This window comes from Amborella trichopoda, chromosome 1 (assembly GCF_054954075.1).
Source record: "Amborella trichopoda isolate Santa Cruz 75 chromosome 1, AtrichopodaSantaCruz75HAP2 v2.0, whole genome shotgun sequence".
NCBI classification, from domain to species: domain Eukaryota; kingdom Viridiplantae; phylum Streptophyta; class Magnoliopsida; order Amborellales; family Amborellaceae; genus Amborella; species Amborella trichopoda.
Genome location: NC_142336.1, coordinates 16443273 through 16587451, shown reverse-complemented (window position 1 = coordinate 16587451; position 144179 = coordinate 16443273). Strand labels below are relative to the sequence as shown.

At 38.8% G+C, this 144179-nt stretch overlaps 3 protein-coding genes across 15 annotated transcripts; 2 read left to right on the top strand and 1 right to left on the bottom strand.

Annotated features, from left to right (window-relative positions):
• The first annotated feature begins 21539 nt into the window (after nt 1-21539).
• Nucleotides 21540-51959, top strand: LOC18425753 (uncharacterized). Of its 12 annotated transcripts, XM_088853000.1 has the most exons (10): nt 21555-21682; nt 27887-27975; nt 37964-38046; nt 48231-48606; nt 49052-49119; nt 49335-49423; nt 50810-50918; nt 51206-51219; nt 51408-51509; nt 51605-51959. In XM_088853000.1, exons 4-10 carry the CDS (start codon nt 48497-48499, stop codon nt 51752-51754), a joined length of 642 nt encoding a protein of 213 aa, XP_088709126.1. In that variant the 5' UTR covers nt 21555-21682; nt 27887-27975; nt 37964-38046; nt 48231-48496; the 3' UTR covers nt 51755-51959. The 12 variants fall into 12 exon arrangements, with proteins under 12 accessions (XP_088709156.1, XP_088709170.1, XP_006830352.2 ...); XM_088853027.1 differs by lacking the exon at nt 48231-48606 and having other exon boundaries at nt 21549-21682; XM_088853010.1 differs by lacking the exon at nt 27887-27975 and having other exon boundaries at nt 21576-21682.
• Nucleotides 51960-58134: 6175 nt separating this feature from the next.
• Nucleotides 58135-103148, bottom strand: LOC18425754 (DNA-directed RNA polymerases II and IV subunit 5A). 2 transcript variants are annotated; one of them, XM_006830290.4, is made up of 4 exons: nt 102805-103148; nt 100165-100344; nt 64477-64590; nt 58135-58369 (listed from the first exon to the last, which is right to left on the bottom strand). In XM_006830290.4, exons 1-4 carry the CDS (start codon nt 103033-103035, stop codon nt 58244-58246), a joined length of 651 nt encoding a protein of 216 aa, XP_006830353.1. In that variant the 5' UTR covers nt 103036-103148; the 3' UTR covers nt 58135-58243. The 2 variants fall into 2 exon arrangements, with proteins under 2 accessions (XP_006830353.1, XP_088709119.1); XM_088852993.1 differs by having other exon boundaries at nt 100165-100322; nt 102805-103138.
• A 27971-nt stretch (nt 103149-131119) lies between these two features.
• On the top strand, nt 131120-132547 carry LOC148783591 (uncharacterized). Its single transcript, XM_088871803.1, has 3 exons — nt 131120-131334; nt 131688-131836; nt 131964-132547. The coding sequence occupies exons 1-3, from the start codon at nt 131120-131122 to the stop codon at nt 132545-132547; spliced, it is 948 nt and encodes a 315-aa protein (XP_088727929.1).
• Nucleotides 132548-144179: the final 11632 nt, after the last annotated feature.

Below are 144179 nucleotides of genomic sequence, written 5' to 3'. Positions count from 1 at the left end.
AGATCTCTCTCTCTGGTCGAAACACAGTGAACTTCTCTCTCGAACCGAATTTTTTATCGGAAGCTCCCTCTCAAATAATTGTGGGTAAGTGACATTGTCTTCCTGAAAAATAGTCTGTTTTTAATAAATAGTGATATTTCCGTCCAGGATCTTTATTTTATAAGTTTTGTGTGTAAGTGACATCGTCTTTCTGAAAAATAGTCTATTTTTTAATAAATAGTGATATTTCCGTCTAGGATCTTTATTTTATCAGTTTTGTGTGTAAGTGACCTCATTGTCTCGAAAAATAATCCATTCTTTTTTAAAATAAAATGAAATAATTATTTCTGCTTATTATCATGAATTTTAGGCGGGATAAATTTTATGCGCACGTGACCTCATTATCTTGAAAAATAACCTTTTTAATAAAAATGGTGATATTTTATCTATGTTAGAAATTTTGAATGCTGTAAATTAGAAAAATAAATTTATTTATTTTTCTTGTCTATTGGTAGAAATAAATGTGATATTTCTGCTTTTAGTAAAATTGTGATATTTCTTTCTACTGTTTTGAATATTTAGACATTGTAAAATTCATGTGCAAATGACTGCCTTATTATTTAAAAAAATTGACATTTTTGCAATTGATTATAGTATTGTTGTGAAATGTTTATTTGTGAATTGATATTCCATAAATTGTGATCATTTCGTATTCTTGAATTTTTATAAGAGTTTTTCTATACATATTAAATTGGCAATTATGCTAGAATGCCTTTGCAAACTGCTACCTTTCTAAATTTGAGCCCAAAATATTTGATTGGTTATTTTTGAAATATTATAGAGAGTGACTGTTATTAATGGTTTAAGTGAAATTCATATTAATGGTTTCAGTGATATGTTGAGTACATGATATTGCTGCTTTCGAATGTTTAAAGAGATTTAAAAATAATTTAAGTATGCAAGTGGACTCATCCGGTTCGCCGGTGAGGTATAAGTGGACCTATCTGGGATGCCGGTAGGGATTAAGTGGACTCATCCGGTACACCGATGAGGTATAAGTGGACCTGCAGGGATTAAGTGGACCTATCTGGGACGCCGATAGGGATTAAGTGGACCCATCAGGACGCTGATGGGGTATATACGTGACCTACTTGGGACGCCAGTAGGGTATTTTGTGAAATCCTTTGAATTATGTACTGTCGTTAAAAGTGTTATAAGCATTTCAATTACTCAGATTATACTTAAATTATGCATTTATTGAAAGTGAAACTGTTGATGCATTTCTGTTAATAGATCTCATTTTGGAAAATATTGATATCTTTCAATCATGATTATTTTTAGGATTATGATGATCACTTACTGAGTAGCCAAACTCATCAAACTATGGTAAACATTTTTTCAGGATAACCACGGATTCATTTTGAGTGCTAGTCAAGATCAACCTTGGAAGATACTGTTGTTGTGCTAGCTTTCTTTATTTACTATGTAAGACCTCGCCACTGTAAATTTGTCCTATCAATAGATGTATATATGTTTTGTCCGTCACATCTCAGGAATAACAATACTATAAATTCTTGGGGTGTGACATCTAAGCACTATGCATCAATAATGAGCCTACTCATAAATCATAAACAATTTATTTAATTATACGGAATTTCAGTGCAGTAGTCATGAAAATTAGCCATCAGGTCAGTGCATCAATTATAAGCATTCTATCCATATAGCAGTTATCATTCAATTGAATCAATCATCGATATTCACAATCACTATTCAATCATTACCCACTCACTCTCTAGTTCACCTACTCCCGTAATAGAGGCCCTATCCATCAGGCTAAGCCAATCCCATTGCTTACAACCTCTACAATCTCCTAAGAGGGAGAGCAATGACAAGTGGGGAAATCCACTTCGTAATGCTCTCATACTCACACACACGACCCCCAGCACGCAATGGGGGTTCGATAGGCACTTACCTTGTAAGGCGTCAGTCACTAGTTTCATCTCAGTAATTCTCGAGGTGTGTGACCCTCCCATTTCACTCTTCCCCCTAATTGCATCTTATCATTCAGCAAGTTAGGGGATATAGCCAAAATCACTTTTGTTAGTATAGCAGTCCTCATTATCGATGGGTGCCCCATCGCGTAGCGAGCAGTTAGTAAAACATTGGCCTCTATCATAGCATTTTCATAGAGTTGTGCCCACTACCAATGGGTGTCCCATTGCGTAGTGGTCATCATTATGACCTCATATCATGCTCACGCATTTAATTTCATCTGTGCTAAATCAATGCATTATAACAGATACATCAAATTGCATCATGCAAGAACAGAGTCTCACTCATAATCATCCAACATTCACAAAACATTATAACAGTTATCATGAAACATCCATTTCATGAGCTGTCACATAGCACTTACGCTTAGAATTCATTGGTAGCAATTCGACACTTATCATGTAGCATTCATCATAGAGAAATCACCTTAGCTTGCACTTATCCATTTATAACATAGCACATAGTTGCGTAGCACCATCCACACAACATTATAGCATTCGCATGAAAAACCTCACATAATGCTCACATTTATCACTTATTAAAGATATTACATAGATACTTGAATAGCTTAATGAGTAATCCCGAGAAAGGTGACAGAATACGAATATAATACTAATTTTGTGAGGTGCAACAGTGACATACCCCTCTTCTTAAGGCGTAATTCCCCAATCTATGGAGAATTTTGAAACACTTTAAACATGCAACCTCGAGTTAATGCCCAGGGTTTTAAAATGGTGGTGATTTGAAGGAATTTGAATGACTTTTAGTAGGTCAAAAGCTCGGCTCAAAACGATTGAAAGTTGCTGGAAATTTCCTGCAACCGTGGGTAGAGACGTACCCAAGGATTTCGGAGCATAACATTCAATTTACAGAAAATCTCAAAATCATCAAAAGATGGAACTTTAAGTTTATTCACTAATCTTTTAAATGGTGGCATTTTGAAGACGTTTGGACACCGTTTGATAGACTAAAAGTGCGGCACAAAAAGAGTCATGGTAGCTGGAGTTTACCGCCACTGTGGGCAGTGTTATGCCCCAACATTTTGGGGTATATCTCTTGATCCATATAAAGTTTTAACATAGTATACGAAGCAAACTTAAAATAGACACGCATATCATTCAATCAAAACCAATTTGGGCCCAGTTGGGCACCTTTTGGCTAACGAAAAGTTCAAGGAAAAGACCCTGACAGTTGCTGGAAAATCCCACATTTTATCATGCTATAACACCATTTCACAAGCCAAAATGAACTCCACACAAGCCTCATTCATGTCAAGTAATTTAAGAAAGTTTTACAACAAAACTACTCTATAAATTTATCAAGTTCATTACTCCATGCTCAATCCCTCATTCAAGCCTCTTTTTATTCATTTGCATTCATGCACCTCATTCTATCATATTGCTCTTCAAATCAACTTAAGTTTATACCTATGAAGTGAAGTGATGCAAAACACTAAACCCACTTACCTGGTGTTCATAGCGTCTTCAAACCTCCCACTGGCAGGCCACCCCAAGCTCTAAGCAATGGCTTCTCCAAGACAGCAGTTAACTCCCATTGGTTCTAGAGAGAGGAAATGCTAGGGAAAAGTGAGGGGAACCATGGCAAAAAACGAAGGTGAGAGGTCTTAAGTACCCAGGGTAGGTGAAGGTCATTGTAGCTGAAGTGCACTACTCTGACAAGTGCAGCGCTGATACCTACAGCACTGACAAGTGCGTGCTGGTAGTAGTCACATCTTCCCCCTTCTCTCCCTTCACACACGACGATACTCAAGCTCATGCATGGCGATGCCCTAAACGACGCTACAATCGCGGCGATGCTAAACCTTTCACTCTTGTTGTTCCTTCTTTCTCTTCACAGCCAGTGTTAGGCTTCTTCCACTGACAGTGATGCTCATCCTTATCACCACGAGCAGCGTTGACTTTTCATGCGCAGCACTGACTCTCTCTCTCTCCTCTTCAATTCGCGGATGGTGTTGGGTCACAGACGGCGCTGAGTCTTCTTAAAAAGCGATGGTCCTTACACATGCGACGTTACCACCAGCACGTGTGGCGATGCACAAACGGCGCAACCCACATTCACGCACAGTGCTGCCCTTTACACGCGCTACGATTGCGTCTTCACTCTCTCTTCTGCCTCTATAGCACAGAAGGCGCTAAGCTCTTATTCACGTGCAGCGATGCTTTAAGCGGCGTTAGGCCTTCGTTTCACCCTTCATCGTCGTGGGCATCTCTGGGCTGAGGGAAAATTATGGTCCTTACAACATCCCCCCTGTTAAAAGGATTTTGTCCTCAAAATCACATTCGTGTCAATAAAAAAGATGGGGCTATTTCTCATTAATTTGGTCCTCTTGTTCCCATGCTGATTCAGCTCTTGAGTGATATTGCCAATGCATTCGGACCAGGGGAATTTCTTTATTGCGTAAAGCCTGTACTCTCATGTCTAATGCTCCAATAGGTCATTCAACATAGGTCAAGTTTTCTCTGATTGGGATCGGTTCGTACCCCGAAACATGGGACGGGTTGGGTTGATATTTTTTCAGCAGTGATACATGAAAAACATTGTGAACGTTGGCCAGTTAAGGTGGCAGGGCAAGCCGATACGCCATGTTTCCAACTCTTTCCAAGATTTCAAAAGGTCCAATGAATCGTGGGCTTAGTTTTCCTTTTCTGTCGAATCTCGTAATGCCCTTGGTTGGCGACACCTTCAGGAGGACTCGATCACCCACTTCAAATTCGAGGTCTTTCCTACGATTATCGGCATAACTCTTTTGCCAACTTTGGGCTATCTTGAGCCGCTCTCGAATTAAAGCAATCTTCTCATAAGTCATTTGAACAATTTCGGGCCCTAATAATTTTCTTTCGCCCACCTCATCCCAACAGATGGGCGACCTACGCTTTCTTCCATATATGGCCTCATAAGGTGCCATCGGAATAGTGGCCTGGTAGCTGTTGCTGCAAGCAAATTCTATCAGAGGTAGATGGTCTTCCCAGCTTCCCTTAAAGTCAGTAACACAAACCCTTAGCATGTATTCCATAGTCTAAATGGTTCTTTCTGATTGCCTATTTGTTTGAGGGTGAAAGGCGGTGCTAAAGGTAAGCCTGGTTCCCAAGGTTGACTACAAACTTTCCCAAAACCTAGAGGTGAACCGGTGTCCCTGTCAAACACGATGCTAATGGGTACACTGTGCAACCTCACAATCTCTCTGATGTATAACTGGGCCAGCTTATCTAAGGTATAGGTCATGAGGACCAACAAGAAATGAGCGGCTTTAGTTAATCGGTCCACAATGACCCAAATACTTTCATGCCCCGCACTTGACCTCGGTAATCCAAAAACAAAATCCATCATAATGTGTTCCCATTTCCGCTACGGTATGGGAAAGGGCTATAACAGTCCAACAGGTTTCTGATGTTCCGCTTTTACTTGCTGACATGTCAAGCACTTAGCGACAAATTGTGCCACATCCCTCTTCATGTTGTTCCACCAGAAGGTCTTTTCAAATCTTGGTACATTTTTGTACTCTCAGGGTGAACCGTGTAGCGGGAGTGGTGTGATTCTTCTAGAACAACCCTTTTTATACTCTTGTCATTAAGAACACATACTCGGTCCTTAAACCTTAACAAGTCATCACCGCTCATAGAGAAATAATTGAGGCTCCATCCTTAGACACGAAAGTATTCCTCCCCCCTCACTGAGGGGCCGAGATGGGTGCCAGTCCACCACATCCTCTAATAGCTTCATCTTTCGAACCATCAAATGTGTCACTGAGACTACAGCTTTTCTAGCTTAGGGCGTTGGCCACCATGTTAGTCTTGCTGGGATGGTAATCGATTGTACAATCATAATCATTCAACAAATCCATCCATCTACTTTGCCTCATATTCAACTCCTTCTAGGAAAATAGATACTTGAGGCTTTTATGATCCGTAAACACTTTAAATTGGGCCCCATAGAGGTAGTGCCTCCAAATTTTCAACGTGAACACTACCTCTGCATGCTCTAAGTCATGAGTTGGATAATTTTTCTCATACGACTTCAGCTGTCTAGAGACATAAGCAATGACCTTCCCTCTTTGCATGAGTACACACTCGAGCCCTTTATGAGAAGCATCGGTGTAAATCACAAAATCTTCATTTCCATCAGGCAAGGTCAGTATCGGGGCCATGGTGAGTCTTTTCTTAAGTTTCTAGAAACTTCTCTCACAGTCCTCTGACCACCCAAATCTTACATCCTTCTGGGTCAACCAAGTAAGGGGAAGCGCTATCTTTGAGAATCCCTCTACAAAGCGCCTGTAATATCCTGCTAACCCTAGAAAGCTACAAACTTCGGTCACATTTATTGGTCTTTTCTATTGAAGTACAGCTTCGATCTTAGAGGAGTCGCCATGATCCCATCCTTAGAAATAATGTGCCCAAGAAAGGCCCACACTAGGGAGCTAAAACTCGCTCTTGCTTAACTAAGCATTCAACCTCTCTGACTCCAAAGTTTGCAAGACAATTCTTAGATGTTGTTCATGAATTCCTGACTCTCAGAATATACCAAGATATCATCGATAAAGACCACTACAATGTCATCTAAGAAGGGTCTAAACACCCTATTCATCAAATCCATGAACACAGCAAGGGCATTGGTTAACCCGAACAACATCACAAGAAACTCAAAGTGATCGTGTCAAGTTCGAAAAGCAGTCTTCGAGATGTCTCTCTCCTTATCTCGCAACTGGTGATAACCCGACCGAAGATCAATTTTTGAAAACACTTCAGCCCTTTGGAGCTGGTCAAAAATTTCATCAATTCTAGGCCGGGGATACTTATTCTTCACGGTTACTTGGTTCAACTGCTTATAGTCAATACACAGCCTCAAGGACCCATCCTTCTTCTTCACAAACAGGACCGGTGCACTCCAGGGTGACGTGCTGGGTCGGACAAATTCCTTATCCAACAATTCTTGCAACTGTTCTTTCAATTCCTTCAACTCTGCTGGAGCCATTCTATATGGGGCTTTGGAGATGGGAACAGTGTCAGGGACTACATCTATCTCAAATTCAATCTTCTTCTCTGAAGGTAGGGATAGTAACTCTTCTGGGAATACCTCAGAGTAACTCTCTTACGACCGATATCTCTTCCAGCTGGGCCTGAACATGATTTTCTACTACATAGGCTAGATACCCTTCACACTTCTTAGCCAGGAGGTGAGAAGCCCGAAGAGCAAAAATAAAGTGCAGAGGGGGAGTATCCTTAGTGCCCTCAAAGTGTTACTTCGGTTAGTCAAGATGTTTAAAGGTTACGGCCTTTTCATGGCAATTGACGATGACATGGTGGGTATACAGCCAATTCATGCTCAAAATAACGTCAAAATCTTAAATATCTAGATGAATCAATTCTACTGACAGGTAACACCTATCAATTGTAATCTTACATTATCTGTATACTCTATCAGTATCCATAGAATCTCCCACAGGTGTGCATACTACTAAGATATAATTGAGACCTGCAGGTAGTTAGGTGCCTCGATCTCGCCTTCCGGATCTAGATGATCGGGGGCACGTATCTCGAGTTTTTAGCGAACCCGGGATTTGAGATTGCTCTCTCAGGACCTTGCTCGAGGGCAAGGGTAGATATACCAACTGATGAGAGAATAATTTAAGGTGGGTTCAGGACTTACTCAGGCTGGCTAATGTGGGCACCCTCTTAGATCACGAAGAAAGCCCCCCAGCTACTTTAGCTGGTTCGGAATCGCCTCCCTTGACCTGCAATCCTTTTGTTTTCTGCACAACACTTTTATGGTTAATTTGCAAGACAAGTGGGTCAAAGAGACCCACACTTGTCTTAGGGCAACGTACGTTCATACGAGAGGGCAATGAAGTGTAAGGTTCAAATAAAGATAGAAAAGGGAAGAAAACTTGACGAAGAGGCGAGACTAGCATGACAGCCGAGAAGTTATCGACTCATAGTGGTAGCAAGACGTGCATGGTTCTTAGAACCAACATGGCGGCAATACTACTCGAAATCGAGATCGATATGGCGGTGCTAGGCTAATTCTACCCTCAGTCAAGTGAGAAGAGAAAAGAGAATGAAAAGAAGACACGAGACAGCAGAGAGATGGGGTCTCGACAGCACTAGGTGTTGCCACTCACGACCGAAGAGTAGCAGTGTCGTGGCCCTTGGGCAGCACTCGACACTACTGCTCATGGCTAGAGAGTGAGAAATGAATTATGGATGACGCTAGGCATCATCGTTGGCAACATTAGGAGACAACACGCCCCCGCGCGGGCGGCAATAATCACTGATGAAGCGCGCAACGATAGTCATTTGTGAAGCACGCGTCGATAATTCTCACGAGGCGCATGGCGATATTCGTGGGCCGCAGGAAGGATCAATAAGCACTGAACATGCGAAGGAAGCTTGGGGATGGTGATAGACGTTGTCGAGGCCTCTAGCGAACGGCGAAGGGTGTCGCCGTCTACGATAAACGTGCAATAGGGGAGGACCCCTCCGGGCGGCAACGAGTTTCGTCGTCTAAGTTCTTCACTGAGACGCCAAAGCTACATCTGTGGATGGCAAATAGAAGAACAGAAGGAGAAGGAGAGTCACGCATGGCGCTGCCATTCCATGCGTGACCTGTGAGACCTCAAGGGAGGCATGCACGGCACGGCACGGCCACTGTTGTGCATGACCTCTGTGAGGAACTCAGATGGTGAAGAGGGAGAAGAGAGGAAAGAAGAAAGAGAAGAAGAAAAAGAAAAAAGAAAGAAGAGAGAAGATTTACCTCAAACCTAGGGGTACCGATCAAAAGTTTCTCTCACCTCACTCTCTCTCAAACGTGACCCAACAATGAGAAGAAATAGAAATTGTATTAAGTAAAAACTCTCTCTTTTGTGAAAGGTTGAGTCCTATGGTGCGTACAATGCTGGTACGTACAAATAGAATTTACCCCAAACATGGGGTAATGATCAAAAGTAACCCTAATTGCTGGAAATTAAGATTAAATTGAATTAAAAAAAATTAGAAAATAGGGTGCAAAATGACAAATTTGCCCCTTCCTAACAACTCATGGAATTCCAAAACAATCCTTGTGTTGCCCTAGAACTTGCGTGATCTTGCATGGATAATCTAGGGTTGTTTTGATGCTTGGTTGATCGAAAGACGTTTGTTTTCATGTTGGGCTCGACATGGCAATCTATTTGATACCAACTTTGAGTCATGGATCATGTTTTTAGTGCACAATCATGTGACTTGAAATTTGAATCGATCTTGAAACCTCAGATCAATAGTATGCCCGTTCCTTGATGTTTTTCGGTGATTTCTTCACTGAATTACACTGAACATGTTGTTATGATCGTGGGGCAACAAACGCAGCTCGATTTCATGCCCGAACGAAGATTTTGCAACTTTAAAATTTTTCCCCGAATCTGGAATTCCAGCGAGAAATTTGCAGCCACTTCGTCAACTTTATGTGCAGAATCCAACCGTTCATCATATACGGTGTTCAGGTCAACGATAGCCAGAGACCTCACGCCCGCAGTGGAAATAGTTTCATGTCAATCGGGCGCACGAGCGATGTGATCTGGCCACTCGAGCAAGGCATGACGCTGCTGAATTTCCTGCACTTTCTTCACGGATTAGCAACTTCTCTCTAGTTTTTCTTTGCGCTTGGGTATAGTCACAGGGCGTGCCACATATTGAATCGCTAGTCTTGACTAGACGAACATGGTCACCAAATTTGAGAGAGATCCGACTTGGGTCAGGCGAGATATGAGCTTCGAAAGTCACTTTTCGTGACTGCCACTTCCATGGCGTGGAGTTTCAGGGTGGCTGCATGGGAATAGCGTGCGGCCCCTCCTGTTTCACTCTTTTGCCTATAACATTTTCATGGAGTGTCCATTCTGGCTGAAATTTGACCCGAGGGGGTTTTCAACCATGCTGGATCCAATGGTGGTGGTCCCATAGTAATTGAGATATCGAAAATGTAGCTCTAGTTATAGGGGTCGTTTCAGGGTGTTAGAGGCCGATTCTGTCGGAACTGTTTCTCAGTCTGCATTGCCTTAGACATGTAGGAATATGACAAAACTTAGCAGGAGACTTTTGAGAGACCTCATGAAGATCTTGGCCGATTCCAGGGCAGTTTTGAGACTGTCGAAATTTCTACTGTTTGCTAGGCTTTATTGAGCGAGGGCCCATGTTGACGAAAAATATCTTCCAACAGCAGGTGCAACATTCAAATGGCAAGAAAAATGGGGTGCAACAAATGAATGAGAGGAACCAAGGCCAATTAAGGCTTTTTCTCTAACACCATAGATAGAGAGCGTACCTCTGATCAGCTAGGTTGATGCCTTGGCTTCTTGTTCAATGAGAGCAAATACTCGTCCTTGTGTCTTAGGTTCGTCTCAGTTCTTTGTCACGGGACAATCCCTAACCCAATGACTGGGCTTGCTACACTTTAGACACACGTTTTGCTTCCAGTAGCATTCGGTCGTAGTGTGGTTGTCTTTTCCACAATGAGAGCATACTGCATGTCAATCACTTTCCATATGGCCCGGGTGATTCTTTTGGGCCTTCTAATTAAGTTGGTGGGGCTTTTCTCTAATGTCCCTCCTTAGAAATTGTCGAGGCTTGTTTTCGCACCTCCCTGGCGGCACAGCCCTCATCTTTCCTTCCTTCCTCGATCTATGGTCCTCGCAGTCCCTCTCAATCTTTAAGGTGAGGTCTACAAATGGGAGCGTCAGCCTTCTAAACCTCTCTACAAGGAAACTTTCATTTTACTCCGAGGTGGGGGTAGACTAGGCTGGCATCGACTCCATCATTTGGGTCATTTCCCTCAGAGTCTTATAAAACTCACCGAGCATCTCGATGTTCTCATTGTTGGAGCTCGCATCGTTGGCACGAGCCCTTGGCACCTTCAACCTAGTACAGAAGCACTCAGTCACTAATCTATCCTAAAACTACTCTAAATACACTTTTAAAACCCCTTATAGGCCAAGAATCATATCATGGCTGCTCTGATACCATAACTATCACGACCCCACCCTCGATCCCTTTACCGTACATGACGGAGAGTGACCGAGTGTGGGTTCATGATCCCAAAGTAGCGTTTGTCAATTAGGTCGGGGTAAACTCAACGTCATTATTTCGGTAATCAAAGCAAAGCATGGAAAGATAAATACATCAGTAATTTTAAATACAGGCGATAATTTATTAATTTAAAGCTCCATACATAACAAAAGCGCTTTACATAACATTCTTCCAAAAATATTACATTTGAGTCTAGGGCATCTGGGCAATAAACAAAATCAAGGGCTAGACTCCCCAACCACATACAAGATCTGGATCCCTCTTCCGATAAGTCTGGCTTCAATTTCCTTCAGCAGTCCCCGTCGTTCCAACTTTTGACCTGTTGTTATTAGTGTACAAGGAAGGGAGGGAGAAATTGGATGAGCTATACAACCCAGTAAGTAGGTCTAAGCGTTATGCATTAATAATGAGCCTACTCATAAATCACAAACAATTTATTTAATTGTACAGAATTTAAGTGTAGCAGTCATGAAAATCAACAATCAGGTCAGCGCATCAATTATAAGCATTGTATCCATATAGCAGTTATCATTCAATTGATTCAATCATCGATATTCATAATCATTATTCAATCATTACCTACTCACTCTCTAGTTCACCTTCTCTCGCAGTAGAGGCATCCATTGGGCTAAACCAATCCCATTGCTTAAGACCTCTACCAGCTCCCATGAGGGAGAGCAATGACAGGTGGGGAAATCCACTTCATAATGCACTCATACGCACACACACGGCCCCTAGCGCGTATTGGGGGTTCGATAAGCACTTACCTTGCAAGGCATCAGTCACTAGTTTCGTCTCAGTAATTCTTGGGGTGTGCGACCCTCCCATTTCACTTTTCCCCTAACTGCATCCTATCATTCATCAAGTTAGGGTATATGGCCGGCATCACTTTCCTCAGAATAGCATTCCTCACTACCGATGGGTGCCCCATCATGTAGCGAGCAGTATTAGTGAAACATTGGCAAGTATCACATTATCATCATAGAGTAGTGCCCACTACCAATAGGTGTCCCATTGCATAGTGGTCATCATTATGGCCTCATAAAGTGCTCAAGCATTTAATTTCATATGTGTTAAATCAGTGCATTATAACAGATAAATCAAATTGCATCATGCAAGAACAGAGTCTCACTCATAATCATCCAACATTCACAAAACATTATGACAGTTATCATGAAACATCCATTGCATGAGCTGTGACATAGCATTTACGCTTAGAAATCATTGGTACCAATTCGACACTTATCATGTAGCATTCATCATAGAGAAATCACCTTAGCTTGCACTTATCCATTTATCACTTGGCACATAGTTGCGTAGTATCATCCACACAACACTATAGCATTCACATGAAAACCCTCACATAATGCTCTCATTTATCACTTATTAAAGATGTTACATAGCTACTTGAATAGCTTAATGAGTAATCTCGAGAAAGGTGGCAGAAGACGAGTATAACATTAATTTTGTGAGTTGCAACAGTGACATACCCCTCTTCTTACGGCATAATTCCCCAATCTAGGGAGATTTCGAAACACTTTAAACATGCAACCTCAAGTTCATGCCAGGTGATTTAAAACGGCGGTGATTTGAAGGAATTTGAACAACTTTTAATAGGTCAAAAGCTCGGCTCAAAATGATTGTGAGTTGCTGGAAATTTCTTGCAACCGTGGGTAGTGACGTACCCATGCATTTTAGGGCATAACTTTCAATTTACGAAAAATCTCAAAATCATGAAAACATGCAACTTTAAGTTTATTCACTGCTCTTTCAAATGGTGCCATTTTGAAGACGTTTGGACACCATTTGGTAGACCAAACGTGTGGCACAAAAAGAGTCATAGTTGCTGGGGTTTACCTCGACTATGGGCAGTGACATGCCCCAACATTTTGGGGTATATCTCTTGATCCATACAAATTTTTAACATAGTATAAAAGAAAAATTAAACTAGACATGCATATCATTCAATCAAGACCGATTTAGGCCCATTTGGGCGTCGTTTGGCCACCGAAAAGTCCAAGGCAAAGACCCAGAAAAATCCCACATTTTATCATGCTATCAAATGATACACACCATTTCACAAGCCAAAATAAACTCCACACAAGCCTCATTCATGTCAAGTAATTTAAGCAAGTTTTACAAGAAAACTACTCCATAAATTTATCAAGTTCATTACTCCATGCTCAATCCCTCATTCAAGCCTCTTTTTATTCATTTGTATTCATACACCTCATTCTATCATCTTGCTCTCCAAATCAACTTTAGTTATAAATCCTATGAAGTGAAATGATGCACGGCACTAAACCCACATACCTAGTGTTCACAGCGTCTTCAAACCTCCCACTGGCAGGCACCCCCAAGCTCTAAGCAATAGCTTCTCCAAGACAACAGTTAACTCCCACTGGTTGTAGAGAGAGAAAACGCCAAGGAAAAGTGAGGGGAACTGTGCGAAAAAGGGAAGGGGAGAGAGCTTAAGTACCCAGGGTAGGTGAGGGTCACTGTAGCTGACGTGCACAGCTCTGACAGGTGCGGTGCTGACACGTACGACACTGACAAGTGCCGCGCTGGCAGCGGTCATATCTTCCCCCTTCTCTGCCTTCACACATGGCGATACTCCAGTTTACGAGCGGCGATGCCCCAAACGGTGCTACACTCGCGTCAATGCTCAACTTTTCACTTGCGATGATGCCTCTTGCACGCGACGTTGTTCTTCCTTCTCTCTCTTCACAGTCGGCGTTAAGCTTCTTCCACAGACGGCGATGCTCATCCTTATCTCCACGAGTGGTGCTGACTTTTCATGCGCAGCGATGACTCTCTCCCTCTTCTCTTCAATTCACAGATGGCGCTAGGTCTCCTTACACAACCGGTCATGGTCCTTATGCACATGACGTTACCACCAGCACGTGCGGCAATGCGCAACCAGCGTTGCCCACATTCACGCACGGCGCTGCACTTTACACGCGTTGTGATTGCATCTTCACTCTCTCTGCTGCCTCTACAACACAGGCGACGCTGAGCTCTTATTCACATGCGGTGATGCTCTAAGCGGCGCTAAGCCTCTGTTTCACCCTTCATCATCGTGCGTATCTCTGGGCTGAGAGAAAATTGTGGTCCTTACATTTTCCCAAATGTCATTATACCTTAGGAAGGCTATACCTTAAGAAATACATGGTCCCCTATCTGATATTCCAAGTTTCTTTTATGCTTATATGCATAACTTTTCTGTCGACTTTGAGCACTTTGAAGTCTACTCCGGATGAGCTTAATCTTATTGGTAGTTTCTTGAACTAGCTATGGTCTTAGTAATTTTCTTTCCCCTACATCATCCCAACATATAGTTGATCTACATTTTCTTCCGTACAATGCATCATTTGGTACCATTTTAATATTGGACTGATAACTATTATTGTAAGCAAATTCGATTAGAGGCAAATGGTCATCCCAACTTCCTTTAAAATCCATCACACAAGCTCTAAGCATATCTTCTAAAGTCTGGATTGCTCTTTCTGATTGTCCATCTATTTGAGGATGAAATGTCGTACTAAGATTTACCTTGGTACCCATGGCTTTTTGTAAACTCCTCCAAAATTGAGACAAAAAACGGGGATCTCTATCAGACACAATTGTCACTGGGGTCCCATGCAAACTTATAATTTCTTGAACAAATAGTCTTGCCAGCTTATTGAATGAATTTATTACTCTGATGGTCAGAAAATGAGTGGATTTAGTTAGTCTATCCACAATTACCCAAATTGCATTGTGATTGTTCTTTGTTTTGGGTAAGTCTGTAACAAAATCCATAGTTATATGTTCGCATTTCCATTCAAGAATGGGTAACGGTTGTAACATACCCTCGAGTTTTTGGTGTTTCGCCTTAATTTATTGGCACACTAAGCACTTAGACACAAATTCAGCAATCTCTTCATTTTTTTTATTGTTCCATCAATAATGGACTCGTAGATTCTGATACATTTTATTACTACCAGGATGCACAATATATCAAGATCGATGAGGTTCATCCAAAATCTCCCTTTTTTTATTTTCATCACTTGGAGTACAAAGTCTCCCTCTGAATCTCAATATGTCATCCTGCCAAATTTCAAAATCTAGCATTGACCCTTTAGTTACCTTTTCCATAATTGCTACCATCCGAATGTCATTTAATTGTGCCTCTTTAATTTTCTGAATGAGAGTTGACTTTACACATAAATTAGCAATAATAGTGTCGAAATCCTTTAAATGAAATTTTGAGCTCCAATCTTTAATTTCTTCCAATAATCACCACTCTTTAATCGTTCGATGAGCTAAAACTCCTGCAAATTTCATATTTAAAGCATCTGCCACAACATTAGCCTTACTCGAATGGTAATGGATTGTACAATCATAGTCTTTTAGGAAATCCATCCATCTTACCTGCCGCATATTTAAATATTTTTCAGAAAACAGATATTTCAAACTTTTATGGTATGTATATAATTCAAATTGCCCACCATACAGATAATTCCTCCAAATCTTTAAAGTAAATACTATTACTGCAAGTTCTAAGTCATGAGTTGGGTACCTCTTCTCATATTCTTTCAATTATCTAGATGCATATGTCACTACCTTCTCATGTTGCATTAATACATTGCCTAAGACTTTGTGTGAAGCATCACTGTAAATCTCGAATCCTCCACTTCCTACAGGATTAGTTAAAACAGGTGCAGAAGTCAATTGAGCTTTTAATTCTTGAAAACTTTCCTCATATTCTTTTGTCCATTCAAATGTGACATTTTTCTGTGTCAATCGGGTTAATGGAATTGCAATTTGAGAGAATCTTTTTACAAATCTTCTGTAATATGATGTCAGTCCCAAAAAGTTTTAAACTTCGGTCACATTACTTGGTTGTTTCCAGTTAATCACAATTTCAACCTTTTAAGGATCAACAAATAATCCTTCATTTGATATCACATGGCCTAAAAATATCACTTATTCTAGCCAAAATTCATATTTACTTAGTTTGATATACAACTCCTTTTCTCTTAGTCTTTGCAATACTACCCTTACATGTTACTCATGCTCCTCCCAATTTTTGGAGTAAATTAGAATATCAGCAATGAAAACTACAATAAACTTATGCAGAAAGGGCTTAAAGATTCAATTCATCAAATCCATAAATGCAGCTGGTGCATTAGTTAATCCAAAAGGCATAACTAAGAATTCATAATGGTCATATCTTATCTTAAAGGTTGTTTTGGAAACATCATCACTTCTAATCTTAAGCTGACGATACTCAGATCTGAGATCAATTTTTTAAAATACTTGTGATCCTTGTAATTGATCATATAAATCATCAATTCTAAACAGCTCTAATACCAAAATTGTCACACCCCAAGTTTTATAACACTAACATTCTTGCGATGTGATAGTTTATTCTTAAAGCATAAATAGAACAAATTCGGAAATTCCTCTATATATTGGACCAAAATTGATTTTTCCATTCAAAAATTTTCAAATTTGTACAAAGTCTACTCACAACTCATATTAACAAGAAGATCTCTATATATGCAAACTTGATAGAACAAAAGTTACAATGGCAAATTTAATCATGACTAAAAACTACTTCCAAGCTACTCCTATTGTATATACGAACAATAAGGATGCAATTAATCTTAAAAGAATTCACCATAATTTAATTAGTTTGGCTACTTAGGAAGTGACCATCATAATCCTCAAAAATCATGGTTGGAAAATGTAAATATTTTCCAAAAGAATACAAATTAAAACAACATGAGGATGAGCATACACGGAGAACAGTTTCAGATTCAGAAACATACAATTTTAACCTAACCCTGAATATTTGAATGCATATTGAAATCGTATGAGGAAGTGCATATATAAATCCTTTAAAAAAAATGCATAGTTTAACAAAATTCACAAGATTTCACAAATCCCTATCGGCAGCCCAAGTAGGTCACTTATATACCCCACTAGCGTCCTAGATGGGTCCACTCAATCCCTACCGGTGTCCCGGATAGGTCTACTCAATCTCTACAGGCATCCCGGATAGGTCTACTCAATCCCTACCGGGATCCCAGATAGGTCTACTCAATCTCTACCGGCGTCCCGAATAGGTCCACTCAATCCCTATTGGCATCCCAGATAGGTCCAGTTAATCTCTACCGGCGTCCCGGATAGGTCCACTTATATACTTAAAGTATCTCTGAAACTATTTTTGAACATTAGAAAGCAACAATATTGTATATTCAAAATATCAACAGCATTAATCCACATGAAGTAATTTATAGCAAATACTTTCACTAATATTTATGAAATAACCAATCAAATATTTTGGGCTATAGCTTCATAATGGTAGTAGTTTTGAGAGATATTATTGAAATTTAACATGATAAGCAGTATGTTGACAATAGAAGACTCTTATAAAAATCTAGAGTTAAATACTGAATTTTTAACAATCTAAAATCTTTAAAAATAGATGGAAATATCACAAATTTATTAAATACCAAAATACAAATTTTTAAATAATTATTTTACAGGAAAAGAAGACCACTTGCACAAACACTTACTGTATCTAAAATTCATACTGATAAACGGAAATATTATAATTAAATATAGAAATACCAGTTATTATATAACTCTTTTACAGGAAAATGAGATCACTTACACATAAAACTTACAGTATCTAAAATTCATAACAATAGACGGAAATATCAGAATTTTATTAAAAGTGGAAATACCAATATTCAAATAACTATTTCACAGGAAAATGAGGTCACTTACTTTTATATGTCACGAGATGGGTATGTTGCTACTGTCACTAGAGTAAGACTGAGATTAATGGCATTCAGCTTATCAGGAGTTCGAAAACACAAAATTCAGGTTTCATGACTTGCATATTTGCCTTTATTTGCATATCCGGATGATCTTAATCTTATTGGTAGTGTCTTGAACTAGCTCTGGTCTCAATAATTTTCTTTGCCCTACATCATCCCAAAAGATAGGTGATCTACATTTTCTTCCGTACAATGCCTCATTTGGTACCATTTTAATACTGAATTGATAACTATTATTATAGACAAAAATGATTAGAGGCAAATGGTCATCCCAACTTCCTTTAAAATCCATCACACAAGCTCTAAGCATATCTTCTAAAGTCTGGACTGTTCTTTCTGATTGTCCATCTATTAGAGGATGAAATGTCGTACTAAAATTTACCTTGGTACCCATGGGTTCCTGTAAACTCTTCCAAAATTGAGAGGTAAATCGAGGATCTCTATTAGACACAATTATCACTGGCGTCCCGTGCAATCTTATAATTTCTCGAACATATAGCCTTGCCAGCTTATCTAATGAATTTGCTACTCTGATGGCCAAAAAATGAGTGGATTTAGTTAGTCCACCCACAATTACCCAAATTATATTGTGATTGTTCTTTGTTTTGGCTAAGTCTGTAACAAAATCCATAGTTATGTGTTCCCATTTCCATTCAAGAATGCGTAAGGGTTGTAACATACCCATGGGTTTTTGGTGTTCCGCCTTAATTTATTAGCACACCAAGCACTTAGACACAAATTCAGCAATCTCTTTTTTTATTATTATTCCACCAATAATGGCTTCATAGATTCTGATACATTTTGTTACTACCAGGATGCACAGTATATCAAGATCGATGAGCTTCATCCAAAATCTCCCTTTTTAGATTTTCATCACTTGGAATACAAAGTCTCCCTCTGAATCTCAATATGCCATCCTGTCGAATTTCAAAATCTAGCCTTGACCTTTAGTTACCTTTTCCATAATTGCCACCATCCTAGTGTAATTTAATTGTGCCTCTTTAATTCTTTGAATAAGAGTTGGCTTTACACATAAATTAGCAATAGTAGTGTCGAAATCATTTAAATGAAATTTTGAGCACCAATATTTAATTTCTTCCAATAGTCACCACTCTATAATCATTAGATGAGTTAAAACTCTTGAAAACTTCATACTTAAAGCATCTGCCACAACATTAGCCTTGCTCGAATGGTAATGGATTGTACAATCATAGTCTTTTAAGAAATCCATCCATCTTACCTGCAGCATATTTAAATATTTCTGGGAAAAAAGATATTTCAAACTTTTATGATATGTATATATTTCAAATTGCTCACCATACAGATAATGCCTCCAAATCTTTAAAGCAAACACTATTAACGCAAGTTCTAAGTCATGAGTTGGGTACCTCTTCTCATATTCTTTTAATTGTCTAGATGCATATGCCACTACCTTCCCATGTTGCATTAATACACAGCCTAAACCTTTGTGTGAAGCATCACTGTAAATCTTGAATGCTCCCCTTCCTACGGGAATAGTAAAAATAGGTGTGGAAGTTAATCGAGCTTTTAATTCTTGAAAACTTTTCTCACATTCTTTTGTCCATTCAAATTTGACATTTTTCCGTGTCAATCGGGTTAATGGAATTGCAATTTGAGAGAATCATTTTACAAATCTTCTGTAATATCCTACCAGTCCCTAAAAACTTCGAACTTCGATCACATTACTTGGTTGTTTCCCATTAATCATAATTTCAACCTTTGAAGGATCAACAAATAAACCTTCCTTTGATATCACATGGCCTAAAAATGTCACTTGTTCCAGCCAAAATTCACATTTACTTAATTTGACATACAACTCTTTTTCTCTTAGTATTTGCAATACTACCCTTATATGTTGCTCAGGCTCCTCCCAATTTTTGGAATAAATTAGAATATCATAAATGAATACTACAATAAACTTATCCAGAAAGGGCTTAAAGATTCGATTCATCAAATCCATAAATGCGGCTGGTGCATTGCTTAATCCAAAAGGCATAACCAAAAATTCATAATGGTCACATCTTATCGTGAAGGTTGTTTTGGAAAGATCATCACTTCTAATCTTAAGCTGATGATACTTAGATTTGAGAACAATTTTTTAAAATACTTATGATCCTTGTAATTGATCATATAAATCATCAATTCTAAACAGCTCTGATATCAAAATTGTCACACCCCAAGTTTTTTAACACTAACATTCCTGATATGTGACAGTCTATTATTAAACTATAGATAGAACAAATTCAGAAATTCCGCTATCTATTGGACCAATACTGATTTTTCTAAATTTTCAAATTTGTATAAAGTCTACTCACAACTCATATTGACAAGAAGATCTCTATATATGCAAACTTGATAGAATAAAAGTTACAAAGGCAAATTTAATCATGACTACAACCTTCTTCCAAGCTTCTCATGTTGTATATATGAATAATAAGGATGCAATTAATCTGTAAAGAATTCACAATAATTTGATGAGTTTGGCTACTTAAGAAGTAACCATCATAATCCTTAAGAATCATGATTGGAAAATGTAAATATTTTTCGAACGAATGCATGTTAAAATAATATAAGGAAGAGTATACATGGAGAACAGTTTCAGATTTAGAAACACACAATTTTAACATAATCCATAAGATTTGAATGCATATTGAAACACTATGAAGAAATGCATATATAAATCCTTTAACAGAATGCACAGTGCAACAAAATTCACAAGATTTCACAAATAGCCTACCGGCATCCCAAGTAGGTCACTTATATACCCATCTAGCGTCCTGGATGGGTCCACTCAATCTCTATCGGCGTCCCGGATATGTCCATTCAATCCTACCAACATCCCGAATAGGTCCACTCAATCTCTACCGGCATCTCGCATAGTTCCGCTCAATCCCTACCAACATCTCGAATAGGTCCACTTAATCCCTACTGGCGATCCGGATAGGTCCACATCTATACTTAAAGTATCTCTAAAACTAATTTTGAACATCAGAAAGCAATAATATCGTATATTCAAAATATCTTTGAAATCAATAGCATTAATCCACAGCAAATACTTTCACTGATATTTCATAAATAACCAATTAAATATTTTGGGCTATAGTTTCAGAACGGTAGTAGTTCTGAGAGACATTATTGAAATTTAACATGATAAGAAGTCCATTGACAATAGAAAAACTCTTATGCAATCCAGAGTTAATTACTAAATTTTCAATTATCTAAAATCCTTAACAATAGACGGAAATATCACAAATTTATTAAATACAAAAATACGAATTTTTAAATAACTGTTTTACATGAAAAAAAAAGCCACTTGCACATAACACGTACAGTATCTAAAATTCATATTGATAGATCAAAATATTACAATTAAATAAAGAAATATCAGTTTTTATATAACTATTTTGCAAGAAAATGAGATCACTTACATATAAAACTTACAGTATCTAAAATTCATAACAATAGACGAAAATATCATAATTTTATTAAAAATTTAAAATTCATAACAATAGACAAAAATATCATAATTTTATTAAAAATAGAAATAACAGTTTCAAATATCTATTTTATAGAAAAATGAGTTGACTTACTTTTATATGTCACAGGGGTATGCTGCTACTGTACGCTGTGAGGTTCCGCAATCTCTTCCTCTCAACCATGGCCTCACTTCTACTAATGGCTCCCAAAATTCGTTCAAACTTTTTTTCTATCACATCGACTTCTGAGGTAAAACCACATCCCCATTTTTGTCCATTATTTCTTTCTTTTTCTCCTCAAATTTTAGTTAATGCCTTAACTCCTTGTCAGTACACTCATTCTTCTTTAGAATTTCTTCTGTTCCCATTATAACCTAGTAGGTTTCATATAGAATTCTGTAATCTTATTCGTTGTTGGCCTGCACATGCTTTTAAGATGAATTGAGCTGGAATACCTTATGAGCATGACCTATAATAGCGTCATGCCGGTGAACTTTACTCTATGTTTTTGGTATGCGACGATTATTCATGGGAAATTTTTTATTTTTTATCGTAATTCATGGTTATGAAATTTCTGAAGTTGCTCAAAGTATTGCTAATGGGGTTCTTTGTTAGACATTTCATCACGTTCAGTTGGCCAATTTTGTGGAGTGATCTTAGTTATTGCGGAGTGATTATAATATTCAAGATACGGTGCCGTCCAACTTTGTAGCACTTTCTACTAAGTCTCCAGTTAATCTTTTGAATTTTTACTTCGTATGGTAGTTGAGCAACTGCATAATTGCCATGTTGGTTTTGCACTTCTAGTGATCTATAGCTGTTCCCAATCAACTTAACTGAAATGATGCTCAGTTTCTAAAGAGTCTAGTCAGTTACATGGTTTCTGGATAAATTTGAATGGCTAAGATTTCATGGAGTGATATGAGATTGTATCAGAGGTACTACTACCAAAACATTTGTGGTTTTTGCTGTATGCTTTGTTCACTGAAAATGTGTTACTGCTGATAGTTTATATGCTTATGAAAGAAAAATGGAAGTGCCAAAAGAGTCTCCCAAGTTGTGAGCTCCAATAGAGCATCGCTTATATGAGAATAGAAAGCTTTTGGCTAGGAAAACAATTATCCCTTGCAAAGGGGAGGTTCACTTTGGATCTATGCATCCCAAATCTGATGTAAAAAAGAAGAGTACATTGTTAAACTGGCTTCAAATCTTGTTGTAGTTTATAAAACTAAGCAATATTCATTGGCAATATCATCATCATCATCAAAGCCTTTTCCCAACTTATTGGGGTCGGCTATACGCATCCTGGTTCCCCAATTTACTCTATTGAGGTCCATACCCCCAGCGAGGCCATAAGCCCCCATATCTTTTTTCACTACTTCCAACCAAGTCCTTTTAGGCTTACCTCTTGCCCTTTTTTAGCCTTCCACTTGAACAAACGTACACTTCCTAACAGGTGTTGTACTGGATCTACGCGGCACATGGCCAGCCCATCTAGTCTACTTTCTCTCATCTTATTGCTTATTAGTGCCATACCTAAATTCTCCAAAATGTATTCATTTCGAATTTTATTCCTTCTTGTCCTTCCACTCAGCCATCTCAACATCCTCACCTCAGCCACACTCATTCTATGGGTATGTTATTTCTTGCTCGTCCAACATTCCGCCCCATAAAATAAAGTTGGTCTTGCAGCTGTCTTACAAAACTTGCTCGTCAGGTTCATTGGTATGTGGCAATCACGTAAAACTGTTGTTGCACATCTCTACTTTGCCCACCCAGCTCTAATTTTATGTGTGACATCTTCTTCAATCTCTCTATTTTCCTGGATTATCGATCCAAAATATTGAAAGTACGCTCTTTGTGGTATTTCTTGGCTGTCAATCGTAACTACTTCTTCATTTCTATTCCTATTATTAATAAACTTGCATTCCCTATATTCTATCTTAGTCCGGCTAATTTTAAAACCTTTAGATTTTAGAGCATCCCTCCAAAGTTCTAACTTTGTGTTGACATCTGTTCGGGTCTCATCGATCAAAACTATGTTATCTGCGAACAACATGCACCACGGTACCACATCTTGTAGGTGCCTAGTTAAGTCATCCATAACTAAGACAAAGAGGTATGGGCTCAATGAATAGGCAATATGAACATTGCAAATCATGATTATCTTAATAGTTGCAAAAAAGGAATCAAAACTAACTGCTAATCATTGGTTTTTCATACTTAACATGTTCTAGGGCTTCCAGTTTGATGGAATCATTTTGTATAAGTCAATCTCTCACATTTGAAAGATTCTTAGCATATGCCTCCTCTTAATAGTACTGTGTTATTAACTCAATACAAATGGTTTATTGGATGAAAAAGACACATGTGTGTGTGTGTGTTGCGGTAGCCAATAGGCTTATGCTACATTGTAAGCCCATAGACCAAGACACATAACTGGAAGGATTTATTTAGGCTGAAGTTTTGCATAACATCTTTGATTTGACAAAAGATCAACCTAAAAATAACAAATAAAAATAAAAAATAGCAAGAGATTTTGAGTTCTTGAAGACTTAGATCGACTATCCATGAGATGGACTATCTATGTTCATTTTTAGGGTAGCATTGACCTGGACCATTTTTAGTGTGCAAATTCTTTTTTGTTTTTTGATTGCTAGGGTAGGATAGGATGAGCATGTGGAGTTAATCTATCTCCAAAAGAAAAAAGGATAGGATGGCATGTTGCACAATGTGGGGATCAACAAATTGCTCGAGCTCTGATGAGCTTATGCTATAGTTTATACTCATCGGCTTATGAAATCTTTTTATATATATAAATATACATACATATACACGCACACACACACAGAGGTAATGTGAACCTTAGAAAATCATGTTTATAATTTCCTGTTATCCCTTTTTGTTTGCCCCCTGCAAATGTAGGATTGAATTAATAAAATAGATTTTTGAGAGATGAACCTACGATTGACAAAAATTACAGCTTCAGGAAATGCCAAGCATGTACCTACTGCATGCATCCTGTATTTTACAGATTTACTTCAAATAGAATGAGAAATGCAAGTCTAAAAAGAGGGAGGTTCAGACCTATGAAACCTTAAGTTTAGCACCAAAGGCTCTTACAGACACATGGAATTGCTGATTAACAATGGAGTAGTGAGGTCAGCTTCAGTGAACTATATAGTTTGAAAAGGAAAGCTTAAAATTGTGGCAAGGTATCTGGTGGCTACCAAGTCATAGATTGAGGGTGGGGTGCTCTTCTAGGAATGTGACAAGGAAAAAGATGATGTGGTTTGAGCTGGAAACAAAAGAAGTTTCTGATTCTAGAAATGCACTTTGTATAGTGGCATTCGCTTGGTAGTCATGCCATATATTATTACCTGTGAGATTACAAAGTATAAACCTATACCATTATTTTTGTTGGAGTTTGTGCTAGATTCGAGACATGAATCTGAAAAGATTTGAACAGGATATAGTGTTGGAGCTCTTGGTTTGTTACGGGATGGTTATACTTCGCTGGTGTGTTGTTGTGAAACCCAGTGTATCGGCGGGTCCAAGGCGGCCTGGGGGATCCAGGCTGCCCAACGCCTAGGCGGGCCTATAACCTAGGCGGCTGCCAGTTGAAATGAAAAAAAGTAAAAATCATACCAAATTATTACCAATGTAATACCATATTCCAAGTTGAAAAAAAAGAAAAAGATAGATGTTGAGAAGAGAATTTTGATAATTCATATTGTTAAAACAGTAAACTGTAACTATACAATTGTAGGTAGTAAATAAAAGTCAACACTCAACACAACAGAAATTTTGAAAATATACAGTATAACAAAAGTCAACACTCATGACTCAACACAGCAGTCAACAGGCTCAACACTCAGCACCAAGAGACAAAAGTCTTTAGTTGTTGTCTTCATCATCATCATCATTAGAAGGAATATCAATAAGGCAAGCCTCATCATATGCATCAGAGTCGAGGCCATCATCATCAAAGTCATCTCCCTCTTCAATATAATGTTCATCCTCCTCTGTTTCTTCTGAATCTGCATCTTCCTCCTCCTCTTCTTCTACCTTCTTCTTACTAGTCTGTGCAGATGAGGCCTTAGGAGTCTTGGCTGCTCTACCTTTTTCTTTGTGTTTCTCTGAACTCAAATATTGTATAATTTCCTCCTTGGTAGCCTCAGGAACATTTTTACAAGGGGCAACATCCCCTTTAATACCGGTAAGGTGTTTTTTAAACCGGTAAATGCCCTCATTAGTATCCTTTCCACACTAATTACATTTAATATGATTTTTATCACTTGGATTCAGGTTATAACCATACTTCCAACTCGGATCACTACTCCGTCTAGAACTTGGAGAAGATACTTCCATAGAACAAGGCTTATTTTCATCCTTTTCTAGTTCTTAAAATTCAAAAGATGTCTAATCTCATCCCGAACTGCATCAGGAACCTTTGTATAAGAAGCAACATTACCTCTAACATCATGAAGGTGTTTTTTGAATCGGCTAATACCCCTATTGGTATATTTTTCACAAAAATTACACCTTATACAATTTTTATCATTTGGTTTTAGGTTGTACCAATACTTCCAACCCGGATCACTTTTTCTAGGAGTAGCAGAAATAGATCTATGATAAGGATTTTGTTCTTGTTTTTATTTTACATAACTTATAAATTTCTTAATCTCCTCTCTGATAGCTTCAGGAATATATTTACAAGGGGCAACATCCCCTTTAATACCTGCAAGATGTTTCTTAAACCGCTTTATGCCTCCTTTTGTATCTTTTTCACAAAAATTGCATCTAACGCAATTTTTGTCATTTGGATTTGGGTTGTATCCATATTTTCAACCCGGATCTCCACTCCGACTAACTCCTGAAGAAGACATCTCAAAATAAAACAAGCAATCTAAAAGTTGCACTTACTTTGGTTGCTCGAACTCCAAACTTTGAGAAACACTTCGATGATTCGATCCAATGAAATGTAGTTTTTTGGAGGTTTCTTTCTCTCTAAAAGGGTTTCTTGGGGGTGTAGGTTTCAAATGAACCTAAAACCCATCTTTTTAAACTTTTATATCTTGAAAAAAATGAAAAAATAAAAATAAAAAATTTTCTGCCTCTGGGTGGGCCACAGGCTCTGGGCGGCCGCCCAGGGACTACCGCCCAGTTTGGCCGCCTAGGCCTGGGCGATGCGCCCAGGCCTTTTGGGCCGCCTAGGCGCTGGGCGGTCCGCTTTTTTGAACAATGGTGAAACCGCCTTGTACTTTTCTCTCGTTGAAAACTTTTTGGAGCCAATTTGTTGAAAGGGCTTCATTAAGGGTCCAAACTGATGGTTAAAAACATTGAGTGAGAGCTCTTGCTTAGAGCACATTAAATGTGTAATATTAATTGACATTATTCATGGACTGGCAAAGCGAACTATCAATTTGATTAGGAAATCCTAGAGAGCTCTCTATCTTTTCCCAAATTCCGACTAGCACGGTTGTTAAGAGGCACAGGATAGGCTCCGCAGTTGGCTCAGACTGGCTAAGCGAGCGGGCGGTTACCGATATCGTAGTACGTCAAAGAATAGGAAGAAGTCTACTGTACGGAAAATAGATTAAAAAAGACAAGGTGTGTGTTACACAAATTGAAATTATGGCTCTGAAACTATTTAGCATCTCATGTATTTGAGAGAACTGAACTTTTTGTGAGAATAGGTGGATGCAATTTATGATTCACAAACTGTTTGAAAAGCTTTTGTTCTATATTAATCGCTTTGGCAATATAACCTCTCAATAATTTTTTAATTTTTTTTTTGATACTTTCATATGCATTTGTGGTGGTAATATTTCATTTCTTTTGAATTTCTCATTTCATATAATTAGATTTATTATTGGTTACATATCAAACAAATGCATTTCTCATGAACTGGTTCTTGTAATTATTTTAATTGCTTTGGCAATATAACCTTTCAATAAGTTTTTTTTTTTATACTTTCATATTCATTTGTGGTGGTGATATTTCATTTCTTTTGAATTTCTCATTTCATATAATTAGATTTATTATTGGTTACATATCAAACAAATGCATTTCTCATGAACTGGTTCTTGTAATTATTTCCATTGACAATTTTTATTTTATAACTTGTTTCCCTTTGAATGTTTTATTCTTTATTTCTCTTTTGTCTTCTAGGAACATATGTAGCATTTGTTCGACTTAAGACTCTTTAGTTAATGCAATACTCTATATTCGTTTTTAATTTTTAGTTGTAATATAATACCCTTAGCTTCTTTGGCAGAGTTTAACTGAAATCATTGATAAGAAGTTATTGTGACATTTTTTTGTTGGATACCTTTCTCAAACTTGCAAGTCATGAGTTCTGAAAACTAATTTCATTGACACAGTTGTGCACACATGTTAGTCATGAAGTTCACCTTCATGAACATTATCGTAATTTCATCTCATTTTGTAGGCCAAATCTTCAGGTCTCTATAAAAATGGAAGCACTAACAGAATTGAGATTTTTGGCAAGTCTGAGATGTGGCAAGGTCTATCTATGAGGTCAATAACTTTATGATTTTAGCCCGTTCTTATTATTATTTGTTGCTTCCAATGAACCGTCTACTTAAATAAATTATAGTAATATACAAGTAACCTGAAAATAAGATTTTTCTATAGTGTTTGTATATTGTGCTACATTTGTCTGTGCCACGGTTCCCTAACATTTCCACAATCATCCAATGTCAGCAGCAGATGGTCGGGTTATGCCGTTCCTCTGCTCAAAAGTCCATTGAATTCTATGATGGACTTTGAGTGGAGGAATGGCACCTCCAAGTGTCACTTATTGACATATGAATGTTGGGAGAGTACTAGGAACAGTAGGAAACCCAAATGACTGAGGAAAGGTTGTAGAGTGCTCAAAAGTTTAAACTGCCACATAAATTATGAGAAATCTCAGAGCGGGAATCGTGCCTCCCTTTGCTCCAAATCCAACAGCTATCAACTATCAACCTCGCCGATGCTCTTCCAGAGATCAAGAACACCATTCTTCCCTCCAAATGAGAATTCTGGCCTGGAAAATACAGTGTTTGGGTGAACCGAGGAAGAATAAATCAGTCACTAAGCACACTGGGAAATAACTATAGCGGTTAAACTTGACTCCCCAAACCTATCCATGGCCTGCTTGATTTGAGCAGAAGACCTTGTGCTTGGGAATCGCTTCCTGTCTAGGGCTTTTTGGGTGGATTTGGGTTCTCTAGGATCCAACAATTCTGGCTAAAAGTGCAACTCTCACATGAACATACTCATCCTCAATTTGCTTCTCTTGACTCTCAGGGGACATAGAATGAAGGTTCACAGCAGTCTATATGCCAAATAGAGGTGAGAGAAGATTTGGGCTGAACTAGACAACATCTCAACTCTCATCCCCCTGCCCTGGTGCATTGGCAATGACTCGTAATGTCACTGATGGACCTTCAAAAAGAACAGATGTGGCCAAATTACAGTCAGTTTGACTAGTTTTTATGATTTTGTGTTCAGGCATTAATAGATCTTCCCTTTAATGGCACCTCCTTCACTGGGTCAAGCCACTTGGATTGCCTCACACTTACCGAGCTAGATAGTTTCCTTGAATCCACTGACTGGGAGGAAAATTTCCTAAATGCCCACTGCTGAACTCTCCTTAAAACCATATTTGAACAACCCCCATCCTCTTAAATATTGCCTCATTCAAATAGCCCTAGAGCCTTCTGTTTTGAGTTGATGGGGCTAGAAGACTTTGATCTCCACCACTTGATACCCCCATGGTGGTCATTCTTTGGGGTTCAGGTTCTGCAAAAAGTTATAACCCTCAAAGATACTGAAACATTGGAATGGTGAGCAGTTTGGTCACCAACAGGAGAAGGAGGAAGCCCAACTCAATGAAATCAACAGTCTCGATATGATCAAAGAAACCAGATATTTATAACCTGGCAAAAGAATATGACTCCAAAACTGAACTCCCAGAAATCCTCAAGTAAGAGGAGATCTTCCAACACCAGCATTAAAGAATCATGGCTCAAAGAGGGTCGGAATACTGCTATCTTCCATAAGACGGCAAACTGCCAAAGGAGTAACGCCATCCTTTAGATTAGAGGAGGCGAGTGCAAGACAAAGAGCCAATAAAAGTAAACCAAATCATTAGCAGTTACTTCGGCAATATTTTCATTGGCCAAAACCATGACAGGCTGAATACAGGGAACCTGAATTTCCAGACTCCAATGACAGAGAGTGTCACATTGTTAGCACGTCCTTTTATTGAAACCAAAACCTGAAGGGCAATTGCTGATCCAAGACATAACAGAGCTCTTTTTCTAAATGACTCCCGGATCAAACTCTTCCACCATGTCTGGAACTATCTGGCTATAGACATCCTGGTTATGTTCTCATTATCAAAAAAGACATCCTGGTTATGTTCCCTGAGTTCTTCGATAGGGGCATCACCAATTGTGGAGTGAATTCTACCTTCATTGACCAGATCCTAAAGCTAGAAGGTGTAGAAGAACTGACTGATTTTAGGCTAAGAAGTGATCAGCAACTCGTACAACATTGTGGCCAAAGTCCTTGTCTCACACTTGCGCCAGGTCCTAAGCCAAGTCATGTCACCACCCCAAGGAGTATTCTTTCAAGATTGGCCAAACTTGGATATAGATTTCATCATCTACAGGTAAGTCCACGCCAGGCACCACGCCAACATACCAGGCTTATCTTAAAGTTGGATATGGAGGAAATATATAACATGCCGCTTGGGGGATCCTCGATTAAGTCATGAGTTTAATTAGGGCTGGCAATGGGCCGGATCGCCCGGCACTGAAAAACTAGGACATGGGCCAAAAAATATGGCCCGAGGGTTGGGGCAATGTTGCCCCATAGTTTCTCTTTGCTTGAAGAACTATTTAGCCCGGCCTGGACCGGGACAAGGCCCCTTCCATCCATTCTGAGTTGACCTGCCCTATAGGGACGTAGGTTGGACTCGGATGAGAGTTGGCCGGGCCCATTGTCAGCGTTGTCTGATGAATTTTGATTGCAGTTGGCATTTTAAGATTAAAGGATGAATATCCTCCCCCTACTTCTTGGTCTTAAGTGCTCAAGAATTTGTCACATAATTGAGGGGTCTATGCCACCCCCTATCCTCTTTTCTCTTTGCTATTATAGCCAAGATTTTCATACGGTCTACTACCAACTTGTAGGCCCAAACCTGGTTCGAAGGCTTCTCTATTGGGTTTGTGGCCTTTAGAGGCCTTGAAAGCATATAAAACTCATGCTATATTGGATAAATCGTGGTCCTGGTAGGACCAGTATGGTATTTTATCTTTTGTTAGTTCAATCACTTGGGTTGCGTAGTCTAGACCTGGGATTAAGTCCGAAACCTTGATCCCTGGCATAGGCACCACCATTGAGGGTTGCATTCTAGGGTCATCCCTTGTTGAGGTAAGGGAGATGCCTAGGGATGACGTCGTGAGCTTGGAGGCTAGTGATCTCCAACGTGCAGATGGTAGCTTGTGAGGGCAAGGTCAAATTCATCAACCACTGTATGGTGTGTACACATCATAGCCACATTATAGGAAATAGCTGGAGAAGGGTCGTCTAAATGTGTTGAATAGTATTGTCACGACCCCACCCCGGGCCTTGCCGAGGCGCACCCAAGGCCGGTGCCGGGACCGTCGAGGCTCGAGGTGGGGGTCTGATGGTCGAGATACTCGTAAGAACATACGAAAGCGCACAGGAAGAAAGGAAAGAAAAAAAAAGAATAAATGAATACATATGATAGAATCCAACTTATGTACAGAACGTTTAAGGCCCAACGGTCCAAAAGAAGAAAACTAGGTCAATAAAAAAAACTACAGACTATCTGGCCATACTGGCACAATAACAGACATGCTTCTGTTATCGATAACAGAAGCATGTCTCCATGTTACCATGCATCGATCATATAACAGAAGCAGGTCTCTATGCACACATATCTTATCAGAAACATGTTACCATGTATAGATCATATAACAGAAGCATGTCTCCATGCACACATATCTTATTAGAAGCATGTCATACATATAATCACCAGAAACATCAACATGTCCAATGCATCCTATACATATGATCACAAGAAACACCAACATGTCCAGAGCATGCTATACATATAATTACGAGAGACGTCACTATGTCATATTATCATGCTTATCAATTCAAGAGACATTATCATGTCAATAACATGCTCCATATCAATGTAATAGACATCACTATGTCATTTTATCATGCTTATTAATTCAATAGACATTATCATGTCAATAGCATGCTACATATCAATGTAATATATATCACTATATCATTTTATCATGCTTAACAATTCAAGGTACATTATCATATCAATAGCATGCTACATATCGATGTAATAGACGCTATGTCGTTTTATCATGCTTATCAATTCAAGAGACATTGTCATGTCAATAGCATGCTACATATCGATGCAGTATAACAAGAAATAGATTGCATAACAAGCAGTGGAGTAACAATCATGAACTTGTCTCATAACAGGATGTGTCCTCAAGTTCTCAAATTACACTCATGACTGAGTAAGTGATCAGGGTAGATAAAGAAATTATAGGCCACCGTTCAACAATACAAGTTCACGGATCGAGTCCGAGAGCTTTCGCTCGAGATGGGACAAGTTTAGTGTCCAAAAACAGTATTTTTCTGGTTTTCCAGGGCGACATTTGCCCACTAAAATGAACTTAACTTCAAAAATACATAACATTAGGTCATGGGACTTGTTTCCAAAGAAGCTAGACCAGAAATGCACAACTTTCATTTAGAAAGTGGTGCCAAATAAAAGACCCAACTTGGTCAAACTGCCTGATTCTCCAGGAGTAACTTTTGTTTTATGCAGCAGAAAATACAGACTGACACTCCAGTAGAAAAATAACTATAACTTTCAAACTATAGGGAATTTTATCATGAGGCCAAAACCAAATTTAAACTAGACTCATTTTTCTGACATTAAAAAGTGGTTTCATCTCGTTCTAATGAGTTTTGGTCGGTCAAAAGCACCACTTAGAAACATGTAAAATCCCTGGAATTCATTTCTCAGATCCATCTTACTCTTATACAAGGTAAAAGACGTTCTAATAATTCATTCCAAATACTAAAGAATTCTGGAAATTCTCAGTCAAGATTGTAATGTTTTTAACACTATCAATCATCAAACAAGGTCGATATTTCTACTTACGAAAGAGACCGTCGAACACCGGCACGTGAGAACACCGTCCAAGGAAGAGGAGAAGCGAGCCAAGAGGGCGAGAGGGGGAGCCCAAGACAAGGAAGGGGTGATCACCTAGTGCACTAAGGGGGAGAGAATTGGCTAGCCAAGGCTCAAGGGTTAGGGTGAGATTGATTAAAAGAGAGATGAGACTAAATGAAGGGGTTTAAATACAATTGAGGATGAACATGCCCATTTTTAAGGGAGAAATTGCCACATGTCAATCGTGCATATGGGGTGGTGTTTATGTGCATGCATATGTCTATAGCATGAATGTATGAGGGTTCATGTAAATATGTATGAAATGGGTATGAGGGTGCCACATGGCACACATACACAGTGTAGAAATTTCATTATGTAGGCATTCATGTGGCCATGGGTATGTGTGCATATGAACATCGTGGTGCATGTGGGTGTGTGTGGGTGCTACATGGCACTCATGCATGGTGTGATCATCATTAAGCATGGGTGTGTGTGTGCATGAGTGTAATGATGGTGCATGGGTGTGTGTGTGCATGAGTGTAATGATGGTGCATGGGTGTGTGTGTGCATGACTGTAATGATGGTGTATGGGTGTGTGTGCATGAGTGCAATGATGGTGCATGGGTGTTGATTGACTAATCATAAGCATTGGAATGCGTTTCCCCACGCCTAGGGATGCGCACTCACGCGACGTGGGGGTTCGAATTTCTGGTCCTCGAGCCGACAGGCCGGTCGGATTGCACAGACCATAACTTTCTAACGGTAGCTTGGAATCAAGCGTGCTGCGTACCACTGAAAATTTTGAGGTCTCCTCTATGACAAAGACCTTAAGCGGTTCCAAAACAGCGAGTTCTACACCAGCCAAGATTTCTAGGCCCCCACAGAGTCCGACAAGGTCCGAAATCAAGATCGGGCAAAAAGTTTAATTGGTACAAAAACATGAGGACAATATACATAAATAAAGCACGATAAAAATCTCAATCCTTACAAGTATCCCTTGCACTATAGCGATACTGTATGTTCATCCTTATGGATGTAACTCGTTCTTGGGGGGAGCTTATAATTTACACACTAAATTCATGTTCTTCTATTTATTGGGCAACTTTAATGGGCCAATCTTGAACCCTTGCTATTCACTAGGTCCCGTCAAGTTGGTTTGAGAAGATAGTTTGTGAGTCACAAATTTTTTCACGTAGCTTGAGTGCCTTGGAGATCTCAAGCTCGTGACCTATTGGTATCAATTCTCTTCTAGAAGTATTTATTTGTGATTTGAAAAATTATGAGACTAAAAATAAATTTTCCTAATTTTATTTATGCCTTGTGAATTTTTCAATTAAATTAATTTCAGCAATTAAAAAATCATTTTATTTTATAAAAATAATTGTCTTTTCTTTCCATTTTAAAATTGTTTTGGGCATGTGTATTCTATGTGACCCATGTGGGGGGCTAATCGCCATGGCCCACAGTGTGAGTGGGCCACACCTTGAATGGGACATGAGCTCCATATAGGATTCACCACTCACCACCCACATCTCCTTATCCCCCTTCTCTCTCTCCTTATGAGATAAGATTAGTTGGAGAGAGGATTTTTAGGGGATAAAATTTCCCTTTGATATTTGTTTTTTTGAAAAGAAAAATAAGAAAAGAGATTGTGTTTTAAAAAGGGTAAGGACTTCTTCAAAGAATTAATTCTAAAAGCATAAAGTCCTAATCCTTATATGGTTAGGATAATATTATATGCTCTAACCCAATCTAAGTCTAAGTTTTGGTTAAACCTAATATTTATGGAACTAAAAGAGGATAATGGTCAAGGATCTAAGGGATAATATTCTGGGATTCCTTCCTTGATCATGATGGCTAACCTAGGAGTAGGATCGCTCAGATCAATTTTTTCTTCACCTCATAGATTACCTATGGCTCCTTACAAAAGATGGTCATTCGGATCTTGAGCCTAACCACTAGCTCATCTGGTTATGAGCGGAATTGGAGTACTTTTGAAATGGTATGTTACTTTAGTTTAGCGAAGATAACTTTGTTACTTCAAGTCTCTAACTTATTTACTTTATTAAGTATTTGATTTTTAGATAATTACATTATTAGTTTACTAATTAGTAATTATTATAATAGTTAACAGCATAAAAAAAATTAATTGTTAAATAATTAGTATATTTTCATTTAATGTGTATGTGTCTTCATATAGGTCCACACAAAGAAAAGAAACAAGCTTGAATCAAGGAGGCTCAATGATTTAGTTTATGTGAAGTACAAACGAAGATTAAATGAAAGATTTGCTAAGCGGGTAAAAGAGACCCCCTTAAATCGAATGACATGGAGAATGCCATGGAGTGGTTGGTTGAAGCAGATGAAGTTGAAGGGCATGAGAGATTGACATGGGATGTGGTTTTGAAGGCATAAGGAGAGCAGTCGACCCTCTTAGGGCCACTAGATCATCTTCACAGAGGAGGAGGGGAATGGAGGAAGAGGCGGAGTAGGAGGCAGATTTAGAAGAAACAAAGGGGATGGGTGTTATGTTGAAGAGGGAGATGATTTTTTATGATGATGGACTCGACTCTGATATATATGATGAGGCTGCCCAAACTTTTTCTGTTGCCAATTGAAGACTCTTGAGTCATGTCGTCTTTTTTTCCTTATTTCCTCCTAGTATTTTTAGGTCTAAGAAGGGGGAGAGCCTTAAACTTTCCCTTAATCTGTCCCAAGCCCGGGTATAGGAGGTAGGTTGCGCTAAGTAGGCAGCCAATGTAAAACTTTGCCACATCTTATCATTAAACCTGAATCTATGTAAAAAATGAAAGAAGGATTTTCTTGTAGCTTGACCCCAATTAATTGGGATAAGGCTTAGATGATGATGATTTCCTCGTAGTAGTTTATGGATTATAGGATGGTATGGAGTATGGAGTTTGGTCTATGAACTATGGAGTATAGATTGTGATTTATTAATAATGGCTACTAATTTGTAATTTATTCCATTTAAAAATATCGCAAGTTCGCAACATACGTTTTTATATACAAACATCGCATGTCTCAGCCTCTCAGGTAATCAGGTTGAGAATAAATGTATTCAAAATTTCAAATCTTACAAAACATTTAAAAGTCTAATAGGCTATTGTGGGGTCTCCAACTCTCATATTCTCCATATTCGATATTCATAAAATAAACCATAATAACATCCAAGTCTCCAAGTCTCCAAGTCTTCAATAAACTGGCTTCCAAAACTATAAAAAATCAGTAACCCGCAACGAAATAGTCCAAAAAAGCAAAAAAATTACAAACCACATAACTAATAAAAATAGTCAAAATGTCTAAAGCCCAAACCAAGATGGTGCAATAAAATTACTACAAAAGAAGAGAAAAGACAATCAAGACATCAATAAGAATCAGAATCATCATCTTCATTGTTTTCATCTGCATCAGAATTGAGGCCATCATCATCAGAATCATCACCCTCTTCAACATATTCCTCTTCTTCCAGAGATTCTTCTGAATCTACCTCCTCTTCCTCTATTTCCCTCCGTGAAATACTAGCAGAAGAAGTTGCTCGAGTGGCCCTCCTAGGATCAGAAGCTTGGCCCGGAGCCTCCTCGACCATTTTCCATGTCAAACCCTCCCCAGGGAAGACCTCCTTAGTACCAATGTAACAATCATAAAATTTCAAAAAAAAAAAAAAAAAAAAAGGAGGAAAGATGCTTTTAAATAGGTGATGGTCTGTTTGAGTATGATGGTCCTTGGGGACCATCACTATTTTCAAAAGTGTTTGCCTTTGCCTTTACTTTTGCTTTTGCCTGCTTTTGCTTCCTGCTGCTTGCAGCTGGCCACGTCCTTTAGCGGACGTGGTTTTCGTATGTTGAAAGCAAACGCTTAACGCGACACCTCAGGTATGAGGTAGAGCGTAATAAAATATTATAATAATACGTTATAAGAATTTAAATAGGGGAGGTGAGCACTCCCACTCTAGAAAATTTTAAGATATCTCTCTCTCTCTGGTCGAAACACTGTGAACTTCTCTCTGGAACCGAATTTTTTTATCGGAAGCTCCCTCTCAAATAATTGTGGGTAAGTGACATCGTCTTCCTGAAAAATAGTCTATTTCTAATAAATAGTGATATTTTCGTCTAGGATCTTTATTTTATTAGTTTTATGTGTAAGTGACCTCATTGTCTCGAAAATAATTCATTTTTTTTAAAAATAAAATGAAATAATTATTTCTGCTTATTATCATGAATTTTAGGCGCGATAAATTTTATGCGCACGTGACCTCATTATCTTGAAAAATAATCTTTTTGATAAAAATTGTGATATTTTATATATGTTAGAAATTTTGAATGCTGTAAATTAGAAAAAGAAATTTATTTATTTTTCTTGTTTATTGTTAGAAATAAATGTGATATTTCTGCTTTTAGTAAAATTGTGATATTTCTTTCTACTGTTTTGAATAGTTAGACATTGTAAAATTCATGTGCAAATGACTGCCTTATTATTTAAAAAAATTGACATTTTTGCAATTGATTATAGTAATGTTGTGAAATGTTTATTTGTGGATTGATATCCCATAAATTGTGATAATTCCGTATTCTTGAATTTTTATAAGAGTTTTTCTATACATATTAAATTGGCAATTATGCTAGAATGCCTTTACAAACTGCTACCTTTCTAAATTTGAGCCCAAAATATTTGATTGGTTATTTTTGAAATGTTATATAGAGTGATTGTTATTAATGGTTTAAGTGAAATTCATATTAATGATTTTAGTGATATGTTGAGTACATGATATTGCTGCTTTCGAATGTTTAAAGAGATTTAGAAATAATTTAAGTATGCAAGTGGACTCATCCGGTTCGTCGGTGAGGTATAAGTGGACCTATCTGGGACGCCGGTAGGGATTAAGTGGACTCATCCGGTACGCCGGTGAGGTATAAGTGGACCTGCAGGGATTAAGTGGACCTATCTGGGACGCCGATAGGGATTAAGTGGACCCATCAGGACGCTGATGGGGTATATAGGTGACCTACTTGGGACGTCAGTAGGGTATTTTGTGAAATCCTTTGAATTATGTACTGCCGTTAAAAGTGTTATAAGCATTTCAATTACTCGGATTATACTTAATTATGCAATTATTGAAAGTGAAACTGTTGATGCATTTCTATTAATAGAACTCATTTTGGAAAATATTGATATCTTTCAATCATGATTATTTTTAGGATTATGATGATCACTTACTGAGTAGCCAAACTCATCAAACTATGGTAAACATTTTTTCAGGATAACTACGGATTCATTTTGAGTGCTAGTCAAGATCAACCTTGGAAGATACTGTTGTTGTGCTAGCTTTCTTTATTTACTATGTAAGACCTCGCCACTGTAAATTTGTCTATCAATAGATGTATATATATTTTGTCTGTCACATCTCAGGAATAACAGTACCGTAAATTCTTGGGGTGTAACAACCAAGGTCACTAACTAGCCAATCTGAAGCATTCTCCATGTCTTTCGAAGAGATAGGGTCCTTCTTTGGATGGTTTTTCTTCTCCTTGAGCCTTTGATTCTCTCTAACAAAAACCAAGTCATTAAGCTTCTTTTGCTCAAGCCTCTTTCTTCTCTTTGTATGCACCTATAAGGAAAAATAATGCATAGGTAACTACTATGATTCTATGATCTTCTTACCTTTTATGAATCTATATTACAAAATGAATTTATAAACAAAAAAAACGTATAAAATTGTAAAATAGTAAAACACCATTTCAAACGAACTCCATTTGTGCTCACAACCAGAAGAGATAGTTGTCAAACTCAAGGACCATATAGCCATCTTCTGGAGGTTTGGAGTGCTACTCCCATATTGTCTCCACCATTGGGCTGCAATATGTGAGCAACCTTTATAATTAATTTAGGTATTTAACATTATCAAAACTTGGAAGAAAATTAATTTATATTTTATAAAACAAAAGTCAAAAGAATACTACCTAGTTCGTCTTTGTTTCTCTGTCTTAATGCCATATCTTTCCCAAAGGACATCAAAGAACGCTTGTACGAAATTTACTCGTCAGTTGATATCTTATCTTGGATATGTGGATCAGGAACTAATTTCTCAAGGCACTCATTAAAACCATCCATAATTACCCCTTTTGACTCAATCAGTGTTTTAAAATGCGAGATGCGGCCATGATGCTGTGGGGGGCCAATGTGGCCCGGATGAGGGTGCATCGCGATGATGCGTCAATAAATGTAAAAAAATTCTAAAATTTTTTAAAAAATAAGTTAATGCATAGGAAAAAAATATGAAGGTGATATATGTGATAGTAGATATTTTAATTTAATGACTAACTTGAAAACTATTAGCTGTCGGAGATTCTGTAACCAGTTATCCACCCATATAAGTATTTCTACAGAGCATGCATATCACACAATTTCTAGCTTTGGGATTTTCTAGTTTAGCATATTTTCAAGCCAGATTTCTTATCACAAATTCACCCTAATATCTCCAAATCAACAATCAAAGGCATCCAATGAACATCCAAGTATCAAACAACTGCCAAATCAAAGATTTCGATGAAAAACAAAACTCCACGTAAATTTTTTTTACCTCGATTTGATGCAAAAAAGCCACAAAAGTGGCTGAAAATCTTCGTTTCGGGCCCCTAATACCTCCCCAAACAGTTTCTCTAACATTTGGATGGTCAAAAAGACCGTTTTGCCCCTCCCTGAAGGGCAAAACAGAAAACAAATTCGGCGAACACTGTAGCAGTGGGATGCGGCCTATGCGGGATGCAGCTACGATGCGGCGCATATGCGGCCGCATCTGTCAAAAACGCATATGTGCCTGTTTTTTATGCGGATGCGAGCGCATCCCGCATGATGCGGTCGCATTTTAAACCACTGGACTCAATATCTGCATCTGCATAAAAGAATTTGGGGTTCAAGTAGTACCCCGCTACATGCGGTCTATGGAGCTGCCTATCCCATTTGTCATCTATAATCTCCCAAATTGGGACATACTTTGGTGCATCATTGCCCAAATTCTCTACAATCTCATTCTTAGCCCTTTCCATTGCATCATATATGAAGCCCATGGAGGGCTTATCAGCATCAACCAAGCGCAAGACCTTCACCAAGGGAAGAAATACTAATATCTCATGTTTCATCTCACGCCAAAAATATTTTGAAAGAACAATATCTGGTGCCTTCTTTCTCTTGGCATCTCTAGACCACTTACACTTACTCCACTCCTCTAAAACAAACATAGACCTTAATGCGATCCTCCTCTTATACATGCTATGTAGACTGGTAGGCAGTGGCAAATCTAGTGACCTCAGGCCTCACTAGCTCTCTCTTTTTTGTAAACTTGTGCATCATGCTAAGGGTAAGTATGTGACTGTAAGTATGTGACTGTATATGAAGATTGTAACCTCCTTAGCCTTAAAAATAATTCCTTTAATAGTAGGCAATTCACCAATTCCCTCAAGCATAAGATCTACGCAATGTGTAGTGCAAGGAGTCCAAAATATGCCAGACATCTTCTATCGAAGCAAATGACCTGCAGCTAGATTGAGAGCAGGATTATCTGTGACCACTTGTATTACAAGTTCCTCCCCAACCTACTCAATGCCCTTATCAATGAAAGAAAATATATAATGCGCATCATGAACATCATTGGAAGCATCGATTGAGCACAAAAAAACTGTACCTGTGAGACAATTTACTAACAAACTCATGTTACTCATCCGCCTCCTATCACTCCACATATCTGTCATTAAAGAAACGTCAAATTTAGCCCATCCCCCCTTATGAGTCTTGAGATATTCATTAGTGTACTTGACTTATTTCTTCAGTAGTGGCTCTCCAATCTCATAAGGAGTTAGAGCTTTCAAACCTAGCCCAAATTGCCCAATTGCTTCCAACATTATGTGGAAGCTATTCAAGCGAGTAGTGTTAAAAGAAATGCCCACATGGTAAAACCACCGAGCAATGTATTGAATCACCCTGGCTCTATCTTCCTTCTTAAACCTATTTTCAATTGCCTCTTGTTTTTTCCCCTTTCCTCCCTTGCTTTTCTTAATTACTGTCTTAGGGCTAGGTGTAAAACAACTATCTATAAGCCCTTGCATACGAGCCTTCTTAGACCCAAAAGCCCTCTTGGTCTTAGAGCTCTGGGTACCAACCATGGCTACTTCTTCTTCCCCATCTTCATCCTCTTCTTCAGTGTCAATATTATCATAAAAAGAGATGGACCCTTGACTTTAATTATGCTATATCCTTTTTTTTTGCAATTTTTTTACTCTTTTCCACTTCAATGTATTCCAAAATTTCTTTCTTTACAAGATCTGAGACTTTCTTACATGGGGCAACATGACCTCTAATACCGGCAAGATGTTTCTTAAATCTATTTATGCCCGGCATTAAAAACATGTTCACAGAAATTGCACAATTTTATGTTTGTCATTTTTATCGGGTTAACACAATATTTCCATCCCGGATCTCCATCCCTAATAGACCCCGCATAAGACATCTTAAATTAAAAAAGAAAAACTCAAATAAAGATTACAAACTGACCTTTTCTACCCAATCTCTAATCTTCGATGCTGGTTACCTCAATCGATCTACGAATCAACTCAAAAGTCTTCTAGTACCACCAATAGCACCCTAAAAATAATTTCAATGAGAAAAAAAACTTTTTCAATCCACAAAAAATATTCTCAGAAATTACTTTAGATTCTCAAAAATAAGTTTAAGATTGAGGGTTTCTTGTTTTTTATCATTTTGGGGTTCAAAAATAAACCTCAAAACTTCTTTTATATAACTTGTGGGTCAAAATGACCCCTTTTACCCTTTTGGGAGAAGTTAAATACAAAAAAAAGCCAACTGCCCTGGGCGCCCGCCCAGGTATAGCCGCCCGTGGAGGGGCGCTCAGGTTGAGGGGTGCAGAAATTTTTTTCTGGGCGCCTAGGGGACGGGCGGACCGTTTTTTGAAACATTGATATTTTATGATGTGTTAATGTGTTCTTGTCATGTGCTCATATTTGTGTTGAATGTGTATGGTAGTAAGGTAATTGGGCAACATCGCTACACTTTGCCCATGAATAGTGCACATTGAGTGGTTTGTGTTTTGCATTGTGCGCTGTACACAAAACTAAGTACTAAGTGCACTTATGTAGTACTTCGTGCACATGTGTTTTGGGGAACATAGTGCAAATCGTATGGTGCATAAGTTGAGTCAATGGATTATGTATATTTTTTGTACTATAGTACTATGGTTTGGATTTGGAATGATTCTAAATAAAAATGTATAAAAAATCCTGAATATGCATTTTTTATACAAAACAGGATTCCCTAGATAGCCTCTTGCCCCCTGTCAAACTTGGACCGCCCAACTCCCTGGGTGCTAGATGGATAGGATCCCCCTGGTCTCCTAGTCGCCGCCCTGCATTTTTTGAAACACTAGATCCATAAATTGTAGTAGGTTTTATTTTATGTTCTTACATTGTAATTGGCACTTGTAAATAGAACTTGCTGGTATACATAAAAGAAAAAAAAATATGTTGTTTGAATTTATATACCGTGCAATTCCACATACCCCACCTTCCAAACATCTTGGATTAGCACTTCCATCTTGAATGTACAAATGGTACTCTCGCCTTCAATGATGCTAATCCTCAGCAAGTGGGCAATCTTTGATTGTTTATTAGGTGCATCAAGCTTGCTACTAACCTAAGAAAAATATGGATAAAACCAAACTGATAAGGGTTGGTTATCAGAGTTCAAGCCCTGGCCAGAAGGATGGGTTGTGACATGTATGCACTTCTCAACAAGTATTTGGACCTCCCTTGTGCCTAGGTAAACCATGAAAACGTCAATGGATGGTGCAGTAGAGAGGTTCAAATGTAGGCTGGCTGCATGGAAGTGCAGATTCCAGTCTGTATGTGGTGAAATCACCCCGATCAAATCCACCTCATCCATATCAGGTATTCCAAATGTTAATTTTAGGATGCGGGCTTCCATTGTTGACAACTTGGAGTGTGCCATGAGGGATTTCATGTGGAGCTGCTTTGGAGGAGCACATGAATTTTCTTCTAGAAGGATCCTTTTTTTTTTTTTTTTTGGGGGGGGTGGTGGGGGGCTCGGGTGTTTGTTTTGTGGTTTTCGATTTTGAGGGGTGGAGTGGTGTGGAAAGGCGAGGGGTGTTTCAGCTAGACATCAGGAACATCAAGGATTGCAACATGATACACCTTGGTAAGTGCTGGTGCTATGCCACCCAAGAAGGTAACCTTTGGCAGCAGGTGATCAAAAATAGATACGGCTCTGATGCTTCCACAGCTCTCAAAGACCCAGTTAATGCTTAAGCCTCAGATGCTTGGAAATGATCACAGGAACTTATCTTGCCTTCTCTAGTTGGATTTCATTCCATGCTAAAACTGGGCATGGAATCAGGTTCTGGAAGGTCTATGGTGGGGTAAGCACGCCTTGGAATAGAGTACCTAACCATGTGGACTCTAAATGTTTAGGAGGAACCCTTACAACTCCGAGACCTCCAAGTTTTTCCTTATCACCCACTTCACTCTCAGTTTGGGTCAGGTTAAAATGGTCTTGTCCCTCCCTCCCATTGCTATGTCCTGGATCTCCTCTTATTACAACATCCTTAATGGTTTGAGCCCATTGGCCAATGCCCAATCACTGCCACAAGGGTAGGTTTGCCCCTGCACCACCCAAGATTCAGGCTACAGCTGGTCGGTAATCACCAACAAGAACCCTGCTTTAGATCACATTTAGAGGAAAGGCATCTGTCTACCATCTGCCATGTGCGTGCAAAGACAATGAAGAGACCATCGATCGTCTACTGATCACCTGCAAGGTGGTTGACCAAATTGAAAGAAGTGGCTATGCGGAATTAGAGAACATAACATACAATTAGGGTTTATTCACTGAATCCTCTTTTATAACAATTAGGGCATATGCCTCAAGGCACTTCACTTTTCTAGGGCTGGGCATACTCCTCTATCTTCAAACCCCAACTAGGGTTAGGGGTGCCACCCCCGTATTTCTTATGGGTGGCATACCTAGAGAGAGAGAAAGAGAGAGAGAGAGAGAGAGGAGAGAGAGTGGACCATGGAGGGGAGAGAGAGAGAAAGGCTTGTGAATTGTGTAGAGATTGAAAGGGGGTATCTTCCTTGTATAGGCCAATTATGGCTCACCTTGACCAATGGGAATTTAGGAAATTTGTGAGGTGAGAGAGAACTAAATTTAAGTCATCCATCCCATTTGTCAAATTATGACTCACCTTGACCATTAGACAGAATAAGACAGAGCACCTTTGATATCTTGGGTCGATAGTCCAAGAAAATGGAGATATTGATGAAGATGTCGCATATAGAATTAGAGCTGGGTAGGCAAAGTGAAGATGTGCAAGTGGAGTTTTATGTGATCGCCGCATACTAATGAAGCTGAAGGGGATGTTCTTTAGGACAGCTATGAGACTAGCTTTGCTTTATGGGGTAGAATGTTGGACGGTCAAGAAACAACATACCCATAAGATGAGTGTAGGTAAGATGAGGATGTTGAGATGGATGAGTGGCAACACAAGAAGGGATAGAATTCGAAATGAATACATTAGGGAGAACTTAGATGTCACGCCAATAGGTGCTAAGATGAGAGAAAGTAGATTTAGGTGGGCTGGTCATGTGCAGCAGAGACCCAGTGCAGCACCTGTTAGGAGGTGCGTGTTGGTTCAAGTGGAATGCTCAAAAATGGCAAGGGTTAGGCCCAAAGATATGGTTGGAAGTAGTGAGAAAAGATATGGGGACTTCTAGCCTTAGTGAGGGTATGGTCCTTGATAGAGCGGAATGACAGACCAAGATATGTATAACCAATTTCAAATAGTTAGAAAAAGGCTCTAATGATGATGATGATGATGATCCCATAAATCAGCCATCATGATTTAAGGAGGAATATTAAGAACCTTATCCCCTTATTCTTTGACCCATATCTACTTCTAGCCTAATTAGGATAAGACCAATATAAAAACCTTCTAGAACTCCCTTTCTTTTTATCTCTTTAAAATTGTAGGAAGTAAAAATAATAAAGAAATTGGTCAAATCGATTTTAAAAATTAACTCCCACAAATAAAGACATGATCAATGTTCAAAAAAGCGGACCGCCCAGTGCCTGAGCGGTCTAGAAGGCCGGGGAGCATCGCCTAGGCCTAGGCGGCCAAACTGGGCAGTAATCCCTGGGCGGCCGCCTAGGCGGTACGGAACCCGCCTAAGCGGCCGCCCAATGCCTAGCCTTAGGCTGCCGCTCAGGGCTTGCACCCCGCCTATGCATGGGACTGTTTTTTTCGTTTCTATTGATCTTTTTAAAATATAAAGGGTTTCAAATGATGTGTTTTAGATTCATTTGAAACCGAAACCCACAAGAACCATTTTAGAGAGAGAAACCCCAAGAAAGCATCATTTTCTTACTTTCATTGGATCGACGTGTTTTTCAAAGTTACAGAAAACACAGAAAACAGATCCAAACATCACCTAGGTAGATTTGATTTAGTTTTAGAGTTTTATAATCATATTAGAGGGTGTTTTTTATTATTTTAGCACCAGAAAACATCTGAGGTGGGAGTTTAGAGTTTGAGCAATCAAAGTGCAAAACTTTATTTTTTAGATTGCTTGTTTTATTTTGAGATTTCTTCTTTAGGATCTAGTCAAAGTGGAGATCCGGGTTGGAAATATGGATAGAACCCGAATCCAAATGACAAAAATTGCATTAGATGCAATTTTTGTGAAAAAGATACAAAAGGGGTTATAAACCGGTTTAAGAAACATCTTGCTGGTATTAAGGGGAATGTTGCCCCTTGCAAAAATATTCCTGAAGCTATCAGAGAGGAAATTAAGCAATATATTAGTTTTGTAAAACAAAAACAGGAACAAAATCCTTGTCATTTGAATAGATCTATTTCTGCTATTTCTAGAGGAAGTGATCCGGGTCGGAAGTATGGTTATAACCCAAAACCAAATGATAAAAATTGTATAAGGTGTATTTTTTGTGAAAAAGATACCAATGGAGGTATTAACCGATTCAAGAAACATCTTGCTGGTATAAAGGGAATGCTGCTTCTTGTAAAAAAAGTTCATGAAGCTATTCGGGATGAGATTAGACAACTTTTGAATTTTAAAGAACTAGAAAATGATGAAAATGAGCCTTGTTCTATGGAAATATCCTCTCCAGGTTCTTCTAGAAGTGGTGATCTGGGTTAGAAGTATGGTTATAACCCAATTCCGAATGACAAAAATCGTATTAAATGTAATTATTGTGGAAAGGATACTAATGGGGGCATTTACCGGTTTAAAAATCACCTTGCCCATATTAAGGGGGATGGGGCCCCATGTAAAAATGTTCTTGACACTACCAGGGAGGAAATTATACAATATTTGAGTTCAGGGAAGCACAAAAAGATAGAAAATAGTAGAGCAGCCAAGACTCCTAAGGCCTCATCTACACATACTAGTAAGAGGGAGGTAGAAGAAGAGGAGGAGGAAGAGGCAGATTTAGAAGAAACAGAGGAGGACAAACGTTATATTGAAGAGGGAGATGACTCCGATGATGATGGCTTCGATTCTGATGCATATGATGAAGCTTACCCTATTCCTTCTAATGATGATGATGATGACTGAAGATTCTTGGTGTTGAGTGTTGACTAATGTGTCATAGTCTCATATAATGTATATTTTTTTAATTTATGTATATTTTCTCTTTCTTATTTTAGTTTCTACTTTCTAGTTTCTAGTTCTACTATCAAATTTTTGTGTGTACGGTCTACAGTGTATCAAACTATCAGTGTATGCTTGTATGGTTTTACTATTTTAGCATTGTATGAAAATATGGATTATCAAAAATTCAAAATTCTCTTCCTAACTTCTATCTTCTTCTTTTTTTAACTGGGATCTTGGTATTATGGATTATTAAAATTCTTATAGATTAATCATTATTATTAGTCATCATTTTTTTTTTTTTTTTTTTTTTTTTTTTTTTCTCAACTGAGCCTCAGCCCTCAAATTTTTTTTTTTTTCCAACTGGACCGCCAAAGTTCTGGGCGGCCGCCGAGGCGTTGGGCAGCCTAGATCCCCATGGCCGCCTCGGTGCCGCCTAGCACTTTTTGAAACACTGGACATGATCTTGTATTTTAAACGATTAACTTAACCAAACTTAAAAATTCTTTTAATTAAAATATAATTTAAAGATAAGAGGGGAGGGGCATGCCACCCCATGTGGGAGGTGAGAGGTGTGGGCCCACCATGGGCTCCATGCCCCACCCTTGTGGTGTGGCATGGAGCTGGATCCAAGGACACCACATGTGCCCCTCCACATTGTTAAAATTATAGAAACGCCCTTTTTCAACATTTGACTGTTGAAATTAATGTTAAAAAATTTTGAAAATTTTTCTAAAATTCACAAAAATATTTTTAGCATTGAAATAAATAAAATGTCTAGAAGTGGAGCAGTAGCAGTAGCAATAGGCCAGATAAATGACTGTAAGTGCATTCCACTTGACTCAATAGTCGTGATCCATGATTGTGTTCTCAAACCGACCCAACGAGACCCATGACCCACAGTCTCCTGCAGAGGCTTATCATTGGCTTATCAAAACTGGCCAATAAATAGTGGAACCACGGTTCGGAATGTGGATTATAGTTTCGCCCCTTAAGAGCAAGTTAAGCAACACATCACTACAGTGCAAGGGACTGTCTCTCTCTACACACGTGTGTATATGTCTCTTTTTAAGAATGCTTCCCGGTAATGTGGCTTTCATATGTACATGTCATGCGAAAGTTTGTTGAGGATTTAGCCTTCGGTCTAACAGGCATACATTAGCACACAGGAGACTGCACAACTCTTCTGGCCTACAATCCATCCCTGGGCATTTCTCTGACTTTAATAAGGGATGACCCTTTGTAAACCCCTTTTGGTAGTACCATATACCCAGGGGTAAGGGTTGTGGACATGACCAGGACCGTAAACCGTCTAATCCTTGGTCAGTCAACACACACTCCCATTAAAGTGCATAATCCACTATAAATGATGTGTACAAGCTCGCTTGGCTTTTTAAAGGCCACAAACCCCAACATAAATTTGGTCTTTCATCCTAAACCATCCTAAACCTTTTCGAATGGTTGTGCATCACAGCAAGAACAGTCCTAGAGCTCTTTTTTTATATTTTCCTCCCCCACTTATCGGATTATCAGATCTTTTTGCTTTGGTGTGTTTCAATTTTGGCTGCTATATGGACCATTTGGGTAGAATGAAATTGGTGCGCTTTTGAAAGTAAATAAGTCCATATATATGCTCTCAAGAATCAAATAAATCGATTGTCATTTTATGTGCCCAAATTGTAATGAATTCAGGTCCTACACCTTCGTAGACCTCAGACAACAATGGAACAGTAATATAGTCCAGAGATCAGATAATTTCCTGATCCTTCCCCTGGATTCAGCCTGAGCCCATCGTTGTCAAACTTAAATTTGATGCAGCTCCCTTGGCAATGTAGGTCCTGCCAGCATCAAGAGAATTTTCAGAACTCATTTTGCCAGAATCTTAGTGGCCTATTCATGACCGACAGACGTGGCATATTCTACTTGCACAGCAGCTCAAGCTCTGCTGGTTGGACTTAGTGTTTAATAGAAGTTGGGTCTCCACCTCAGTGATTGAAGGAGATCCCAAAAGGTTATAAAACAAGGTGAAAAGAATCGTCACCCTGCTTTTGGTGGTTGAAACCTACTTTACTGCAGATATTTGACATCTGCAGATCACTACATGTATCTTTTAAATACTAATGGGTTGAGACTGATGCATCTGCAAATTCCCTTGCCAAAGATGGAGCCTGGAGACCCAATCTTCTCAATACAAGACCTCCTCCACAAAGAGTAAATTTTTTATTCAAAATTTTGTACAAACCACACACACATACCCCGATTTTTCTAACCCACTCTTATGTGGAATTTGTACATTTTATTTGCATTGATACAAAAAGAATCATTTTAAAAGGAAACCTAAATGAGGGTATAGGTTACTTTCCCTTTCCCATATATTGTTGTTTCGATGATTTTCTCTTCCATGTTAGGAAGATCGGTTCATTGAAAATATTAAAGAACTGCAAGAAAATTTGTAAACATAATGATTTGGTGATAATATAGTTCTGTTTTAGAAGCTTTAGTTGCTTGTAATGATGAATGGAGAGGATTTGTATAAAGCAATTAGCTTTTTCATTGGTAGATTGTAGCTGCCAGCTGATTCTTATTTACAATATATAGTATGAAACATTCTACAGTCAAATTCATTAGGTAATATTTCTATTTATTTTTCATGCAGGTATCCATGCCTTCCATGCATGAAAAATTCTTGGCATGTATCTTATACTGCATTTGCACTTGGGTCAGGTGAAACTTTGATCATATTGCAATTATGAGGATTTACACAATGCCGTGCAAGCCTACAACTATTGAATTTTTTTTTTTTTGTTTTCTACCAATTTCATGGGGATGTAAATTACAGATCAAATGCAAATTTCATTAATAATATTTTGGGAAAGTAATTTGATTAACTATTTAATTGTTGTTTTCATTGAGTAACTCTTCATCACATTGCTGTTCAGGTGTAGAAGGATCAATTGCAGATTCAGATGATCTAAACTTGGGGGATATCAATGTAGTTGTTGAGTCTCGTGATGGTGATAGGATCCACGTGAGCATTTCATTTAAGTTTATAATTTCTTGATGGATTACAACTTGAATATGCCTTTTATTTCTACTTTTTCTTGGTGCTACAGTTACCTGGGATTAAATGAGCATGTACCACCATGCTGTATTAAAATCTATAATGACTTAAAAAATGAATAAAAACCAAAACCCATTTTTAGGGAAGGAATTTTGATGTATCCAATTCCAACTCAGACCTACAACGAAAAGAAAAATTGAAATTCTCCCAGTTGATAAATTTAGCTCTTTACGTATTTCTTGGATTTCTTCTAGGTAATAGTTCCAGAATTCTTTGTTTGTTGGTGATGGGTGTCGACGAATAGCCATATTTATACTTATTTTTTGCCAAATATCACTTATGTACTTGTAAATCACAGAAGAAAAAAGAAAAAGACAATATCTCTATGTATACCTGGTGCCCATTGTTTTGCCTTGTTGACTTTTCTTGCTTGACCATATTGATGATAAAGAGCGTAATTTCGTTGTTTATGTATGATGTGCAGACACAACAATGCCATATGCCCTCTATGATAGCCTAGGACTAGGCATAAAGCTGAGAATCATTCATTGAGAGAGTGCCGCATACTCTTTGTGGCACTTAAGCTCCACACGATATGTAGCTCTGATTTATAAAACCGAGTCAAAATTCACCTTTGCTGGGACGTTCTGGAAAGCTTCAGTAATACACTCTTTGTGGGTCCATTTTGTAGAAATAAATCAACTAGTTATCTTTGGTGTCATTGGAGAAAATTAATCCTTATTAGTTACGGATTTTTACATATATGAACCTGTGTTAGTCTCTGAGTTGGGAGCTTGACACAATCATATGGTCTGCTGGTTGAGTTTCTAATAGTGTCTCAGGTCGCAAAGGGGGGCAGAACAAGCCTAATCTACCAAATTGTAAGCTGTTAGATTACAGCCCTATTAATGGTTACTTTGTGCCTTCTTAGTTAATTAATTCACTGGACCCCATTCATATTGAATACTACATGCAGGAAGAACCCCACCGTAATAGAGGATCAAGTCATGCCTAAGAAAGTATATTCTACAAAACCATGTAGGTATTTAGGTCACTAACCCTATATTTGTTTTCGGTAATTTTGCTAGAAGGGTCTTTGTTTTTTTTTTATTCGTAATAGTTGCTGATGTACAGTTTTGATTTATTTATTTTGATATACCCGAAATTTTAGGGTTGCAGTTAGGAACCTCTCTGTAAATGAAGGGCATTTCATATCACCTCACTTAATTTATGCTTCACTGAGCCAAAATAGTTGTTCCATCTACTCCCCAAGGCATACATTTTCTGATGAGCTCGTGAGGACCTTCCTTGTGTATTTTTTGCACTTTATCTCATTCTATTGGTACACCCCAGATAAGAGTGGACTTGATGGGCGAACAGACACAAAAAGCATTTGATGACGTCCTAACCGACTTAGCTCGTACAGCACCCCCAATTCCAGGTTTCCGAAGAAAGAAAGGAGGTGAGATATTTCTCTTTGACTATTCATCCACCAAAATCCATGTCACAAAAGCTCAAGATTTTAGGGCCTTGATGGATTCCAGATTTTCTCTTTGCAATTCCTTTACTTGATGATGATGCAGTTGGGATCTTAAAATGTTGCATTTTTCTTATATTGTACTTTTATGTTCTTATTTTGGTTTTTCTTTTTGGAATTATAGAACTTTTTGTATGTGCAAACTATACTATGAGCATAAGCTGACTCTTTTCTTCTGTTCTTTATTTTGCATGTGTAATATGGCTTTCTAGGAAAAACATCCAATGTAAGTGGCTGCTACGACTTGTTGGGCTTGGAGTAAACTTTCATTTTCAATTAAATTAGTAGCTTTGTAGCCATGGCACTCAATATTTACACCTTTACGAAATTCGAGATTTTTCTGAAGGAAGAAAAAGGGTCACACTGCATTAGGAAGGATAGTGAAAGTTTTTCTTGGTGAGTTTCATCTTACAGGTTCCCAAGAGCTTCCTTCTGCAAATCCTTGGTCGTGACCGAGTGACCAAATTCACAATCCAAGAAATCGTGAGCTCATCTGTGGCTGACTACGTTAAGAAGGCAAGTTGTTTACCTTCCTTCTATTACTATTTCGTCTACTTATTCATTTATTGTCTAAGGCCTGTTTGGAGCTTAATGTTACACCATTATACCAGGAAAATTTGAAGGCAAAAAACAAATTCAACACGAAACAAACAGCAGAGGAACTTGAAGAGTCATTCAGTCCGGGAAATGGCTTCGGATTCAATGCTACTATTGCCCTTGAGCTTGACAATCCTGATTCCAACCCTGACCAGTCAAGTTAAGCACCTTGTCCATGTCAAGTACATACCCTTCACTTATTCTCTCTAATCATTGTTACTCTTCAATTGTAAATTTAATTTATATTGTAATTTTGTTGTCTTCATTTCTTTTGACTCTTTGTAATCTAATTACTCTACAAAATCTCGTCTAATCTGATTCTGTCAAAGGCAACAATATAAATAAATATATAAATTCATGCGAGTACAATTCTCCTTTTTGAAGTTAGAATCATTTACCCAGTTGTAAACATCTTCATAATTAAGATTACCCAGTGCTCGTACAACAAAGTACAGTATGATTTCTTAGAAATTATCTTTTGGCAAGTTTGATGGTGCAATCTTTTCCTGCTTCATCATTTTTATTGTCAATTAGTTTCTTATCATGTAGAATGGTAGCACCTTGCTTCAATCAAACAAAGGCATGGAGCTTTATGGATTCCATACTCAATTTGAACAAAATCTAGATATAGAAAGCATGCATCTCCCAAACCAACTGGGAATTAGGCTAATTCTAGTGATACTGAATTTGAAAGACGATTCTCAAATTACCTAATTAAGATTACATTATACCCTTAATTTTTAATATTTTATTTTCTCAGTGGGCTTGTATAGAGTGAAACTGGAAGGGCATGCTGTTCATGTGGAGTTGTGGACCGACATCCAAAAGCACTTGTTTCAATGGGCTGAAGGCCCTACAATTGCTTCATGCCTTCTCTAAACCGTTAGTCATTGATATAACAGCTGATCTGTAGCTTTAAAAAATGCTCCAAATTCCCCAAAACGTGTCCACAAATTGATGGCCCACTTAGGGGGATTTGGTCTAGAGCAGATCAGAGCTTCAAGTCAAACTTTTTAAATTTTTTTGGATGAGACTGATCTTGGGATTGAGTATCACTTGGAGCCATGTTTTGGTCCATCGTGCCCTAGGCTGATTTGTGTATGTCCACATGAATTGTGGGCACCTTAGGTTACACCAAATATTTTTTTCATTTTCTTTTGATCCTAATTCCCGCGTCTTACCTCATATGAACTTTTACCTTTATGTAGAAGAGGAATGTATTTTGAGCATTTCAGCAGTTGGGAAAGATTAGGATTGCGCAATTTTCTTTCAAATTTGAATTAGCCTAACTATTGAAGTTTTTTTAATGGTTAACTGTACTTCATACAATCAGAAAATGAGTTTAAAAGCATAAGCCCTACAAAAAAAAATTTAGTCTGTCATGTACAAAATTGAGCCCCCTAAATGAAACCAGTTAACAAAAGTGAGAAACCAATGGGCTTGTTTTCAGATATCCTTCTCTTGAAGCAGTTGCGGCTCCAATTGATTCCCAATTGAGAAATGCCGCTGCCTTTGGATACATCCTTTGTACCCTAACTTCTAAATTTGCGATGTGTGGTCTCTCTAAATTGTTTTTCCAATATCCAAGTTGCCCTTGTTTTCGCAATGATATGTTATGCGAACATTTATCATTGTTACAAGGAGGTCAAAATCACTTCTAGTCTTTTGTTGTCAAATTAGATAGCTTGGGTGTATCACGAATTTTGAGATTTTTCTTTTCTTTTTTTCGTTTTTTGAAGTTTGAGCAAGGTCAATGACACACTTATAACCCTCCGACTTAAAATTTGAGGGACGAGTGATTGTGACCTTGTACTAAATGTAGATGGTCTCTTTGTATACTTTTATTTGCACAATAGTTTACCAAAAGGCGTTGATTTTATGGACATATATTAGGAGCTATATTGGAGGAGTTTTTTGAAGATTTAGTTATGGAGATATATTAGGAGCCATAATGGAGGATTTTCTTGAAGCTTTAGTTTGTAATCCCATAGATATATATAGAGATTGTCTACAAAGAGATTATTTATTGTTTGTAGATGGAGGTCACAATCATTATTGTTCTTCATATTTCAAAATGGGTAGTTGTAAGAGTGTTATTGTATAGACACAAACTTCAAAAAAAAAAAAAAATCTCAAATTTCATTACTCAACTCAAGCTATCCAATTTGACATCTAATGAATGGGAATAATTGTGTCCTCCATGTACAAAAGATAGATGATCTATTTGTAGACAATCCCATATATATACCTCCAATATCCTGCAAAATCTCTCTCCTTTTTTTTTAACAAGATCACAAGATTTTATTGATAATAATAAAAATAAACATTACAGTTATAACGGAAGAGATTCGCTAATTACAAAGTGAGCACTAACAACTCCATGTTTTGCTAAGGAATCAGCAACATGATTCCCCTCCCTATAAATGTGACGGAAATCAAGTCGTCACCAGCAAGTAAGTCTGTGATTTCCACCCAAAGATATTTGAGTGCCCATGGAAGCCTCCAATTCCTCTTGCACCAATTATTCGCATCGAGAGAGTTCCCTTCCACAATACACCACACACCTTCAAATCTCTCTTTCAACACTTTTAATCCACACACAAGAAGGCAGAAAGTTCGGCCTTATTGGATATAGAGTGACAACAGGGACCAAAAAAGCAACACGACAAAGCCATTAGAATCTCGAAAAACTCCTCCAATAGCAGCCGGCCCAGGATTTCTGAAAGAGTTACCATCGAAGTTTAATTTGATCCACCCACTGGCTGGTGGGATTGATCTACCCACCTATGAAACAACTCTGGATGATTGCCACATTATGTTCATGAGATTCACCACGACATCCACCTTTGAAACACCATCACCCTCTTTTGTCATTGAAAACCACGACCAAGTAGAGTGCAGGATTTTATCTTAAACATGCCGAATATGTGCTACCCTACCTTTAAAGGTTCTTCTACTCTACTCCAGCCAAACTTCCCATAATACTGCAGCTCTCAAAACATTCCATAATACCTTCCATTTTTTGGTGCACCTACATCCTCTAATTGATTTAGAATATTTATTTGGCACTGCAATAAAGGCAAATAAATACCAAATAATTGAAAAGCCGATCTCCAAAAGGAGCTCGTGAAGCTATAATGAACGATCGCATCATTCTCATCCTCTTTGCACATCAAACAAATATTTACCAAAATCTTCCCATGCTTCCTAAAATTATCCACAGTTAAAGATCTTCCTTACAACGTCACCCACATAAAGACTTTGATTTTTTTTAGAATATACCATTTTCAAATTTGACTAAGATTTCTATTATGCCACCGAATTCGGTCCTAAAAAAAAAGTCTATTCGCAAATTTAACAAAACAAATTCCCCACCGTTCTGAATCTCCCATATTACCTCGTCCTCTCCTTCTCTACATATGTACGACGTGATTTAGATCCTCCAAAAGTTCTGTCATCTGCAGAATAATTGAGTCAGGCATTCCATTATAAATACACTATAAATTCCATACTACACATGTCGTTTGTCTATCATAAACCTCACAAGCATGGGGATTAGAAATTTTAGAGAACAATTCTGGCAATCTGATTTTTAACGGCCTATCACCAACTCATTTATTTGACTAAATTTTGATCCTTTCACCCTTCCCCACTACAACGGCTGTAGTTAACCACAATACATCGACAACTAATAATCCCCTTCCAAATCTGTGAGAAATTACGTCCACTCCTCCTACCACTTATGATTTGGGTAGATTGACCAACTCCATACTTAGCCACCAATACTCTCCTCCACAATTGTTCAGTCTCGAGCATAGACCTCCACCACAATTTGGCTAATAGGGCCCAATTAACATATTTGATCCTTCGAACACCTAAACCACCAATAGGCCCAATTAACATATTTGATCCTTCGAACACCTAAACCACCTAACATATTTGATTCTTCGAACACCTAAACCACCCTCCATCTTAACTGTTCAAACTCTATCCTAATTAATCAAATGAAACTGTTTTTCCCCATCCACAGTTTCCACAAGAAATCCCTCATCATTTTTTCTATCTGCTTAATAATATAATTCGGCATTACAAACAAGGTCGTCAGGTAAATAGATAGATTAGCCAAAGAAGAATTGATCAAAATAACACGACCACCCGAGGATAAATATTTAGATTTCCAAAGGCTAAATTTTACCTAATATCTTTTAATGATAGGGTCCCACACATACCTAAGCAATCTAGAATCTGAAATAGGTATTCCAAGATATTTAATAGGGAAATTTTCCACTTCACATCCTACTCGGACCGCAAAGGAGACAACCAAGTCATCTAGACATCCAACACCATCAATTGAAATTTTATGAAAATTCACTTTCAACCAGAACGCAGGCTCACAACATTTTAAAAAGTCGACCACATTGCAAACTTCATCCAACTGTGCATCACAAAAAATGATTATATCGTCTGCATATTATAAATGAGTAATAATTGGGCCCACCGACGAAACTTGAAACCCAAGAATCCTTCCTGCCTCTAAAATATTTTTAATCATTAAACTGAAACTCTCCACCACCAAGGTAAATAAGAAAGGGGAAAAAGGATACCCTCGTCTCAAACCCCTAAATGTCTAAAAGAAGCTTTTCAGACATCCATTAATAAGAACCGAAAAATGAGCTGTCGAAAGACAACCTATAATCCAAGACCTCCACTTCTCACCAAAACCTGTTCTCCTCATAATTTCATTTAAAGTTCCCCATTCTACCATGTTAAGCTTTTTCCATATCCAATTTTAACAATATCCCAAATACCCCAAAAGACACCCTAGAATGAATAGATTCCTAGGCCACTAGAATGCTATTGGTAATCAACCTATTTTGAATGAAGTGCATATTGGGAATCACAGATCAGCAAAGGAAACACCTTTCTCAAATGCCTAGCCAAGATCTTCGCAATTATCTTACATAGACTAGATAACAGGCTAATCACACAAAGATCATTCAAACCAGCAATAGAATCTTCTTAGGAATACGAGCAATAAAAGTAAAATTTATGCTCTTATCCACGTACCCATATTCCCAAAATTCCAGATACATAGAAGAAATCCATCAGCCCAAGTGATTTTTGTCAAGAAAACAGCCACCTTAAGCTCTCTCTCCATGTATGTGTTTGTGTGCACGTTGTCTCTCTCAATGTGGTCGTGTGCATGTTGAGTTGGTACGTGTGTACAAAAATATCACCCATTGTTATAACACCCCTCCAGACTGTCCAATTCAACCGATTATGTTGCTAACCAATTCATTGGGAGATCGAGTCCAAAGTAAAATTATATCTGGACGAAAAGTGATCAAAACTGATGTTTTGATGTTTGATTGGTTTTAACCTATTAGAATAACTGGTTTTGACAGGTCAAACTGGTTAAAGGGTTGGGCAAATTTTCTGTAATATATTATATTATTTTTTTATTTTTAAACAAAATTAACATAATTAATGTGAATCCGACCAATTTACGAGTCTAATAATACAAATCTCCTATACAAACATTATCAATTATCATGATTAGATACAACTTGCTTTTCTTAACGACAAAAATTGCAAACGGTGCGGCAAAATGGGAGAGTATGGTTCGCCTGCAAATCACGCGATTAATTTCTAAAACAGGCAAAGAATAGCTTTCAAAATAACCCAAGTTACCGCATCAACTTTTATGAATCCTGATTACTAATAAAATGAAAAAAAAAAGAAAAAGCCAATAAGATATGAATAGTTCTCATATTTCCTTTCAAACGGACACAACAATAAGTTGGGTTCTAGGACGGTAATTCTTCAACAAAATGGATTCCACCAAAAAATCAGCAAATGGCCGTAGTTAATGTTCTCTTTTTCTTCTCTACTCATGGTGCACTTCACATCAATGACCAGTAGCATAAAAAGTTTACATGTGGTGTCAACCACCTATAAAATAAGAAAGAAACTTTTACATGTGGCACCATCCACGTTTTAAATATATGAGAACCCTATTCTCAACCATCCAATTTGAATAGATAGTTGGATCATTTCGGGTATAATATCACATATTAGTTCACAAACGTCCAGATTAGACAATTTAGAGTAGTTATTTCATTTTTTATTTTATAAATCATTTTGCAATGAAGTTTGGGATGTGCACACCTCCCGAAGAGGCTCACCTAGTAAAAATACAAAAAAACATTTTGACACCAAATACCTTCGAACTTGCAGGGGCAATTTGTTTATTTTTACTCATGTTTTTCATTTTTCTAAGTGCACCCCAAAAATGCGAGGGCACACCCCAAAAGCATGTAAAACTTATTTGTAAAAACAAAACAAAACGAAAAAAAAACAATGTTTGGTATGACATTGTGCTTGAAGCCATTTGAACCATCCATCATTAATCGAACAGTTTAAATATGGGTCACATATTTTATATACCAGTGGCACTACATGTAATCCTTCTTTAAAAAGATATTTCCAAGTCCCAAAGATTGAAAATTTGAAACCAATGGGAGGGAAGAGGGGGATGAATATAGAAAATAAAGTCGTCTCGATTTATAAAAGACCAATCACCTTAAATCAAAAACATGTGTTTAATGAACATTCAGTTGTGCCAGTCTATTTACATGAGCACCCCAAAACTGTCAGTTCACACAACGGTATGTCATGAAGGACTCAATGGGCTCATCACTGTAAGTTATTTTCACAATTTGACCCGGCTTAAGGCCATAGTAGCGAGAAATGGCATCTGTCTGAAGCATACGGGGAAGCTGAGAACAAAGAAAATGCTGTCATCAGTTATCATTTACAGATGAGTAAGAAGAAATAATGTGGGATGAAGCTCTAATGAGAACTAGGAAATCTCAAATGAAATTATCAGCAAGAGCCAAAATGTTTTATTACAAGAGAACCATCATATGGAAAGGACAATAAGCTAGAATATAAGTTCTGAGGAGAATTTCAAAATCTCAATCGAGAATTACAAGACCCAGAAAACCAAAAGTTCAATAGAAGCACATATAACAAGGAGAAATGAACTGGGATATAGAGTTCTAATGAAATTCCCAGTTAGAAATTATTAACAACACCCAGAAACTCAAGCTCATAAGCAACAGTACTAATGAGAGAAAAAATTGGACAAGCTTTAACAAGGGACTTGGAGGTACCTATCTGTGAATTACCATACGCAAAATTCAGCAGGAGGTAATGAACATCAATGATGCGCAACACTTGTACCGAGCTAAATATGCATTTATGATTATGCCATTTAACATGTAATATACATTGAAGTCCTTTTGTGGTAGCTCACTAATGCATTGAAAAGGAAGATAATCGAGGTGCATTAACTCCATAGCACCCACTTTATCCCATTCCAGTATGAATTAAAACTTATGGCAGTTAGTGCTCTCATGGTTAAAATGTGGCAGTTCTGCCCTCATGCTTGGGTTAAGTGTCACAGAAATAAGAGAATGATCCAGAATTCCATCAAAAACCTGCAAGATGCTGGAATGCCTTTAGAGATCCCGTGACACTGCCGCAACCCTTCCATCATATCCTTAGATTGCTCATAAAAACTTTTGAATATGGACGCAACGGACAGCCCAGTAACCTAGGAATAAGTTAACTGTCCAACTAAAACACAAGTTCTCACCTAACATATTTTGAGGTTACAATTTCAACAGCTCTTGCAAGTACAAATTTTCATATTAGAAAAACCTCGACAGAGATTCTTCTGATTTAAATCCATAGAAATGGACTTTGTGAGTTTGTCAGATTTAAAAATGCAAGTTGGTGTCCTTTTCTTTAAATAGATAACTGCTAAGATATATGTCTAGGTAAATTTTTTTCTGCAACTAACTTGTTTTGATTATTGGAACAGGTCCTGTTTTCCTTATTTTAACTGGTCCTTCAAACACTTTCCGTCTCTCAATACATCATTTTTGTTTTGAAGGTACATACTTGAGAATTTCATGGCAATAATGCATCCCTACACGAACTACCAAATTAGAATAGAATAAAACATACTAGAGTGATTACAAGGACCTAGTTTTCAAAAGTCAAAACTGGAAGTTTTAGCCTGATCTAAAACTAAAATTTGTGAAAATGCTTAAGATCTCTGCACTACTTAAATTACATAAAATTGACAAAAAGACAAATCAAGAACAGCTGATTCAGATAGATAGATTTTCAAGCCCAAATCTGAATCCAGAATGTGCATATCTTAGAAATGCAGAACTAGTTTGTCCAGGAAACTAACCTAGAACTTCCATTCTCCTCAATCACATATTCAGACAATCTGGATTTAATTTCTGGAAAGAGAAAAAAATACTAATAATACTAATAATAAAGGAATTGTGGAGTTGCCTCAACCCACATATTGTTGTAGTGAAGGGAATTAGAGCAAAGTGAAACTCTTCCCCATTACATGCGATACATGTTACCCACAAAAGTAGTTTCTCAACAAACTAAGCTAGTTATTGCTAAAGAAGAAAGAAAAAAAAAGGTAAATGAACCAAAGGTATGCTGGAGAGGCTAGTACTAAGAGGTAAATGGCTTCTACCTTTCCCCAAATTGTACTCCTCTATTACTGTTAGAGTGAAAAATTTTCCATAATTTGGCCGTGGATGTTTCATCTTATCACATTAAAAAAATTATTGTCTCTTGTATAACTGTGTTAATTCTCTTTATTTGCTAAAAAAAAAAATTCTCAATTAAGCCTTGCATATAAGCCTATTATTGGGTCTAGTATTTCGAGGAACCACAGTGGACGACTTCAAAAAAGTCAACTTGGGCGATGAGGGTGACCAGAGGCCAATCTTCATCTCAACCACCATGACACCGGAAGAAAAAGGGGATTACATGGCCCTCATGAAAGATAGTGGTCATACATTGTTAATCGGCCTAATTTATGCATAGGCTTAGTGGGATATATTGGAGCAGAAAGGCCAAATTGTTTCAAGTTGAAAGGCGATCTTGAGTCTAGCTATTAAGGCCTTGTATTCGGCAATGTTGTTTCTACACAGCAAATTTAACCTTATGGTTGTTGGTAAAAGGTAAAAGGCAACCTGTGTCTATACTCTACAGGCCCTAGAATCACCGATGTTAAAATCTTATTTTTTCTTACTATTTTCTTCAATTCGACTAATCTAGATTATCCAATTCAACCAATCCATTCTCTTCAAAGAGATTTTTCGAATTGGTTGGTTGAGAAACTGCTTTTAGCGGGTAATATGTATCTCATATGATGAGGAAGTTGAGTTGACTTTGCTCTAAATCCCCCTACTACAAGAATATGTGAGTCGAGACAACTCCACAATTCCTTTATTATTTTTTTCTCTTTCTAGATATTAAATCCGGATCAAGCCCCCCTAGTTAGGAGGCTTTTGGTCTCTCAAAAGCATCATCACCAAGTGAGGAAATTTTTCCTTCGCTTGGTCCACAGGGAACCATCCTGCTCAGTTAAGGCACTGCCCTTTAGGACATTATCCACAAGAATTCTTGCTCTTTCAGCACCAAATCATGCACCATCGGTAAAATGGTGGATTCCTCTGGTTTATCCAAACGAGATGGTTCGAATAAGTGGAGGTTCTCAACATCCACAACAGAGTTCATCTGCATATACCCAATTAATTCAAGCTTAAAAGCATTATCATCATATTGATCAATAATTTTGAATGGACCATATTGAATAGGCTTCAACTTCTTGCGTGATCTCCTAAATATCTGATCTTGCCCAAGTACAGCCATACCATATCTCCAACTTGGAAATGATGTCAGTGCAATGTTTTCTCATGACACTCCTTGTAGCACTATTATGCATGCTTTAACTATTCTTCAACCCTATGATGGATAAGGTGAACCCTTTGTACAAACTCTAAAGCATTATCACTTTCACCGCATTCACCTGTTTCCACTTATTTTCCTATGAAAAGACTATTAAATGGGGATTGTGGAAGAAAACCATAACATACCTCAAAAGTTGTTCAATGAGTGAATAGTAACAATACTGAACATATGGCAAAATTCTAATACTAAGTCTTTGGCCTTTGATGGCTAATGGTCTGGTTGACCACTTCTGTTTGTCCATCTGTTTGGGGATCAAATACCATATACCTCTGCGACTTCATGTCCAACATTCCCCATAATGAATTCTAACATGTAGTTCCCCAAAGTGCACATATGTTTTTCACCATATTGATCGGATGAAGCGACTTTTTAAGCGTAAAACCTCCTGCAAATCCCACCTATGGAAATCTACAATTTCAAGTCACTATAATGAAAAAAGAGGGGACATCAAAAAAAGAAAAAGGAATAAATGACAACCGATAGGGGTGGGAAATCTACCGAACCATCAAAGGACGCACTACCGAATATGGCAGTTCTGGTCAAACCAGTGAGTGTCACTCTTCATCTCCAGTGGCTTAACAAGCTTAAATGAATTTTTTCCAATATTATCTTCCACTACACACACTATAGTTTCAGGTACCAATGAATCTAGAGAATTCTCATACATGTCATCGCCTCTCAAACTAGGAAAATACTGAGAATCTAAGTCATCTAGCCAAACAAGCATTCTTTAACTTCAACCCCGGAAAAAAGAAATTAAACATGGAAGTAGGGCAATGATTTCATTCAACCGTTGTATAGTAATATGATGTAACATCCTTAAAAAACCATCTTATGGCCATTTATTTGATCCAAATTTTGAAATATACACTCTTTTCATTCTAATGAACAATCACAAAAAAAGAAAAAATTGAAAACACAACCCAGAAAGTATTTTTTTAGCCCAATTAACATAAGCCGTTCATTTTGGTGAGATGCTTAAATCTAGGCCTTATAAGGATTTTTTTCATTTCCAATTTTTTTGGATGGCTTTATTATCATTAGTTGAGCAATGTTAAAAAAGAAAAAAATGATTTTGAGTTTATAAAGGCTAAGATCTTGAAATTCACAAAATGAATGGTCTAGATTCGTTTTTGGAGGGGACTCATTTTGACCATATCTAGGGTTCAAATAGAAATTTGTTTTTGGGGGGATTGATTATTGAGATGAAGAGAGTGTGTGTGCAAAATTTGGGGTCATCCAAAAACCACAAACATGGTTTTCTAGAAGTGTCATTGCATTATACTATGGTACAACCGTTGCATTCGATCATTGCTCATATATCTATCTATCTATCTATCTATATATATATGTATATATATATATATATATATATATATATATATATATATATATATATATATATCCTTTAATTGTGTGGGTGTAATTCTGTTGATTTTCCTTATTTGCTGGAATTTCTTTTTCTCAATTAATCATTGCATATAAGAGTATTGTTTTGGGTCTGGTATTTCGAGGAAATTAAAGTCCATCAGACCTCTACAAAGTCCAGTTGAACTAGTAGCAAAAACATGAGATGTGACGAATGGCAATCAAAAAGTTATCCATTCGAACCATAATTTCTTCAAATTTTGTTGAACTATATGTAATATAGGCTTGACATTAGCCTCAAGATACTCATTTAATGAGCAGAAGAAATTCCCAGAGCTCCCTTGCAGATGGTCCCACACAAAGTATATGTGAATAACAATTGCATGTTTAACTCTGGGGATACAAAACTTCCGATTCCTCACATTTGACTGGCAGACGAAAAATCTGCCAATAAAACTTGAAAGACGTAACAAATCAGGGTGTCATACACTGGAGTTTCAATGGCTTTAAAAGTAGACCGTAAAGGAGAATGCTCTCATGGAATTGATGGCTATAAAATAAATAAATAAGAATAAAATAAAACAAAATAAATAGGGTGAAATCCCTCACATAATGTCCATGTACAACAGTCCACTAGAATTAGAAATTTTAGATTCCTCATTTGCACATTTGACTAGCAGACTACAGATCTGCCAAGAAAACTTGAAAGACTTTACTTTAAATACCCTTCTGATTAACAAACCAAGGCCTCATAGACTAGGGTTTCAATGGCTTTAATAACATGTAAACCTTAAAACCGATGATCTCACAGAGTCGATTCTCATAAAAAAATTAAATAGAAATAATAAACTAAATAAAATAAAGAGGGTGAAACTCCTCAAATGTGTCTATGTACAGCAAGTCCTTAGGTGGCACAAAACAACAAAATTTTACAAATGTACTTTGAATATAGTAACAGTGATATTACGGAAATACAACTAAAAAGTATGATCTTCATAATTCAACATTTGTTCTCTTAAATGAACTGCAAAGAATGAAATAGATTGACAAATATACCTCTACGCTTCCAGCAAACAAATACTTTCCCAAACTTCAACAAAACCACCTACAGCAGGAACCACCTACAGCAGGTAGGGTTCTGACACCCATAGAACCAAATGCTTCTTAGAGACCCTGAACTCCTAAACTATTGGCAAAATAGGACATTCCATCTCCCACTACCACTCACTTGAACATTTCCAAGAACCTAACATATAAACTATGTTGCCACATTCTGTAAAGTTTGGAAGTGACCTTCACTAGTCATCATATCGACGCAATGGAGTTCAATGGAGTGAAGATTAGCATGACACATTGCATCTGAACCCAAACCCATCCACAGAATTCCCCAACTCCGATCAAATCCAGTGGCACATAAATATTCAGTTAGAGAAAGGAGCTCATATCCAATTCAAAATAAGGGTTCACATCAGGGACAATAGATTGAATAAAGTTCTATGATCAGTATAAAAGTGCCAAAATAAAATTGTTCTTCCTAAATTAACTCACTAGGCACTGTAGCTTTGTCTGCGAAACCAAAGTTAGGAAACCAAGATGTGAGTCGCACGAATGAAAAACTTCCACAACGGAAAAAAGAAAAAGTACAAAGAGTGAAAAAAGAGACCTGATTGTCTGTCACGCTGTATTTCTTCAAAAGCTCATCTTTCTCTTCTGGTGTCAATATGTCATGTTTTGGCTTCAAAACATGTTCAGTTATGTTAACCAACAAATCTGACATCTGAAAAAAGGAAGCCCATGTCAGTAAGTCGCACAGAATCAAGAAAATGAAAACAGACTTAATGGGCTTAATTTGATAACAAACTTAAAAAGAAGGTGATCACACCTTCCATTGGATCATTCCATATATAAAAACTATGAACAACAAAATTTGATAAAAGAACAATAATATTCAGAAAAGAAAACATCTAAAATAAAAGAAAAAACAGATGATCAAACCCAATAACGGCTAATGGCTATGTAATACCTAGTCTGCGTCAAGAATAAGAAAATAGGTTTCTATTTATATGGTAAGTACTACGAAGCAAAAAAATTTATTGAGGCATAGTAATTCCCAGCAGAAAAATATCCCAAGTTTTAGGCCAAGATAGTAAGGATTATGCATTATATGCAAAAATCCAAAGTCCATCACCATAGGCATAATGTCGAAGGGGTATCCAAGTCTCAATGACAAAGGGGAAAATCTCAATGTGATTGAGTTAATCTTCCACCGTTGTAATATGTTTTCTTTTAAGGTGAAAACATTCAACCATTATCAAAGAGAATCCATGCAAGTTAAAATTTATGAGGGCCTTCAAAAGGGTCCTAATATGCACATAAAGCATCTTCGTCTTAAAACCTTCCATAACAACAACTTTGAAACAGCACTCATAGCCTTGAACTAGATCCATCATCATCAACATCATCGTCAGAACCTTTTCCCAACTAATTGGGGTCTACTAACGAATCCTAGTCCACCATTCTGCTCTATTAAAGATCATACCCTCAGCGAGGCCATAAGTCCCCATATCTTTCTTCACTGCTTCCAACCATGTCCTTTTGGGCCTACCCTTGCCATTTTTGAGTCTTCAGCTTGAACTAACTCGCACCTCCTAATAGGTGTTGTACTGGGTCTGTGCCACACATGGCCAGCCCACCCAAGTCTACTTTCTTACATCTTATCGCCTATTGGTGTCACATGTAAATTCTCCCGAATGTATTCATTTCGAATTCCATCTCTTCTTGTCTTTCCACTCCCATCTCAACATCCTCCGCTCAACTACACCCATTCTATGAGTATGTTGTTTTTTGACCGCCCAACATTCCGTCCCATAAAGCAAAGCTGGACTCATAGAACTTGCCTTCAGCTTTATTGGTATGCGGTGATCACATAAAACTCCAGTTGCACATCTCCACTTTGCCCACCCAGCTCTAATTCTATATGCGACATCTTTTTCAATCTCTCCATTTTCTTGGATTATTGACCCCAGATACCGAAAGTGCGCTCTTTTTGGGATTTCTTGATTGTCAATCTTAACTACTTCCTCGTCTCTCCTCGTCTCTACTCCTATTATTACTAAACTTGCATTCCATATACTTTGTCCTCGTCCAACTAATTTTAAAAGCTTTAGATTCTAGAGAATCCTTCTAAAGTTCTAACTTTGTGTTGACATCGTTTCGGGTCTCATCGATGAAAACTACGTCGTTCGCAAACAACATGCACCACAGCACCTCATCTTGTAGGTGCCTAATTAAGTCGTCGATAACTAAGACAAAAAAGTATGGGCTCAATGCTGATCCCTGATGTAGACATATTGTCACTGAAAACTCACTCATCTCTCCACTAGTTGTACTTACACTAGTTAGTGCTCACTCATAAATATCTCTCACCAAATCGATGTAGTTTCTGAAGATTCATTTCTTTTCCAACACCCACCGAATCAAATCTCGAGGTACTTTATCAAAAGCTTTCTCTAAGTAAAATAGACCATGTGGAAGTTTATACCGTTTGCCCTAAACTTTTCAATCAGTTTCCTAAGTAGGAAAATAGCATCAGTTATTGACCTCCCTAGCATAAACTAAATTGATTTTCTGATACACTCATTTAAGTGTTTCAAAAAGCGGACTGCCCAGCGATTGGGACGCCGCGTAGGCGGTTCTAGGGGCCTGGGTGCATCGCCCAAGCCTAAGCAGGAAAAAAAAAGCAAAAAACCCTGGGCTCCAGCCTATGCACCCAGGAATCTGCCTAAGCGGCCGCCCAGGGCCTGCGCCCCGCCCAAAGGCGAAAATGAGTTTTGGTAGAGGCATTTTTTGTCCTTTTTTTTTTATACTAAAGAGACAAATTTCTTGTTTTTAGGTTTATTTGTAACCTAAAACATACAGACTATTTTAAAGAGAGAAAAACCCCAAAAAACCATTTTTTGGTGATTTCTTTAATATTGGAAGGGTTTCTCAAAGTTATGAGAAATTGATCAAAACTTCATCCATTGATATTAGATTTAATTTGTGATATTTTATAAATATATTGGAGGGTTTTTTAGAAGATTTTGAGTCTTTAGAAGCATCTTTGAGGTAGAAATTTGGAGATTGAACAATCAAAGTAAGTGATTTTTTTTTATTGCTTGTATAAGTTATATTATTTTGAGATGTCTTCTTCGGGATCTAATAGAAGTGGTGATCCCGGTTGGAAATATAGCCACAACCCAAATCCTAATGATAAAAATTGCATAAGACGCAAGTTTTGTAAGAAGGATACAAAAGGGGCATAAATTGATTCAAGAAACATCTTGCTGATATTAGGAGGGATGTTGCCCCATGTAAAAAGACTCCTGATGTTGTTAAAGAGGAAATAAACAATTTTTTGAGAATGGTAAAAATGAAAAAAGATGAGAAATTTTCCTCCATAGTAGAGATTAAGTCTGGGGTTCGGGTCAATTATGATGATGATGATAATAATGAGGATGGGGAGGGATGTCAAGAGGTAGAACAATCCATTATTAAGGGAAAGGGAAAGGGAGTTGCAATTGCTTCTGGTTCTGGTTCTGAAAGTAAGAAGCCTCGGATTAGAGGCCCTATGGATAGTTTTTTGCACCCTGAGGTTGCAAGAGAGAAAACAGAGAAGCCGACCACCATTGAAAATAAAATGAAGAACGAAGAGAGAGATAGAGCTAATTTTTATATTGCTACATGATTTTATGAGGCGAGCATTCCTTTCAATAAATCTCGCCTAAGCAGCTTCTATGCCTTGGTAGAGGCAATTGGCCAATTTGGGCCTGGGATGAAACCCCCAACCCCATATGAGCTTTCAAGCCTTTTGAAAAAAGCGGTAAGTGTCACGAAAGATGTTGTAGAAGTTAAAAAGGATGCATGTGCTCAATATGGAGTTTCTATTATGACTAATGCTTGGAGTGATAGGAAGAGAAGAAAAATTAAATGAATTTGCTTGTGAATTGTCCTTTAGGGAATGTTTTTTTGAGGTCTATTGATGCATCTGATTATACCCATGATGCCCATTACATATTCCAAGTTACAGAGAAGGGAAACAAGGAGGTTGGGGAGCATCTTGTTATATAGGTTGTCGCAGACAATGCTGCTCCTAATGTTGTTGCTGCTAATTTGTTGCAAATAACTTATCCTAGAATCTTTTGGACACCATGTGCAGCACATTGTATAGACCTCATGCTTGAGGCTCTTGGCGGTTTATCAAGATATCAGGTGCAGTGAAGGAGGCAACGTCAGTTACAAATTTCATTTATAGCCACCATCTTACCCTCAGCATGATGTGCCGATTTACAAAGAAGAAAGAGATTGTGAACACGAGATTTGCGACTGGGTACTTATGCCTAGATAGCATACATTTGAGGAGAGTGCAGTTGAGGCAGATGTTTACCTCGGATGACCGGAGAGCATGCAAGTGGTCCAAAGATCAGGTTGGGAAGAAGGTGAAAGATATTATCTTTTCTAAGTCTTTTTGGAGAGGGGTGAAAAGCGCTCTTAAGGTATTTTTTCCTATTGTCAAATTCCTTCGCATGGTTGATAGTGACAAGGCTTCTATGGGCTACATATATGAGGCTATGGAGAAATGCAAAAGTGAGAGCCCAAACTTTTGATGATGATGAGAACTGCTACAAGCCTATTTGGGAGATTATTGATGAGAAGTGGGATAGGCAGCTACATCAGCCATTGCATGCAGCTAGTTATTATTTGAACCCAGCTTTTTTTTATGCTGACAAGGATATACACACAATTATGATTGGATTTAATAAGTCTGTAGATATGCTAGTCCCTGATCCTGATATCTAGGATATTATATGTGTTGATGAGCTGATAAATTACAAGTGTTCATTAAAGTCTTTTGGAAGTCCAATGAAGATGAGGCAAAGGACCAAAATTGATCCATGTAGCAATAATATTCTTAAGTTCATTAAGTTCAAGTTATCAAGTTTCATTTTTATAATTCTATTATTTATTTATGATTTTTTTTTATATCTTTGCAGCCAACATGGGTGTAGTTCTCCAAATTTACAAAAGTTGGCTATTCGGATCTTAAACCTAACCACTTCCTCATCCGGTTGTGAGCGTAATTGGAGTACTTTTGAAGGGGTAAGGCCATAAGGGTAATTTGTATAATTGTATTAATAATACATGAACCATAGATTTTAATTAGTTTCATTTGATTTGTTCGATTCATACAAAGAAAATGAACAAGCTTGAATCAAAGAGGCTCAATGACCTTGCCTATGTCAAGTATAATCGATTCTTGAATGACAGGTTTGCTAAGAGAGATAAGAGAGACCCCATCAGATCAAAAAATATGGACAATGTTATGGAATGGTTAGTTGATGATGATGAGGTCGAGGGGCATGAAGGATTGACATGGGACATGGCCATGGATGCTTCAAGAACATCAGCCGACCCTCCTAGGGCCACTAGATCTTCCGCACAAAGGACGAGAGTGGAGGAAGAGGACGAAGAAGAGCCAGATTCAGAAGAGACGGAAGAGGACAACCAATATGTCAAGGAAGGATACAACTCCTATGAATATGATGCAAATGCGGCTAACCCTACTTTTTCTGATGATGAATGATGAATGATGAATAATGATTAAACTTTGAACATCGATTGAAGATTCTTTTGAGTCTTCAAGTATTACTTTCATTTTTGTTTTCTTCCTCTTGGTTGTGTATTGTGGATAGTGGATTTGTAGTCCCATTGGTTTGGTATTTGGTATCTTTGGTTAGGTAATTTAGTTAGTAAATTTTAAATTTTAATTGGATATGGACCGATTTATGGTTATGCTTATGGAGTGTGTGCTAATGTGTAGTATACTTTTAATTCTAATGTGCTCTAAATACCTAATTTTTATATTTTATACAATATAGATACTTTTAGAGACCGTAGAATCCTTTTTGGATTCAACTGGGCCGCCCAGGTTCTGAGCGCCCGCCTAGGCGCTGAGCGACCTGGACCCCCCAGGCCGCTTAGGACCCGTCTAGTGCTTTTTGAAACACTGACTCATTTCATGCCTTAATCGTTGTTCAATCCCTCTCTCCAACAACTTCATAGTGTGGCTCATAAGTTTGATCCCTCGATAGTTCATACAATTATCTGTCTCCTTTGCTCTTGTAAATAGGTATCACAGTACTTTTCTTCCATTTGTATGGCATTTTCTTTGTTCTCAAGACATTGTTGAACAGCGTGGTCAGCCAGCCAATGCCAATCTCCCCTGCACTTCTAACCTCTATTGGAATACCATCTGGTCCTAAAGTCTTTCATATCTTCATACTATGCAAAGCTTTTCACTTCAAATATCTTAATCCTACGAATGTATCTATGACCTCCGTAATATCCTAATCCTATGAATATATGTATGACCTCCGCCCTCATTGTGCCAACGGTTCCTTCTGCTATGTTCCCATTGTGTTTATTATTTAATAATTTTTGAAAATTAACTCTCCATTCCATCCTTCACCAAGACCCTTCGATCCTCACTCTTAATGCATTTAATATAGTCTAAATCCCTACACTTTTTCTCTGAAATTGAACTAGATTCAAGAACTTAATTTGTCAATGCTTTGATTCTTCTACAAGAATGAGTACATCTCTTTTGTTTTGAAGAGAGGTAAGGGATTTGTATGTCACTGTATGAGTGGTTTACAGAGACAAACAGATGGATGAGTTATTTTCTAAGATTGTAAAAGAACAACATGGAACAATGAGAAGCAAAAAAAATAGCAATTCTTGTCAATATCATAAACAACATAATCAACCAATTTTATCACAATATTGAACACGCATAAATTAAGGGAACACTTGCTCTAGACCCACAGCCAAAGCTCAAAAGTGTTCATAGTAACAGAGGAATAATAGTAGAAATTATGGTGAAAAAGGAAAAAGAAAAAGAAACAACTCTTGAGCTGAAGAACATCATCTCCTTTCTAGAAATCAATTTACGATGGAATGTTAAAATTGTTGAAGTGTATTTTCTAGAAAGTATATTAGTTTTTATGTTATTTTATCATGAGTGATGTAGTATGGTTGCACTTGTAAGTTTGTGTAGTAGGAAGTTGTAAAACTACAAGGTGGTTAGTAGTTATTGTTACAAGTGGGTAGTTATTGTAGGAAACATGGTAGTAAAAACCTTCATTTAAAGAGATGTGTGGTGAGAAAATTGGGACAAATGTTTAAGGTTAATCTTGGGTGTCAAGATTGTAATGCCTTTGTGTACCCGGGGTCACATGTGTTAAGGTTAATCTCATGTGTTGAGATTGTAATGCCTTTGTGTACCCCATATTTTTCTTTAATGAAGTTTTTCTTCCACTTCATCTTGGTTATTCTTCTTCTTTCTATTTGCTTGCGAGTCTTGAGGCATTGTCACACTAATTGATAAACGGATCGTTTCGGTTTTGTGGAATCCATCTTTCTCTACCCTTATATATTCTTGAAAGAGATTCTAGTGATCATATTGGAAAAATATAATATGATCCGTATCCACATTATATAAGAAGAGATTTTTGGTTATTTCTATTATAGATGCCTTGACACTTCCATAATAACTACCAGACAAGAACACGCATCCACTACGTTCTATTTTACAAAAAGTAACAAATTGAAGCATAAGGTTGTACTTGTAAGTTTGTGTAGTAGGAAGTTGTAAAACTACTAGGTGGTTAGTTGTTATTGTTACAAGTGGGTAGTTATTGTAGGAATTATGGTTATAAAAACCTCTATTTAAAGAGAAGTATGTAGCGAGAAAATTGGGACACATGTTTAACATTAATCTTGAGCGTCAAGATTGTAATGCCTTTGCGTACCCAAGGTCACATGTGTTAAGGTTAATCTTGCGTGTTGAGGTTGTAATGCCTTTGTGTACCCCATGTTTTTCTGTAATGAAGTTTTTCTTCCACTTCATCTTGGTTCTTCTTCTTCTTTCTATTTGCTTGTGAGTCTTGGGCTAGTGTGGCATTGTCACAATAATTGAGAAGCGGATTGTTCCGGTGTTGTGGAATCCGTAATTCTCTACATGGTTCAGAACCACAAGGGTGGTGGTGATGTTGTCTCGACTCCTTTGGTGAAGAAGATCAATTATCTTTTTGAAGATGGATTCAAAGGAAGGTCTAATGGTTTTAATGTTGAGTTAGGAACTCAACTCAAGGTTAAAACCATTGATGCGGAAGAACCTATTTGGAGGCACAAATTGTTAAAGTATATAGTCTAGTGAATCAACTCAAAATAATGAGTTCCCTAGGATTCTATTTCACACAAGAACTCTTGAGCTGAAGAACATCTCCTTGCATAACTACCAACAATTCAAATTTTGATTTTGAAGGCTAAAGAAAACCATAAAATAAACTAATATTGATTTTGGAGATTAAAAAACCATGGCACAACTTTACATTGTACAACCCAAAACACAATGTTTTAATGACTAATGTTTCAGCATCTAAAACAACAGAAAGGCTATTGACAATTGGTATATACACTCCAAGACTAAGTACCCACTCATGTTCAATCTTCCTCGAATTATTTAGGAGATACATGTAAGCATTATGGATGGCATTAGTTAAACACATGCGAAAGATGCAAGTCCGAATAAGTATGCCATAATAGGGTATTGCATGACCAGACACTTCAGGGTTAGCGGATTCTTGGTTTTCGTTAAGAAGAACATGTTCGAGGATGCTTTCGCATGGTCATGGGCCCCAAACAGTTTTATGGAAATAAGAGTCACAAAATGAAGGAGGGCAGAGACTACTGGAAGAGATTAAGGGTTGTTGAATAGCAACAAGATAATCAAGAATACACCATGCACAAAAAAGTTAAACTATATAGTTGACAAAATTTTGACACCTTCTTGAGATCCACCTTATATATGATGGTGCAACATCGTCTCTTTTCCTTTTTTAGAACAAGGAACTGTGAATTGATGGAGAAAGCGTATGCATCAAGTTTTACTAAAAGGGGCACAGGCAAACAAGCTTAGGATGAGAGGGGAGGTGAGGGAAAAAGTGAAGCAGATAAACTAAGGTAAAAAGATAAAAAAGGCCTCTTAGTTTCCTCAAAAGAAAGATATTAGAAGGCCTCTTGTCCAAGGATTAGAAAGTAGCTCCAAATGCATTTGAAACTTAGGTTATGGCGAAAAAGCACTTGGAGGAAGAAATTTGCCAAACCAGACCGGTCATGGAAACAAAATGTAGGGGGCAGTCTCAGTCTCAGTAAGTTTCAACTAAGGCTTCAAGAAACGGAACACCCAGCTCCTAGGCGGGCACACATCTCACCACCTGCCTAGACCTGGGCACCCCATTCTAGGCGGTTGTACCTGGGCAGGCGCTCAAGGACGTGGGCCCTTTTTCAATTTTTAAAGATGCCCAAAAGACAACGGGGGTAATTTTGACCCCCAAAAACATTTAAATAGGTTATGGGGGTTATTTTCAACCCCCAAAGGTAAAAGAACACTTGCATAAGCCCTCAATCTCTTAGTTGTACCTATTTTTGATAATCAAAAGTACTTTTTGTGGTTTGAAAAAGATTCCTAAACTTTTCTTTTCTCATTGGAGTTATTTTTAGGGTGTTATTGGATGTATTAGAAGAATTTGAAGTGATTAGTAGCTCGATTAAGGTCAAAAACATTAAACAGCAGAGATTGGGCAAAAAAGGTCAGTTTATGATCTTTATTTGAGTCCCATTTTTCAGATTTGAGATGTCTTCTACGGGATCTACTATGAGTGGGGATCCAACATAGAAGTATTGCATTAACCCAGATAAAATGACAAAAATAAAATCATATGCAATTTTTGTGGACATATTTCTAATGCCGGTATAAATAGATTTTTGAGTACAATGAAGCTGAAAGAAGGATATAGGATAATTAAGAGCAAGGGTCCATATTTATTTTTTATGATGATGTTGATACTGATGAAGATGAAGGGGAAGACAGAGCTCTAAGAGTAAGATGGGTTTTGGGTCTAAGAGCCTCGTATGAAAGGGCCTATTGACAGTAATTGAGAAAGGGAAGGGTAAGGGGAAAAAGCATGTGACAATTGAAAATAGATTTAAGAAGGAAGATAAAGGCCGAGTGGTTCAGAATATTGCTCGGTGGTTTTACCATGCAGGCATTTCTTTTAATACTGCTTGCTTGAATAGCTTCCGCACAATGTCGGAAGCAATTAAGCAATTTGGGTCAGGGTTGAAAGGCCCAACTCCGTATAAGCTTGGCAAGTCACTATTGAAGGAAGAAGTTGAGCATACAAAGAAATATCTTAAGACCCATAAGGATTGATGGGCTAAATTTGGGGTTTTTTAATGACTGGTCTATGGAGTGATAGGAGGAGCACAATGATAGGAGGAGTACGATGAAGTTGTTGGTAAATTGTCCTTTGGGTATAGTTTTTTTAGTGATCCATTGATGCTTCTGATAATATTCATAATGCTCATTATATATTTTCTTTCATTGACAAGGTATTAAGAAGGTTGGGGAGGAGCATGTATTTCAAGTGGTCACAGATAATGCTGAAAGCTACATGTCATTTGCTTCGCCAGAAGAGGCCTCGTATATTTTGGACTCCTTGCATTGAACATTGCATAGATCTTATGTTTAAGGCCATTGGTGAGATGTCTAGTATTAAAGGAGTTGTTTTTTTGTTTTTTTTGATAAAGTTAACTGATATTAACAAGAAAGAGTAAGTCACAAGAGTTGGGTGCAGCAGCCCTCACAAAAATGAGTGCCACTCGGGTCCTGAGGCCAAAGTAAAAATACCCTATGCACAACCAAATAAAAGGCCGCTAGTGACAACAGAACGTTGGCAAAAACATGGGAGGGTTTATAAAGCACCCTATTTACATATATGCGGTGTACACAGAAGACAAAAAAGCAAAACAGTGGCCTGAATGATCGCTGGACTACTGATGGCCTAGTTGATCAATGAGGCCAGCTCCATCATTTGCCAGAAGGTCCGCTAGAGTGTTGGACTCCCTGAAGGTATGTGTCCATAAGATGCTGATATCCCCACATAAAATATCAATCTCATAAAAAATGTGCAAATTCCAAGGAGGTGAGGTTTTTCTAAATGCCCATGAGATGACGTTACTGGAGTCCCCTTCAACTATCAGTAAAGTTCCCCAAGAAAGGTTAAAAGTTTTTTACTTCTATCAAGAGTGCCAAGGCTTTGGCTTGTTGGGCACCCATGACTACGAGAGGTTCAGCATACATAAAAAGAATCTTCCTATCATCATCTCGGAACACTCCGCCTGCCCCTGAGGGCCCTGGATTGCCCCTAGAGCAGCCGTCAAAATTGAGTTTGATAGCTCCTCTTGGAGGTGGTTGCCAAAAGCTGTTTTTTGTGGGCCTACCAGGCTTGTGGCATAGGATCAAGTTCCAATTGTTCGAGAAGTAATAATATGGATTTCCTGCGAACTCTTTGGAATTGGTTGCCCAAAAAGTGACCATAGACTTAATCTTGTGGAGGAGCACCGGCGGCTATTGATAACTTCCGCTGAAGATTCTATGATTCCTTTCGTTCCAAATGACCCAAAGTAATGCTGTCGTGACTGCTTTCCATAGGATTTTTCCGGCTTTCGACCACGGCCCACCGAAGTTTATGGCTTGTAATTCAGGCACGGAGGGTGGGGTAACCCATTGGACGCCAACGAGATCTAGGATTTTACTCCATAAGTATCATGCCAGTTCGCAATGAATGAAGAGGTGGGCATTGGTTTCCTCCTCGGTAAGGCACATGATGCACCTATTAGGCACATGATACTGCTAAAGGAGTTGTTTCTAAGGCTAAGGAGGTTACAGTCTTTATATACAATCACATTATTACCCTTAGAAAGACGTGCAAGTTTCTTAAGAAGAGGGACCTAGTGAGGCCCGGCTTCACTAGATGTGCCACTGCCTTCCTAAGCCTACAAAGCATGTCTAAAAGGAGGAGCCCATTGAGGACTATGTTTGCTTCAGAGGTTTGGAATAGGTGTAGGTGGTCAAGAGATGCCAAGGGTAAGAAAGCACAGGATATTATTCTTTCTAAATATTGTTAGCGTGGGGTAAAGCATGCGATACAAGTATTTCCTACCTTTGGTGAAGGTCTTGCGCATGTTTGATGCTGATAAACCCTCTATGGGATTTATATATGATGCACTTGAGGGTGCTAAGAAGGAGATTGCAGAGGACTTGGGCAATGATGAGGCCAAGTACGGCCCAATTTTGGAGATTATAGATGTCAAGTGGAATAGGCAGCTCTATAGACCATTGCATGCAGCGGGGTACTACATGAACCCTAGGTTCCTTTATGTTGATGCTGATATTGAAGCAAAAGATACAATTATGGATGGTTTTCATGAGTGTCTTAAGAGATTAGTTACCGATCCAAATATCCAAGATAAGATATCAATTGAAGAGCTCATTTTGTACGAGTGTGTTTTAATGTCATATGGGAAAGATATGGCAGTAAGACAGAGAAGCAACGACGAGCCAAGTAATAACAATATATTTCGTATTTTTGTTTGAAAATTTTCTTTCTAGTTGCTAAAATTCTATATGATAATGTTCAATACCTAAATTAACCATAAAAGTTGCCCACATATTGCAGTCCAATGGTGGAGACAACATGGGAGTAGCGCTCCACACCTCCAAAAGATGGCTATTCAAATATTGAATTTGAGAACTACCTCTTCTAGTTGTGAGCACAATTAGAGTTCGTTTGAGATAGTATTTTACATTCTTTTTTTGTTTAGAAGTTCATTTTTAATATATACTCATAGAAGATAATGGAAAATTAGATATAAACATATTAACATATGATACAATAGATTACTAACAGATGGCTTAATTAGTAATAGTAGTAGTAGATTAGTAGTTTACTAGTAGTCTAGTACTCATGCATTTTTTCTTATAGGTGCATACAAAGAGAAGAAATAGGCTTGAACAAAGGAAGCTCAATAACTTGATTTTTGTTAAGAGAGAATCAGAGCTTCAAGGAGAAGTTTAACCAACTAGAGAAGGATCCCATCATTTCGAAAGACATGGAGAATCCTTCCGATTGGCTACTTGGAGACCTTGGTACTAAGAAGGTCTCCCCAGGGAAGGTTTGACCTGAGTCGAGCTTCCGATCCTAGGAGGGCCACTCGACCACTCAAGCAAGGACTGCTGCTAATACATCACACTCATGGAGGGAGAGGGAGATAGAGGATGAGGAGGAGAATTGAGAAGAAACCACGAAAGAAGAGCAATATGTAGAAGAGGGTGACGATTTTGTTGATGACAGCCTCGATTTTGAAGCAGTTGAAGCGATAACGATGTTGATTTTGATTCTTATTGATGATGATTGGAGAAACGCAAATGTCCACTCTCTTCATCTTTTGTAGAATCTTTATTGCACCATTTTGGTTTGGACTTTAGACATTTGGATGTTATTGTCACGAGGTCAGAACTTTAGCTAACACTATGCGGTCTTGGCTCTTAGCCTAGATGCTAATGGTCAAGTTCAGCATTACTCTCGCGTACCGACCTAGGGTCTTTTATGCACTCACTCACACCAAGCACACACTCAAAATGGTTCAAGGGCCTAAGCCCGTTTCATCAAGTTATACAATTGATTGAGTATACTGCCACAAATACCCCCTCAAGGGTTTGGGCCAGGGGCTTATATAGCCTCGATTACAATAGTTACAGTATTTGAATTCAAGTACACATAGTGGTCACGCACACCCTTGGGCTTGGTTGTGCACAGCAAGCAGACAATCAGGCTGCCCACGTCTAAAGCGGTTACACCTTGAGACTGTCAGCCTCAGCCACTCCTGGAGTCAGGCTTATCCTTGCACCAACACTCCGCCATGCGCCATAACCATCACCCCATTTTGCACCCACGACCTCGTCGTCTAGATCCCAGCCGGTCATTACACCACATCCCACCTTCACTTGTTAAAAAAATTCAACCTTGGCGCCTGCCAGCTCACAGGCACCCATCCAGCCCATGCTCAACTCTCTGTTGCCATGTTGCGGTGCACAGGCACACCTGTGCACCAGGGTGCTGCCTTGCCAACAGCTGCCCGCCAGCAACCCAAGGCTCCCACACTACCCTCAAGTATATGTGTAGCAACAAATCACTTCGATTAGAAGTGTGTCCATATCTAGCGTCCAAGTACCACTACTTTGGCATGTGCACTAGGCTGGTGCGTAAGGCTTGCAAAGCATAGCCTAAGGCCACCAGAAAGGTCAGGCAAGGTCCCAAGGCAGCTGACCGATGCACCAAGGGAGGTTTGTTAACCTTCCCCTTGACCAAAGTGCACAGCCAGCAGAGGTCCTAACAAGTCTCCCCCGCCTTCAGAACCCGACGTCCACATCGAGGGTCTAGCCAAGAACTCCTGGACCAGACTCTCGTACTCCCAAAGCATAGCATCCTTCTCCCAGCTGACTTCCACTTCAAGCAACCGTCTGGTTCTTCTTACTTTGGCCCAGTACTCGTCGGGCTAAAATGGCCTCCACCCCATGTTCGAACTTGGTTTTTTACGTTTGGTGCGGCTCATAAGGCTTGGACCCTGCTAGGGCCTTTATCCTTGTTCTATGGCTTTAAGAAGCCCACAAGGAAGACTAGATGAACCTTAATCCGATTGTCAACTGCCAATGGATAGACCAACTTCCCTATCCTTCGGATAACTTCGAAAGGGCCATCATACCGCTGAATCAAGCTGCGGTGTGTCGCCTTGGCACTAATCTTCTTCCAGATCTGGGGAGTAAGTTTCAACATCACCCAGTCCCCAACTTGGAACTCTAAGGGTCGTCATCTTGCATTCGCATACTTCTTCATGCGCTTGACAGCCCATTCAAGGCACTCGCGAGCTTCCTCTAGCTGTTCGGCCCTTGCCTTAGACAACCACAGTGCTATTGCACCAGGACTGGCCATGTCGTAAGGCCACATAATGGGGCGCAAAGGGCTACCGGCCTGTCGCTAGCTCAAAGGCGCTCTTCCCCGTGGAAGAGCTCCGATATAGGTCGCAGCAAAACTGGGCGAAGCCCAGTTGTGCTGGTTAGCAATCAAATGTTGTCTCAAGTACTCATCCATATGGCATTCATCCTCTCGGTCTGATCATCGATCTGAGGGTGATTACTGGTGGAGAAGTTTAACTTAGTCCTCACTAAGTCAAACAACTCTTACCACAACCTTCCCGTGAAGCGAGCATCTCAATCGCTCACGATGTCCTCCAGGACACCCCACAGCTTCACACATGGGTGAAAAAGAGTTGTGCTTTAGTCTCGACAATACATTGGTTGGGGGCCGCGATGAAGGTGGCATACATCAAAAACCGGTTCACTACTACAATGATCTAGCTCTTGCCAAACACTTTGGGAAGGCCGCTTATGAAGACCATGGGCAAGGCTTGTCCATGGGCCTTCAAGGATGGAAGAGGCTCAAGTAGGCTAGCTGGCTTCTGCCGATGGTCCTGTCCTGCTGCCACACCAGGCAGGTCTTCACGTCGTGTTCGACCTCCGGATCCATGTTCGGTCAATAGAAGCCGCAAGACAACAGGGTCAAGGTCCGCTCTTGCCCCGAGTGGCCAGCTACAGGAGCATCGTGGCACTCCCTTAGCAACTCCTTCCTTAGGCCACCTGTGCTCGGCACATAGACGCGCCAGCCTTAAGCATACAGTGCATCACCCTCTAACCATAACCGCCGGGTGTGTCCCTCATGGACTAGCTGCACCAACTTTGGGGTCACCAGGTCCTTCTTGCCCTCCTCGCAAATGCGAGCCAAGAGGTCCCCCTCTACTCGGGTGATGGTCGCAACCACCACTAAGGGCTCAATCTTGCGACTGAGCACATCAGCCACCACATTGGCTTTGCCTGGTTTGTACTCCAAGGCGAAGTCAAACTCAGCCAAAACTTTAGCCATCTAGCCTACTTTGGGGTCAACTTCTTCTAGGTCGTGAAGTAGCTTGTGGCCACATTGTCTGTGCACACCACAAACCTACTTCTCAGCAAATAGTGCCTCCATACTCTGAGGTCGTGCACTACTGCGGTCATTTCTTTCTCCTGGACCAAGTACCTTTGCACAGTAGCATTTAGCTTTCGGCTTTCGAAGGCCACAGGGTGACCCTCTTGCATCAACACCCCACTTACATACAGCTCGAGGCAACAATTTGCACTTCGAAGTGCTTTTCAAAGTTAGGAAGTCACAACACTGGTTTGTTGGTGATGGCCCTCATGAGATTTTCGAAGGACTGCTCACAATCGCCTGTCCATTCCAACTTGACACCCTTCCGAAGAAGGTCAGTCAAGGGATACAACCTTCTTTGAGTACCCCTCAATGAAGTGCCAATAATAGTCGGCTAGCCCTAGGAAGGAGCGTAGCACATGGAAATCCTTAGGCTACGGCCAATCTAGGATGTTGCACCTTCTGGTCATCCATCTCTATCTTCCGCTTCCCACTTCATGCCCGAGGAACATGATTTCCTCTTGGGCAAATACATATTTTTCAAGCTTTACAAGAAACTGGTTGGCCCTCAGCCGCTCCAGCACCAGCCTTACATATCTAACATGATCATCTAAGGTCTGCCTGCACACCACAATGTCATTTAAATACACTACTACATGTCATCGATGTAGCCACCAGTGTTTTAAAATGCGGACTGTCGCCAAAAGCGGTGGAGGGGCCGATGCAGCTTGATGCGGTCCGGATGCAGGTGCATCGCGACGATGCGGTCAATAGATATAAAAAAAAGTCCAAAAAATCTAAAAAAATAGGTTAATGCATAGAAAAAAAATATGGATGTGATATATGTGATAGTAGGTATTTTAGTTTAATGCTTAACTCCAAAAATATTAGATGTCAGAGATTCTGTATCCACTCTCCCCTGATAGAAACTAGATACTAGAAACTTGAAACTAGCTTCATAAAACATTGAACAATCAACAACCATAAGCACAAATTCACCTAAACTTTGAAGCAGTGCTCAATTTCTTCACGGCCTTTGAAACCCCCGATTCCTTATCACAAATTCACCTAAACTTCCGCAAATAAACAACCAAAATGTTCAAATCAAGATCCAAGTATCAAATAATCCCCAAATCCAAGATCTCAATGAAAAACAATTTTTGCCCCTTTTTTTTTGTTCGATTTGATCCCCAAAAAAGCCACGAAAGTGGTTGTAAATGCTTGTTTAGGGCGTTTAATACCCCCCAAACTATTTCCCCCAATTTTTTATGTTCAAAAAGACTATTTTGCTCATCCTCGAAGGGCACAATCGAAAGTAACATCGCAGAATAGTATGCGGCCAAATGCGCTATGCGGCTCTAATGCGCTCTGATGCGGCGCATATGCGCCCGCATACCTCCAAACCGCATATGCGGTCTTTTCCGATGCGGTGCCCACCGCATACCGCCTGATGTGGCCGCATATGCAGCGATGCGGCCACATTTTAAAACACTGGTAGCCGCTAAGTACATTGTTCATTGAATGACAAAACGTTGTCGAGACATTAGTTAACCCAAATAGCATTGCAAGGAATTCATAGAACCCGTAAAGGATTACACAAGTTTTTTCTTCGTCGCCTGTGCTATGCGAACTTGCAAGTAGCCGATTCGCAGATCACGTCTACTGTAGACCCTAACCTTGGCTAGTCGGTCAAACAAGTCACCAATCAGGGGCAGGGGGTACCTATCTTTGCTTGTAAGAATGTTCAAGGCGCAGTAGGCCACGCACATTCTCAGCGAGCCATTCCTGCTTCTTTTGAAAGAGGATTGGGGTACCATAGGGGGTCTTGGACGGCTGGATCATGCCAGCATCCAGCAGCTCGTTCAACTGCTTACTAACCTCAGCTAGTCCGTTGGGGCCATGCGATAAGGGGTATGGGCTGGGGTTCAAGCTCCTACCTCGTGCTCCATCCTGTGGTCCACAACCTTGCGAAGAGGTAAGGACCTTGGGAGTTCTGAGAGCATAACATAAGCAAACTCCCCCAAAACTTTCTCGATGATGAGGGGCCGGGCACATGGATGTCATTCTTTGTCCTGGTTGAGCACAAGGGTGGCCAAATAGGTAGCCTGGCCCTACTGGAGCCCTACATTGACTTGCAGAGCAGACAGTTCCCTTCCCCTTGCCCTTGTGCTCAACAAGCGCCATACAGGGGCAAGTGTCATCATAGATGGTGACCACACCAAGGTGTGACACCACTGCAGCTTTTGCTTCAGCCAGAAACTCCAATCCAAGGATAACCTCAAAGTCATCCTAGGGCACTGCAACAAGGGAAACTTCACCGCTCAACATTCCCATCTTCAATGGGACATCCCAAGCCATCCCCTCAATTGAATGTAGGGTAGCATTCACCGTCTTCAACTTGCTACCATCCACGGCCAACTTGAGGCCCAGTCGGACTGTCTCTCAAGAAACCACAAAATTGTGAGTGGCTCCCATGTCCACCATGGCCTTCACCTCTTTGCCATTTAGGGTGACCCTGATGTACATCAAGCCACCACTGGCTAAGGACTCCTGTGCTACCTTCTTGATAGCATGAAGTTGAAGAGGAGTCACCCTCACGACCTCCGCCTCATCTTCCTCCATGATCTGCACCGTGCTGAGGGACTGCTTCTGGGGGAAGTTTAAAGCTCAGTGTTGAACTTTGCACATGAAGCACCCAGAGAAGTCCTTCTTGTCACCAGTTTTGCCAAAAGACTCCCCATTAGGCTGCCCACCTACTTGCCTACCACCTTGATGTTTAGGGCTGTCGTTACCCCTCGTTTCATTTGCTTTGCCCTTAGTTTGTCGTGAAACTTCCAACAAAGCATTGAGTTTGAAGTCCACAATGGACTCAGCAGCAATAACAGCTGCAGGGAGGCCCTTAATCCCCTGCCTTGTCAACTCGGCCTGCACCCATGGCTATAGCCCCAGCCATGAAATTGAAGAGTTTGTCCTCCTTGGACATGTTCTTGATGTCAAGCATGAGACTTGAAAATTGCTTAACGTACTCTCGTACTATGGCAGTGTGCTTGACCTTTCAGAGGGCCTCCCTAGCCGTCCAAGCAGCATTCCCTGACAGGAACAGCTCCTTGAGTTGATGCTTGAGGTCCTCCCACCCAACAATGGGAGGCCTTGACCCATCGATCATGAGGCACTGACCCATCGATCCTGAGGACCCTCCACCGTCGATCATGAGGGCCTCAATGACGCCCATCCAACCCACGATTTACTCTCTAGTGCCATGCTGTTGTGCATAGGCACCTGCACCTATGCACCTGGGTGCAACCCTGTGCACTGTTGCCCACCTATGACCCAAGGCTCCCACACTTCCCTTAAGTATAGGTGTAGTAACAAATCACTTCAATTACAAAAGTTTGCATACCCAGCATTCAAGTAGCACCACTTTGGCGTGTGTACCAGCCTGGTGCGTGAGGCTTGCAGAGCATAGCCTACGGCCAACAAAAAGGCCAAGCAAGGCTCTAGACAAGGCCCTGGGCCGGCTGACCGATGTACCAAAAGAGGTTTGCTAGTCTTCCCCTAGACCCCCAACGAGGACGTCGAGAACTGTCGGCGGATGAGGCTTGTCAGGACCCCTACTGGCGGCATGCACCTTAGTCAAGGGGAAGACTAGCAAACCTCCCTTCGTGCATCGCTTAGCCGGCCTGGGGCCTTGCATGGCCTTTCTATTGGTCATAAGCTATGCTCTGCAAGCCTCACGTTGTGGGTGGTATAAGACCAAGGGACAAGATAACTTAAATTTTTCATTTTTATTGAAACATGATGCTCTAACTACATAAAACTTTCATATGGGGTTATGAAATTACAGATTCTAGCCCACAACTTGGACTTATATACATCTTGAATTATTGAAAAATCCAACTCTAATAGGTCCCTTTATAAATCCCTTTCTCAAAATACAAATAAATACAATGTGCTGTCTTTGTTTTTTTAAAATTTTTAACTGAAATACAATGTGGTGTCTAAATACACATATGCTTTTCTCTATAATTCATTGAATTACATGTACTCAAAACTCCACATCTTTCCAAATTAAATAACAATTACATGTTCAATCTTCATCCTCATCATGTACCACATGTTACACACATACATATATTTGATCAAAGAAAATCCAATAACATTTCAAGTCATATAAACAATAGAGCATAGCATTAAGGCTCATACCACAAGATTAAATAACAATCTCAATATTCACATAACATACTCATTTCTATCAATCATAAATCATTTAATAATTGTAAAAACAGTAAATAAACATGCATGCAAACATGTGGGAAGCCATGGTTCGAACCCCTTGTGCCCAGGCCACAAATTCGAACCTTTTAAGGACTTAATTTTGTCCCAATGAATAGTGCAAGAGTGATTTATAATCTCAAGAGTATCTAATCCAATTCGGAAGCTCTTACACTTTTAAAACCACTTCTTAGAGTTCATTAAATCGATTTGAGACAGTTTGCAAGAATAATAGAGCAAATCAGATCAATGTAGCGCAAGATAGAGCAAAGCTACATGTAGTGGTCCACCGGTCCACCAAAACAATTTTTTATGCAAAAGTTCCAACTCTAAATTAGCAATCACAGTTCTAAAATGAACCATATCTCCGAAATTTCTTAAACAAGACTTAGACATGCTATGGAAAAATCGCGAGCAAGAAAGTAGTGCAAACTACTCAATCTCAAAGGTATATCAAGCCTAACAGGCTTAGGATCATATGAGGGACCACTCTATGAAAGAGTAAAATGGTAAGGATATGAAATCAAACATCATAAGAGCAAAATACTACTGTAAACATGAAATTCCAGGAACTTTTGATGAAGAACTAACTTAACTATAATGGAGGAAAACTTAGTTTCAAGATACCTTGATAAGCATGCTCTTATGGAGAGGACCACCATGAAACTTCAAAGGCCATCCATGGAGGATGGAAACCATCAAAGGGAAAGGGGAGGTGCGTGGAGGCCCTAAGGTTTGCTCTCTATCTTTCTCTCTCTATTCAATCAAGCAAATTTGAAATTCTCAAGTGGGTAGGGTTTGGGACTTAAGAAGTATACATACATAGTGTTAGTGTGTAAGATGGGATATCATCAACACCCTTGATACACCTATCCAAAGGCACATGAGAGACCAATATACCCTAGCCACATATCTCCATCCAACCAATAGGATGAAAGAATGGGATTTAACACCCTTATCACCCACATTAAACCCTAAGTAAGGCCACTTTACCCTTTTGTCTTTAGGTCCATATCTTTATTCTAAGTGAACCCAACTTGCCATTATAAAAAAGCCCTTAGTTTTAAACAATCAAGTAGTGTATGGATCTAGTAAGGGCAATGGCTAAAATAGTAAAAGGTAAACTCACACATGTGAAAAAACAATACTTTACGAGAACCAATCATCTTATAGATCTAATATTTCAAACCAACCACAACGAGCTTAATGTCCCCTTCACACAAGTGTGAAGATATTTTGAAATTCAAATTCAAACTTCGATTTTACTTTGGATTAATATTTAAATTAAATTAAAATAAATTTCACACATGCCAATAAAGGTACTTGAGTAAATCAATTAAACATGGGACAAAAATGTACCTTAAGTTATAACATAATAGAGCAAATCAAATAACAATATCTAACAACATAACAAAATAATATATGTCATCCACGTCCCCCACCTTAGGATTAGCGCCCAACTGGGCGGTTGATAGTATGGGGCGGCCAGGAGTGCCACATGGCCACCCTATGGCCACTCTGGTGTGCCAAATGGCAATCCTTAAATAGAATTAGGTCTAAACAAATATTAAAAGTACATTTTTGTCAATCAAAAAATTTTGAAAAATTCTCCAAACTTCACAATAAATATTTAAAATATTTATGAACATTTATTCATCATTTCTCATCATAATTAATTAGACAAAGGGTAAGTGAGATCTCATTATTGGGTATATGGCCTTTCAAGGCCTAAATACCAATAGTCTCTCATTCAGTAGGAGTGATTGAGAGATAGAATCTGGGTGCTTTATGAAACGAGACTCAAATTCTTATACCCCGAGTACTTGAGGTTATGAGAGTTTTACATTTGAGAAAACAATTTCTCAAGGAGGTGTGAGGCTCACCCCCTAGTTAGGATCATGTTTATATTAGCCTCATGATTGTTGTGATTAGCCAGGGCTTAGAGTATCCAATCGAGTACAATAGAAATCGAGTATTTTTATGAGTAACAGCCATGTATGAGATGGTTATGACTAATGGGATATAAGTCTGTATCCTGACACGGGACCATTCTATGCCATATGCATTAACGTTCGCATAGGAAACCACTCTTCCAAATACATAATCCGAGTTTGGAAGAGCCAGTGTACATGTGCTTTGAGAGGAACCCTGTACTTTTGTTAGAATATGTCCCACAGGGGTGCATCTGTAATCCATTGAGAGGCGGATGACGGGAAGCTCTGGCTCAATGACTTTGATGTGACAAATTACGAGACCTATTATAGAATATGGAGCATAAGTCCATTAGGTCAGCTTGAGACACCGGCAGAATATCATTCGAGACTAGCCCAATGGACTACTCCAATACCTAGAGTCAAGGCCATGAGAAATTACTTACCCTTTGTCCAATTTAATTATGATGAATAAATGTTCATAAATATTTTAAATATTTATTGTGAATTTTGGAGATTTTTTTTTGGAATTTTTTTATTTACAAAAATGTACTTTTAATATTTGTTTAGACCTAATTTCATTTGAAGACTGCCACATGGTATACCCGAGTGGCCATAGGGTGGCCACATGGCACACTTGGCCCTACCACAAGATCAACGCCTAGCTGAGCGCTAATCCCAAGACGAGGGACATAGATAGCATATATTATTTTGTTATACAGTTATATATTGTTATTTGACTTGTTTTATTATGTTATAACTTAAAGTATATTTTTGTCACATATTTAATTAATTCACACAAGTGCCTTTGTTGGCATGTATGAGATTTATTTTAATTTAACTTAAATATTGAATCCATGAAAATTCAAATTTTGAATTTGAATTTCAAAAATATGTTCACATGTGGGAAGGGGACATTGAGCTCATTGTGGTTGGTTTGAACTATTAGATCTATAAGGTGATTGGCTTTCATAAACTGGCAAGCACATCGGGCGATAGAATTCGCGGCGTTTGGTTCTCAGGCTCGAGTCCTACAAACGTCAGGGTAAGGGGATCTCCTCCCCACTGAGCTATAGAAAAAAAAGAAAAAAAAAATTGTACTTTTCCACGTGTGAGTTTTACATGTGGTGTCATTGCACTTGATGGATCTCTACACTATTTGATTATTTAAAACTAATGGCTTTTATGTAAAGGCAAGTTGGATTCACTTGGAATAAAAATATGAACCTAAGGACAAAAGGATAAAGTGGCCTTACTTAGGGTTTAATGTGGGTGATAAGGGTGTTAAATCCCATCCTTTTATCCTAGTGGTTGGATGGGGATGGGTAGCTAGGGTGTATTGGCCTCTCATGTGCCTTTTGGATAGGTGCATCAAGGGTGTTGATGATATCCATTCTTACACACTATGTATATATACTTCTTTAAGTTCCAAACCCTACCCACTTGGAAAAATCAATTTTCCTTGAAGTGAATAGAAAGAGAAAGAAAGAGATCGAACCTTGTGTCCTCCACGTATCACCCCTTTGCTCGTGAGAGTTCCCATCTTTCATTGATGATCTTTGAAGCTTGATGGTGGTCCTTCACTCCATAAGATCAAGCTTATCTCATATTATAATTAAGGTATTATCTGACTAAGTTATTCTTCATCAAAAATCATTTTATCCTACATCAAAGATTCGTGCAAATTTCATTTACAGTTGTCCTTTAGCTTCCTTAGATCTTTATTTTGATATTATCTTCATGACATTCCCACATAGTGTGATCCCTCACTTGCTTATGTGTATTATGCATTGATAATGGCTTCCCGTACGAAATGAAAATGCATATGCCATGGAACGGTCTCGTGTTTTAATACGAACTTATATCCTATAAGTCTTGACCATTCCATACAAGGTGATTACTCAATAAACATTCTATATTCTCTTTTGGTTTCTCCAAGCCCAGGCTTATCACAATCAAACATGAGGCATTCTAATCAACACAGCCCTGACTCGGAGGTGACCCTCACACCTCCCCGAGAGATCACTTTCTCAAAACGTATACCCTCAATACCTCATAATACTCGGGGTAAGAGAATCTGGGCCCCATTTTGCAAGGCCTCCAGATCTCTATCTCTCAATCACTCCCACTGGATGAGAGACTACTCGAATTTAGGCCTTGAAAGGCCATATTTCCAACACATGCACAAAGTGGTGCTACTTAGACACTGGGTATCAACACACTTCTAATCGAAGTGATTTGTTACTACACTTATACTTGAGGGAAGTGTACGAGCCTTGGTTCACCGGCGGGCAACAGTGGACTAGGCAGCACCCAGGTGCACTGGTGTAGGTGCCTGTGCTCCACAGCATGGCAGCAGAGAGTAGACTATGGGCTGGATGGGCACATGTGAGCAGTCAGGCGCCAAGGTTGAATTTCTAAACAAGTTAAGATGGGATATGGGGTCCGAATGACCAGGTCATGGGCGCAAAATGGGACGACGGTTAAAGCACATGGCGAAGTGTTGGTGCAAGGATAAGCCGGACTCCAACATGGCTGAGGCTGGTAGCCTCAAGGTGTAACTGCTTAGGACGTGGGCAACCTCGCTGCCTGCCAGCTGCCCACGACTAGGCCCAAGGATATGCATGGCCACCAAGTGTACTTGAATTCAAATAGTGTTAAGTGTTGTAAACGGGGTTATAAGCCCTTAACCTAAACTCTTGAGGGTGTATCTGTGGCAGTATACACAAGCAATCGTAGAGCTTAATAAAACGGGTTGAGGCCCTTAAACCATTTTGAGTGTGTGCTTGGTGTGAGTGAGTGCATAAAAGTCCCTAGGTAGATGCACAAGAGTAAGGTTGAACTTGACCCTTAGCATCCAAGCTAAGAGCAAAGGCCGAACGGTGTTAGCTGAAGTCCTAACCCCATGACAATTGGGGTCAGAGCCCAGGCTCACAGATAGCTCCAAGCAATGGCTCCAAAAATCGGTGATCATCTTAGCCTAGTCGAGGAGCGACTAGCCGACTTCGATGCTCAATTGGCTACCTCAGAGGAGACAGCCCAGGCCCTTAGCATCAGACTCGATCTGTTGATGGCAGCACAAGAAGAGCACGCTGGCAACTGGGGAACTTGGTTGGGGGATCTAGAGGCTGAGGTTGTGTCCTTGAAAGATGTTTTCAAAGACAATCTCAAGACCCTAAACGAGGAGCTTAGCCTAGTCAAAAGGACTTTAAGCAATTCTTCAGGGGCACTTGACACGACCCGAGTAAAAGTGTCGGAGCTTAAGCCTTTTGGTAGGGCCAGTTACAAAGGGGTTAGAAAACTTCCTCTGGGATACAGTGCAATACTTGCAGTAGTTCTCTGTTGCCCAGGCTCGTAAGGAGGACCGAGTGATGGTGACCTCGATATACCTCACCGGAAACGCCAAACTCTAGTGGAAGACCCCCATGACTGATGGGTCAAGGCCTCCCATTGTTGGGTGGGATGACCTCAAGCGCGAACTCAAAGAGAAGTTCCTGCTAGAGAATGTTGTCTGGACGGCTAGCAAGGCCCTCTGAAAACTCAAGCACACTGCCACAGTACGAGAGTACGTCAAGCAATTTTCAAGTCGCATGTTTGACATCAAGAACATGTCCGAGGAGGACAAACTCTTCAACTTCATGGCGAGCTGCAGCCATGGGCCCAGACCGAGTTGAGGAGATAGGTGGTCAAGGATTTGTGTCACGCCCCAAGAATTTACAATACTGATATTCCCAAGATGTGACAGTCAAAACATACATACATCTCGTTTTAGGACAAATTTACAGTGGCGAATTCTTACAAAGTAACAAAAGAAAGTTTAAGCACAACTACAATATCTTCCAGAGTTGATCCTGACGAGCACTCAAAATGAAACAGCAATTAACTTGAAAAAAAATGTTTACCAAAATTTGATGAGTTTGGCTACTCAGTAAGTGATCATCATAATCCTAAAAATAATCATGGTTGAAAGATATCAATATTTTTAAAAAGGAGATCTATTAACAGAAATGCATCAACAGTTTCACTTTCAAAAATGCATAATTAAGTATAATTCGAATAATTGAAATGCGTATAACATTTTAACGGCAGTGCATAATTCAAAAGATTTCACCAAATACCCTACTGGCGTCCCAAGTAGGTCAACTATATACCCCATCAGCGTCCTGATGGATCCATTTAATCCCTATCGGCATCTCAGATAGGTCCACTTAATCCCTGCAAGTCCACTTATACCTCACCGGCGTACCGGATGATTCCACTTAATCCCTACCGACGTACCGGATAGGTCCACTTATACCTCACCGGCGAACCGGATGAGTCCACTTGCATACTTAAAGTATTTCTAAATCTCTTTAAACATTCGAAAGCAGCAATATCATGTACTCAACATATCACTGCAATTATTAATATGAATTTCACTGAAACCATTAATAACGGTCACTTTCAATAACATTTCAAAAATACCCAGTAAAATATTTTGGGCTCAAATTCAGAAAGGTAGCAGTTCGTAAAGACATTCTAGCATAATTGCCAATCTAGTATGTATAGAAAAACTCTTATAAAAATCCAAGAATACGGAATTATCACAATTTATGGGATGTCAATTCGCAAATAAACATTTCACAAACAATGCTATTATCGAATGCAAAAATATAAGTTTTCAAATAATAAGGCAGTCATTTGCACATGAATTTTACAATGTCTAAATATTCAAAAATAGTAGAAAGAAATCTCACAATTTTACTAAAAGAAAAAATATCACATTTATTTCTAATAATTTTACAGTATCTAAAATTATCTAACAATAGATAAGAAAAATAAATTTATTTCTAAGAATTTACAGCATTTAAAATTTCTAACATAGATAAAATATCACAATTATATTAAAAAGATTATTTTTCAAAATAATGAGGTCACTTGCGCATAACATTTATCGCGCCTAAAATTCATGATAATAAGCAGAAATAATTATTTCATTTCATTTTCACAAAGAACGGATTATTTTTCAAGATAATGAAGTCACTTACCTATAATATTTGAGTGTTTGAGTGGGACTTCCGGTAAAATTTGGCTAGAGAGAGAAAGAGCTCACTCCGTTTCGACTAAAGAGAGAAAGATCTCAGTGTGTTGGGAGAGCTTATACAAAAGTTTTCTAGGGTGGGAGTCCTCACCTCTCCTATTTAAATTCTTAAGACACATTATTATATTATTTATTAAGCTCCACCTCATACATGAGGTGTGACAATAATATTATACGTGAAACGTTTGAGGCCCACGTCAATTAAGGACGTGGTATATGAAAGGAAAAAGTTAACAAAAGTGGTGATGGTCCCTAAGGACCATAATACTTATATGAACTATCACACTATAAAGATTTTTTTTTTTTTTTTTTTTGCTTTTTAAAGTTTAGGATTGTTACAATTTGCCTGCAGCTGTTACTTCTGTTGAATCCCTTGTGTACGTCAAGCTCAATGCTTCGTCAAAGAATTCACGACAAGCTACGGGCAGAGCAAAGGCGAAAAGGGGCAATAGCGACACTAAACGCCAAGGTGTCGGACAAGTAGGTGGGCGACCCAATGGGGAGACTTCTAGCAAAGTTGGTGCCAAGAAGGATTTCTCCATGTGCTCTATTTGCAAAGGCCCAAACCGAGCCATAAACTGCCCCAAGAAGAAGTCCCTCAACACGGTGCAGAACATGGAGGAAGATGAGGAGGAGGTTGTGAGGTCGACTCCTCTTCAACACCATACTATCCAAAAGGTAGCACAGGAGTCCTTAGCCAGCGATGGCCTGATGTAGATCAAGGTCACCCTAAATGGCAAAGAGATGAAGGCCATGGTGGACACGAGAGCCACCCTCAATTTCGTGGCTGCCAACGAGACAGTCCAGCTGGGCCTCAAGTTGGCCGTGGATGGCAACAAGTTGAAGACGGAGCATGCTGCACCACAGTCGTTTGAGGGGGCAGCCCGGGATGTCCCACTAAAGATGGGAGCATGGAGAGGTAAAGTTACCCTTGTTGCAGTGCCCTACGATGATTTTGAGGTCATCCATGGATTGGAGTTTCCGGCGAACGCAAAAGCTGTAGTGGTGCCACACCTTGGTGTGGTCACCATCTGTGATGAGACTTGCCTTGTATGGTGCTTGTTGAGCGCAAGGGCAAGGGGAAGGAACTGTCTGCCCTGCAAGTCAATGTAGGGCTCCAGCAGGGCCAAGCCACCTATCTAACTACCCTTGTGCTCAACAAGAACAAGAGTGACATCTATGTGCCCCTTGTCGTTGAAAACGTTTTGGGGGAGTTTGCAAACGTTATGTCCCCAGAACTCCCAAGGTCCCAACCTCTTAAACAAGGTTGTGGACAACAAGATGGAACACGAGGCAGGAGCTTGATGATAGTGAAGACAAAGACTAGAGCAAATTTTTAAACCGAAAAACAAAGCAAAATGCACACCTTCAACAAGCCATTTGCTTAAAACCAAGCTAAGCGAATGAGTTACAATCCTTTAAATAACAATTACAACCATTTCTAGCTTTGTAAAACCTCTGTAAATAAACTCAAATAACAACCCCTAATGGGGCAATCACATATAAAGCAAAACTAGCTTATGAATTACACTTTCATAACACAAATTACATAAACTATGTCCCAAAGCTTAAATACAACATACAACTAATCTAAACAAAATTCTAAGGAATAAACTCAACTAAACAGGGAATTAGAATGCCAAATTAAAATCGGGAAGCCATGTTTCAAACCTGGGGCCACACAATCGGGCCTTATAAGGACTTAATTTTGTCCCTTCGAATTGTACAAAAATGGTTCAATCTCACAAGAGTGTCTAAGCCAAATAGGAAGCAATTGTACACCTTAAAATCACTTCTTAATATCTCAACACACTAGCATTATCATCCAAAATAGAATGCAAAAGATTGAATTGAATCGGATAAAGAACAAGAGAGTTATGACCAAACTACACACGATGGTCCCTCGGACCACCAAAACAGTCTTGTATGAAAAGGTTATGAACCCCCATGGGTAAAAACATGATGAAAAACTTCTGAAAATTCAATTCCACACTGAGACTAAAGTAGTTGACCGATTTGAAGCAAAGTAATCAATGGATACTATGCATGATCATGGATTCTTATGCATTTAAGCTATAACTCATGAAAGACCACACTATGAATAAGCATGATGAAAAAGATGACCAAATGGGAATTCTAAGATCAATGAAACTTTTGCAAATTCAAAACTCCAGCAACTATAGATGCCAAGAATATGAACTAATGAGAAAAAAATTCAATGGAGTTTACCTTGATAAATGTACACTATGAACTTAAGCATAAGAAAGGAGGACCACCATCAAGATCACCATCAATAGAACTCTAAAAGCCTTTTGAAAAAAAAAATATGGGGTCTCTCTCTCTTCAATTTTCTCTCACAAAGCTCTAAAAAAAGGGGGGGGGCACAAATTTTCCAAAATGGTTCAATAGTTGAGATAGTTTGGGTTTGAGATCTCATGATGTACTTTTATAATATGAGTGTAACCTTGGACTCAATCAAAACCCTTGATGCACTAATCCAAAGGCACATCAGCGGCTAATGTCCCTAGCCACCCATCCTCATCCAACAAATAGGATAAAAGAATGGGATTTCATACCATTATCACTCACCCTAACCCTAAATTATGTCGCTTTACCATTTTGTCTTTGACCCATGTTTTTATTCCAATTGCATCCAATATGCCCTTACAAAAACACCCTTAGTTTTTTTTAATAAGGTATCAGAGTAGATAACCACCAAGGGTAAAAGGCAAAGAAGTAATTGGCAAAGCTCACACATGTGAAGATATTCTACTTTATCAAAGCCAATCACCTTGTAGATCTAAAATTTCAAACCAATCAATTTAAAGATAATGCCTCCTTTACATATGTGTGTGAAGATATTTTTCAACTCAAATTTGAAAATCCATTTTCTCTTTAATATCAAATAAATTAATTAATTAAACTCCACACATGCCATGCATGGCCCATGTGTGAATTAATTAAGACATGTGATAAAAAGGGGTCTTAAGTTATACACTATATAACAAAATATAACAATATATAAAGAGATACCAAAACACAATAAAACAAGCAACCAAATGCCAATCTGGTCCCCCCACCTAGGGATCAGCGTCAAGCTAGGCGATGATCCTAAAGTGAGGCGTGGGGTGCCACGTGACAGCCCTATGGCCACTTGGACGCCACATGGCACTACAAGGTCAGGACTAAAGTGGAATTTGAATCACAATTTGAAAAACCTCATTTTTTTTAGCAAATAAAATTCCGATAAATTCTCTAAAATTCACAATAAATATTTGAAGTATTTTCGACCAATTATTAGGTTTTTCTCATCATTATAAAATCGGACAAAAGGTATAGTGAGATCTCAGGCTAATAACTGTAGGTATCGGATACTCCATTGGGCTAGTCCAAAATGATGTTCCGCCGAGTCTCAGATCGACCCAATAGGCCTATGTTCCACAGTCTAAAGCAGAGACACATAATTGGCTAAATCAAAGCCGTTGAGCTAGAACTTACGATCATCAGGCTCTCAATGTACCCCTATGAGACATGATCTAACTCAATTACAGGGGTCCCCTCAAAGCACATGTGCACTGGCTCTTCCAAACTCTGATAATGCAATTAAAAGAGTGGCTTTCCGTACGAAATGAAAATGCACATGCCATGTAATGATCTCATGTCAGGATACGGACTTATGTCCCATAAGTCTTGACCATTCTATACAGGGCAAATACTCAATAAGAACTCGGGTTTTATTTTTCTCGTTTGGATTCTTCAAGCCCAAGTCAATCGCAGCTAAACATGAGACTAACTTATAAAATCCTGACTAGGAGGTGACCCTGGCCAATCGCAGCTAAACGCCCTGGCCAATCGCAACCCTGGCCAATCACGCTTCAAGCCCTGGCTAATCGCAGCCTTGGCCAATCGCAGCTAAACGTGAACTCTTGATACCACATGCGTACCCGGGATAAAAGAATCTGGGCTCCATTTCGCAAGGCGTCAAGATTTCAATCGCTCCCTCTAAATGAGAGACTACTAGAATTTAAGCCTTGATAGGTCATATTTTCAACACTTGAAACCCAACCCGTGCCCCTTATCGCACGGCCCCAACATAACTAGTTAAGCTCTATAAGCAGTTGAACGAACTGTTGGATGCTGGCATGATCCAGCCATCCAAGTCCCCCTATGATGCCCCAGTCCTCTTCCAAAAGAAGCAGGAACGGCTAGCTGAGAATGTGCGTGGAAGACCGCACCTTGAACAAGCTTACAATCAAAGATAAGAACCCACTGCCCCTGATTGATGACTTGTTCGACCGACTAGCCAAGGCCAGGGTCTTTAGTAAATGTGATCTACGAACAGGCTACTAGCAAGTCCGCATAATAGAAGGCAACGAAGGAAAATCGACTTATGTAACCCATTACGGGTCCTATGAATTCCTTGTAATGGCGTTTGGGTTAACTAAATCCCCGACAACTTTTTGTCGTTTAATGAACATCGCACTTGGTGGCTACATTGATGACTTTCTAGTAGTGTATTTAAATGACATTATAGTGTACAGACAGACCTTCTATGATCATGTGAGGCATCTAAGACCAGTGTTGAAACAGCTGAGAGCCAACCATCTCTTTGTAAAGTTTGAAAAATGTGTACTTGCCCAAGAGGAAATCATGTATCTCGGGAACAAAATGGGAAGGAGGAAAATACAGATGGATGACCAAGAGGTGCATGCCATCCTAGATTAGTCGTAGCCTAAGGATCTTCATGAGCAACACTCTTTCTTGGGCTCGTCAACTATTATCGGCGCTTCATTGCAGGGTACTCAAAGAAGGTCGTATCCCTGACTAACCTTCTTAGGTCAAGTGGGAATGGACTGGGGACTGTGAGCAATCCTTCCAAAAGATCAAGAGGGTCATCACAAATCAGTGTTGCGGCTTTCTGACTTCAGAAAGCCCTTCAAAGTGCAATTTGATGCCTCGAGTTATGCAATAGGTGGGGTGTTGATGCAAGAGGACCACCTTGTGGCCTACGAAAGCCGAAAGCTAAACGAGATTGAGCAGAAGTACTCAGTCCACGAGAAGGAAATGACCGCAGTAGTGCATTGCTTCAGAGTGTGGAGGCACTACTTGCTGGGAAGTAGGTTTGTGGTGCGCACAGACAATGTGGCCACAAGCTACTTCACGACCCAGAAGAAGCTGACCCCAAAGCAAGCTCAATAGCAGGAGTTTTTTGGCTGAGTTTGACTTCACCTTGGAGTACAAACCAGGCAAAGCCAATATGGTGGCTGATGCGCTCATTCACAACACCGAGCCCTTAGTGGTGGTTGCCACCAGCACCCGAGTAGAGGGGGACCTCCTAGATCGCATTTGCGAGATCAACAAGTCGATGACCCAAAAGTTGGTGTAGCTAGTCCAGGAGAGGGACGCACCCGACGGTTCTAGTAAGAGGGTGGTGCTCTATATGCTAAAGGCAAACGCGTTTATGTGCCTTGCACATAAGATGACCTAAGGAAGGAGTTGTTGAGGGAGTACCACGATGCCCCAGTAGCTGGCCACCCGGGGCAAGAGCAGACCTTGGTCGTGTTGTCCTGCGGCTTCTATTGGCCGAACATAGACCAAGAGGTCGAACACTATGAGAAGACCTACCTAATGGGCTAGCAAGACAAGACTGACCGGCAGAGGCCAGCCGGCATACTTGAGCCCCTCCCCATCCCTAAAGGCTTATGGACAAGCAGTTCATGAACGTCATAAGCAGCCTTCCCAAAGTGAATGGGAAGAGCCAGAACATGGTCGTGGTGGACCAGCTTTCGAAGTATGCCACCTTCATCGCTTCCCCCGACCAATGTATGCCGAGACTGCAGCACAACTCTTCTTCATCCATGTGGTGAAGCTATGGGGTGTTCCGAAGGACATCGTGAGCAACCGAGATGCTCGCTTCACGAGAAGGTTCTGGCATGAGTGGTTTGACTTCATGGGGACTCGGTTAAACTTCTCCATTAGCAATCACCCTCAGACTGATGGCCAGACCGAGAGGATGAATGTCATATTGGAGTACTTGAGACACTATGTGACTGCTAACAAGCACAATTGGGTCAGCTTACTCGACCTGGCCTCGTTTTGCCACAACCTACATCGGAGATCTTCCGCCGAAAAAAGCGCCTTGGAGCTAGCCACGGGCTGGCAGCCCCTGGCGTCCCCATGATGTGGCCTTACAACATGACTAGTCCAAGTGCCCAGCAACACTGCGACTGGCTAAGGCTAGAACAGCACTGCTATTGAGCTGTCAAGCGCATGAAGAAGTATGCGGATGCAGAACAATGGCCCTTAAGAGTTCCAAGTTGGGGACTGAGTGATGTTGAAACTCACTCCCACGATCTGGAAGAAGATCAATGCCAAGGGGGCACACCACGGCTTGATCTAGCAATATGTTGACCCTTTCGAAGTTACCCGAAGGATAGGGAAGTTGGCCTATCAATTGGCACTTCCCAACCGGATTATCGTTAATCCAATCTTCCCTATGGGCTTCTTAAAGCCATACCACAAGGATGAAGACCCAAACAAGGTCCAAGCCTTACGAGCCCCACCAAACATAAGAGCCCAGTTTGAACATATGGTAGAGGCCATTTTGGCTTGATGAGTACTGGGACAAAGTAAAAAGAACCGGAGGATTGAATTCCTTGTCCAATAGATGGGCTTGCTTGAAGAGGAAACTAGCTGGGAGAAGGATGCTATGCTCTGGGAGTACGAGAATCTGATCCAAGAGTTCTTAGCAAACTGTGGGCGTGGCCACCACGTGTACTTAAATTCAAACAGTGTAATTGTCGTAATTGAGGCTATTTAAGCCCCTGGCCCAGACCCTTGAGGGGCTATTTGTTGTTTAGTTTATACTTTTATAAGTTTGTTGAAGATAGAGACTTTGAGTCCATGTTATTATGGTATATGGACAGTTCGAGACTATTACTAATACATAGCCTATTAGACTTTTAAAAATTTTAAAATTTTGAACAAGGTTATTCTCAAAAAGGAAATAAAAAAGTGAAGAAAAAAGAAAAAAATAAGAGGTTTTTATCCTTTGCTTGTTTAGCTCTTCAATCCCTCAACCCACCTGTCTTCTTCTCTCTCCTCTCCCCCTCTCAATCCTAATCCTACCCCTTACTTCTCTATACGGCTTTCAAACTCTCTGCCCAAAATTTTAGCTGTCTCTCCTCATCTCTCTAAATCACCTTTGCTTCATCTCGCTCTCACAAGGGAAAAAAAAAACTTTAATGCTACTTAGTTAAGTTCTTTTTCCTCACCTCTTAGAATGTTTCTCTTTTTCTATCTTGTCCTTGTATCTCTCTCCACGTCTCTGGCTTGTGGCTGCCCCTCCTTCTCGGTATCTCAATTCTCTTCTGCTATCCTATCCTCTTCTTTTGCTCTATCCTGCCCTCATCGTCTCCCTCTTGAGCTTTTTCTTCTCTCTCTGTTGTTTTTTACTATTGCGGAGATCTTGGAGGCCAACGGATGCTCTTTTCTTTTGACAAATACCATTGAAAGGTTCCCTTGGCAGTTGCCTGCCAAAGCCAGATGTACTCGAAGTTCGCATAAAAAACTGCCTCAAGCCGAGTACTTTCAAGCAACATGATGCTCATTTGTGAAACCTTCGCAACCTCGCAGCTCACATCAAATAATCCAATGGGAATTGCTTGCTCCCCACTCTAAAAGCTGCCCCTCGCCATGGACCAAACCGCATCTCAGAACTCTCACCCATCACGTCAGAATCCTAAGTCTAGAGATGTGTCTCAGCTTTATCACCTACAGCAGCAACCCAGATTACTTTCCTCACCTAACTCTAGCAGCAACACTCACGACTCCGGTTTTGTAGCAGTTGCACCTCTTGTCCATAACTTTGAGGACATACCAAAAGTTTAAACCAAAGCATAGCAGTCCGTTTACTTTTATTGTACCTCCCCTCCCCCCTCTCACCCCCCCTCCCCCCCCCCCCACCCGCTTTCTATACTCCCATCTTTTTCTTCCACCTCCCCTCTCTACAGTTCTAAGCGTACTCTGAGCACCCAACTTGTGAGATGCCGTCTCATTTCTACTCGTTTTGTAAGTTTATTCCTTTAATACAAAGTTAACCTTTCCTCAAAAAAATAAAAACATGCAATAAATGGTTTGAATTTGGAATTGACACAAATATATGTAAATATGTGTGTTTGGACTGCACATATATGTATATATCTACAGAATTTGTACTGCAGGGTGCCTGAGGTTCTGGGTGCCCGCCTAGCCGCTAGGCACCAAGCAGGCTGCCTATGGGCCGCCTAGCGTTTTTTGAAATCTTGGTTTCAACAATCACGTAAACATAGCAAATAGTATGAGCAAATGTAAGTAACATAAAGATAGCCAGCAGTTGGCCCTAACACATAAAGATGTGGCTTAATGTGAAAATCCAAGGTCTTCTAGCTAGACTTTAGCCTATGATGCACCATATCTCATAGCTTGAAGTGTAAATAGCAGCAGTAAAACTAAATATTCCACACTAATAGATGCATAACCTATCTCAATTTGAAGTGGATAAGTTGTGTACTTTCAAAAACAATATGGGCACTTAATTAGTCCTTTTACAACTCAGTTTCCATTCTCAAGTGCAAAGTGTCGTTGCACTAGACGAAGCTCACATTTAATTATGTCATTTCTAACCATGACTTTACAAGATATTAAAATATGGAAAACAGCATGCAAGGAAAACCACTGTGTGAAGTAAATCATAATTTTATAACAAGGAAAATAGTCCACAATTCCTAATTGTTAAAATGTGTATCGAAAGGTATAATATAACCCAATGGAGTATGGTTTGGTACCAAATGGTCAGTCGTTCCCAGCACTACAGTTAATCTCCACCATCTGTTTGTGGGAACAGACAATGGAGGCCATTTGGAGCATCATATACCATACTCCAATGGATTACGACATAGATTCACAATCTGTATTGCTATTCCAAAGCATATTGTTTGTCATTAGAGCTCAGAATGAAACAACCATGAAAGGTAGAAGTGGAAAGAATCGAAGATGCACAATAAGTATTAGTAACATAAATGACTCAAAACAGAAACTATTAGTCACATATAAACAGAACTTACTTGAAATAACTCAACAGAATATGGAGATGGCATTTCTTTAATGGCAATTCGAGCTTGAGGCGTCATAGAATTTCGGTAAACAATTATCGCATCATGTACTTTTTCGTTGAGGATCTGTTTTATATATTCACGCATATGTGCAAGTTTCGCTGCATCAACTGCACAAAATAGCACCATTATCTGCAAATTATGCGAAAAATATTATGGCATCAGAAACATTCATAAGAAATATATGGCAAGTTCAAAATTAAAACCAAAATCTGGTACACCATGAATGCTATAATGCTCTAGGTATTCTACAAAACAGGATGCACAGAATAAACTTATCGATAGTTCTCTATTTCATTACACAAGCATAATGAAATGCATTCCAAGACGGCAAGACCCAAAATTTCCCAAACAAAATGAACTCCTTTATAGAATTCCATGTCCACTCTCTCCAAAAGTTGTCAATATTGAGGACCCCAAAATCCATAAAAACATCTGTCGGACCTTTTTTGGCAGCAATATAGCATCTTTCTAGGTGTAAGGCATTTCTCAAACAATAGAGAGTCAACAATCCCCCAACTAGGAAAAAACCCACAAGCTCATGAACAACTCTAGTAGGACCTAAAAGTAATACAGTGGCACAGGCCTTGATATTTTATTCTTGTAAAATGTCAAAGAATGCAATTAACCAAAACAGCAAACACAAAAATCTGCCAAAGTAGCTACAGGAGGAAATCACCGATGACAGAAGCAAGCTTCAAATTTCTTCCATAAAAGAAATCAATATAAAAGCAACCAATTCAAGTCTCATCAAAACTCCTTGAAACCACTATTTAAATGACATTACTATGAAATCCTACCCATCCAAACCTTTTTAATCTCGACTATTTATTCGTATCATAATCTTAATAAGTAATTTACAAGATACTAAAAATTAACACAAAATAAAATTCATAAGAAACTCTAATCTGATACTCCCTAAAACCCATACGCTCCTCCCCCCCCCAAAAAAAAAAAGGCCAAAAACTAGATCCTTATCCTCGACAAATGGAAACCCTCTAAAACCTCAATTTGGCCATCTTGTGCTTGCAACAGTCTCCTATGGTAGGAGAAACTCATCATCAAGTTCTAAAGCTTGGATGAGCTCCAAAGCAAATAAACATTCTTCTTCAACCTTCTTCTTTGCTCGACATATAAGTTTAAATGGTACCAAGAATGCCCCAGCAAATGGGTGATATGTGCAATCCGAGAAATGGAGGTGTCAATATAAAGAAACTAATTCAACCATCTTCACATTCTCTATGGATTTACCATTGATAAATTCATTCTCAAAATCCAACCACTTATAAGGAATAGGATTATCTGCAATACCCAAATAATCACCAGGGTAGATCTCGAACCTCAGAGGTTAGTCTGAATCTATGACTTCCATATTTTTGAGAAAAAAGATAATGAAATAAAAGTTTCATGATAGTCATGAAAACCAACTAGTGCCAAGGCCCCTCGTTGATGAAGCAAATTGACAACAGATCTTTCTTCATAACAATCATTCTTGTACTCTTCATATTGATCCATGGTATAATTTTATGTTGTTTTACCATTTACAGTCATGGATGAGTTGATCTTGTATGAACCTACTGACATTTTGTTGCAATTGGGCAAGTCCATTTCCATCTGGAGAAAGACCTTGAGTCCCCATTGACATCTTCAAATTGTGACTTCAATGCCCTTAAAAACACCGATCTGGTACCCATTGACTGCCATGATATTTTATTCTTGTAAAATATGAAAGCATGAAAATAATCAAAGCAGTAAACACAAAATTTTGCAGAAAGTAGCTAGAGGAAAACAACCATGAAATAAGCATCATAAGTTTCAAAATTTCTTCCATAGAAGAGATTAATACAAAACTACAGAAAAAATCAATACGAAAATAAATAATTCAAGTCTCTCAACTCCCAAACAACACTATTTAAATTACATTGAACCCATCAAAATTTTGCTCATCCATTCCCTTTTATTCTCCACCATCTATTTCTATTATAGTCCAACTAAATCAAAGTAATTTAAATATATTAAATTCAACACAAAACGAAGTTCCTAAGAACTATACTCTCATACATCCTAAAACCCATATATTATCCCAAAATAAAAAAATCCAAAAAACAGATCCTTATATGCAACAAATAGGAACCCTTTAAAACACAATGTATCCATCTCATGCCTGCACCATATAGATAACCCACAAAATAGTTCAACATTCATGGTAGTTTGATAACACATTTGAGGTAATGGTAAAATACAAGAAGGGGGAAAATATCTGTATCTCACAACCACACTACAGAGAGAGTAACAAAAACTCAGAGAGAGAACAACCAGCACAACATAGTGAGAGAAACAAAAACCAAGAGAGATAGAGAACATATCATACAAAGAAAGCCAACAGAACCCCAGAGATAGAACCAACACAAATTGTAGAGAGAGAAACTAGAACACAGGGATAGGACCACCAACATAAAGTACAGAGAAAGAAACAAATCGCTGGGATAAAACACCACCACAAAATACGAGAGAAACAAGAGCTAGAGAGAGAATGACAGAGAAACAAGCAATGGATTTTGGTGACTGAGACATGCAGTCAATGAAGCATACCCTCTGAGAAGGGTCTCTATCCATGGCGGTGGTGATAGTAAGCTGGCTGGTATCAGGCTCCTCGCCATAAAGCTCTCTAAAATGGGGCAAAGTCATTGAGAGATCATTATCTGAGACACTATAACCTCTGTCTCTGAGCATCTCGAACACTGTTTTTCTCGCGCGAAACAATCTATGGCTTTCCACGCTCCCTCTGTCCAAGAGCTTGCACAGGCAGTTCTCTGCAGCCATCTCTCTCTCTCTAAAAATGAAGAGAGAGAATAGAAGGGAAACGATACGAGGGTAAGGCGTTTCCCGCCCTATGGGTCAGAGAAAAGAAGCGAGAGGTTGCACCAAGCTGAACTGAAGCAGCCCGTATATGTATAGTATGCATGACAATGCTGGAGGATATCACCGTAAATTTTCAGGGATGAACGGTGATGGAGGAAGTGGGACTGCTGACAATTCAATAAATTACCATATGCCCCTGCTTTATTGATCACCGTACAGACCACTGAAACGAAGGTGATAAATCACGTGATCATTGTTCCCAGCTTAGCAGCTTGTGGTGTTAAGCCATGGTACAATATTAAGGGACATACAAGCCCTTCAAAGTAAATTAAAAAAAGTTTAAGGTTTAAACAAAGAGAAATTATCTTATAGGACCCACTCCCACCCATATGTGCAGGATTTCGATTACCATTAAATTTGGCACGGATTTATAGAAAAGTCAAGTCTCACACCCATTGATAACTTTTTTAAAGATTCGTGTCATCTTTAATGGTGATCATTTGGGGTCTTGCATACATGGGTAGGAGAGGGTCCTATAGTATCATTACTCTTAAACAAATGGGGTCACAGTGTGACTGTAAAGGCTCGAGTAGCCAGCATAAGAGAGAGTTCGAGTCTTGAGAGCAGCCACTTTATACATAAGCTAAAGGTTAGGACTATTTTCAATCCATTCCTCTCGGGACCCTATTTAGGTGGGACCAACACCAGGTTATGACCTTTTTTTTTTTTTAGGGTTTAAACAAACCAACGAGCTAACTTGGAACTGCCCTAGTCGGCTCAAAGCCAAGAGGTGACCGGTCTGAGTCCCTCCTGAAATTGGACTCGACAGGTCCACAATATTTTCATTCATTGTTCTATTCGATCATTATTAGTTTTTAATTAATCATGACTGATTACGAAATATTTGAATTTTTCCATGATTTATTAACTTTATCTTTGGTGCATTTTCAGTTTTTTTTTACTTTTGTGATCTTTTTATGTGTCATTTTAGTCTCCCTTTCTTATATTTTTCATAAGATTTTTGTGAAATCTAAGTAATTGTTTGATAATTTTTTTACATAAAAAAATTCCCAGTGGTAGAGATGACTTTGAGTCAGCTCATCATCTTTACTGGTATTAGATTTTACATTTCAGCTTATTTTTACTTCTACTACTGGTATCAATTCATCGAATGGATGGTGCTATCATAATGTATTGCATTACTTTCATATAACCGCATAGCACTCAGAGAAGCACAATTCTCTCGTATTTATGTTTCTTCATTAATTTCATCAAAAATGTGTTACACATTCATAAACTTTCTTTTACAAACCCACAAATTTAGATTTTCTTTTTTTTTCCACTTTTTTTTAGCGGCCCGGCACCACTAATGTCACGACCCCGCCCCCTGAACCTTGTCGTCCCATACCGGAGGGCGACAGAGTGCGGGATCACGACCAGAAGTCGCGTACGTCACTTAAGTGGGAGTGACATCAACACGTGTTATAAGTGTAGAATCAAAGCAAGCCATGAGAAAATAATTAAAACTTCATCCACCAAGCATAAGCAACTGAATAAATTTAACCATTGATCTTCATTCAATTCCACAAGTCTATACAATAAAATTTATGGCTTAAAAGCTTGACATTCATTTCAAAAGTACATCAAACTGAGACACACGTGGTAGAGCCACCAGACACATACAAAGACAAAAAAGAAGCCTGAACCGGTCTGAACTCCGAAACGCCTGCTATCATCGGTCACCTGCTCGTCCCACTCGGTCAAGCACTATCACTCTACACAGATGAAATAAGCGGAGTGAGCAATAAGCCAAGTAAGTAGACCACTGCTCTTGCATCCTTGACTATCAGTATACATATGATAACATGCTTAGGATTTAACAAGAATAACATTTGTCTTGCAAAATAACCAGACACATACAAAGACAAAAAAGAAGCCTGAACCGGTCTGAACTCCGAAACGCCTGCTATCATCGGTCACCTGCTCGTCCCACTCGGTCAAGCACTATCACTCTACACAGATGAAATAAGCGGAGTGAGCAATAAGCCAAGTAAGTAGACCACTGCTCTTGCATCCTTGACTATCAGTATACATATGATAACATGCTTAGGATTTAACAAGAATAACATTTGTCTTGCAAAATACGGTCAGGTAAAACTTAGGTAACAGAGCATTACTTATTCTCAAAAATAGCATCACTTTTATGTGTGTCACAAGTCACAGTAAGATGTTCTTACAGAATACATAATTGAGATAAACTGAATAGATTAAATTGCTTCTGAAGTAGAAGCCACAGTGATCAGGCTAAGCCAATCTTGAGCTTGGGACTTCTACCCTCATTCAGGAGGGAGGATAATGATAAGTGGGGGCCCCACTTTGTAATGCCGTCACTCACGTACACAATCCCTAGTGCGCTTTGGGGGTTTTGATAGGCTGCAGCCTTGCAAGACACGACCCTCTCTTCATGCCCTCAGGAGGGAAGGCGTTACACTACCATTGGAGTACCCAATGCGTAGTGCCTATGACAATTGGGCGGCGCGACCCTCCCAGTTATTTATAGTTACCTCCCGACTCCACTCCTATCATAAGAGTCGAGGTATATAATATCCACTACCAATGAATGACCCATTCCATAGCACCATAAATCATATATATCAGAGTTCATATAACATAATCATAATATCTACTACCTCCTGAGGACCCATTGCGTAGCGGTCAGAAATCAGAATATAACTGAATTCATATAACAGAATTAGAATATCCACTACCAATGGAGGATCCATTGTATAGCGGTCAGAAATCATAATACAACAGAATTCATGTAACAGAATCAGAATATCCACTACCAATGGAGGACCCATTGCGTAGCGGTCAGAAATCAGAATATAACAGGATTCATATAACAAAATCATAATATCCACTACCAATGGAGGACCCATTGCGTAGCGGTCAGAAATCAAAATATAATAAAATTCATATAATATAATCAGAATATCCACTACCAATGGAGGATCCATTGCGTAGCGGTCAAAAATCAGAATATAAAATAATTCATATAACATAATCAAAATATCTTCTACCAATGTAGGACCCATTACGTAGTGCCAGAAATCACAGAATATCAATTTCCATATAACAAAGTCAGAATATTCATTACCAATGGAGGACCCATTTGCTTAGTGTTCATGACACATATATCAATATTCATATAACAGAATCCCAGTGTCATATTCATAGTATGACAGTATCAGTTTCGCAGAATGACATTTTCAATATCACATAATGATAGTATCAATATCATAGAATAACAGTATCAGCATTACATGATGACAGTATTAATGTCACAAAATAGCAATATTAGTATTGCTTTTTAAGAGCATCAGTATTACAGAATAACAAAGTATTATAGAGTAACAGTGCTAGTATCATACATTATGAGAATCGCAGAATCTCAATATTGTTGTCACGCTTTTTTAAATCTCATGCAGTGACATCCAATCAAAACAACGATATACCTTCCAGTTCATCATTTAGAATTTAAAGATAGTTCCAAAATATTTTTTATGTTAGGCACAACTACCTTTCAAATAGGAGCGGTTTGCAAGCAATCGGACCTTATTTGACCCCTCAAAAGAACCAAAGATCAAAGGCAATTAATATGAAATCCGCTGTGCAGTGAAGGTAGTGACATGTCTTTGAAATTCTGTCTATATTTCAAAATCAAGAAGGAATTTCAAAAAGTGATCAACATGTGAATTAGAGCTAACTCATAAACAGTTCCAATGGAAGAGGTTTGGAATAAAATGGATACTGTGCTTTTGCTAAAACTGTCCACAGTGTCCTACTGGCATATTTCAATATATAACTTCTTATACATAAAGAATCAAGACAAGATGAAAACATGAACATTGAAATAGATTCATAAATACTTCCAATGGCGATGGTTTGGACTAAAATGGATACTTTTTGGTCAGTCAAACTCAGTGACATCAAAGGAATTAAATCTGTGCTTTTGCTAAAACTGTTCAAAGTGACCTACTGGCATATTTCAATATATAACTTTTAATACATGAATAATCAGGACAAGATGAAAACATGAACATTAAAATAGATTCATAAATATTCCCAATAGCGGTAGTTTGGACTAAAATGGATAGTTTTTGTTTAGTCAAACTCAATGACATCAGAGGCATTAAATCTGCGCTTTTGCTAAAACTGTCCACAATAACCTACTGGCATATTTCAATATATAACTTTTTATACATGAAGAATCAGGGCAAGATGAAAACATGAAAATAGATTCATAAATATTTCTAATGGCAGTGGTTTGGACTAAAATGGATACTTTTTGGTCAGTCAAACTCAATGACATCAGAGGAATTAAATCTGTGCTTTTGCTAAAATTGTCCACAATGACCTACTGGCATATTTCAAGATATAACTTTTTATAAATGAAGAATCTAGACAAGATGAAAGCATGAACATTAAAATAGATCCATAGATATTTTCAATAGTGGTGGTTTGGGGTCATTTGGACTTTAATTCCTTAGTCAAATGTTCAGTACAATAGAAGTAATATTCCTGGAATTTATCACAATCAGCTAACAGTGATATACAAGCACAAAATGAAACACATCTTCTAAACTATCAAGAATCTCAACTGGATATAAGCATCAAACTAAAGCAGACTCAGAGATCATTCTAATGGTGGTAATTTCAGGAAATTATGAGATTATTTGATAGGCCAACAGAGAGTCACAAGAACCTCAATTCTCCCTGGAACTCCACAGTCCAGTCATAACATACTTAAAGGATCAAGACGTAACTTCTAAAACACCGAAGATAACTTCATGAAATCAATTCTATCCTAAACTAGGCTCATAGGAGCATCAACCCACAGATTTTCAGGCTAAAAGAAAAAACAACAGTGCATAGAATATCATACAAACGGGGCTCACTCTCTGAAAACAGAACACAACATGCATGCTTCACTTCACACTTGTTCATGGAGATTCATGGTCCCAATTCATAATTTCTATTTCATACTCATATAACTTGATACAAGGAGTTAGTAATCTACTTATCAAATCAATAATGGTGCCCTCTGATCTCTTCCACAGCCTTCTTCATTTCTACAAAGGTTGCTTCAACAAGGAGCTAAAGGGCTTCTTCCAAGCTCCAAAGTTGTCTTAAAGAGAAAGGGAGAAATGGAGGGGCGTGCGAATGAGAGGGAGAGGAGAGAGAGAGATGAGGGCTGGGGGGTTTACAAGGTAGGGAGAGGATGGGAGGAGAGGTGGCAACGAGCCACCTCCAAGTGGCAAGTTGTCATGCCCTAAGAATTTACAATACTGATATTTCTGAGATGTAACAGTCAAAACATATATACATCTCTTGATAGGACAAATTTACAGTGGCGAATTCTTACAAAGTAACAAAAGAAAGTTTAAACACAACTACAATATCTTCCAGAGTGGATCCTGATGAGCACTCAAAATGAAACCGCAGTTATCCTGAATAAAATGTTTACCATAATTTGATGAGTTTGGCTACTCAGTAAGTGATCATCATAATCCTAAAAATAATCATGGTTGAAAGATATCATTATTTTCAAAAAGGAGATCTATTAACAGAAATGTATTAACAGTTTCACTTTCAAAAATACATAATTAAGTATAATCCGAATAATTGAAATGCATATAACATTTTAACGGCAGTGCATAATTCAAAGGATTTCACAAAATACTTTACTGGCGTCCCAAGTAGGTCACCTATATACCCCATCAGAGTCCTGATGGGTCCACTTAATCCCTATCGGCATCCCAGATAGGTCCACTTAATCCCTGCAGGTCCACTTAAGCGTATCGGATGAGTCCACTTAATTCCTACCGGCGTACCGGATAGGTCCACTTATACCTCACCGGCGAACCGGATGAGTCCACTTGCATACTTAAAGTATTTCTAAATCTCTTTAAACATTCGAAAGCAGCAATATCATGTACTCAACATATCACTGAAATTATTTATATGAATTTCACTGAAACCATTAATAACAGTCACTTTCAATAACATTTCAAAAATAACCAGTCAAATATTTTGGGCTCAAATTTAGAAAGCTAGCAGCCAATCTCATATGTATAGAAAAACTCTTATAAAAATTCAAGAATACAAAATTATCACAATTTATGGGATGTTAATTCACAAATAATTTTCACAAACAATGCTATAATCAAATGCAAAAATATCAGTTTTCAGATAATAAGGCAGTCATTTGCACATGAATTTTTCAATGTCTAATTATTCAAAAACAGTAGAAAGAAATCTCACAATTTTAGTAAAAGCAGAACTATCACATTTATTTCTATCATAATTTTATTAAAAAGATTATTTTTCAAAATAATGAGGTCTTGCGCATAAAATTTATCGCGCCTTAAATTCATGATAATAAGTAGAAATAATTATTTCATTTCATTTTTAAAAAGAACGGATTATTTTTCGAGATAATGAAGTCACTTACCTAAAATATTTGAGAGGGAGCTTCCGATAAAAATTCAGTTAGAGAGAGGAGCTCATTGTGTTTGTAAGAAGGAGAGCGAGAAAGAAGTTGTTAGGCGACGTCTTACCTATCGTCCTATTTAATTTCTTTTAAACACCTCCACCTCATGTATGAGGTGTCGCGTTAAAAGTCTGCTTTTATCATATGAAAACCACGTCCACTAAAGAACGTGGCAAGGCAGCAAGCAAAAGCTTAAACCAGGTAAAAGCTTTTGAAAGTAGTGATGGTCCCTAAGGACCATCATGCTCATACGAACCATCACTTATTTAAAAGTTTCTTTTCTTTTTCTTTTTTTTTTGAAATTTTAGGATTGTTTCACACGTATAAGGGTGATATGGCAACAAGGGGGTGACACATGCAGAGAGGGGAAAGAAAAGGGAAAAAAAGGAAAAGAGGTAGTCCCTCAAGGACCACCTTACACCACCCATCTTGGTGGTCTAAATTTACTGTACCCCTATACTCGCGACATCACCTCCCTCTCACCGCCGCGCACTCTCACCGCCGGGAAAGTCTGGGCCCTCTTCGCACACGGCGCTGGCCCCTCACACTGCCGCGCGCTCTATCGTCTCGCGCCTTCTCTCTTTCACGAGCACTATCGTCGCGCGCCTTCTCTCTTTCACTAGCACTACCGTCGCGCGCCTCTCACTTCTGCACGACCCTAGCGCTGCGCACCTCTCCCAGCCGCACAACCCTATCGTCGCAGGCCTCTCACTCTTCACGCCGGAAAAAGTGTGGGTCCTTACAACTAAACCTGCTAAAGTAATCTCATTCAATCTAAGCGGGCTTAGAACTAGTAAGTGACTGGTTCAGCTCACCCATCCGCCAAATATAAAGGAAAAATATTTGGCAAGGCAAAGATGTTATAAAGTTAAACCGCATATCTCATTGGAAAACGTAGCTCCAACGTTTTAAAATCTACAAATTAATCATCTCCCCTTGGACAATATGAATCCATTAAATAATAAATAAATAAAATAAAATAAAATAAAATAAAAATTCAATTCTGAAAATGATCCATCTTACACCACTTTTTTAGACTCTCAGTTTCAAGTGATCATATGCCTGCTAGATCTATGCCGCTTTCAGAACTTCAAATTCTATAATCAATGGCAAAAATAGATTTGTAGGCCACCACAGAGTTTATCGATGCTTGATTTGGTTTCTCTAACAAGGTTTTGAGGTGATGCTATACCAAATTCTAATATCACGACCTTGCCAAATTCTCTTCTAAATATTCAATAGAGATTGAAAATAATTGTTACTTTTTACTATGTTTCTATTATTCCGAACAAATACAAGAGTGGAATTTTAAGAGCAAACCTTTTTACATTCCCAGAATTATTGATGGAAAACCCCTGAGGGTCCTTACAAACAAAATAAGCTCGCGAACCGACTCGGCTTGGGTCAGCTCATAGTGACCCAAATGAGAGCAATATATTATGGTTAATCAATAAAAAAAATATTACAATGCCTTGCAAAGAGTCATGCATGGTGGAGAGGCAGGAGACCATAGAGATTTGTGCAAAGGAAGAAGTTAGATGGAGATGGAATCTTTGAGGGTTGGTGTAATAATTCTAAAATTCCAAATAAAAAAGAAAAAAAAAAAGAAAGGAAACTTTTAATAAGTGATGGTCCATATGAGCATTTGGTTGAGTTTCTTTTGTTTACTGCTGCCTTGCCACGTCCAGTGGACGTGGGCTTTAAGCATGTAAGGGGTAATAAAACGGTTACACCTCGTGTATGAGGTGTAACCTAATAAAATATTATAATAAGGTGTCGTAAGAGTTTAAATACGAGAGGCGAGGACTCTCACCCTAGAAAACTTCTGAGATCTTTCTCTCTCTGGTCGAAACACAGTGAACTCCTCTCCCTAGCAGAATTTTTATCGGAAGCTCCCTCTCAAATATTTTAGGTAAGTGACTTCATTATCTTGAAAAATAATCCATTCTTTTTAAAAATGAAATGAAATAATTATTTCTGCTTATTATCATGAATTTTAGGCACGATAAATTTTATGCGCAAGCGACCTCATTATTTTGAAAAATAATCTTCTTAATAAAATTGTGATATTTTATCTATGTTAGAAATTTTAAATGCTGTAAATTCTTAGAAATAAATTTATTTATTTTTCTTGTCTATTGTTAGAAAGTTTTAGATACTGTAAAATTATTAAAAATAAATGTGATATTTCTGCTTTTAGTAAAATATTGAGATTTCTTTCTACTGTTTTTGCATATTTAGATATTGTAAATTTCATGTGCAAATGACTGCCTTATTATCTGAAAACTGGTATTTTTGTAATTGATTATAGCATTGTCTGTGAAATATTCATTTGCGAATTGACATCCCATAAATTGTTATAATTCTGTATTCGTGAATTTCTATAAGAGTTTTTCTATCCATATTAGATTGGCAATTATGCTAGAATGTCTTTACGAACTGCTACCTTTCTTTATTTGAGCCCAAAATATTTGACTGGTTATTTTAGAAATGTTATTGAAAGTGATTGTTATTAATGGTTTTAGTGAAATTCATATTAATAATTTCAGTGATATGTTGAGTACATGATATTGCCACTTTCGAATGTTTAAAGAGATTTAGATATACTTTAAGTATGCAAGTGGACTCATCCGGTTCGCCGGTGAGGTATAAGTGGACCTATCCGGGACGCCGATAGGGATTAAGTGGACTCATCCGGTACGCCGGTGAGGTATAAGTGGACCTGCAGGGATTAAGTGGACCTATTTGGGACGCCGATAGGAATTAAGTGGACCCATCAAGACGCTGATGGGGTATATAGGTGACCTACTTGGAACGCCAGTAGGGTAATCTTGTGGAATCTTTTGAATTATGCACTGCCGTTAAAATGTTATATGCATTTCAATTATTGGGATTATGTTTAATTGTGTATTTTTTAAAGTGAGATTGTTATCTATAAATGTTTGTGCTCGTATTGTTTTTAATTGGCCTCCATTTTGAAAGTTTGTTTATATCTTTCATCGATGATTATTTTTAGGATTATGATGATCACTTACTGAGTAGCCAAGCTCATCAAACTATGGTAAACATTTTTCAGGATAACTGCGGTTTCATTTGAGTGCTCGTCAGGATCAACTTTGGAAGATATTGTAGTTGTGCCTAAGGTTTCTTTTGTTACTTTGTAAGAATTCGCCACTAAAAATTTGTCCTATCAAGAGATGTATATATGTTTTGACAGTCACGTCTCAGGAATATTTGTATTGTAAATTCTTGGGGTGTGACAAATATGGTATCTGAGCACTAGGTTTACGATTCATAGGAAATTTAAACAGAATGTACTTAAAATCATATTTATTGCGTATATAGACCGGGACGAAGTCAAGATTCAGAATAACTGAAGCTACCATGGAAGGAATTCACAAAGCCTTGGAAAATATGGTTGCTCTAATGTAACATCAGATGGAAAACAACAATTCACCCAGGCAGTCAGTTACGGGAAATGGTGGGAGTAATATCGAACAATTTAAGAAATTGAACCCACCTTCTTTTAAGGGTGCTGTAAACCCACTGGAAGCCGAGGGATGAATTATGCAATTGGAGAAAATATTCGAGGTAATGGAATGTCCTGATGATAGGAAAGTGGCCTTGGCTGTTTTTATGTTAGAAGGTGAAGCACAACACTGGTGGCGAATGGCAAAACGAGTATTGGTCAAAGAAAGTAAGCCATTGACTTGGGAAGTATTTCTAGAGGCATTTAATGAAAAGTATTTCCTAGATTTTATTCGAGATAAAAAAGAAATGGAATTTCTGGAATTCATCCAAAGTAATCGGACAGTAGCACAGTACGAGGCCAAGTTTTCTGAATTGGCTAGGTTTGCACCACATATGATTAATAATGAGGCAAGAAAGGTGAAAAAATTCGAAAGGGGTCTCAGGCCAGCTATTAGAAGCAGAATATCAGTATTAAAATTGAGAACTTATGCTGACATAGTGGATCGAGCCCAAATTGTCGAAAAAGATTTGGAAGATTACCAAAAGACGAAAAATCAGAAAAGTCATGTTAGACCCACATTATCTAATCGACAACAGTTTGAAAGGCCAAACAATAAGTTAAGGCCTTTGCCACTTTAAAGCCCAATAGAACCATGTAAAAAATATGGGAAAAACCATGGGTCGAGCCCTTGTTATTGGAATATTGGAGCCCGTTTTAAATGTGAAAAATTGGGGCACAGATTAGAGAATGTTCTAGCTTACAGATGCAACAGCTTCCAAAGCAGGGAGAGATAGCTCAAAGGCCTTAGATGAATGGAAGAATGTTTGCGATCACCCAGCAAGATGCTCAGGCCTCAAAATCAGTGATCCAAGGTACTCTTATTATATTCCAGAAAGTAGCTCATGTTTTGATTGATCCTGGATCTACTCATTCATTTGTGTCACCGCACTTTGTATGCCACTTAAAGGTAAAACTAGAACAATTAAAATACATTCTAGAGATAGCCACACCGATGGGAAATTCAATTGACATCAATATAGTGTACAAATCATGTGTAATAAAGATAGAAGAAAAGGAACTGTTGGTTGATTTAATACTCTTAGAAATTCAAGATTTTGATGTAATTTTAAGCATGGATTGACTTTCTGCATACCATGCAAGTATTGATTGTTGCAAGAAAATGGTTACCTTTAGTATTCCGAATCAACCAGTATTTTACTTCAATGGTATCAAAGACGACTCCCCATCATATTTAATCTTCTGTATTCGAGCTAATTGTCTCCTTCTAAAAGGGTGTCAAGGCTTTCTTGCCTATATCAAAGAAGATAGGAAGGAAGAGATAAATTTGGATACCATTCCGGTTATCCGAGAATTTCCCGACGTCTTTCTGGAAGAATTGCTAGGATTACCGCCTGACAGGGAAATTGAATTCTCAATTGAATTATTGTCAGCGGTGGCCCCAATTTCTAAGGCACCTTACAGAATGGCACCTGCAGAACTTAAGGAACTTAAACAACAATTGGAAGAATTATTAAATAAAGGTTTTATCAGGCCCAATGTGTCACCTTGGGGTGCTCACGTACTGTTTGTTAAAAAGAAAGATGAGACTATGAGATTGTGTATTAATTATAGACAGTTGAACCAAGTAACAGTGAAAAATAAGTATTCATTACCTAGAATTGATGATTTATTTGATCAATTACAAGGATCACAAGTATTTTAAAAAATTGATTTTAGATCTGGATACCATTAGCTTAAGATTAAAAGTGAAGATATTCCCAAGACAGCTTTCAAAATAAGGTATGGCCATTATGAATTTTTTGTCATGCCTTTTGGATTAACTAATGCACTGACTGTATTTATGGATTTCAAGAATCAGAAGGAACATGAGCAGCATGTAAGAATGGTATTGCAAATATTAAGAGAAAAAAAATTATATGCCAAACTTAGTAAATGTGAAATTTAGCTTGAAAAAGTGACATTTTTAGGACATGTCATATCGAAGGAAGGTTTATTAGTTGATCCTTCAAAGGTTAAAGCCATTGTTAATTGGAAACAACCAAGTAATGTGACTGAAGTTCAAAGCTTTTTGGGATTGGCAGGATATTACAGAAAATTTGTAGAAGGATTTTCTCGAATCGCAACCCCATTGACTCGATTGACACAGAAAAATGTCAAATTTGAGTGGACAGGTGAATGTGAGGAGAGTTTTCAAGAACTAAAAGTTCGATTAACTTCGGCACCTATTTTAACTATTCCTGAAGGGAGTGGGGGATTTGTGATTTATAGTGATGCTTCACATAAAGGCTTGGGCTGTGTATTAATACAATATGGGAAAGTAGTGGCATATGCATCCTGACAGTTGAAAGAATATGAGAAAAAATATCCAATTCATGACTTGGAACTGGCTGCAATAGTATTCGTTTTTAAAATGTGGAGGTATTATTTATATGGTGAGCAATTCGAAATATACACAGATCATAAGAGCTTGAAATGCGTCTTTTCTTAAAAGGATTTAAATATGCGGCAGATAAGATGGATGGATTTCTTAAAAGATTATGATTGTACAATCCATTATCATTCAAAAAAAGCTAACATTGTGGCCGACGCTCTAAGTAGAAAATCTACGGGAGTCTTAGCTCATCTAATGATCCAAGAAATGAGATCGTTAGAGGAAATAATGGATTGGCATCCGATTCCATCCATTAATGGGGTGGTAAGTATGATTGCCAACATTAAGGCAGAACCCCAATTAATCCAACAGATTCGATCGGCACAAAAGAAAGACCCTCAGCTTATAACAATTGTAGAAGAGGTGAAACAAGGAAAGAGAGACGAATTCTCTATATGTAGTGAGGATTTGCTAAGATTCAAAGGTCGGATTTGTGTCTCGAATGATGAGAGTGTGAAGAAAACTATATTGGAAGAAGCACATCACTCTCGTTATACGATACATCCCAGAAGTATTAAAATGTATCCGGACCTGAAGAAAACCTTTTGGTGGAATAATATGAAAAAAAAGGTAGCACTATTTAGGTCTAAGTGCCTAATATGCCAGCAAGTACAAGCTGAGCATCAAAGGCTCGCTGGGTTGTTGCAGCCTTTACCCGTGCCAGAGTAAAAGTGGGAGCACATCTCTATGGATTTTGTCTCTGGTTTGCCTAGAACAACTTCAAGACATGATAGCATTTGGGTCATTGTGGACCGGCTGACCAAAGCTGCCCATTTTCTGTCGATTCGCACGACGTACACTTTGGATAGACTGGCCCAGTTGTACATTAAGGAAATAGTACGGTTGCATGGAATTCCAGTCAGTATTGTATCGGATAGGGCTACTCGGTTTACTTCTAAATTTTGGGCTAGGCTACAGTCAGCCATGGGGACGAGAATCACTTTTAACACTGCCCTTCATCCCCAAACTGATGGACAATCGGAGAGGACCATCCAAACTTTAGAAGATATGCGTAGGGCCTGTGTCATTGACTTTACAGGAAACTGGGATGACCATTTATCCCTGATTGAGTTTGCTTATAATATTAGCTTCCAAGCCAGTATTCAGATGGCACTATATGAAGCCCTGTATGGAAGGAAATACAGGTCACCCATATGTTGGGACAAGGTTGGTGAAAGAAAGCTTTTGGGGCCAGAAATTGTCCAGGTAACCACAGATAAGATAGCATTAAATCGAGAAAGGCTCAAGATAGCTCAGAGTCGACAAAAGAGTTATGTCGATAACCGAAGGAGAGATCATGAATTTGAGGAAGGTGATCGAGTTTTCCTGAAAATCTCACCAATAAAAGGCATTATGAGATTCGACAAGATAGGAAAGCTGAGCCCAAATTACATCGGACCATTTGAAATCCTGGAAAGAATCGGAGGTGTCGCTTATAGACTTGCCTTACCCCCCGAATTGACAAACGTTCATAATGTCTTCCATGTATCTTCACTACGAAAATATCAGCCCGACCCATCCCATATCTTGAAATATGAACCTTTACCGATCAGGAAGGACTTATCCTTCATTGAGCAGCCAATTTTAATATTGGATAGAAGGATACAAGTGTTGCGCAACAAGGAGATTCATTTGGTCTGTATATTATGGCAGTACCATTTAAGAGCGGAGTCGATTTGGGAACGAGAAGACGATATCAGAGAAAAATTTCCTTATCTTTTTCAGTAATCAGGTACACAAATTTAGAGGCCTGAATTTCTTTAAGGGGGAAATAATGTAATAATTCTAAAATTCCAAAAAAAAAAAGAAAAACAGGGAAAGAAACTTTTAATAAGTGATGGTCCATATGAGCATGATGGTCCTTAGGGACCATCACTATTTTCAAAATCTTTTGGTTGAGTTTCTTTTGTTTACTGCTGCCTTGCCACGTCCAGTGGACGTGGGCTTTAAGCATGTAAGGGGTAATAAAACGGTTACACCTCGTGTATGAGGTGTAACCTAATAAAATATTATAATAAGGTGTCGTAAGAGTTTAAATACGAGAGGCGAGGACTCTCACCCTAGAAAACTTCTGAGATCTTTCTCTCTCTGGTCGAAACACAGTGAACTCCTCTCCCTAGCAGAATTTTTATCGGAAGCTCCCTCTCAAATATTTTAGGTAAGTGACTTCATTATCTTGAAAAATAATCCATTCTTTTTAAAAATGAAATGAAATAATTATTTCTGCTTATTATCATGAATTTTAGGCACGATAAATTTTATGCGCAAGCGACCTCATTATTTTGAAAAATAATCTTCTTAATAAAATTGTGCTATTTTATCTATGTTAGAAATTTTAAATGCTGTAAATTCTTAGAAATAAATTTATTTATTTTTCTTGTCTATTGTTAGAAAGTTTTAGATACTGTAAAATTATTAAAAATAAATGTGATATTTCTGCTTTTAGTAAAATATTGAGATTTCTTTCTACTGTTTTTGCATATTTAGATATTGTAAATTTCATGTGCAAATGACTGCCTTATTATCTGAAAACTGGTATTTTTGTAATTGATTATAGCATTGTCTGTGAAATATTCATTTGCGAATTGACATCCCATAAATTGTTATAATTCTGTATTCGTGAATTTCTATAAGAGTTTTTCTATCCATATTAGATTGGCAATTATGCTAGAATGTCTTTACGAACTGCTACCTTTCTTTATTTGAGCCCAAAATATTTGACTGGTTATTTTAGAAATGTTGTTGAAAGTGATTGTTATTAATGGTTTTAGTGAAATTCATATTAATAATTTCAGTGATATGTTGAGTACATGATATTGCCACTTTCGAATGTTTAAAGAGATTTAGATATACTTTAAGTATACAAGTGGACTCATCCGGTTCGCCGGTGAGGTATAAGTGGACCTATCCGGGACGCCGATAGGGATTAAGTGGACTCATCCGGTACGCCGGTGAGGTATAAGTGGACCTGCAGGGATTAAGTGGACCTATTTGGGACGCCGATAGGAATTAAGTGGACCCATCAAGACGCTGATGGGGTATATAGGTGACCTACTTGGAACGCCAGTAGGGTAATCTTGTGGAATCTTTTGAATTATGCACTGCCGTTAAAATGTTATATGCATTTCAATTATTGGGATTATGTTTAATTGTGTATTTTTTAAAGTGAGATTGTTATCTATAAATGTTTGTGCTCGTATTGTTTTTAATTGGCCTCCATTTTGAAAGTTTGTTTATATCTTTCATCGATGATTATTTTTAGGATTATGATGATCACTTACTGAGTAGCCAAGCTCATCAAACTATGGTAAACATTTTTCAGGATAACTGCGGTTTCATTTGAGTGCTCGTCAGGATCAACTTTGGAAGATATTGTAGTTGTGCCTAAGGTTTCTTTTGTTACTTTGTAAGAATTCGCCACTAAAAATTTGTCCTATCAAGAGATGTATATATGTTTTGACAGTCACGTCTCAGGAATATTTGTATTGTAAATTCTTGGGGTGTGACAAATATGGTATCTGAGCACTAGGTTTACGATTCATAGGAAATTTAAACAGAATGTACTTAAAATCATATTTATTGCGTATATAGACCGGGACGAAGTCAAGATTCAGAATAACTGAAGCTACCATGGAAGGAATTCACAAAGCCTTGGAAAATATGGTTGCTCTAATGTAACATCAGATGGAAAACAACAATTCACCCAGGCAGTCAGTTACGGGAAATGGTGGGAGTAATATCGAACAATTTAAGAAATTGAACCCACCTTCTTTTAAGGGTGCTGTAAACCCACTGGAAGCCGAGGGATGAATTATGCAATTGGAGAAAATATTCGAGGTAATGGAATGTCCTGATGATAGGAAAGTGGCCTTGGCTGTTTTTATGTTAGAAGGTGAAGCACAACACTGGTGGCGAATGGCAAAACGAGTATTGGTCAAAGAAAGTAAGCCATTGACTTGGGAAGTATTTCTAGAGGCATTTAATGAAAAGTATTTCCTAGATTTTATTCGAGATAAAAAAGAAATGGAATTTCTGGAATTCATCCAAAGTAATCGGACAGTAGCACAGTACGAGGCCAAGTTTTCTGAATTGGCTAGGTTTGCACCACATATGATTAATAATGAGGCAAGAAAGGTGAAAAAATTCGAAAGGGGTCTCAGGCCAGCTATTAGAAGCAGAATATCAGTATTAAAATTGAGAACTTATGCTGACATAGTGGATCGAGCCCAAATTGTCGAAAAAGATTTGGAAGATTACCAAAAGACGAAAAATCAGAAAAGTCATGTTAGACCCACATTATCTAATCGACAACAGTTTGAAAGGCCAAACAATAAGTTAAGGCCTTTGCCACTTTAAAGCCCAATAGAACCATGTAAAAAATATGGGAAAAACCATGGGTCGAGCCCTTGTTATTGGAATATTGGAGCCCGTTTTAAATGTGAAAAATTGGGGCACAGATTAGAGAATGTTCTAGCTTACAGATGCAACAGCTTCCAAAGCAGGGAGAGATAGCTCAAAGGCCTTAGATGAATGGAAGAATGTTTGCGATCACCCAGCAAGATGCTCAGGCCTCAAAATCAGTGATCCAAGGTACTCTTATTATATTCCAGAAAGTAGCTCATGTTTTGATTGATCCTGGATCTACTCATTCATTTGTGTCACCGCACTTTGTATGCCACTTAAAGGTAAAACTAGAACAATTAAAATACATTCTAGAGATAGCCACACCGATGGGAAATTCAATTGACATCAATATAGTGTACAAATCATGTGTAATAAAGATAGAAGAAAAGGAACTGTTGGTTGATTTAATACTCTTAGAAATTCAAGATTTTGATGTAATTTTAAGCATGGATTGACTTTCTGCATACCATGCAAGTATTGATTGTTGCAAGAAAATGGTTACCTTTAGTATTCCGAATCAACCAGTATTTTACTTCAATGGTATCAAAGACGACTCCCCATCATATTTAATCTTCTGTATTCGAGCTAATTGTCTCCTTCTAAAAGGGTGTCAAGGCTTTCTTGCCTATATCAAAGAAGATAGGAAGGAAGAGATAAATTTGGATACCATTCCGGTTATCCGAGAATTTCCCGACGTCTTTCTGGAAGAATTGCTAGGATTACCGCCTGACAGGGAAATTGAATTCTCAATTGAATTATTGTCAGCGGTGGCCCCAATTTCTAAGGCACCTTACAGAATGGCACCTGCAGAACTTAAGGAACTTAAACAACAATTGGAAGAATTATTAAATAAAGGTTTTATCAGGCCCAATGTGTCACCTTGGGGTGCTCACGTACTGTTTGTTAAAAAGAAAGATGAGACTATGAGATTGTGTATTAATTATAGACAGTTGAACCAAGTAACAGTGAAAAATAAGTATTCATTACCTAGAATTGATGATTTATTTGATCAATTACAAGGATCACAAGTATTTTAAAAAATTGATTTTAGATCTGGATACCATTAGCTTAAGATTAAAAGTGAAGATATTCCCAAGACAGCTTTCAAAATAAGGTATGGCCATTATGAATTTTTTGTCATGCCTTTTGGATTAACTAATGCACTGACTGTATTTATGGATTTCAAGAATCAGAAGGAACATGAGCAGCATGTAAGAATGGTATTGCAAATATTAAGAGAAAAAAAATTATATGCCAAACTTAGTAAATGTGAAATTTAGCTTGAAAAAGTGACATTTTTAGGACATGTCATATCGAAGGAAGGTTTATTAGTTGATCCTTCAAAGGTTAAAGCCATTGTTAATTGGAAACAACCAAGTAATGTGACTGAAGTTCAAAGCTTTTTGGGATTGGCAGGATATTACAGAAAATTTGTAGAAGGATTTTCTCGAATCGCAACCCCATTGACTCGATTGACACAGAAAAATGTCAAATTTGAGTGGACAGGTGAATGTGAGGAGAGTTTTCAAGAACTAAAAGTTCGATTAACTTCGGCACCTATTTTAACTATTCCTGAAGGGAGTGGGGGATTTGTGATTTATAGTGATGCTTCACATAAAGGCTTGGGCTGTGTATTAATACAATATGGGAAAGTAGTGGCATATGCATCCTGACAGTTGAAAGAATATGAGAAAAAATATCCAATTCATGACTTGGAACTGGCTGCAATAGTATTCGTTTTTAAAATGTGGAGGTATTATTTATATGGTGAGCAATTCGAAATATACACAGATCATAAGAGCTTGAAATGCGTCTTTTCTTAAAAGGATTTAAATATGCGGCAGATAAGATGGATGGATTTCTTAAAAGATTATGATTGTACAATCCATTATCATTCAAAAAAAGCTAACATTGTGGCCGACGCTCTAAGTAGAAAATCTACGGGAGTCTTAGCTCATCTAATGATCCAAGAAATAAGATCGTTAGAGGAAATAATGGATTGGCATCCGATTCCATCCATTAATGGGGTGGTAAGTATGATTGCCAACATTAAGGCAGAACCCCAATTAATCCAACAGATTCGATCGGCACAAAAGAAAGACCCTCAGCTTATAACAATTGTAGAAGAGGTGAAACAAGGAAAGAGAGACGAATTCTCTATATGTAGTGAGGATTTGCTAAGATTCAAAGGTCGGATTTGTGTCTCGAATGATGAGAGTGTGAAGAAAACTATATTGGAAGAAGCACATCACTCTCGTTATACGATACATCCCAGAAGTATTAAAATGTATCCGGACCTGAAGAAAACCTTTTGGTGGAATAATATGAAAAAAAGGTAGCACTATTTAGGTCTAAGTGCCTAATATGCCAGCAAGTACAAGCTGAGCATCAAAGGCTCGCTGGGTTGTTGCAGCCTTTACCCGTGCCAGAGTAAAAGTGGGAGCACATCTCTATGGATTTTGTCTCTGGTTTGCCTAGAACAACTTCAAGACATGATAGCATTTGGGTCATTGTGGACCGGCTGACCAAAGCTGCCCATTTTCTGTCGATTCGCACGACGTACACTTTGGATAGACTGGCCCAGTTGTACATTAAGGAAATAGTACGGTTGCATGGAATTCCAGTCAGTATTGTATCGGATAGGGCTACTCGGTTTACTTCTAAATTTTGGGCTAGGCTACAGTCAGCCATGGGGACGAGAATCACTTTTAACACTGCCCTTCATCCCCAAACTGATGGACAATCGGAGAGGACCATCCAAACTTTAGAAGATATGCGTAGGGCCTGTGTCATTGACTTTACAGGAAACTGGGATGACCATTTATCCCTGATTGAGTTTGCTTATAATATTAGCTTCCAAGCCAGTATTCAGATGGCACTATATGAAGCCCTGTATGGAAGGAAATACAGGTCACCCATATGTTGGGACAAGGTTGGTGAAAGAAAGCTTTTGGGGCCAGAAATTGTCCAGGTAACCACAGATAAGATAGCATTAAATCGAGAAAGGCTCAAGATAGCTCAGAGTCGACAAAAGAGTTATGTCGATAACCGAAGGAGAGATCATGAATTTGAGGAAGGTGATCGAGTTTTCCTGAAAATCTCACCAATAAAAGGCATTATGAGATTCGACAAGATAGGAAAGCTGAGCCCAAATTACATCGGACCATTTGAAATCCTGGAAAGAATCGGAGGTGTCGCTTATAGACTTGCCTTACCCCCCGAATTGACAAACGTTTATAATGTCTTCCATGTATCTTCACTACGAAAATATCAGCCCGACCCATCCCATATCTTGAAATATGAACCTTTACCGATCAGGAAGGACTTATCCTTCATTGAGCAGCCAATTTTAATATTGGATAGAAGGATACAAGTGTTGCGCAACAAGGAGATTCATTTGGTCTGTATATTATGGCAGTACCATTTAAGAGCGGAGTCGATTTGGGAACGAGAAGACGATATCAGAGAAAAATTTCCTTATCTTTTTCAGTAATCAGGTACACAAATTTAGAGGCCTGAATTTCTTTAAGGGGGAAATAATGTAATAATTCTAAAATTCCAAAAAAAAAAAGAAAAACAGGGAAAGAAACTTTTAATAAGTGATGGTCCATATGAGCATGATGGTCCTTAGGGACCATCACTATTTTCAAAATCTTTTGGTTGAGTTTCTTTTGTTTACTGCTGCCTTGCCACGTCCAGTGGACGTGGGCTTTAAGCATGTAAGGGGTAATAAAACGGTTACACCTCGTGTATGAGGTGTAACCTAATAAAATATTATAATAAGGTGTCGTAAGAGTTTAAATACGAGAGGCGAGGACTCTCACCCTAGAAAACTTCTGAGATCTTTCTCTCTCTGGTCGAAACACAGTGAACTCCTCTCCCTAGCAGAATTTTTATCGGAAGCTCCCTCTCAAATATTTTAGGTAAGTGACTTCATTATCTTGAAAAATAATCCATTCTTTTTAAAAATGAAATGAAATAATTATTTCTGCTTATTATCATGAATTTTAGGCACGATAAATTTTATGCGCAAGCGACCTCATTATTTTGAAAAATAATCTTCTTAATAAAATTGTGATATTTTATCTATGTTAGAAATTTTAAATGCTGTAAATTCTTAGAAATAAATTTATTTATTTTTCTTGTCTATTGTTAGAAAGTTTTAGATACTGTAAAATTATTAAAAATAAATGTGATATTTCTGCTTTTAGTAAAATATTGAGATTTCTTTCTACTGTTTTTGCATATTTAGATATTGTAAATTTCATGTGCAAATGACTGCCTTATTATCTGAAAACTGGTATTTTTGTAATTGATTATAACATTGTCTGTGAAATATTCATTTGCGAATTGACATCCCATAAATTGTTATAATTCTGTATTCGTGAATTTCTATAAGAGTTTTTCTATCCATATTAGATTGGCTATTTTGCTAGAATGTCTTTATGAACTGCTACCTTTCTTTAGTTGAGCCCAAAATATTTGACTGGTTATTTTAGAAATGTTATTGATAGTGATTGTTATTAATGGTTTCAGTGAAATTCATATTAATAATTTCAGTGATACGTTGAGTACATGATATTGCTGCTTTCGAATGTTTAAAGAGATTTAGAAATACTTTAAGTATGCAAGTGGACTCATCCGGTTCGCCGGTGAGGTATAAGTTGACATATCTGGGACTTCGGTAGGGATTAAGTGGACTCATCCGGTACGCCGGTGAGGTATAAGTGGACCTGCAGTGATTAAGTGGACCTATCTGGGACGCCGATAGGGATTAAGTGGACCCATCAGGACGCTGATGGGGTATATAGGTGACCTACTTGAGACGCCAGTAGGGTAATCTTGTGGAATCTTTTGAATTATGCACTACCGTTAAAATGTTATATGCATTTCAATCATTGGGATTATGTTTAATTATGTATTTTTTAAAGTGAAATTGTTATCTGTAAATGTTTGTGCTCGCATTGTTTTTAATTGGCCTCTATTTTGAAAGTTTGTTTATATCTTTCATCGATGATTATTTTTAGGATTATGATGATCACTTACTGAGTAGCCAAACTCATCAAACTATGGTCAACATTTTTCAGGATAACTGCGGTTTTATTTGAGTGCTCGTCAGGATCAACTTTGGAAGATATTGTAGTTGTGCCTAAGGTTTCTTTTGTTACTTTGTAAGAATTTGCCACTGTAAATTTTTCCTATCAAGAGATGTATATATGTTTTCACTGTTACATCTCAGGAATTTTTGTATTATAAATTCTTGGTGTGTGACAGTTGGGGCAACAATTATTGCAGTATTTACAAGAACGTCCCTATCTATTGATTCGATCACATAGTTCCATAAATAAAGCACGAGAGGAGATGTGCATTGTAGAACTTAATGACAAAGTAATGGAATCAGGGAAAGGGGTTAAGGATGTGGTAGTAGTACCCTACACTCTAGTCACAACGTTGTGGTTTCCATTCTCACCGTTAACACCACCCCACTAATACCTTTAAAAAGCTAACTCCTAATGTACTTGAAAAATGGGTAGGGGCATAATTATCCAAAAAAAAAAAGTTAACAAAAGCTTGGAGGGGAGTGTTATGACCACCCGATATGCTCTTTTTTACCCTCCAAAAGGCAATTTCGAGGGGTTTGGAGGTTGCTCTATGAACACTTAAATGCAAAAATATTTGAAGACAATTTTTGGGTCAGAGGGCTCTGTTGCTATTCAATTCTAGAGAAGATGCCATCATCATCATCGTCAAAGGTTTTTTTCCAACTATTTGGTGTGTGCTACACCAATAATAGTTTGTCATTTTGCTCTTTCAAGGGCCATAGCCTCAATGAGGCCATAAGTCCCCAAATAAATCTAGTTACTCTACAGGGTTTTGCATATCAGATTATATGTTTTGAGGGTGTCTTAATTCATGTTTGGACACTCGAAGCATTTAAGGAGATAACAACAGAATTCAGGAAATTGTTGGAAATTAATTGGGTTATCTTAGCAAGCAATTCCTTTGGCATACTTAGAATGAAGATAATGGAAATTCTTAAGAAGGAGATTATAAAAAGACTGGTGCTAAATGTTTTAGATGATTATTTTCAGCTCCAAATTCAAGTTTAATGCATGGCTCGTGTAGAAATATAGAAGGTGTCAAAGGTAATGGAGAAAAATCTCTCTTAGATCTGGCTGACAACTTCATGCCCTTTGCTTGCAACTCAAAGGGACCAACCACACACAACAGTTGCTAAACCAAGTGGGAAAAAAAAAGGAGGAAGAAACAAATCTTTAATGGTGGGCATTCTAAATCTATTAGGTTCTCAAACACCAAAGATAGGCCCAGTGAACTAAACACACAAGCATGCTATTGGAGAATTTAAATTTAAGCTATCATATTTATATTTAAATTTAAGCTAACACATAGTCCAGTCCACTAAGGATGAATCCCTTTCCTCAATGGATATAAGCCAGACCATTGGGATTGCAGTAACTTAAAACCCCATTGAGGTGTGTGTACAGGGGGGCGGGAGATATGTCATCCCTGTTTGTTATAGTCCCAATGGACAATTGTGTCCATTCCAACCCAATGGACGAAGGATGGGATAGGTGATCGTTGTCAGTAAGAGTCAACGAAGATGCAGTTTCCTCATTTATATTTTCCCCATCATAGTCCCTTGGTTCTCTTAGTTCAATATTTCTATTTGTCGTAATAGCTTCTCAATACTTTGGTGCTCAATACTTCTCCTGAAGTCCTTTTGAATAACCACCTTGTCAAAGTTAAAGTGAGGATTCAAGTTACAAAAGGAGATTGTCAAATAGTTTAGATTATGGAGGTCCCAGTGACCATGCATCTCTTGGGAAAGACGATAAGGATGACAATGGTGCAGTGGGATAAAGCTTTCACTGGGGTAAATAATGACGAAAGAAAAGCACCTTACAGAGGGTTATTTTGTGGTCCATATTCCATTACTCCACCAATTCTAGCCATGGAATCTTCTAACTCCTCCTCAAACAAATCTAAGGCAAGGACTTGGAGGTGGAAAACCAGTGAGTAGGGGAGATGCAAGGGCTTATGAATATCATGTTATACGACTCAGTGAAGGTAGTTGAGAACGTTCTAACCCAAGAGGAGTTGCAGGAAATGAAGGAGAGAGATAAGCAGGCCAAAAAAAGGAAATTGATAAGAGATTAGTGAAAGAGGTGGACACCTGAAGTGCTTGACATAAATCCTTGCGAACCACGTGGGTGTCACGAGGGGAGGGATTTCATTCAGCCCAAATGAAGATCCTTTCTTGGAACACCAAGGGCCTTGGGATGAGAAGAAGAGGATAATTTTTGTGCAAATGCTCTATTTGTGTAGACTGCATATCCTACTCATCTAAGAATCGAAGGTGTAAGGGCCATGATGATTGTTTTTGGTGGTCCTTTTGGGGGTCGAAGGCCTGTGGACTTTTTATTAAAATGGCAGTTAGTGTTTATGGTTGCTTCTGGTTGATATGTGGCTTGGGCAACTTTTCGAGTAATTAGATGTTTGTAACATGGCACACTAAATCTAACTCACACACATGAACCACTTTGTGTACAAGGAGATTTAATGCATTTACTCAAAAGAATTATTCAATAGATCTGCCTATTATAGGCACCATGTATACGTGGTCAAACAACTAAACTCAAAATTTGCTTATATCTAGAATCAATCAAATTCTAGTCGCCCCTACATAGAAGATTAGATACTCTAACTGTAAGGACCACAAATTTTCCTAGTAATGAGACGTGCACTGCGATAGAATCCGTAGAGGGGCAGCACCGTGTGTGTAGAAGAGGAAACACGCACCCAGAACTAAGAAAGTGAACCTATCGCCGCGCGAGAATGGAGGTATCGCCCCGCTAGAATGAAGGTATCATCAAGTGAGAATGGAGGTATCGCCACGCGAGAGAGTAGGTATCGCCGCAAGAAAATGAAGGTATCATCGCGCGAGAGAGTAGGTATCACCGCAAGAGAATGGAGGTATCATTGCGCGAGAGTGGAGGTATTGTCGTGCAAGAGTGCAAGTATCGTCGCGCGAGAGTGGAGGTATCACCACGAGCGCATGTTGCCGTCTGGAGTATCGTCCCGAGAGTGTATTGTCGTCTAGAGTATCGTCGCCAGTGCGTTTTGTCGTCTAGAGTATCGTCGCGAGCGTGTGTTGCCGTCTGGAGTATTGTCGCGAGCATGTGTTGCCGTTGGAGCATCGTCGCTAGTGTGTTGCCGTCAGAAGCGTCGCCGCCTGGAGTAACGCCGTGCGCGGTGTCAGCCTCACGTCGTACTTGTCAGCGCCGAGCGAGTGATGGCAGCCACAACTCTTTTTTCAACCACTACGCGACGTCAGCCACAGTTGGCCTCACCTACCCACGCGCCTATAAATCACGCACCTCCCCACCCTCAGCGTCAATTGCCTCCCTTTCCTCTTCCCTTTCTCCTTCCCTCAAACATTCTCTCTATAGAGCTTAGTGTGAGCCTTGTGCTGCAACCTTTGGGAGACTGCCGACAGGAGCAAGCGGTGACCTGCGCGTGGAGGCTTCAGAGTGCCATGACCCTTGGTAAGCGGGTTTGGTGTTGTGCCGCCCTTAAATATTCCATGGAATGATAGAGTATGAAAAATAGGAAAAATGGTAAATTTAGATGCATGAACATAGAATGCATGGAAAATGAAAATGATATTCATTCATTGCCAATAAACTTGGAAAATTATAAAAGTAATCCCCTTGCTAAACTTGCTAACTTGACTTGTAGAATGGTGTGTATCATGGTGGTAGCATATTCATACTATGGAAAAGAAATTTTCCAGCAACTGTGGGGCTATTGCCTTGAGCCTTTTGCTGACCAAACAATGCCTGATTTGGCCCAAATCGGTCTTGAATAAAATACATATGTGTCTACTTTATGTTTGCTTCTCAGGAAATGTTAAAATGTTGCATGGATCGAATGATATGGCCTAAAGTGTGAGACATGTCACTGCTTACAGTTGCTATAAATTCCAGCAACTGTGACTTGTATTGGGCCACGCCTTTGCCCTAGAAAATGGATTCCAAATGCTTTTAAATTAACCCGTTGTAAAGGTCGTGAATGAGCTCAAATTTACATGTTTTGACATTTTTGAAATTTTCTGTAAATTTTGAGTTATGCCCCAAAATGCGTGAGTATGTCACCGCTCACTGTTTTCCAGCAACTACGCATGTTTCAAACCAAACCTTTGACCTGATAAATGCGGTCCAATCTCCTTGGTAAGTGGAACATTGACTTTTCTCATTTAGCTATTAATCGAAACATGGAATTTTCCTTGATAAATGATAAGTGTGAATGTTATAGGATAATTGTTATGCATATACCATAAGGTTATTGAATGATGCTCCGCAACAATGTGCTATGTGAAAAGTGATAAGTGCAATATAAATGTGATAACTTCATGATGAGAGTTTCATGATAAGTGCCAAAATGCCATTAATGATATCCATGTGTAAGTACTCTGTGATAGCCTATGTGATTGGTGCTTGTGCTAAAAGTCATATTGTTATAATGAAAATGTGTTTTATCTGTTATAAAGCATTGAATTGGTAGGAATGAATTGAATACTCTAGCATGAGAAGAGGCCTTAATGTTGACCACTATGAAATGGGACACCAATTGGTAGTGGGTACTGTTTTGTTATATCGACGTGAAATTGGTCACTGCTTTATTGATACTGGCCATTACTCGATGGGACACCCATTCGTAGTGGTGATTGAGACACCGAGAAAGTAATGTCGTCATATCCCCTAACACGAACAATGATAGGAACAGGTTACGAGTGGAAAGAGTGTCGCTCCCTAAGATTTATGAGAAGAAATCTGTGACTGAGTAATGCCTTGCAAGGTAAGGGCCTATCGAACTGCAAATGCGCGCTGGGGACCATGTGCGTGAGTTGAGGGTATTACGAAGTGGATTACCCCACTTGTCATTACCGTCCCTCCTGTGAGATGGTAGAGGTTCTAAGCAACGGGATTGGCTTAGCCTGACAGATAGGGCATGTACTACAAGAGTCGTGAACTAGGGAGTGAGTGTGTAATGAATGGATTGTGACTGCGATTTCCTATGGTTGTAATTGATGCATGATATTGTCTATAATTGACACACGATATTGTCTCTAATTGATGTATAATATTGCTTATAATTGATGTATTGCTACTTGGATATCCTGTTTATAACTGATGTACTAATCTGATGACCAATATACGTGACTACTGCACTGCCACTGATTATGATCTAGTAAAATGTTTATTGCACATGGGTAGACTTGTTACCAAAGCATACCACTAGATCTGTTTACTGAACTTCAAAGCGCATTCCATTCTTTTTCACTCTTTGTAGACTGAAAGTGATAGGTGTGAGAGTTGGGAGTGTGGGTCGCAGCTAAAGATCAAAGCAGCCAGTTTTAGATCTTGTAGGTAGTTGGGCTCTCAGCTCTGACTGTACTATTTGGTTTAAAGTATGTAACCTTGGGTCCTGGAGCTTTGAACTCTATTGTAGTACTTTTGGGTTATAATATAATGAAACATCTTTTTTTATGAATGAATTTGCTAAGTTTTAAATGTTTAGGCTTGTGAGCATATTCTTTCCTTGGTTTGCTTGATTACCGAGAATAAGGCGTTGAGTCTGCACCTACCTGAGTAACAAACGGTACATTGGGATCACGAATCTACGCTCGATCACCTTTTATCATCAGAGGTAAGGTGGTCGGGGGCGAGGTCGTGACAGTTATGCCAGGATAGGGTATTTGGCCTTGGGAGTTTAAGAGGGGAGTCTTTTGAATAGCTTTGGGGTAGACTAGTGACTGGGCACTCTTGTGGTTAGGTTGAAGATGCCGAGAGCTCGTACCCACAATGCTAGCTCCAACAATGAGAGCACCGAGGTGCTTGGTGAATTCTATAGGACTCTGGGGGCTATGACCCATATGATGAACGAGTCGATGCCCACCCAGTCTACCCCTACCTCGGAACGAAATGACAACAACCTTTTAGAGATGTTTAGAAGGCTGGCGCCCCCAACTTTTTTAAGGCAAGGAGGAGTAGAGAAGGCTGAGAGATGGAAGAGATAGAAAGAAAAGATCCTAAAGGTGTTGCACTGCTCGACCGAGCAGAAGGTTAGATTAGGAACCTTCATGCTGAAAGGAGAAGCCGAGCACTGGTGGGACTTGGTGAAGCAGTCTTGGGGGGAGTCGGGGACAGAGACCACATGGGAAAACTTTCTGACGGCCTTCGATGAGAAGTATTTTCCCGACTCCATCAAGGAGAGAAAAGAAGTAGAGTTTATTGAACTCCAACAAGGGGGTATGACAATGGAACAGTACGCCGTTAGATTTGCAGAGATCTCTAGGTATGCGCCTCACCTCATTAATACCAAGGAGCGGAAGCACCTTCGGCCAGATATTAGGCGGGTAGAGTATTGTTTGCCAACTTGAAGATGTATGCCCCATTAGTAGATCTCACCCTAAGGATTGAAAGGGACTGTGAGGATCACAGATCCAAGAAGGAAGGAAAGATGAAGGCTGTGTCGTCGGGGAGGTTTGGGAAGAAGTGCCGACAATTCGCAAGGAGGGATATTAGAGGAAAGCCCTACCAGCTTAATCAAAAGACCCAGAAGAATTACCCGGGCAACATGGAAGGTGATCGACGCCTGATGTGCTCTCATTGTGGAAAAGATAACCACATTTGTCGTTTATTCTATAGGAAGCGGAATGTGTGCCTAAAGTGTGGAAAGCCCGGTCACTGGGTTAAGGATTACCTCGTGGCAAAGACCGACGATCGGCCCAAGACACAAGGACGAGTGTTTGCTCTCACCGAACAAGAAGCCAAGGCGTCCACCTCGGTGATCAGAGGTACACTCTCTATCTGTGGTGCTAGAGCCAAAGCCTTAATTGATCCTTGTTCTTCTTTCATTTGTTGCAACCCATTTTTTTTTCCATTTAAATGTTACACCTGCATGTCTCAATTATACTCTGGTAGTAAGCACACCTGTGGGGGATTCCATGGAAACTTATAGGGTATTTAGACAATGTGGGATTAAAATTGATGGGTGTGACCTACCTGTAGATTTGATCCTTTTAGATATTCAGGACTTTGATGATATTCTGGGCATGGATTGGTTGTACATCCATCATGCCACCGTCAATTGCCATGAAAAGATGGTAACCTTTAGATGTCATGATCAAGCAGTACTACACTTTGAGGGCACCCGGGACATTTCCCCTCTGCACCTTATTTCTGCCCTCCGGGCCTCTTGCCTCGTGACTAAGAAATGTGAAGGGTCTTTGGCTTATGTAGTAGAGAATAAGGGTGTTCGAGCCCAACTAGAAGAAATATCGGTTGTTAGGGAGTACCCTAAATTATTCCCAAAAGAGTTACCCTCCGTGCCGCCAAGGAGAGAAATTGAATTTGAGATAGATGTAGTCCTGGGCATGGTTCCCATCTCTAAAGCCCTGTATAGAATGGCCCCAGCTGAGTTGAAGCAGTTAAAAGAGCAGTTGCAAGAATTATTGGATAAGTGGTTCATTCGTAAGGGGTTCATTCGACCCAGTGTGCCACCCTGAGGTGCACCTGTCCTATTTGTGAAGAAGAAGGATGGGTCCCTGAGGCTATGTATCGACTATAGGCAGTTGGCCAAGTGACGGTGAAGAATAAGTATCCTCTGTTTAGAATTGATGACCTCTTTGATCAACTTCAAAGGCCCCAGATGTTTTTAAAGATCGACATCCGATCGGGGTATCACCAATTGCGAATTAAGGTGGGAGATGTCCCAAAGACTGCATTTAGAACTCGATACAGCCACTATGAGTTTCTTGTAATGCCATTCGAGTTAACCAATGCCCCTGCGGTGTTCATGGATTTGATGAATAGAGTGTTCCGACCTTTCCTGGACAATTTTGTAATAGGTTTTATTGATGATATTTTGGTATATTTGAAGAGTTGGGAATTATATGAGCAACATCTGAGAACCGTCTTGCAAACTCTGAGGTTGGAAATATTGTATGCCAAACTAAGCAAGAGTGAATTTTGGCTCCCCAGTGTAGCCTTCCTTGGTCACATCTTTTCTAAGGATGGGATCATGATTGATCCCTCTAAGTTTGAAGCAATGCTTAAGTGGGAGAAACCAACAAATGTAACGAAGTTTGCAGCTTTCTGGGGTTAGCAGGATACTACTGACGCTTTGTAGCGGGATTCTCAAAAATAGCACTTCCCCTTACTCGACTGACCCAGAAGAATACAAAATTTTTGTGGTCAAATGACTGTGAGAGAAGTTTTCAAGAACTTAAAGAGAGATTAACCACATCCCTAATACTAGCCTTGCCTGAGGGGAATGAAGACTTTGTGGTTTATACCGATGCATACCATAAAGGACTCGGTGGTGTACTCATGCAGAAGGGCAAGGCCATTACATACGCATCTAGACAATTGAAACTCCATGAGTAGAACTATCCAACCCATGACTTGGAGCTTTCGGCCATAGTGTTTACGCTAAAGATCTAGAGGCACTATCTCTATGGGGCCCGATTTAAAGTATTCACAGACCATAAGAGCCTCAAATACTTATTTTCTCAAAAGGAGGTGAATATGCGGCAAAGGAGATGGATGGACTTATTGAATGATTACGACTGTACAATTGATTACCATCCAGGCAAAACTAACGTAGTAGCTGATGCCTTAAGCTGAAAAGCTATGGTCTCAGTGGTATACTTAACGATTCGAGAGATGAGATTGCTAGAAGACACAGTACAGTGGAACCCAACTCTACCCCTCGATGATGGGATTGGTGTACTTTCATGTGTAAAGGTAGACCAGCTCTTTTAACAAATCCGAGTAGCGCAAAAAGAAGATCCTCAGCTCATGAGAGTTCATGAAGAAATGAAAATGAGGGAAGAAGAGGATTTCACCTTGGGCAGTGATGAGATGTTGAGGTTCAAGGGCCAAGTATGTGTCCCTAATAACGATGGTGTAAAGAGGGTTGTTCTAGAAGAGCACACCACTCATGCTACATGGTACACCTAGGGAGTACAAAGATGTACCAGGATCTGAAACAAGCCTTCTAGTAGAACAACATGAAGAGAGATGTAGCTCAGTTCACCGCTAAGTGCTTGACGTGTTAACAAGTGAAGGCAGAACATCAGAAACCAGCCGGACTATTGCAACCCTTGCCCATACCAGAATGGAAGTGGGAACATGTTACAATGGATTTTGTTTTTGGATTGCCCAGGTCAAGTGCTGGACATGATAGTATCTGGGTCATTGTGGACAGATTAACTAAGGCCACTAATTTCTTACCAGTCCACAGGACTTATACCCTGGATAAGCTGGCCCAATTGTACATAAGAGAAATTGTAAGATTATACGGCGTACACATCAGCATCATGTCCGACATAGACACTAGGTTTACCTCTAGATTCTGGGCTAGCCTACAATCAGCTTTGGGGACCGAACTTACCTTCAGCACTGCCTTTCATCCCTAGACAAATGGCCAATCAGAAAGAACCATTCAAACATTGGAAGATATGCTAAGGGCGTGTGTCACTGATTTTAAGGGAAATTGGGAGGACCATTTGTCCCTGATAGAGTTTGCCTACAACAATATCTTCCAAGCCAGCATTTAGATGGCACCGTATGATGCCCTTTATGGGAGGAAATGTAGATCGCCCATCTGTTGGGATGAGGAAATTACTGGGGTCCGAAATAGTCCAGATAATTTTTGAGAAGATTTCCTTAATTAAAGAGCGGCTCAAGACAGCTCAAAGTCAGTAAAAGAGTTATACCGATAAACGAAGGAGAGACCTCGAATGTGAAGTAGGTGATCGGGTCTTCCTAAATGTATTGCCAACCAAGGGCATTACGAGATTTGGTAAGAGAGGGAAACTAAGCCCACGGTTCATTGGACCTTTTGAAATCTTGGGAAGAATTGGGAGTGTGGCATACCGACTTGCCCTGCCACCTGATTTGGCCAATATCCATAATGTCTTCCATGTATCCCTGCCAAGGAAGTATCGACCTGACCCGTCACATGTTTTGGAATACAAGCCAATCCCACTCAGGGAAGACCTAACCTACGTTGAACAACCAATTATGATATTGGACCGAAGAGTGCATGTGTTGCGCAATAAAGAAATTCCTCTGGTTCGAGTGCAATGACAGTATCACTCAATAGCTTAATCGACATGGGAACGGGAGGACTAGATTCGTGAGAAATACCCCCACATTTTTAATTGACATGAATATGATTTTGAGGACAAAACCCTTTTTAAGGGGGGGATGATGTAAGGACCACAAATTTTCGTAGTCCTGAGACGCGCACGGTGATCGAATCCATAGAGGGGCAGCGCAGTGTGTGTAGAAGAGGAAACACGCACCCGACATTAAGAAAGTGGACCTATCGCTGCGCAAGAACGGAGGCATCGCAGCGCGAGAGTGGAGGTATTGCCGCACGAGATTGGAGGTATCATCACGCGAGAGTGGAGGTATCACCGCACGAGAGTGGAGGTATCACCGCGCAAGAGTGGAGGTATCACCGCGCGAGAGTGTTGTTGTTTGGAGTATCACCGCGAGTGCGTGTTGCCGTCTGGAGTATCGCCGCGAGCGTGTGTTGTTGGAGCATCGTCGCAAGAGTGTTGCCGTCAGAAGCATCGCCCCCTGAAGTAACGGCATGCGTGGTTGGTCAAGTGTGCAACCGTCAGGGGTGTCAGCGTCGCGCCATACCTGTCAGCATCATGCGAGCGAAGCCAGCCATAGCTCTTTTCTTAACCACCCCACGACGTCAGCCACAGTTGGCCTCACCTACCCACGTGCCTATAAATTGCGCACCTCCCACCCTCAGTGTCGTTTGCCTCCCTTTCCTTTTCCCTTTCCCCTTCCCTCAAACTTTCTCTCTCTAGAGCTTAGTGTGAGCCTTGTGCTGCTGCCGTTGGGAGACTGCCGACAGGAGCAAGAGGTGACCTGCGCGTGGAGGCTTTGGAGCACCGTGACCCTTGGTAAGCGGATATAGTGTTGTGCCGCCCTTAAAGCTTCCATGAAGTGATGGAGCATGAAAAATAGGAAAAATGGTAAATTTAGATCCATGAACGTAGAATGCATGGAAAATGAAAATGAGTATTCATTCATTGCCAATGAACTTGGAAAATTATAAAAGTAATCCCCTAGCCAAACTTGCTAACTTGACTTGTAGAATGGTATGTATCATGGAAAGGAAAATTTTCAGCAACTGTGAGGGCTTTTTTCTTGAGCCTTTTGTTGACCAAACGATGCTCGATTGGGTCCAAATTGGTTTTGAATAAAATACATATGTGTCTACTTTATGTTTGCTTCTCATGACATGTTAAAATGTTGCATGGATCGAATGATATGGCCTAAAGTGTGAGACATGTCACTGCTGACAATTGCTGTAAATTCTAGCAATTGTGACTTGTTTTGGGCCACGTCTTTGCCCCAGCAAATGGCTTCCAAATTCCATTAAATTAACCCGTTGGAAAGATCTGTGAATGAGCTCAAATTTACATGCTTTGAGATTTCTGAAGTTCTCTGTAAATTTTGAGTTATGCTCCAAAATGCATGAGCATGTTACCGCTCACTGTTTTCCAGCAACTATGCATGTTTGGAACCAAACCTTTGACCTAATAAATGAGGTCCAATCTTCTCGGTAAGTGGAACATTGAATTTTCTCATTTAGCTATTAATTGAAATATGGAATTTTCCTTGATAAATGATAAGTGTGAATGTTATAGGATAATTGTTATGCATATGCCATAAGGTTATGTGAATGATGCTCCGCAACAATGTGCTATGTGAAAAGTGATAAGTGCAATATAAATGTGATAACTTCATGATGAAAGTTTCATGATAAGTGCCAAAATACCGTTAATGATATCTATGTGTAAGTACTCTGTCATAGCCTATGTGATGGGTGCTTGTGCTAAATGGCATATTGTTATAATGAAAATGTGATTTTTTTGTTATAAAATATTGAATTAGCATGAATGAATTGAATGCTCGACCATGAGAAGAGGCCTTAATGATGACCACTACGCAATGGGACACCCATTGGTAGTGGGTATTGTTCTGTTATATCGATGTGAGACTGGCCATTGCTTTATTGATACTGGCCACTATACGATGGGACACCCATCGGTAGTTGCGATTGAGACATTGAGAAAGTAATGCCGGCATATCCCCTAACACGAACAACGATAGGAACAGGTTAGGGGAGGAAAGAGGGTTGCTCCCTGAGATTTATGAGATGAGATATGTGATTGAGTAATATCTTACAAGGTAAGGGCCTATCGAACCCTCTATGCTTGCTGGGGACCGTGTACCGCGAGTTAAGGGTATTACAAAGTGGATTACCCCACTTGTCATTACCCTCCCTCCTGTGAGATAGTAGAGGTTCTAAGCAATGGGATTGGCTTAGCCTGATGGATAGGGCTTCTACTATAAGAGTAGGTGAACTAGGGAGTGAGTGTGTACTGAATGAATTGTGACTGCGATTTCCTATAGTTGTAATTGATGCATGATATTGTCTATAATTGATACATGATATTGTCTATAACATTAGATCTGTTTACTAAGTTTCAAAGCTCATTCCATTCTTTTTCCCTCTTTGTAGACTGAAAGTGACAAGTTCAGAGTTGGGAGTGTGGGTTGCAGCTAAAGATCAAAGCAACCACTCTGAGAAGGAGTTTTAGATCTTGTCGGTAGTTGGGCTCTTAGCCCTGACTGTACTATTTAGTTTAAACTATGTAACCTTGGGCTTTGGAGCCCTGAACTCTATTGTACTACTTTTGGGTTATAATGTACTGAAACATCTTTTCTTATGAATGAATTTGCTAAGTTTTAAATGTTTAGGCTTGTGAGCATCTACTTTCCTTGATTTGCTTGATTACTGAGAATAAGGTGTTGCGTCTGCTCTTACCCGAGTAACAAACGCTACATTGGGATTACGAACTCGTGCCCGGTCGCCCTCCGTCATCAGAGGTAAGGCGGTCAGGGACGGGGTTGTAACACTAAGGCAATAGTTAGGGTAGCGCCCATAACAGTCTCAGACCTTGTTCTATTAATCCTAGATAGAGATGGTTATAGTTATGGTCCATCCCCTTTTAGATTTGAGCTAATGTAGTTAGAAGACAGATCATTATGTGAGTTGGTGGCACAATCTTAGGGAAGGATTCTGGTTTAGGGTTAGGGAGGATATACCTTTGCAAAAGGGCTGGGGAGGATATGCCTTTGCAGAAAATTTTCAGAGGTTTTATGTAAAACTCAAAGTTTGAAGTAGGTCTATTTAAGAGAATTTTAAAGGAGCAGACAAGGAGTCTAGAAAAGCGCAACCTTAAAGAAACTAGAGAGGTTGTTTTTACATTTCCTAAGGATAAAGTACCTGGCCCAGATAGGTGCACTGTGGCCTTCTTCCAGTGCTTTTGGGACACTATGAATGGTGATCTCCTCTACAAGCTATTACTTCCACCTTTATTGGTCTATTGAGTCATTGTATAATATCAAGCCAGTTAGTTTATTAATGGCTACAGATAAGAATATAAATAAATTTCTAGCTAATAGACTAAATAAGGTGCTTAGACAAGTCATTACAGGTGCCCACTCTGCCTTTATAAGAAATAGACAGATCATGAAAAACTATTTTATGGCTTGGGGAACTATTCACTTAAAACTAGAGAGGAAAGCTTAGGATTGATCTGCAAGTTGGATTTTTTTTTTGGGTAATTTTCTACAAGTTGGATTTCGAGAAGGCTTATGACATGGTGGAATTGGCTTATCTATTGGAGATAAAAAAATGAATGGGGTTTGCGAACAAATGGAGATCGTGGATATGGGGATGGATATCTAGTGAACACTTTTTGGTACTATTAATGGGAAAACAATGGGCTATTTCAAGGCAATCACAAGTCACCCAATGTCACCTTTCCTTTTCACTATTGTTGCAAAATCCTTCAGCCTGATGGTTAGTTCTGTAATGGAAAGAAGGCTCTTCATAGGCGCCCCTATCTTCGACAATGGTCTAATGGTTTTCTTTAATGGGTTTATTTTTGAGTTATGATGCAAAGTAGAAAACTCTAAAAAGATCCACATATGAATCCTAGGGATTATCTCGCAGATGTCAAACCCCATATATGGGCATACCGTGTAGAGCTAGCATGAAAACCGTGTGCCTGGGTGTTTCCTTTATTTTTTGGATCTTCTTGTCAACTTATAAATTGTAATGAGGCTATTAGAAAAATGGATAATAAAACCGCATTGCTTCCATCCTCATGGATGTAGATTGTGTATAGCCGAACCATATATATGCTCTGAGTTTCTTTCTTCTTCTTTTCTGTGAATGAATTATTTAACATGGTATCAGAGCACTTTCTGGGAACTTATTTGGTAGAGCAGTTGGTCTCATTCTTCTCAACTTTTGGTAAAGCAGTTTGATCTCATTCTTCCAAGGTATTTGTGGTTTTATGCTCTCTCTGATTGTAAGTCCGTCCAAGTCTTTGGGTTTTAGGTTTGTTACTTTACGATATCTATGGTCTCCTTGATTTAGTGCGATCTGCTCTCTATCTGTCTGTTTTATTTATCGCATCTTTATCGCTTTGTTTTCTCTCTCTAGCGATCCATCATTATCTTTTTTCTCTATCGTTACCTTCTATTTGTATCTCCATATTTCTATTGTCAACTTACAATCAATCTATTGAAAAGCTTATCTTCATCCATTGAAGTCTTTTTTTATCAGGACAATTTTTATCGTTGATCTTCTCAAGTCCTTGGGTAATTCTATCTTTGTTTTTTAGCATATTTGTTTTGCTGCATGCTGAAAATTTCCTTCTGCAAATTATTCTTTTTCAACTTTGACTTGCCTCCGTTTTGCTGCCTTGCACCTTATACAAGTGCGATTTGGCCTCCAAAATTTTTCTGGTCTCGCTTTCTCTCTCTTCCGTTTCTCTTCCAGGGTAAAGTTGCTTTGCACAGGAAAGCCAAGGCTTCTTGTATACATCAAATGGAGAAAGATAGTTTACTTTTTTGCAAAAAAGGAAAGAGGTGGTCCATAGGGACCATATTATATCAAAAGTATGTTGGAGCAAACTTTTCATATTTGAATGGTGTTTTGGTGTTTTAAAGAGATCAACAATGGGTATTCTTTGAACCTTATTTTTTGTGCACCTCTCCTAAGGTCAGTGATTTTTTTTTACTATATTTATTTTTTCATCATGGCAGAAAATTCAGACCAAATGACTCAAATCCAAACCTCAGAATTACTGCTGAGGTCTTGAAAAGAGGGATAAATTATATTTTTTGGTCAATCTCAGCCCAATTATTTATAAGTGAAAAAGGCAAATTGGGGTATTTGACTAGCTCTAAGAAACCTCCTGAAAAGGATGAACCATTCTATGAAAACTGGCAAACTAATAATGACTCAGTCAAATCTCGGTTATTATATTCTATGGATAGAGAATTGCCACAAGACTGCAGCTTCTTCCTACTGCTGCTACAGTTTGGAATAAAGCCAAGGATGTTTATGGTGGAATAAATAATGCCTCCAAAATATATCAAATTAGGCAAGAAATAATTAATTTAAAAAAGGGTGAGCAAACATTTGGAGAGTTAATTGGTACTATACATGGTTTATTTAATCAACTTGAATACTATTTGCCTACTACTACTAATCTTGCAGCCCTTACTACAAGAAAGGATCAAGAGATGGCATTTGCTCTTCTGTCTGCTCTTGGTTCTGAATATGAACATCTTAGGAGTCAAATTCTCCTCACATCCACCATGTCTGATTTCAACATCGTTTGCAATGTTGTGTCAAGAGAAGAAACTTGTAGAGAAGTTATGACTGAAACTCCAAAAGATAATCTTGATAGATTAGCCTTGAAATCTTAAGTTAATGAGGGTGCTGAAAAAGTTTCTGGCTCCAAGGTTTTTATTACTTGTGGTAAAGGACATTATTCAAATCGTCCCTATTGTCCTGAATGCAGAAAAGAAAGACACTCTAAAGATAATTGTTGGAAACTCCACCCTGAAAAGAAAAAAGAATTTCTTGGAAAAAAGAATGCTTCCAACATTGCTGAAAATAATGTCCAACAAACCCTTGAGAAGCTGGCACAACTTGTTCAAAATTTTGGTAAGGCTTCTATTGCTTCAAATTCACAAGATTCCATCAATGTTCTATACATCCTTGCTCTCTCAGTCTTTCAATTCTTGGATTATTGACTCAGGCGCCACTGACCACATGGTTGGTACTGATACAATTTTATCCAATTTTGATAATTCTCATAAAAATGGCTCTGTCACCTTTGCCAATGGCTCTACTGTAGCTGTGGAAGGAAGTGGAAAAATACAATTTTTCACTAATTCTTCCAACTCAGATGTTCTGTTTTTACCGAAATTTTCATCAAATCTTCTTTCAGTCAATAAAATAACTCATACTCAAAATTGTGATGTTATCTTTACCCTGATCAATGTTACATTTCAGGACCGGGCCATAGGGAGGAAGATTGGTGATGGACAGTTGGAACGAGGTCTATACATTTTGGATACAAATTGCAAAGCTTTGTTGACTTCAAAGGAGAAGGTAACTGATTGTCAAATGTGGCATCGACGTTTTGGCCACCCATCAGACATAGTTCTTGGTTCATTATTTCCTAGTTTACACTTGGATTCTAAAGACTGCGATATTTGCCGTTATGCTAAGCAAATAAGATTACCTTTTTAAACGTCAGACATAAAATCATCATCTATTTTTAGTTTGATTCATTCCGATGTTTGGGGTCTCGCTCCTGTTATCTCATATTGTGGGCATCGATATTTCTTGACCTTTATTGATGATTTTTTTAGACATACTCGGGTTTATTTACTTCATTCTAAGAATCAAGTGTTTCTTACCTTTAGAGAATTTTTTAAGATGATTGAAACTCAGTATGCCATTAAAATTAAGATTTTGCAGTTTGATAATGGAACTGAATATGCCAACAATTTTTTTTCTACTTTTTTCAAAGAGAATGAAATACTTCACCATACCTCTTGTGTTCGTACCTCCAACAAAGTGAAATAGCCGAACGCAAGAATAGACACTTACTTGAAGTTGCGAGGTCTCTCTTGTTCCAAAGCAATGTCCCTAAAAGTTTTTGGAGTGATGCGGTTTTAACTGCTTGCTATCTCATAAATAGATGGCCAAATAAATTTTTGCAAGAAAAAATGACAGTTGAAATGTTAAAGGGAAAGAAAAGTTCTCTATCACACTTGAAGATATTTGGTTGTACATGTTATGTTCACAATCAAAATTCTGATAAATTAAGTTCAAAGGCAAGGAAATGCATGTTTTTTGGATATAGTCCCACTCAAAAGGCATATAAATGCTATGATAATTTTTCAAAAACTGTTATTATCTCCCATGATGTTATTTTTTAAGAAAATGAACCTTACTTTCCCCAAGTTCCCATGTATAAGGAATGTTCAGGGGGAGAATCATGTGATGCCTTTGATTTCAGGTGAAGACTATGTGGAGAACAAACTCAATCATAACATTCAAAATGAGGTGGAAGCTAGAAATGATGAAGAACCTCAAGAAACCAATCCCTTACCATCTAATCCCCAAGTGGGACCCAGTAGTACTCGAAGAAATGTTCAACTCCCAAGTATCGTGATTTTCACTTTTTTAATGTTTCCACCAATTACCCAATTCAAAAGTTTTTTAATTATTCCAATGTCTCTCAAGAATATAGTTCGTAACTTTGTTGTATATCTGCCATTCAAGAACCTCTCAGCTTTCAAGAGGCTTCTTCTTACCATGCCAAGAAAAAGGCTATGGAAGAAGAGCTTTGGGCCCTCAACAAAAATAAAACTTGGGAACTAGTCGAATTACCCAAAGGGAAAAAGGTGGCTGGGAATAAATGGATTTATAAAATAAAATATAACAGCAATAGAACTATAGAGAGATACAAGGCACGACTTGTTCCTAAAGGGTTCACTCAAACCTACGACGAAGATTATGAGGAGACATTTGTTCTTGTTGTTAAAATGAATAACTTCATCAATCGCCTCTAATTATGATTGGCCTCTATATCAAATTGATGTTAAAAATGCGTTCCTGCAAGGCAACCTTGGGGAAGAAGTTTATATGAAAATTCCTCAAGGATATCCTCATAAAAATTCCAGTCTGTTGTGCAAGTTAAAAAAGGCTATTTATGGCTTAAAGCAATCCCCTAAGGCTCGGTACGCAAAGTTAAACTCTTCCTTGGAAACATATAATTTTAAAAGATGTAATGCAGATTCATCTATGGTTATAGAAAAAGGGGAAAATGGAACTGTTGTGGTTCTTGTTTATGTCGATGATATCATTGTCACTGGGAATGATGCCCAAGATATTACTCATCTTAAGAATTACCTCCACCATGTATTCGACCTAAAGGATTTGGGCAAATTAAAGTATTTTTTTTTGGGAGTTGAAGTGACTTATTCAAAACATGCCATTTTTCTCTATCAAAGGAAATATACTCTTGACCTTTTGGAAGAAACTGCCAAATTAGGAGTTAAACCTAGTGAGACTCCTATTGTAATGAATTCTAAGTTAACTATTGAAGGTGGTCAACTTCTTAAAGATATTGGAAGGTATCAACGGTTGGTAGGAAAATTAATATATTTAACCATCACAAGACCAGATATAACTTATGTTGTAAGTATGGTGAGCCAATTCATGCATGCTCCTCGTACTTCTCATATGGAAGCTGTCGAGAAGATCATAAGATACCTCAAGGGTTCTCCTGGTAATGGAATTTGGATGCATAAAAATTGTCAAGTTGATATTCTTGGGTATTGTGATGCTGATTGGTCATGGAATCCATCATATAGAAAATCGACTACTGGTTTCTGCACATTTGTTGGTGGAAATATTGTTACGTGGAAAAGCAAGAAACAAAATGTTGTGGCTCATTCTAGTGTTGAAGCAGAATATCGATTTATGGCTTCCACTGCATGTGAACTTATATGACTTAAAGCTCTCATCCAAGAACTTGGTTTTATGTATGGTTCTCCAATCAAAATGTATTGTGACAATCAAGCTGCAATCCACATCGCTTCCAATCCAGTTTTTCATAAAAGAACCAAACATATCAAAGTTGACTGTCATTTCGTCAGGGAAAAAGTTCAAGCTAAAATAATTCATGCTCCATATATCAACAATGAAAATCAACTTGT

What these genes read in the sequence shown, in the direction of transcription:
- LOC18425753 (XM_006830289.4), top strand. Translation starts at nt 21,566, where the DNA reads ATGCTGCTACTGTACGCTGTGAGGTTCCGCAATCTCTTCCTCTCAACC. An exon ending in TGCATTTGCACTTGGGTCAG is followed by an intron (nt 49,120 to 49,334) that starts GTGAAACTTTGA and finishes ATTGCTGTTCAG; the next exon opens with GTGTAGAAGGATCAATTGCA. An exon ending in GTGATGGTGATAGGATCCAC is followed by an intron (nt 49,424 to 50,809) that starts GTGAGCATTTCA and finishes GGTACACCCCAG; the next exon opens with ATAAGAGTGGACTTGATGGG.
- LOC18425754 (XM_006830290.4), bottom strand. Translation starts at nt 103,035, where the DNA reads ATGGCTGCAGAGAACTGCCTGTGCAAGCTCTTGGACAGAGGGAGCGTG. An exon ending in ATAGAGACCCTTCTCAGAGG is followed by an intron (nt 100,345 to 102,804) that starts GTATGCTTCATT and finishes CATAATTTGCAG; the next exon opens with ATAATGGTGCTATTTTGTGC. An exon ending in ACAGCGTGACAGACAATCAG is followed by an intron (nt 58,370 to 64,476) that starts GTCTCTTTTTTC and finishes CTTTGTTCTCAG; the next exon opens with CTTCCCCGTATGCTTCAGAC.
- LOC148783591 (XM_088871803.1), top strand. Translation starts at nt 131,120, where the DNA reads ATGCTGAAAGGAGAAGCCGAGCACTGGTGGGACTTGGTGAAGCAGTCT. An exon ending in AGATTTGCAGAGATCTCTAG is followed by an intron (nt 131,335 to 131,687) that starts GTATGCGCCTCA and finishes TTTATTCTATAG; the next exon opens with GAAGCGGAATGTGTGCCTAA. An exon ending in GTCCACCTCGGTGATCAGAG is followed by an intron (nt 131,837 to 131,963) that starts GTACACTCTCTA and finishes ATACTCTGGTAG; the next exon opens with TAAGCACACCTGTGGGGGAT.